At 53.3% G+C, this 106,625-nt stretch overlaps 28 protein-coding genes across 28 annotated transcripts; 15 read left to right on the plus strand and 13 right to left on the minus strand.

The window, feature by feature from the left end:
* Window positions 1-4,604: 4,604 nt before the first annotated feature.
* On the minus strand, window positions 4,605-9,081 carry N0V96_008611 (uncharacterized protein; the record flags this gene model as incomplete). The annotated part of the gene is made up of 4 exons (XM_053197898.1): window positions 4,605-5,062; window positions 5,124-8,198; window positions 8,251-8,738; window positions 8,792-9,081. The coding sequence occupies 4 exons, from the start codon at window positions 9,079-9,081 to the stop codon at window positions 4,605-4,607; spliced, it is 4,311 nt and encodes a 1,436-aa protein (XP_053044686.1).
* A 761-nt stretch (window positions 9,082-9,842) lies between these two features.
* N0V96_008612 (uncharacterized protein) lies at window positions 9,843-10,930 on the plus strand (the record flags this gene model as incomplete). Its single annotated transcript, XM_065758396.1, has 2 exons — window positions 9,843-9,848; window positions 10,100-10,930. 2 exons carry the CDS (start codon window positions 9,843-9,845, stop codon window positions 10,928-10,930), a joined length of 837 nt encoding a protein of 278 aa, XP_065613151.1.
* Window positions 10,931-12,012: 1,082 nt separating this feature from the next.
* On the plus strand, window positions 12,013-12,609 carry N0V96_008613 (uncharacterized protein; the record flags this gene model as incomplete). Its single annotated transcript, XM_065758397.1, has 2 exons — window positions 12,013-12,021; window positions 12,145-12,609. 2 exons carry the CDS (start codon window positions 12,013-12,015, stop codon window positions 12,607-12,609), a joined length of 474 nt encoding a protein of 157 aa, XP_065613152.1.
* Window positions 12,610-13,062: 453 nt separating this feature from the next.
* On the minus strand, window positions 13,063-14,313 carry N0V96_008614 (uncharacterized protein; the record flags this gene model as incomplete). The annotated part of the gene is made up of 1 exon (XM_053197900.1): window positions 13,063-14,313. One exon carries the CDS (start codon window positions 14,311-14,313, stop codon window positions 13,063-13,065), a length of 1,251 nt encoding a protein of 416 aa, XP_053044688.1.
* A 2,065-nt stretch (window positions 14,314-16,378) lies between these two features.
* N0V96_008615 (uncharacterized protein) lies at window positions 16,379-17,664 on the minus strand (the record flags this gene model as incomplete). Its single annotated transcript, XM_053197901.1, has 2 exons — window positions 16,379-17,377; window positions 17,434-17,664. The coding sequence occupies 2 exons, from the start codon at window positions 17,662-17,664 to the stop codon at window positions 16,379-16,381; spliced, it is 1,230 nt and encodes a 409-aa protein (XP_053044689.1).
* Window positions 17,665-22,995: 5,331 nt separating this feature from the next.
* N0V96_008616 (uncharacterized protein) lies at window positions 22,996-23,558 on the plus strand (the record flags this gene model as incomplete). The annotated part of the gene is made up of 2 exons (XM_065758398.1): window positions 22,996-22,999; window positions 23,086-23,558. 2 exons carry the CDS (start codon window positions 22,996-22,998, stop codon window positions 23,556-23,558), a joined length of 477 nt encoding a protein of 158 aa, XP_065613153.1.
* Window positions 23,559-24,742: 1,184 nt separating this feature from the next.
* CTU2 (Cytoplasmic tRNA 2-thiolation protein 2) lies at window positions 24,743-25,891 on the plus strand (the record flags this gene model as incomplete). The annotated part of the gene is made up of 2 exons (XM_065758399.1): window positions 24,743-24,750; window positions 24,784-25,891. 2 exons carry the CDS (start codon window positions 24,743-24,745, stop codon window positions 25,889-25,891), a joined length of 1,116 nt encoding a protein of 371 aa, XP_065613154.1.
* Window positions 25,892-26,101: 210 nt separating this feature from the next.
* On the minus strand, window positions 26,102-26,997 carry OAC1 (Mitochondrial oxaloacetate carrier protein; the record flags this gene model as incomplete). The annotated part of the gene is made up of 2 exons (XM_053197904.2): window positions 26,102-26,340; window positions 26,397-26,997. The coding sequence occupies 2 exons, from the start codon at window positions 26,995-26,997 to the stop codon at window positions 26,102-26,104; spliced, it is 840 nt and encodes a 279-aa protein (XP_053044692.2).
* Window positions 26,998-28,466: 1,469 nt separating this feature from the next.
* N0V96_008619 (uncharacterized protein) lies at window positions 28,467-29,522 on the plus strand (the record flags this gene model as incomplete). The annotated part of the gene is made up of 2 exons (XM_065758400.1): window positions 28,467-28,472; window positions 28,731-29,522. 2 exons carry the CDS (start codon window positions 28,467-28,469, stop codon window positions 29,520-29,522), a joined length of 798 nt encoding a protein of 265 aa, XP_065613155.1.
* A 541-nt stretch (window positions 29,523-30,063) lies between these two features.
* On the plus strand, window positions 30,064-30,637 carry N0V96_008620 (uncharacterized protein; the record flags this gene model as incomplete). Its single annotated transcript, XM_065758401.1, has 2 exons — window positions 30,064-30,135; window positions 30,239-30,637. The coding sequence occupies 2 exons, from the start codon at window positions 30,064-30,066 to the stop codon at window positions 30,635-30,637; spliced, it is 471 nt and encodes a 156-aa protein (XP_065613156.1).
* A 620-nt stretch (window positions 30,638-31,257) lies between these two features.
* Window positions 31,258-32,708, minus strand: RNR2 (Ribonucleotide-diphosphate reductase (RNR), small subunit; the record flags this gene model as incomplete). Its single annotated transcript, XM_053197907.1, has 4 exons — window positions 31,258-31,865; window positions 31,919-32,252; window positions 32,323-32,589; window positions 32,679-32,708. 4 exons carry the CDS (start codon window positions 32,706-32,708, stop codon window positions 31,258-31,260), a joined length of 1,239 nt encoding a protein of 412 aa, XP_053044695.1.
* Window positions 32,709-34,166: 1,458 nt separating this feature from the next.
* On the minus strand, window positions 34,167-34,902 carry N0V96_008622 (uncharacterized protein; the record flags this gene model as incomplete). The annotated part of the gene is made up of 2 exons (XM_065758402.1): window positions 34,167-34,695; window positions 34,895-34,902. 2 exons carry the CDS (start codon window positions 34,900-34,902, stop codon window positions 34,167-34,169), a joined length of 537 nt encoding a protein of 178 aa, XP_065613157.1.
* A 2,413-nt stretch (window positions 34,903-37,315) lies between these two features.
* On the plus strand, window positions 37,316-39,610 carry DCP2 (mRNA-decapping enzyme subunit 2; the record flags this gene model as incomplete). The annotated part of the gene is made up of 1 exon (XM_053197909.1): window positions 37,316-39,610. One exon carries the CDS (start codon window positions 37,316-37,318, stop codon window positions 39,608-39,610), a length of 2,295 nt encoding a protein of 764 aa, XP_053044697.1.
* Window positions 39,611-40,467: 857 nt separating this feature from the next.
* Window positions 40,468-40,951, plus strand: N0V96_008624 (uncharacterized protein; the record flags this gene model as incomplete). The annotated part of the gene is made up of 2 exons (XM_065758403.1): window positions 40,468-40,474; window positions 40,683-40,951. The coding sequence occupies 2 exons, from the start codon at window positions 40,468-40,470 to the stop codon at window positions 40,949-40,951; spliced, it is 276 nt and encodes a 91-aa protein (XP_065613158.1).
* A 200-nt stretch (window positions 40,952-41,151) lies between these two features.
* Window positions 41,152-41,695, plus strand: N0V96_008625 (uncharacterized protein; the record flags this gene model as incomplete). The annotated part of the gene is made up of 2 exons (XM_065758404.1): window positions 41,152-41,160; window positions 41,384-41,695. 2 exons carry the CDS (start codon window positions 41,152-41,154, stop codon window positions 41,693-41,695), a joined length of 321 nt encoding a protein of 106 aa, XP_065613159.1.
* A 6,448-nt stretch (window positions 41,696-48,143) lies between these two features.
* On the plus strand, window positions 48,144-49,058 carry N0V96_008626 (uncharacterized protein; the record flags this gene model as incomplete). The annotated part of the gene is made up of 2 exons (XM_065758405.1): window positions 48,144-48,152; window positions 48,363-49,058. 2 exons carry the CDS (start codon window positions 48,144-48,146, stop codon window positions 49,056-49,058), a joined length of 705 nt encoding a protein of 234 aa, XP_065613160.1.
* A 278-nt stretch (window positions 49,059-49,336) lies between these two features.
* On the minus strand, window positions 49,337-50,843 carry N0V96_008627 (uncharacterized protein; the record flags this gene model as incomplete). Its single annotated transcript, XM_053197913.2, has 2 exons — window positions 49,337-50,183; window positions 50,251-50,843. The coding sequence occupies 2 exons, from the start codon at window positions 50,841-50,843 to the stop codon at window positions 49,337-49,339; spliced, it is 1,440 nt and encodes a 479-aa protein (XP_053044701.2).
* A 1,180-nt stretch (window positions 50,844-52,023) lies between these two features.
* On the plus strand, window positions 52,024-53,232 carry N0V96_008628 (uncharacterized protein; the record flags this gene model as incomplete). The annotated part of the gene is made up of 2 exons (XM_065758406.1): window positions 52,024-52,032; window positions 52,093-53,232. The coding sequence occupies 2 exons, from the start codon at window positions 52,024-52,026 to the stop codon at window positions 53,230-53,232; spliced, it is 1,149 nt and encodes a 382-aa protein (XP_065613161.1).
* A 252-nt stretch (window positions 53,233-53,484) lies between these two features.
* PTM1 (Membrane protein ptm1) lies at window positions 53,485-55,218 on the minus strand (the record flags this gene model as incomplete). Its single annotated transcript, XM_053197915.2, has 5 exons — window positions 53,485-54,143; window positions 54,205-54,447; window positions 54,496-54,570; window positions 54,622-54,985; window positions 55,054-55,218. The coding sequence occupies 5 exons, from the start codon at window positions 55,216-55,218 to the stop codon at window positions 53,485-53,487; spliced, it is 1,506 nt and encodes a 501-aa protein (XP_053044703.2).
* A 1,146-nt stretch (window positions 55,219-56,364) lies between these two features.
* On the plus strand, window positions 56,365-58,074 carry cyp8 (cyclophilin peptidyl-prolyl cis-trans isomerase Cyp8; the record flags this gene model as incomplete). Its single annotated transcript, XM_053197916.1, has 1 exon — window positions 56,365-58,074. One exon carries the CDS (start codon window positions 56,365-56,367, stop codon window positions 58,072-58,074), a length of 1,710 nt encoding a protein of 569 aa, XP_053044704.1.
* Window positions 58,075-58,261: 187 nt separating this feature from the next.
* Window positions 58,262-59,593, minus strand: N0V96_008631 (uncharacterized protein; the record flags this gene model as incomplete). Its single annotated transcript, XM_065758407.1, has 2 exons — window positions 58,262-59,535; window positions 59,587-59,593. The coding sequence occupies 2 exons, from the start codon at window positions 59,591-59,593 to the stop codon at window positions 58,262-58,264; spliced, it is 1,281 nt and encodes a 426-aa protein (XP_065613162.1).
* A 3,227-nt stretch (window positions 59,594-62,820) lies between these two features.
* Window positions 62,821-64,083, minus strand: N0V96_008632 (uncharacterized protein; the record flags this gene model as incomplete). Its single annotated transcript, XM_053197918.1, has 1 exon — window positions 62,821-64,083. One exon carries the CDS (start codon window positions 64,081-64,083, stop codon window positions 62,821-62,823), a length of 1,263 nt encoding a protein of 420 aa, XP_053044706.1.
* Window positions 64,084-65,818: 1,735 nt separating this feature from the next.
* Window positions 65,819-66,621, minus strand: N0V96_008633 (uncharacterized protein; the record flags this gene model as incomplete). Its single annotated transcript, XM_065758408.1, has 2 exons — window positions 65,819-66,486; window positions 66,615-66,621. 2 exons carry the CDS (start codon window positions 66,619-66,621, stop codon window positions 65,819-65,821), a joined length of 675 nt encoding a protein of 224 aa, XP_065613163.1.
* A 3,426-nt stretch (window positions 66,622-70,047) lies between these two features.
* N0V96_008634 (uncharacterized protein) lies at window positions 70,048-72,716 on the minus strand (the record flags this gene model as incomplete). Its single annotated transcript, XM_053197920.1, has 3 exons — window positions 70,048-70,186; window positions 70,243-72,349; window positions 72,563-72,716. The coding sequence occupies 3 exons, from the start codon at window positions 72,714-72,716 to the stop codon at window positions 70,048-70,050; spliced, it is 2,400 nt and encodes a 799-aa protein (XP_053044708.1).
* A 14,354-nt stretch (window positions 72,717-87,070) lies between these two features.
* CDC25 (cell division cycle- protein) lies at window positions 87,071-90,990 on the plus strand (the record flags this gene model as incomplete). Its single annotated transcript, XM_053199161.1, has 5 exons — window positions 87,071-87,922; window positions 87,993-90,293; window positions 90,344-90,560; window positions 90,619-90,889; window positions 90,963-90,990. 5 exons carry the CDS (start codon window positions 87,071-87,073, stop codon window positions 90,988-90,990), a joined length of 3,669 nt encoding a protein of 1,222 aa, XP_053043369.1.
* A 1,418-nt stretch (window positions 90,991-92,408) lies between these two features.
* Window positions 92,409-93,550, minus strand: N0V96_008636 (uncharacterized protein; the record flags this gene model as incomplete). The annotated part of the gene is made up of 3 exons (XM_053199162.2): window positions 92,409-92,608; window positions 92,666-93,346; window positions 93,418-93,550. The coding sequence occupies 3 exons, from the start codon at window positions 93,548-93,550 to the stop codon at window positions 92,409-92,411; spliced, it is 1,014 nt and encodes a 337-aa protein (XP_053043370.1).
* Window positions 93,551-96,015: 2,465 nt separating this feature from the next.
* On the plus strand, window positions 96,016-97,236 carry N0V96_008637 (uncharacterized protein; the record flags this gene model as incomplete). Its single annotated transcript, XM_065758409.1, has 1 exon — window positions 96,016-97,236. One exon carries the CDS (start codon window positions 96,016-96,018, stop codon window positions 97,234-97,236), a length of 1,221 nt encoding a protein of 406 aa, XP_065613164.1.
* A 7,944-nt stretch (window positions 97,237-105,180) lies between these two features.
* sgf73 (SAGA complex subunit Sgf73) lies at window positions 105,181-106,124 on the plus strand (the record flags this gene model as incomplete). The annotated part of the gene is made up of 2 exons (XM_065758410.1): window positions 105,181-105,189; window positions 105,483-106,124. 2 exons carry the CDS (start codon window positions 105,181-105,183, stop codon window positions 106,122-106,124), a joined length of 651 nt encoding a protein of 216 aa, XP_065613165.1.
* Between the last annotated feature and the right edge of the window lie 501 nt (window positions 106,125-106,625).

Genomic DNA, 106,625 nt, shown 5'->3' on the forward strand with positions numbered 1-106,625 from the left:
ACTGTCGTCCCTCCGACGCGCCGGGTGTTGGGTCTGATTACCTGCATGCCTTTCCCCAACTTCCGGTTCTACCTGGGCCGGGCTCAAGTCTCAAGCGTACCTTAGCTTGGGGTACATGGAAATACAACGAGACTGATACAGACCACGGAAGGGCACGCACCACGTCAATTCCAGGTTATTACCTCAGGTTGTCCTCACTCGCCGGCTGGGCTTGGATACGACACGGAGGAGTTACAGTGCCACAGTGCCACAGTGGTAGCAGATGTGGTTATTCACGGAGATGCTGGGGGGGCTAGACCCTTGTTCTTCTTACAATCTGGGCAGCAAACTCTAGGTCCCTTTTCTGTCTTTTTTTTTCCCCCTTCCTTTTCCCTGTCGTTGTTTTTTCTTCTGTCTCCGTACGGATACTACTCCTGAGTCCTGCCCACTCTTGCCTCCATAGGGTCCTCTCGCAACAACGTCCAATCGACTAACCCAACCTGCCTCAGAGTCGCTGTACAAATCATCGTGAAACTCCGGTGCTCGGCACCTGGCGGCAGGTTGTGTGGAAGTGCGAGCTTTGCATGCCAACGGGTGGAGTCGAGTAGGCCCTCCCGCCACATTCTTGGGAAGGTCAAAAAGTCTTTCGACTTTCCACGGCTGGAAATTGGAGAAAGGGTGTTGAGTGAAAATGCCATTATCAGATGCCTGGGTCGGTTGATAGGCTCCCAGACAGCCGAACAACCAAGGTTCCTGACGGAGATGGCTCGACCCTCCAGTTGGGCTCCTTCAAGGTATCCGCGACTCATCCGTACCTTGGGTACTTAGGCAAGGTAGGTAGGTAGGCAGGCAGGTGGTAGCGTAGAGTTGGGTTTGCACTTGCACTTGCAAACTGCTTCACCCTCTTACCATGCAACACCAGCCTAGCAAGATGAGAGGTGTCCCGTTTGCTTGCTATCGGGGGGTTCCCATGCCAAACTCACACTTCGCTGGACCTCCGCCTGCGAAATGCACTTCAGACGTTCAGACCCAACCTAGGTAGGTGACGAGTGCACCTGCATCAGCTACTTCTGCAACATGCAGCTCTGGCGCCTGCCGTGACGGTACCGGCTGTACATATAGCAAAACACACATATATGCAATACCCGCGGATACGGTCAACGCGGTCTCTGGCTGTCTATCTTTCTCTTTCTCCCACTTTTCCCATCGAAAGGGCGCAATAGTGGCCACGACTATTGGAAGCTTCTACAGCCGTGCCTCGAGAATCTACCCGCGTACCTGAACCGGCAACCCGTGACGAAGCCTTCCATCTTCCTTCCTCCCTATTGCCTTGTACGGATACAAACAATGATTCCAGGCAAGTTGAACAATCGGGAAGGGGGAAATTTTTAATTTGGTTCTGAATGTCGGTTTCAAACAGTAACCCTGGTCTTCCGAACAAGGAGCCAGAACACAAGAGGCGAGCAAGGCTGGACAAGGGCCACCCCAAACATCCCTACGCTGCCCGAGCTCGTACCCCTGCAGTTGCCCGGCGTCGGAGAGAGGCTAACACGTGCGTTTTGTCGTCCTTTTTTTTTTCTGGCCTTCCTTCTCCCCCCCCCCCATGATTAGTATGCTCTTTTGCAATGCCGTACTTCCAGACGAGTGCGGTATCAATCCAGGAATACCTAGCTGCTGTTGTTATCAGCGCCATGTAGTTGAGCATTCCTCTCAACTTATAGGTCCAACACCCTAGAGGCACAGAGACAACGGCTCATTTGACTCGTTCTATTTGTGCAACAGCACGGCAGGTTGCAATTTTTTATTTTCATTTTTGTTTTTTTATTCTTGCCAACAGAGTTGCCACCACGAATCAGTGCGGCAGAATCCAACACACTCTGGACGAGGCGAACGTTCCCGCTTCCCCCGGAAACCCAGCCAAACAGTCACTTCGTTTTTCATTCGGCGGCATCGCCTCTGGTGTCTTAAGTCCGATGATTAAGAAAGCTCCCGTCGCGTACAGCTGTCCACAACAGTCAAGATATTTTCAAGCCAGCTCACTCTAAACACGAGCTTCCCACTCAGTGTGTCCGGCATTACAAACACATAAAGACTCATCCATTTCGCTTTGACCCTTCTCTGGTGAGTCGTCGGCTTTCTTATTGAAGGTGTGGTAACCCCAGCACCGCCAGGCGGATCGGCATCTCTTTTCCCATCAATCACCCATCGCACGCGTCAACGCGCAAAGCAGCGCGAGTACCGGGTATGGGCTAAATGGCAATGCGCAGTAGGATTAGATGACATGGGCACGATGGGATATCTGGGGGCCCAAAATGTGCCCTTGTCGGCCTCAATACCCCCGTCAATGTCGTACGTGGGATCTGCGAGTCTCTCACTTGGGTTGAGGTGCCCCCCGATTCGCTTAGTAAACCTGAAAGAGAGCACCAGCTTTACGCCAGATTGTATTGGGCTTCCAACGCCGAGGGAACAGACGAGGCAGACTTCCTTATTGCTTGCTTCTAACACTACTGGCCACAAGGAATAAGCAAACCACTTTGCGGTATGCCTCCGTGGACGAAATCGGCACTGACTGTGTGCTACTTTATTCTTTGGGTTAATAGGGGGTTTTGCGCCACGGGAACAGGAGTCGTCTGGAAATGGAAAGTCTAGAACAGTGACAAAGTGACTTCATCGGCAGCCTCATTCCTCCCTTTAATTGATTGCATGGCATGGCGTGGCGCGAACATGGGTGCGCGTCGTGACAATGACCTTGCCTTTTCTCTCACCCAACCCTTTTGCCCACTCCCATAGCCGTCAGAAAAGCTGCCTTCAGTACGCAAATATACAGAACGGCAAGCTTGCTAACTGGCACTTCTCACCTTTGCTCTTTCATCAGCCACAGGTAGTTAAGAGCAATGTTGGAACAAAAAACAAAAAAAGATGGTGGCAACATGCGCGTGTAAGACGCGTCTTCTCTCCAATTGATTGGGCTTCATCCGAACAGCCAGCTTTGGATGTCAGACCAGAGAGGAAAAAAGGGGGCCGCCGTCGCCGCGGCTTGTAATCCGTCCTTACCGTCCAGCTAATCCTGTCCTTACCGTACAGACCTAGGGCGAACGAAGACAAGCCTCCGTAAGTGAGACTGGGAGTCACAGGTGAGCTTGAGGGAAGAGAGATGAGGTTACTCACGGAGCCCAGTGCCTGAATGTTGCCCAATATCCGAATCTACAAGCTTCCGTCACCCGTGCTTCCCCCATTCTTTCCCTCCTCCCCCATTCAGGCGGAAGAAGGGTCTGATCTTCCCCCAAGTTGCAACTGGACTCTTTTCGGTCTCTACGGCCCTGGATGGGGGCAACGCGAGCGCGCTAACGGACGGGAGCACTATTTTAGGGGTGGAGATAGAGAGAGAGAGAGAGAGCTGTTCTTCCATTGCTCCAAGCAAGCTTAGGGCGATCGATGCTCGTGCTTTTCTTGTGACTTGTGTTGCCTTGGCTGCGCTGTTCTAATTGCCAGCCAGTCAGTCACCCTGTCCAGTCATTCTCCTTTCTCTTCTTCCTCACTTTTGGTGCGTAACATGGCACTGCTGCCTGTATGCCAGTTGCCACACCAATTCGTTAGACTTTTCCCCTTCCTCTACTTGGCCTCGCTGTCAAACCCAGTGGCCCCAGTGTCAGCATCATGACACGCAGACTCACAAAAAGGCAGAACATCTCATACGTTTGGCTCAGATCCATCATGCAGTCACTCGATTAAAAACAGTCAAATAACGAAAATCCCCGATTCCTTCTGCCCCTCCATCCGAACCATCTATGCCCAATGAGATCGATCCCAAAGACTCAAGACGAAGAAGTCCCCCCAGTCGGCCCCGTTTGCGCCGTTGCAGTCTGCCGCCACCAGCGACCTGCATGTACGGTACTACGAATTTGCCCGTGAGTCTTACTTGGCCGACCTGACGTTCTTCCCTGCTTCCCCCCTGCCCGTCCCTGCTCATCATATCCAAAACACCCTTTTTCTGCAGTACCAGCGCTGCAGTGGTTGTCGTCACCGTACATGGTGTGCGGACCCCAGACAGCCGGCGCTTACTGGCTGGCTGGGCTCTAGATCATCAGGTACTTGAGGTAGCTGGCTACCTACCTATAATGGAATGTAACTCGAGGTCGGCGCTACATTGTAAGTTTTATCTATTGTACTCAGGATGCGCTTCATCACCAAAGGGTCTCATTCTGAACGAGGATGGCTACAGGAGTGTGAGTGGTAACTATAGTATCCTTCTTGCTTTCTCTGCACAGAAGAAGTCGGCCAGAGTCGTTTGATCGCCGTCCTTTCAACTTCAAACATTCCACCCGTCGTTCTAGAATAGCCATTGTGTGCCATTCTGTAACTCACAACTCGGTGCACGTGCTTGCGGAATCACACACACACAAGCTTTGTCATTAAAGGGGCGAGGGCGCACAGTAAAAGGTAGCACGGAGTTGCTTCAAGAGTCTTGCTCGTCAAAATCCTTCGCCTGTTTGTAGTTGGGGTCTACCCGTCCCAGATTCGTAAAAACTGTAGAAATGAGCCATTCCCATCATTAACCTACTAGGTGACCACCGCGCTGGCCATCATCCTTGTATCTCATCAGCACGCCCCGCCATGCTTGTTCCTCACTCCTCAACTCCGTCAGGGATCGCCTCCGCGGCATCGTTTCCATCTTCATCCGCCTCGTCCACGACTTCCAGCGGAGTCTCGAGGATCTCCATCTCTCCATCTCCAGCTATCGTGCCCTCGGCTTGCAGCTGCTTCACTTTGGTGTTGGTCATCTGGTACACGTACTGGCCAAGATGCTCCACCCCTTCCATGCAAACCTCTCCGGGGACTTCAGCCTTGATATCTTCAACATTCTGTCTCTCTGTCTGGTAGAGCTCGCCAGTGACAAGCATAAGCTTATCGGGTCGGGCCAAGAGCTGGTCAAACGCTTGTCGTAGCTCATAGCATGCCTCAAATATCTCACGACGGCCAAGAATGTACAGACCGAGACGCGCGCGGGAAAGCGCAACCGTCATGCGACGGATGTCCCGAAGATATCCAACTCTTGATGTGCGGGTCAACGAAAGAATGATGTCTAGAGCGCAATTAGTTTTCCGTACAGATCATCCCCTCAGCGCACCAATGGTAGAACTTACAGTCGTTTTGCTCGCCCTGGTACTTGTCCACGGTTGTGACAATCTTGGGCATGCCAAAGATTGTCTTGTCGGCGCATCGATGGGCCAGGACGTCTTTCACCAGGGCTCGCTGGCCAGCATAAGTGGTCAGAATGCTAATCTTCGATGCCGGGTAGCCTAGAAGGCGCATGTATTGGTACACAGCCACTGCATACTCCGCCTCTCCGAGGTTTTGGATGAAGTGGGGAGTTGGTTCCGTTTCTCCACGTCCCTTGTAGTCGGGCACGTTGATGAACTGGTAGTCATACTTGAAGCCAGCGTTCGCCACAGAGTATTCGCCTTCACTTTCCACGTGTGGCAGATTGCCCAGCTTGGGGTACCGCCACTGGTAAAGACTGGCGATGGACGATCGAGCTCTGCCCTGCTGGTCCAGGTTGATAGTAGGCACTCCAAGTCGGACAAGTCGCGAGAACAGCGATTGTTCAAGGTTCGCGTAATGCCGGAATGCCATACTCTGAATGACTGGTGAGTTCTGGAAGTGATCACCACAAAGGACAACCCTCTGCAGGCCCATTTGCCCCTTCTTTGGCTTCTGCATAGCCAAGGGAATAAAGTTTTCAATCTCAGTGATTTGAGCTGCTTCCTCCATGACAACGTTGTCATAGTGGAATCCAAGGGAAGCGATTTCTCCACGTCTCATTGCTGCATGAGTAGATGTCATGGCAATGATTCGTGCTTCATTGGTCAGGAGATAGTTAGCCTTGTCCTTGTCTCGGCGTAGAATCTCGAATGGCATGGCGTCGGCCAATTCAGAGAAGATCTTCGCAATGTGGCGGTAGCACCCGTTAGCAACATCAAGGATGGTTTCTCTGTCGGCCTCGGGTGAAAAGAGGGGCTGCGGCGCATCTGAGAAGAATTGATGAAAGGGGAAAGCGCCGACAACGTCAGCAGCCGAGGCCTCTTCTGCCTTGGTGATTTCGGTGAACTTGGTCCAGGCTGGCTCGATATACACGGAGTTGAAGTAGCCGGCCGTTTCTGCAGAATTGCCGTGAGCACCAGGCGCACCGATACTGGCCGCCAGACGGTTGACCTCCAGCAAGTATCGATCTCGGTTTTCCAGGAAAGATTCGACACGACCGTGTTTGCTAAAACTGCCTTCTGTGTAGAGCTCTTCCTCGCCATGTCCCAGACGAAGCAGATGACGGGCATCAATATCCAAGGCCACAATCTTTGCGAACAACTGGTTGAGCGCCTGGTTGCTGTGTGCAATCAAGAGCGTCTTCTGTTCCGGAAAATTATGATAGATGTTGTTGATGACTTGCGTTGCGACATCAGTCTTTCCCGTTCCAGGAGGGCCCACGATGACTGTGAGACCAGGCTGCGTTCCCGATGTGATCGCTTCTATCTGTGCCGGAGTGAATCGCACCTTATTCAACTTCGGCGCGTCGACAGGATATGGGCCAGTGTTGGGGGGCTTATAGGTCGATACCTTCACTGTCTCCACCTCAGCCAGTAAGGCAGGCTCAGTGTCCCGACGACGCTTTTTGGACGGCTTTGATGAGGGTTCAACAGCTTGGCGTTCGGCGGTTTCCAACACATAAGGAGGGCCGAAGCTGCCAGAAACATCATCACTCGGCTCCACAATCTTGCCTGGCAAGCTCCCAGTAAGATGTTGCCAATCCAAGAAAGTGTCTCGGTAGTCGATAGTCTTGATGCGGTTCGGCAACTGCTTGTAGGTGGCACCGGCAGGGTCGCCGTAGCCGAGGAAAACTTCGTGGAACCACGAAGCAATCGGGACCTCTGAAAGCGTCAAGCTGCGAATAGATTCCAACACGGGCTTGAAGTTGTTTTCTCTTCCGCTGCGACGCATGATAACATTGATCCGCTCGTATGCCTCGGGCGAACTTGTAGAGGAGCGTTCGGCGTCCGCAGCATATGTCCTGGGATCCAGTCTGAGCTGGAATCTCCGACGGCTATCGTAGTGACCTGAACCATCTCGAACCACCTTGCCCTTGTCGTCGGTGATCTGAATGATCTCGGCAGATCTAATTGAGATAATGCCAAGCTTCTCGGTTTCTGAGTGTGCACTATCCCCGTTCGTGGCGCTTTGGGAGGCGGGAGCCTGGATGGCAAGAAGGAAGACTACATCGTCTGGTCTCAGCGAGTCCCATTCACGCTTGATACCATCGTTCAGGCGGCGAACATCAATGGAGATTTCCGCCCGAACCAGTGACGGCTTGTCGTCCCCTACAAAGGCAGGCACAACTTCGAGGATGGAAGGTTTTGTAGTCGGCAAGGCCATCTTGGAGAACCCTTGGAAGCTGGTTTCACCCGGTCTGCGGCTTTCGGGTCGAAGGCGACGAATGGCGGACTCAACATCTTTCCTGATGCCATAGAACGACTCGGCACGGTACAAGACGAGCGATCTCCAGAGGAAGTCGCCAACTGATAGGTACTGCAAGTTAAGTTTTGGCAAAGCCAAAGGATGGGAACCATCGTAGTTCTCGGTTCTCATCACGTTGTTCTCGAACAGAGATTGCTCCGTGGGGACCAACGCCATGTCGCGAGCGATTTCCTGGAAGGTTTTCCGCCGTTCAAATGTCGTAAGAAGCGCCTCTAGGAGAAATTTCCTGTCAATGCTTACCGATAAGGAGTCTGGGTACGTCGTCCGGAGGCGAAGCAATCCTGCCAACTCAAGAATCTCTTCGTCGGTCAGAGGCTCCAGAAGTCCGGCCAGCTCATCTCTCTTGTCAATGGAGCCATAGTTCGACAACGCCAAGACAGTGAGCTTTTCCTTGAAATGCTTCAGTGACGTCTTCTGGAGCCTCGACAGGTTTGCGCAGTGCTTGTCATACGCCTCTGTCCGGCTCAACTGTGCCCCTGTTTGGTCATCAATCGTGAAAAAGGTGTAATGTCTGAGAAGTGCGTTCAGATCCCTCAGAAGACTGTTTTCCTCGTCATTAAAGACAGGAGATAGGCGCATGGCAGGGAGAATGTGGAGGTCAAGTAGGAGGGCGTTGACATAACGTCGAGTGGGAAGCTGGCTTTGCAAGTCTGTCAAGAACTCGACAAAACGCTCGCAGTATAGGACTTGGTCTAGTTCACGTCAGATACGCGTTCCTCCAGCTACTCATATGACATTTCTTACCTGGCTTTGCATTCTCTGTGTAAATCAAGTTGAGAAAGTGCAGGACCAAGCTGTACAACCATGATCGATCGAACCGCAATTTCGCCTTTGTAGCGTCGTCGGCAGCGTCGTATCTTTTTCCCGCCGCACGCCATGCCTTTCTCACATGCGCGTGCTGCTCGAGCTTCTCTTCACGTAGTTCTTCCGTCGACAAGCTGTGCCATATCGAAATGGAAACCAGCGGTGCGCACTCTTTCCTCACGATCGCGCAGTCCAAGCTCTGAAAGGCCGAGATCAAGAATGACAGCAGGTGTGTCCGGATCGCAGGCGAAAGTGTTTGGTCGAGAGTCAGAGATAGGATTCGGCGAAAAAGGCTAGAGAACTCGTCTGGCCGATCCTCGAATATGCTCCATGCCTCGAGTTGCTCACGGCGCTTCACATTCGCCAGCAGGACCAACAGTAAGACGTGATGGTTGGAGGAGTCGTCGGAGTATCCAGGCCACAAGTAACTAAGGGACGTCAGGATCAGAAATTATTCACAGATCAGCGCAATTGCACATACCTCTCGAGAGTCTGCAAGCTCTCCAAAGTCACGATAGACTTATACGGGAAGCCATCACGTTCCAAAACATCCCATATCTCTTGCTTGAGAACATCGTTCTTGACCTTGACCTTGGTCGCCCTCTTGCTCCTTGTCGTCTTCAACCAATGCTTCTTTGCCAATTGAGCGAATGCGCTTTCCCCCTCGATGTCGGCAACTGTCGGACGGTCGCTGGTGGCCTTTGTTTGGGACCGGGTTGACGGCGCAGCTTGAGCCTCGCTGCTCTTCTTCTGCCTCTTGGCTGTCGGCATGGTGCTTTTCAACTTCGAACAAAACGGAATGCCAATATGCGCGATTGCATGCTGGTGAGAAAAAGACGAGGCGGGTATCGATTTGCTGTGGAAAATTCGATGCGCAGGCGCGCAATTGTTGAAAGTGACGAAATGCAGAGCTCGTCCACCTCTCAAAAATTTCAGCCTTGCTTTTCGGGCAAATCGCACTCTCAGATGGAGGTGAGTTGGCTGGTGTGCACTGGCGCAGGTCCCCCACGCGACAGACCGACGCGATGAGTCTTCCCCCCAGTGTTTGCTTGCAAGCTACCAGGCTGCACACTGGTCCGATAGAGCACCTGAGTCGCGAGGTGCCTATGGGTGTCTCAAAATGGTGCTGTAAACTTCTTCCAGGGTGGTAGCGCCAGTCGGTGGGTCCACTTACCTTAGACTCAAGGTCGTTGTTTGCGACGTACCTTACCTTACGGTTACCTCCACTACGGGAACTGAAGCTCGACCGATCGTGAATTCTTTCAGTCGGCAACATTGCGCATTGCGAACACATTTTCCACGACGAAGTCTCCAACACACCTAGCGTCGAGAGGAAACGAAACGCGACTTTCGTTCGACCGGCCGAACCTATCGTCACATGGCATATATGGCCAAGCTTTCCTCGCTTCTACACAACTAAGCGCAGTCTCTCGACCGATCCCAAAATGCCGGCCGCCGTCACGCCTCAGCGCCATGAGGTGCCCGGGGTCGTTGCATTTGCAAAATTGCTCGACGACCTCCTGGCTCGCTCGATGGAGGTCAAGTCTACACCTACCATTGAACCAGCATTACAAAAGGCAGACTTTGGTGATCTGCAGGACCAGCTTGCTCGCGTGCTCGCGGTTCCGGGAGTATCAGAAGAGAATGGCGTCGGCATTGCGATACAGAACAAAGCCCAACAATTCGCTATCATCGAGACTGCCGTACGAGATATGTTCAGCAATTTGATTGTAGGTCGAACTCAAACATACTCGCCAGGCATCGATTGACTAACAACATACTTCTCTAGGCCACGACACCCATCGAATCCCCAGATTTCGTCAAGGTCTGGAACTTGTTCGACCTCCTGACTGTGCTCTCCGACGACGAAAAATGCGACCCAGCCTTGCTATTCTGGCTGGTAGAAGAACTCCTGGACAGCCAAACAATCGCCGGATGCCGCAAGATCTTCGACTTTCTTGAGTCGAGACGCGAGAGGATTACCGTGAAGCATTTCAAGCAAAAACAATTGGTGATCCTTCGCAGCTGTAACGAACTCCTGCGACGTCTCTCTCGAGCTGAGGATACTGCTTTTTGTGGCCGCGTCTTCATCTTCATGTTCCAGAGCTTTCCCCTGGGAGACAAAAGCTCCGTCAACTTGCGAGGAGAATACCATACTGAGAATGTCACTGTCTTTGACGATTTGAGTGCCAAGGCTGAGGAGACTCCCGAGCAAATGGATGTGGATAGTCAGACGGGGGCTAAGGAAACTGAGTCCAAGTCTCAACCAAAGGCAGTTTCGTTTGACGCGAAGAAGTCGGTGCAGAATGATCAGCCGCTTGAGCCAGATGCTCTGTATCCCTTGTTCTGGTCTCTGCAGGAGACTTTCAGCCAGCCCAAGAGATTGTTCGATCCTGCCCACTTGAATGAGTTCAAGCGCGGCTTAGAAGCGACAATGACATCTTTCCGAGCAATTCAAAGCGAGCAGGGTCAGCGGCCGCCAAAGGCGGTAGATGAGGCCCAACGAGGCTTCAAACGGAAACGAGCAGATGTGGAAGAGAGCGACTTGGCAAACTCATACAATCCCAAATATCTGACCAGCAGAGACCTCTTCGAACTAGAGGTAAGCAGCAGCACATAGTGCTTTGTGGTCCTCAGACTGACTGTCCTGACTGACTGTCCTAGATGAGCGACATTTCTTTCCGCAGACATATCCTCGTTCAAGCCTTGATCATCATGGATTTCCTTCTCTCACTTTCCCCGAAAACGAAGGAGAAACTAGCCGGCAACGCTCAAAATAAGTCGGTGATTTACCTCGGCCAGGTTCTGACTGAAGAAGATGTAAGTAATTACACTACATCTGTGACAACCAAAGAGCCGGATTGACATGAAGACAGACGAAATGGGCGACGGAGATGAAAAAGACGATTGTCGACAAGTACCTCAAGCATGGCGTTGACGGTCCGTATTTCAGTCGAATGGTCGAAACGGTCCTTGCCAGAGATAAGAACTGGATTCGTTGGAAATCGGAGAACTGCCCATCAATAGAGTTACCCGCAGTATCTCCAGAGACATTTGAAGAGGCCAAAAAGGCAGCTCAACGTACAACGACAAAGAAGCGATTAAGGGCCACGCCGATGGGGTCTCTGCCCCTCGGTTTTCTGGATGATGGCGATGACGAGCGTGCGATGAAGAAGCTCAAGGCCCCGGAAAGATACAGTCTGCCAGAGCTTGAGAGCTTCAAGGGGAAGATTGCCAACGACGACTTTGAGATCGACATGTCAAGAACCCCCCAGGAAAAAGCGCCTTTTATTGAAAGCAAAGCGAGTAAGAGTTGGCGCGCCCTCCGAATAGCAGGCAAATCAAGGTTGGCCTCATTCGACAAGATCGACGATCCGGAAAAGATTGACGCCATCTTTGAGGAACCGATCGATGTAGACGAGAGCGAGACTGCCGAGGAAGCCGTAAAATCTGAAGACGTTCCCGAAGACAAGCGCCCAATCATACTATCAGGGCCGCCCGGTACAGGGAAGACGACGCTTTTCCAATTACTCGCAAGCCGGCGTCCTGGAGCTTTTAAACACGTGCCACGGCATACTACGAGAAAGGCTCGAGAAGGCGAGGCTGAGGGCAAAGACTTCTACTTCGTCGAGAAACAGGCCTTTAACATGCTTAGGGATGGCGATGCGTTGTTAGAGTTTATCACGACAGATGATGTGGACTATGGCACGAGTCGGAAGGCTTTGGAAGCGGTTGTCGAGGGAGGCAAGGTCCCAGTCACCTACATGGATAGCGAGGTAAAACATATCTCTTCTCTTCCAACTGACGACTGAAATTTTCCTAACCGAAATATAGGCTATCCAACAAGCTCGCGACCTTGGCTACTCGGCACGGACAATTCTCATCTTGCCACCAAGTAAGGAAGTTCTGGAAGAACGCTTGCAAAAGGCGGAGAGGGGCGATTTGGTTGTGGATGCCCTTAGCAGAGCTGCTCCCTACTGGGAAGAAGATTCGAAGCTAAAGGATGGGTTTGATTTGGTTCTTACCAATGAGGAGCTCGACACCACTTTCAAGACGCTGGAGGACCACATATATGGCAAAGTCGAAGATGCCGAGCTCAGCAATGGCAAGCCAGAGAACGAGGCAGCGGTAGACGAAGCGGACACTGTCATGGACGATGCACCGGTAGAGGCGCCGCAAGAAACCCAGGAGTCTCAGGAAGCTGAGGAGACCGAGAAGACCGCGGAAGCACAAGAGACAGAGGAGGCCGAAGAGACAGTCGAAGAGGCCAAGGCTGACGAGGCAAAGGAAACATCTTAGGGAGGTAGGTCTCCAACCAGTGTTAGCCGAGAGTGCAGGCGCGCGTCTTCACCCAGACCAGCAAACTGGCCAGTTCTTGGGACTAGATATTGGTAGAAATTCATGATACCCAGTTTTTCCAATCACTTTATCAACGGCTCCGTCTCTACCAAGCTTGAATGGACGACGAAAACCCAGAGGCGACCTATCATTTACATCGCCATGATCTTTCGATACGATGACACGGATGCACGGCGACAAATACTGGCTGTTCTCGATGTGCAAGTCCACTCAGGGTACTCGATGGTACAGTCAAGTCCTCGCCCAAACACAGAATAAGGGCGGTGCTCAACATTAATACTAAAATAGTCAACTATTTCTGTCCATTATCCGGGCAAGATTTATATACATCATCCCGATCCCGAACCCCGACATCTCGTATAAGTCCACATTCTCATCTTCCCAGCAGCCACACTAAGGCCCCTGGGTCACGGCAAAAATGTTGCCCAAGAGCCCCTTGAACTTGCCATTCCGCCAATCCTTCCACTCGTGATCCATGGCACCCCACGTCTCGTCGAAATCAACCACCTTGTTCCGCACATAATACGACCCCTGAATCGCCCACAACGCCCAATCCGCGTCATTATCCTCGAGATAGCCCACGAGGCAAGTCAAGTACGCGTGCTCCTCAGCCGACAGCCCGTCCTCGCTCCCGCCCTGCATGGCAGCCCCGAACTCAGACAAGAACAGCGGTCCGGTGTAGCCTTTCCCCTGCTCCAGCACGAAGCCGAACAGGGCGCCGTACTCTGCCTTTTCAACGTTGCAGTCCCCGAAATTTGGCGTCGTCACCGTGAAGCTGTAGCTGTGCGCCTCCCACACGTTCTTCCCCTTCCACGCGCTCGTGTCGAGGCTCTTTGTCCGCAGCGGGGTGAAATCCGTGGCCGAGTTGAGCCCGCCGACGATGACGAGCACGTCCGGGTTCGCCTCGTGGACGGCTTTCGCCCCGCGCGTCACGTAGCCGTACCACTGATCCGCGGCAAAGGGGATCTGCGTCCACGTCGCTCGCAGCTCGTTGCGGATGGAAATCGCCGCGACGCCGGGCTTGGTCTTGGCCCAGAGGCTCATCTGCTGTAGTCCCGCGAGCCAGTCGTCCGTGTCGAAGTAGCGCGAGTTGGCGGCCCAGTAGAAGCGCGCGTCCTTCCACCAGCCGTTGCCGTCGTCGAGGTTGCAGCACCATGAGGCTTTGCTGACGTGGTTGTCGAGGATGGTCATGATGTCTCGCTCCCAGAGGACGTCGATGATTTTACCAAAGACGTCGCGCTGCGTCACGTTGCCGTCTGCGAGGAACGGATTTTGGACGAGGGCCTGGTCATAGAGCTTGAGCAGGTCGGTCTCGGGCACGCTGGCTGCTTTGGCACCGTTGACGAAGGATTCGCGGACGGTGATGCCCGGGTTCGTCGCGTGGTCTGTCGAGAAGGTGAGGCGCACGCAGTTGAAGCCCTGCTGCTTGATCCAGTCGGCCAGGTATTCTATCGGCTGCTTGTGGAGGCCCTCTGGGAGGTTGACTTCCATGTGGCCGGCCCAGTTGATGCATCGGAGCTTGACGCGGGCGTTGGATGAGTCGGTTATCCAGCGGGATATTGAGAAGAGGGGAAGTTGAGGCTTTTGGGCGAGGGCGGGTAGGATGAGGGACCAGACGGTCCAGAGGATGGGGATGAGCCTCATTGTTCGGCGTTTTCTTGATTTGGCTGGTATTTGGACGGTACTCTTACGATCGCCGTGCTCTTGAATCACCTTACAAGCTGGTTTCTTCCTCTAGATCACTACGATCGTGTGTCGATATAGGGATGCTAGACAAAGCTCTAGTTCTTAGAAGCGTCGCCAAGTCAGACAACCCGGGGATGGCCAACTCTTAGTGCTAATAAGTAGCCAGAACAGAAGAAAACGAATTGTATAACACGCGCAGGACAAACGTCGATCAGATATGAAGCATCCTGATCTGCCAGCTTAAGTGCGCAGAGAGTGCTGGAAAGTCCACGAGGACGTCGCAATGGAACCTTGAAGGAGAGCAGCTGAGGGAAACCCCCAAGAGACAGAACGGCGACTGACTGCCTGCAGGACCAACAGAGACCAGCGATACAACCCTCCGGACAGAGAGAAAGCTCGTCCTGTTCGCGAAAAAAGGTGTGGGTGAACGAAAGAGATATAGTCATTCAAGAACAGCGCCGATGTGCCAGCACGCGACCCTTACCTGACCTACCCATCTTGGCATTACTCGTAAATCTCCAGTCCGCCCAAACAGACGTAGGGGTATAGAGCAAAAGTCGCCTCCAGAAAGGAAGGGGGGCCTCCATCTGGAAGCATCAATCAATCAATCAATCAATCACACTTGTCAAAGGCGCCTCTCTTAAAGATGCAGAACTTCGGACGAATAGACTCGGCGCAGCAAATCCAGCCAGGGACTCTCCTCACAACAGGGTCGTATCCCGTCCGTTGTTATAGGAAAAGTCAAAGCAGCCGGAGAGCCAAACAACCCATGAACACCCCTATACTAGACTGCAAATAAACACACATAAACTACTCTCAAAGCAGTGCATAACGTTGTTGATCCAGACTATCGCAGAGCCAACAGCAGAGAAGAAGCAAGCCGAGACTCTTTCTCTTCGTCAGGTTCCCCCCGCCATGGGCAGGGGTAAGCCGCTGCTGGACACATGGCCGTTGCGGCGTGTGATTCGTCTGTCTCGGCCAGGAACGGCATTGCTATGCAGGCATTTTTACAAGGTTACGATATTTTGGGGTGTCGTCAAAAAGCCAAGGAAAAAGCTCAGAGGCGGCAGCTTATAGAAAGGTGGGTGGCATTCAAACGCGCAAAAGGCCCGTAGACTGAGAGGAACCGGCAGCGGAGGTGAGGTTGGTGTGGCCGGGGCGCGGCGCGATAGGACCGTCCGATAAAAGAGGGTCCCACGTCACCCGACCGGGGCTGGAGCTGGACAACAGAGGTCTGAGCTGTTTGCGCCACTCTCATTCGCCACACCGTTGTTTCTTCGCGTTTCCCCCCTTTCCTAAGTTCCCCCCTCACAAGTCTCAGTGCCGAAGCCCTCCCACCTCCAAAAAGTTGGAGAACCAATTTCTTCAGCGTCATTGGTCAACTTTGGCCAACGCGGTCATCAAGTCAATAACACCTGCCTGGTCTGGCTTGCCGTGAGAGCTTGCTAGATCCTGTGTCACAAGAGAAAATCACCGACTTGCCAGCGACCCGGTGAGAGAATGGTCATTTATTGACATTCCTGTCGTTCAGGGGGCGTCCGCCCGAGCAATATTGGCCGATCTAAGCACAGAAGCCTCCGCATCACTGAACGACAATGGCAAACCAAGAAATGCAATAGAATATGTATTCATTATCATCGTTACTCGTAACCCGTCTCCTCATATTGAGACGGTCGGCAGTCATAGTCTGCCCATAGTATCACACTAAGGTAGGGTATACTAAAACAAAGCGGTTGGCTGGTAGGCTTCTTTTTCCCCAGAGTAGCCTGGCTTTTTCCATCTCGTTCTCCCAAGAAATGCACCAGTACCCGAGTCGGAGTCGTCCTTTTGGCACTTTACTGTAGCTGCAGCTGAGTCGAAAAGCTATTAGCAAGCGTTTTCCTCCACTTCCTCCGACTCTGTAGAGTCCCAAATAAATATCATTGCGTCATGCTTCGTAAACAAAAGAAAGAGAAAAAAAGGCTATGGCAAAACTCCCGCTTAAAAAGAAATCCTGGGGGTTGCCTAGGAATGACTTGCAGCTTCATGCCGCATTCGTAGTGGGCTGGTTTCCTCCTGTAGGACCCCGCGTCTCGAGCTCTCGTCTTTTGGCGAACAAGCTCTTGAATGCGCCAAGGCAATGAATCAAAGATTCTTCGTCGTGGGCGCAGAATCGGTAGCTCTTTTCCTCGGTGATGAGCTGCAGACAGTGCTTCTTGGTCTTGCTGACCGGGTCAATGTCAACGACATTGACTATTGCTGACATTGGTCGAATAAACTGCGCCGTGTACTCAGACTCGTCCTTGTAGAGGATAAAATTTCTTGGCCGGAGTACACCCCAAAGGTTCTTCCATTGCTTCACGCCACCTTTGCTGCGGAGGAACCAAAGCCAGCCCTGCCAGATGACGCGATCCGGGTCTTGCTCAATGTTGAGACCGCTAAGCTGGCTCGCATTACGGTCGAGACCTGGCCGGTTCTGGTTACCTTGGCCTGGCGACTGAACCGCCAGGTCCTCGATAGACATGCCCTGTATCCTTTGAATCTCGTTGTCCGAGAAGTCTGAATGCGAGGCGAGTTCGTTGCCGGAGTACCCAGCGGTATCCGCCATCTGCGATGGGCGTCGATGTGCTGAGCCAACAAAGCGCGGCACTGGAGGTTCCAGCGGCTCAGGAGAGCTTGATCCAAGTCTCTCGGTTCGTGCCATGTCTCCAGCCTGCGCCGATCTGCCAACCACCAGGTAGGATTGTCGCTTGCCATTCGGGCTCGCAAGGAGCAGCTCATCGTGTTCCTCTTCAATCCGGGCATGACTCCTAATCAGATCTACCCATTCCTCTGCATCGTGGCTACTGCTAGCCTGAAAGTGGTAGTTCCTCGCCGGTGAGAAGAGTCCAAACACGTTTTTTCTCTTGTTCTTGGGGTCCTTGAGCAAAGCAACGGCGGTCAAGTCGGCGAGGTACAGCTTGTGTCGCAGCTTGTCCTCCTTGTCAGATCGGTAGATTGAGAGCGAATTGGGTCGGAGGACGAAGTAAATTGACTTCCAGGTCTGCACAATTGGTCAGGAACGGTCTTCAAGCACAAAGAGATACACGCCCTACGAACCTTTGTCTTCTGCGTGCGCTTCTGCAGGTAGCCGCTCTTCACGACACGGTCGAATTCGAAACTGCCGTTTTGATTGACGGGCGACGAATAGGTGTCCAGAGCCAAGCGGCTTCGAAGTCGAGAATTGGGATCGGTGGGGAGAGATATCGAGGATGGTGGAATGGTGACGTCCAAGCTTGGTGCAGGATGCGGCGTAGGCAGCTGAATCTGCGACTGAGCCATGGTCGTCATGGTGAAGATATTAATTCGTATCGTGTGGTTGTGGGTGTAAGTAGGATGGCAGTCGCGTAAAGTCGCACATTAAAGAGATTCCCGTGCAAAAGTCCGTCCGGGAAACGATACGACAGTGGGCGGAACGGGCAAAGACGCAGAGTTGCCGAAGAACGAGAGACTTGTAGAAAATGGCGGCGGTGGGTGAGCAAGCGATGCGACTAGGCAGTGCCGGCAGCGTTGGATCTCCGGGTATTAGTCCAGGTATCCGTAGGTAAGGTAGCCAAAGGATTTCTGCAAGGTCAAGTCGGGTGTTGGACGAGGCAGAAAGAAGTCGAGGTGGCTGGAAGTGGATATACCGAGTGGGAGTCGCGCGTCGGTGGTGGCTCTATTATCGTGCCCTTGCTCGATTGCCGTTGTAGTTTTGCTGGGACCAACTGGGGCCTTGTTTATGCTGATTGCTGCCCTTGCGAAAACGAGAGAAGGACCAGAAAATGTGTTTGGACAAAAAGGTAAACGGGAGGAAACGAGTGTGCAAGGCGGGACGAGACGGGTCGCGCGCGCAGTGTTGCTGTGGAAAGGGGGGCAGCAAAGAAGGAGAAGGAGGAGCTTCAGCGTTGACTCCTTTCGCACGGGCGTGTCGTGTGTAAATGTCTTGTGCCGGGGGGTTGAGAGGTCAGGTATTTGAGTGGTGAAACTTGGGATGCCAAGGAAAGGAGACGAATCTCGAGTTTGAGGGACAAGTGATGGCAGCAAGGGGATGAAGAGCGCTGTGTAACGGATGGGGGTCGGGCAGAGCGGTATGGTGTTTAATAAATAAATGGAATGTCAAGATGCGGTGAGGGTCGGTGGGCTTCGCAATAAGGTCATGTAGTACCTATGTATCCGTAGCGCCGTGTCAAATACCTCAAATGAGTGACGGAGTCAAGCCGCGGGCCTGATGCAGTGTGGTGGAATTGACGACAGATCAAGTGCCGATTATTTACTTGCAGGGGGCGAGATGTGTACGATGGAATAAAGAGCCAAGACGTGGGGAAAGAACCTGAAGCTACGGTACGATTCAAAACGAGAGAGTGGAAGGGGAGAAGAGGAGCGAACGGGAGGAGGAAGCGGGCGGTGCGGGCTATACGGGAGTGAGTTGACAATGACGATGCCGAAAGAGCTCCAATGGCGGTGACGAGTGAAGGGACAGCTAGGTATGGACACATTGGACGAGTCGAAAAAAAGTCTGGAATTAAAAGTCTCGGCCCCAAGCCAAGCTTGGTGGTGATTATAATTGCAGTGGTGCCCGTCAGAGTTAAGCTTTGAGGGGAGGGGCGCTGATCGGCACAGCGATGTCGCAGGCAAAGAAGAAGCAGGCACGCCTCACGGCAGGTTCGAATCCAATTGCCCCAGTCGGCACCAAAGGTTCCTGGCAGACCTGGGTCGCTGGGCGCATTGCATCAAGCTTGAGAGGGAGAGATCAGAGGCGCCATCTGAAGGTGGACGAATGGGCGCAGAGAGGACAAAATTAGTTTGTGGGGTCCCTTTCTCTTTAATGCATTGCAGTGGCATTGGACCATTGGTACCAGGTTGGCATTGTTGATGAGATGATATTGAGCCTTCAGGGAGGTACCTCGGGTCCCAGGGGGCAGAATCGGGTGCTTTGAGTGTACTGCGTAGATTGGTACAAAGTATCTTGTGTTATGATTACTCCGTTCTCTTGCCGGTTTGATTATCATTCACAACAACCTAAGGTAATCAATGCTCAATTCAGGTACACCCGAGTGGGATCATCAAAACAGGAACAATTGATCAAGACCCCACGGCACGGGCAGAAGTTAGAACAGAAAGAAGCGCAGCGACTTACAGACGTGCATTGCTCTGGGCCACATCTCCTAAAGTGCCTCATGGGGCCTGGGGAGGGGTTCTGCGGAGAGGACTCCAAATCAGCTCACCGGCTCCCATATGAGTGGTTGACGGTGTCTGAATTCAAAGAAACAAGAGCAGCGTTTTTGGAGGTGACAGGCTTGGGAGACAGGGAAGAGGTGGTCGGGAATCGAGGGGATTCAACGGAAGTGGTCATTGGCGCATCTGAGCGCTTGAGCGTGCCTGCTGCAGTGCTTGCTTGCTGCGTGGAAAGTGTGGAATACTTGCACAAGGTACATGCATGTGCCTGACTCCCGCCTCTTGATCCTATCTGTAAGCCTTCTTCTGCTTGTCGGCTAAAAGTCTAGGTAGAGGTATCCAGAATATACGGCATCTCACCCTGTTTGGGCTGCAGAAGAGTGAGGTGTACTGTACCAGGCTCATTGGTGCAGAGACTGCAGGGCCTCAGGAGTCTTCAAGTAGAAAGTACGAATTTTATGATCACCTCAACGTTGGCTACTACACAGTAAGCACCTAACCTAAGGTAGTGGCGGGCCAAGAAGTGGGTGAAGCACTGAGCGACCAGCACCGCCCCGTTTCACCCCCGAAGCTGTTTGATCGAGTGGTTGGGATGCAACTCCAAGTCTCTCAGTCCCCGCCTGCCAGCCATTTGCCAGACAGCAGTGAACTACGGAGCTGACGATGAAAAAGTCAGGAACGATGCCTACGAATCATTGGATAATAAGGTACTCCGTGGACCGTAGGTAGTAGAAAAGGGGGTAGGTCGCGACCGCCGTCTCACTACAAACGCTTCTGCGGCCCTACCTGGACATTCTGGATCGCTCGGCTGCATTGGCCATTCACTGTTTCCCATGTGGGTCTTCTTCCTGTTCCAAATAGAAGAATCTCGTCCCATCTCAATGCCTGACTCCCTGACTCCCTCGTGCCATGTGTGATGCAAGACCAAAGTCCCGACTGTTGCGTTTTGCTTTCCCCACCACCTTGGTTTCTGACGGTCCGAACATGTTGCCTAAGTCTCCATTTCTATCCGTTCCTGATTTTTGCTTTTGGACTTTTTTCTGACGCTGCTACTTGTACTTTGTACTACGTATATCACAAGCAAATCAGTTCTACATGCAGGGCGCTTGCCGGACGCAAGCAAGAACTTCCCTCGACTTTCTTAGCTGGATATGAATAGGAGAATAGAAATGACACTATGCCCAATACTTTCTCCAAATCTAACAAAATTCGAAGCGCGTTATTTCTTAGGCGCCCAGACTTGGCCTCAACCTCGTCGACCGAGCGCGCTTAGGCGTCATATGTCCGTGGTCTAACTGCATTCTATCTCTCTTCTATTCACAAGCCCATTGCCCATGCACAACATGCGGTCCGTCACTTTTCAGTTCATCCGAGCAAGCTACAGATACGCTCATATCCACTACGCATCAACGTCATGTTCCAGCTTCAATAGTTGCCGCTCTCTCAACCCGCGCAAAGCAGTCCCGGTCCCCTGCCAAGACTTCACGCTGTGTGAGCGCGGCTCCGAGACGGATCACCCTGATATCCCGCCATCCCACGTCCCATCCGCTCGGTAAAGAGCTGTCAGAGCTATTCGCGGTTGTTCTTTCCAAGTCGAACTTGTTCCGGAGCATACCTCCGCCACATTGATTCCTCTCCAGAGCCGCCCACAGAATCGATCCGTCGGGAAGAGCGGTGAAGTGCTCAGATAAGCATCCTCGCCCACGGCTCGTCGAACCGTTCTTCCGTGGCGCTCAGCCCCCAGTCAGATCAGGATCTGGCATATGTTAGTGTACAAGCCCGGTGCGGCCCGGTGGTTGGCCGCTTATCCTCTCTTATGCTGTTGTGGCTGAACTCGAATTGAAACTATCCTACCACCCAATTTCCAGTGGGTCATCCGTTTGTCCCGACAGAGACTAGGTGTAGTATTCCAAACCGTCTCAAGCCAAGTCAAAAACCACCAATGGGCTCTGGTGAGACTTTGACTTTGACCTGCGTAGGATAAGGACCGATTGACAGGAGACTGGGGTTTGGAGTTGCATGTGTCGTTTGATCTACTGACACTGCCAAGGGCAACTACTGCTATTCCACTTCCTCCCGCTGCCCACCCTCAATCTCCTCCTTCTGCCTCTAGATTGCATAGAAGTCATGTTTAACGTGAAGAAGGGTTGGCTTCGACTACCTCTCGGACGTAGCACAGTGATCAGCAACGCCGTGGCCTCTGTTTACATCCAAAAAGGCATAGAATTTTGTAGTCGTTGAGGATCCTCTAGAGCTTACATGATCAGCCTTGGTCGTAAGCATGCCGAGGTCGTTGGTAGTGGATGGCGTTGTTTGACCTAGTCGACTTCGTCTTTCATCGGGCCTATCAGTGAGTGTAAGTGGTGCATCATATCACACGCCTCGCAGAACAGCTTGTGTTCAGCTATGCGCGGCGCCCTGGTAGAGCAAAGTCCTGTAATGTATACAAATTATCGAGAACGTCGGCCTCGACCTCTGTATTGCGAGACTTAGTACTTTCTCTATAATGCTCGCTCGGATAAGAGCTTGTCTAACGCGAAGGCCCAAATTCGTGTGCCCGTTAGAGAACGAAGAAACCGAATTCTCATTGACGCTGGGATAGTTATCTCGGTGAGCGAGCAAGCCAAGCTGACTTGGATAATTCTATGATTGGATTGCTTTCTCCGCGCTTGTCGCTTAGTGGTTGCTTCGATACAACAACTTGGATTTCGTTGTACCTAGCCATTCAATGCGGCAGAGGCATAATGCTGGTACTGGACATATACTACAATGCTTTGCGATACTCTAGGCAAATGATTCCTCGTGACGGCCAGCACAGCAGTCCAGCAAGTGGGTGCCTTGGATTGGTCTTTTATTTGACGATACATTTCAAGGACTACGGGTTTCGCGATGCGATGAAAGAGATTGAAACTTCTCGCCGAATGACTCATCTGCCTTTTAGCTGCAGATTGCTGTTGCCCTGTCATTCAACCTGTTCTGGGGAAGCGACACCCCGATCAATTTGCTGGAAGATAACAAATGTAAAGAGCGTTCCCGGCGACGTTCGGATAAAATCCGTCGTTTCCTTCGTTCATTGCTCGAAAGTGTTCCAGTGATTTCGTGAATTGCTTCGTATGTGACACGAACTTCATACGCCTCACTCTCCAAACCGATACAGACATCGCAAGCTATCCCCGCTTCCTCGGACAGGTGACAAAACTGGTCTTCTTGAGCTTCGTTCGCAAGTCTCATAATCGCGATGGCAGACGAAAGCACATCGGATCGTGTGCTTCGTGAGGTCAAGGCGGAGTTGGCCGGCACGCCATACTCCTTCAAGTCTGCACGCCTCCTCAGTGGAGGAACAACCAACTTCATCTTTCATGTGAAGCTGCTAGAGCCGCTGATCGATGGGACCGTCGAGGTAGCTGTCAAGCATGGCGAGGGCTTCGTCGCTCAGAGTCCCGATTTCAATCTCCCCACGTCAAGATGCGTGAGTCCCTATATCTTCGACCAGTAGAAAATCAATGGCTGACCTCATGCAGCGGATCGAAGAAAGCTGCTTGAAAGATATCTCAGCACTTCCACCATATACCGGAGGAAAGATCAGCGTGGCAACACCGAAGCTGTTCTACTTCAATGAGGAGACCAATACCCAGGTTCAAGCATACCAGCCAAGCCCCCTGAGCCTCAAGAACTATGCAAGCCAGTATCTCGCAGCCTCTAGTCTGGGAATATCAACTCTAGAGCCAGTCAAGTCGCAGTGCCTCGACATTGGAAAGGCGGTGGGTATGTGGCTTCGGTCATTCCATGACTGGAGTAACTCAAAAGAGCAGCTCAAGTTTCGCGATATTGCAGCAGGAAACAAGGAAATGCAAACACTGAAGCAATGGATGAATTATGAACGACTCCCCAATTCCATCACACGATATCCGGATATTCTGGGTGATTGTAATGATATCTTTGCAGACATCGTGGACAGCGTGAAGAGGGAGATGGTAGACGAGAAAGCCCTGCAGGTCATACACGGCGACTTCTGGACCGGAAAGTAAGCTGTTCCAAACACTTCCATTCCGATCATACTACTCACAATTCATTAGCATTCTTCTAGAGGGGAAACCTTGGGATGATGAGCATAACCGCCTTCTTGTTGTCGATTGGGAGATGTGCCAGCTTGCAGTCAAACCTCTTGATCTAGGCCAGATGATTGCGGAACTATACGAACTGAAGCTATACAAAGACATGGAAGCCGGAATCTGGTTTATCCAAGGTTTCGTCAGCGGCTACGGTGTAATGGATGCCGACTTTGCCTTCCGAACATTACTTCATGTTGCCGTCCATCTCATCGGGTTTGGCACAACAGTGCAGGGCTGGGGCACGCAAGACCAAGCGAAGGCAGTGGCATCTGAGGGAAGGGAAATTCTGAAGAATGCTTGGGCGAAGGACCGTGGATTCTTTGAGAAGCATCCCCTAGGCTGCATCTTTTCATGAGCTCGAATTGAGTTCATCTGGACGCTCTTTAGGATGGGATAAGTTACTTAGTTCCATATGATCAAATTTCATATTAGTCGACGCCAGCTTCATGATACGGTCAATGAGACATTAAATACAACATCCGGTGGCTATATAAAGCACTGGTTTCTTTTTTCAATACGGATGCTAGAACTTAGTTTTCCTGTGAGAGGAAGGTTGCGCATAAAAATTAGAAGGTGATGCTAGTTGCCCGGAGGATGATGACCCTGAAAATAACTCAAGATTGATTATTACAAATTGTCTATTTTCTGAGGTTTTAGGATACTTGTTTCGTGTGTTAACTTCAATAGACGTCGGGTAATCGTCGCGGGGGGGCAATGGAGAAAGACGAGATCGGGCCAAAAAATTTCAAACCACACACACCAAAGAAAGACTGAGTCTGAGTCAACTGTGGTGGCGGAACCTTACTCTCACTTTTCTCATCGACAACTAACTCCTGCACCAAACCTCTTGCACATTGGCCAGGTCAAAGCACAGGATACAATACTTATACTCGAGAACAGCTTGACTCGACTACTTTCAAACCGAATAACCCCATCTGAGCCCATCTCTAGTAGTCCGACGTCACTCATTGCGGCCCGACCCGCCATCATAAGCAGCAACATGGATCCTCGCCCATGCCGGCGATGCAAGACGCCGACCGTCTTGAAAGTGAGAAAGGATCCTCTTTGCGAGTAAGCGTCATCTAACTTGCATATGCTCCATGTCCAAGTTTCTACAGAGAGTTAACCAAAGCACACGCAGGACTTGCTATGAGCAGCACATTGTCCAAAGAGTCGTGAAGCGCCTCGCTCAGCCATACCGCGATGTCAAGGACAAGCTCGGCACCGCCCCCGACGCAAGAGCAAAGTACCTCCTCGGCCTCTCCCTCGGCCCTTCGTCGGCCTCCTTGGTCCAGGTGCTCGACAAGAACCTCCAGGGTCTTAAGGAGAAAAACCTGCGCGTCGCGTACGAGGTGCACGTCGTCCACATTGACACCGACCTGTCAAACGCCGCAGACGCCGCGACCTCATCGTCGGCAAGCCTGCTCTTTGAAAACTACAAAGAGCAGTTCCCCAATCTCTCGATGCAGATCGTCCCGCTGAGCGAAGCCCTCAAGCTGGACACGATAGACTGGTCCGTCCTTCCCGCCCTGCAGCCCGGCCTCGCGCCCGCGCAGCAGCTCAGCGGCCTCCTCGAGGCTCTGCCATCCGTCACGTCGCGGGTGGATATCTTGAGGCTCCTGGTGCGGAATCTGCTGCTGTCGCTGGCCGTGGAGAGGCAGTGCCACGCGCTGCTACTGGGGTGCACCACAACCGCCCTGGCCGAGCTCACACTCGCCGAGACGGCCAAGGGCCGCGGGTTCGCCGTGCCGTGGCAGGTCGCCGACGGTCCCGTTCCCGTCACGACGTTTTCTCGTGCTGGGGAGGAGCAGAGCGCGGAGGGCGGCGAGGAGGCTGTCCGAGGGAGGGAGAAGACGATGCTTCTAGTATACTACCTCCTTCGAGACGTTTTTAGGCGGGAGGTTATCACGTATGCGGGCCTGATACCGTCTTTGAAGGACCTCGCCCAGGGAGCGGGACCAAGCAGTAATGCTATTGTCTCGCACAAGGAGCTCAGCATTGAGGACGTTATGGCGCGGTACTTTGAGGAGGTGGAGGAGAGCTATCCCTCCGTCGTCGCCAACGTCGTTCGCACTAGCGGCAAATTGACACGAGAGAGCGATGGCGATGCGTGCGCGGTCTGCGGCATGGATGTAGATGCACAAGGAGATGCCCGATGGAAGGGTGAAATTGGAGAGGACATTGACGACAGCAGGAAGCGCACCGCAGGGAAACTATGTTATGGATGCGAACGGTCTATATATGGATAGATCGAAAAGAAAATGCGCGTTCAAAGCACCTCCGCCAGCCGGCCTGTCGGCGTGACCTTATTCTGCCTGACCACATTTCTAGCCAACCCCCCATATGTTCTCCAGAAGCCGATCCCCGGCTCGCGACATATCCACCCCGTCTACCCAGCTCGTTTTTAACTCCATATATGCAAGGAACGCTGATATAATAGGTACAAGATCAGTGGTTGATCATGGGGTTTGGATGGTAGCCGAAGGCAGGATGCGGTCTTCAAGCTTCCTCATCAGCTTGTTTGTCTGTTCCGCTAGGGTCAGGGTAAGGATGGTGTGGGGGAGGATTCTAGCCAAGTGAGGCAGGAAACCCTTGTAAATAGCCAAGAAGCCTTCAGTGCGGACAGTCTTGGCCAGGCAGTCAAAGACGCCCTTGTACAGGTTTCCGTTTTGGTTGTACAGGCGAGACATGATGGTGTCTGCCATGAGGATTAGTACACGAGGATATTCACGCAAATCGCAGGCTGAAACTTACCAGGAGGATGCATCACGCAGCAAACGACGAAACCACTGACGGTACTGCTAGCAAGGTGCAGAGGCAGACCCTCTTCCATACCCAAGTGGCGGACCAGTCTCCGCTTGGCGAAGAAGTAGGTAGGAAGTTGCACGGAGCTACCGAAACCCGTTCTGATCATGGCCGCACCAACACCACGGTAGAGTCCCCGAATGCCTTCGGCGCCGTAGATTGAGGTCATACCGTTCCAGGCATTGCGGTACTTGTGTTGTGTGCCGGTGGGCATGAAGGGAGAGTAGCTCTGTAACCGTGTCTTCACAAGGAAGAAAGGGCTGCCGGCGGCGGCACCCATGATGCCTGATCCAGCACCGCAAGCCATGTTGATGCCGAGGCTTTGTGTCTTGCCGTCCTTGAAGATAAGAGTCGACAGGGTTTCGCGCATAGGCTCGTAGAATCCAAGACGACATCCGTTCAGCAGGACCTGGTAGATGTATGCGCAGCCGATACCGCGGTAGATTCCTTTCACGCCCTCATTGCGCACGATAACAGAGACACCCTGCAGAGGGCCTCTGTACTGATGCGGCTGGTGTCCCTTGTCCTTCAATTCTCCTTGCAACTGCATTCTGCACACGTCGGGGGGAGGGGTCAGCGCGTTGCCGGCGGCAGGGAGCGGGGAAGCAGCGAGCGTCGTCGCTATCAGACGCACCGGATCTTGACAGTCTCGAAGGGATGCGTGGCCGTTACAGCGCCGCAGGCGGCAATGCCGCCGGCGATGAAGGCGCTGTTGCGAAGGTTAGCTTCGCTGGTCTTGCGGATGCCGAACTGCGGGCCATGACTTGCCCAAGGGTTGTTGACATTGTGTCAATTGGTCTTGTCGCAGAGATAAGAATGAAATGGGTATCGGTATGTCTAAGATGCTGGTGATTTGTGGTCGCGAATCCTATGATAATCGGGTTTCGTTTGGAAGGAGAGAGAGGAAAAAGAGTGACACCGCGATCTCGGAATGCTAGTACCTAGAATGACGGAACAGCGCGGGTCAGCAACATTGACGTCGTGGCAAGTCGATAGCCAGTCAACATCGACAAATGCAAATTGCTGGGCAGATTCTTACATAGCCTACTCGTCGACAACCCGTTCGCCGTAATGCGCGCAACTCGAGAGAGGAAGTTGGCGATATGACTGAGATGTGGTTTGAGTTCCCTCGGGCTGGCACTGGGTTGACGTGACTGGATTGACTCTTTTACCGGGGCTACAGGTCTACAGGTCTCTCAGTAAGCTCCGCGCGCGGAAGAGAAATTGGGATTTTTCTTGCTCAAAGTCAATATGGCCGTGGATAGCCATTGCCGATCCCGGCGTCTGTAGGTCCCAATTGGCAGGGTTCGCGGGCCACAGCGGCCTAAGTCGGTATTCGGTACCCCAGACCCTGACCAAAAACATGGGCGTCAATTTAGCTGGCCCATTGCTGGGACGTCAGTTTCCAATGCGAAGTCGCGCTTTGTCAACGATGGGAGGCTGTAATTGCAAGGTGTGGCTGAGTATCTTTCCCAGACACGCCAGGGGTGGTGCAAAAATTTGTGGCGCGGTAAGGTAAGCTCTCCCATCACCACAACCCCGCGAAACTGAATTGGGGAAGCTCTTTGGCATCCTTCAGTCGCATCGCATGACAAAACGCGGTCTGATTTCTCGTCCACATATTCATACCTGCAACCTGAGGACGACCACACTTGTTCACTTTCATCTTAAAGGAACTTGCCGAACTTCGCCGCACAACCTCAAATTTCTTCCTGCGACGAGAACAAGGTCTGCTCACGGCTCGCGACAGCACCAATTGAGGCGTCAGCCAGTAAAGCTCTCGGAATCCCGAAAGAGCCCATCATGGCTTCGACGCCTATGGATTTGGACCATCGCGAGTCGACCCCAGCCAATGGAAATTCGCTCAACATCACGCGGTCTCTGGCGACCAACAATACTACCCCGTTGAGCGAAGCCATATCGTCATTTCGCCCAACAAAGGCAAGGAGTGCCCAAAAACCGTATTGGGAGCTCTCTAACTGACTGGTTCTCAGCTTTTCAAGAGGCAAGACATCAAGGATGGCCGTCCGCAACCACACGTGCTGTCGCTCGACTTCGATGATCCGGGCGAGCTTCTCATGACCTCCGAGAGCGACGAGACAATTCAGATTTATAGCGTCAAGGAGGGTATACACAAGAAGAACTTGCTGAGCAAGAAGTATGGCGTCAAGCTGGCAAAGTTCACACATACGAGCTCCAGCATCATCTACGCAAGTACGAAGCAAAACGGTAGGCGCTCTTACGCTCAAACCGACGTACATTGGCTAACACCTACCAGATCAGATCCGATATCTGGCTACCCACGACAATTCCTTCATCCGATACTTTGAGGGCCACGAAAAGAGCGTCACAGATATTGCCATACACCCAGGCGCTGATAACTTCATCTCTTGTAGCCAAGACAATACCGTGCGCCTTTGGAATATTTCGACGAAGCAATGGTGCGGCCAACTGAACCTCAACTCTCCATATCTCACCGCATACGATCCGTCGGGGCAGACTTTTGCTGTCGCGTGTACGAACAGCGGAAGTGTTTTGCTATATGACTGCCGCAACTACGACAAGGCGCCATTTGCGACCTTCGATGTTGTCGACGCCGGCAGACACGTGGACTCTCAGTTCGTAGTCAGGGGTTGGACAAAGCTGGAATTCTCGAACGACGGCAAGCATATACTCGTGGGTACTCGCGGCCCCGGTCACTTCGTACTCGATGCTTTCGACGGGAGCTTAAAGGCGTATCTGCGTAAGCCCGAGGGCGGAACCGGGCGGCTGGCGGCTGGCGAGACATCAAGCACTATCAATGGCAGTATGCTGAAGACGGACCAGCCCACAATCGAGAGCAGCGGTGATTGCTGCTTCTCTGTGGACGGCCGTTACGTTCTGAGCGGTGGTCCAAAGGATGTCCTGGTCTGGGATATCTTGACACCGCCCCAGAACGAGAACAAGACCCACGATGCTACCTGGGTATTGGAGGAAAAGCGAGAGGCGGCGGTGTTGGCATTCAACCCGCGGTACAACTTTTTTGCGACGGCAGATCAAGATGTGATGTTCTGGGTACCCGATCCTCATGCATGAAGGGGTTGGAACACCAATGTAGGAAATTTAGAAGCTGCGAAATGGCGGTCTGGGGAGTTCAATTACTTTCGGAGTTTAGGATACGAGATACCCAAGCCATTGAAAAAAAGTCGACATGAATGGATTGTGTGGGACCCTAGGAAGTCTCTGGTTCTGAACTTGTCTTGGAAATATGCATATTAGGATTGTGAAGTGTTAGAGCTTGGGGTAATAGTCCCAAGTGTGCGGCTTAAACTTGCCCCTCGCCAGGCATGCAAGGTCGGGGTACCTCAACTTGGGATGGCCGAACCCCACCAAAATTGCATCCTCCACCCAAGCCAGGCTACTTTCACGACACCAAACGTCACCCCGACCACCACGGCGCGCATGACACCCTAGCGAACACTCGTCGAACCTACCTGCTCAAGAGACTCGAACCGCCATTGCTTAGCCACTCATCCATCGACGACACCCCCCACGAGGGCGCATCCAGACCGAACCACCGCGCAAGGCCGTCGCCTTTTCTCCTCTCCCCCACCCCCGTCACCACCATCACATCGCAATGCCGACCTACAAGACCAGCCAGGAATGGCTGGAGCAGTCCTCTCTGCTCCTCCAGGCCCGCCCGACGACCGTAAGTCCGTCTTCATGCTCACCCATTCGACAACCTTGAACGACGGGAAACGTAGTAGCTAACCTCCAGCGCAACCCCAAAACAGACTAGAATCACAACAAAGTACTCCATCAAAGCAGTCAAACCCCGAAAGACCAAGACCTCGGAGGATGCCGCCGCCGCCGCACCCGCAGAAGACGCAACAATGACCGACGCCAAACCCCCGCGCGGCTCCCTCGTCATAAAGACCTTCGACCCGGTCAGCGGCGTCGCCCTCAAATACCGCACCACGAAGGCTGCCGAGGTCTCTCGCCTCATCACCTGCCTCGGCGCCCTGGGCCGCACAATGTCCACCTCGAAACCGGCAACGTTGGATGCCACCGCGCCCAAGGACGAGCCAATGGCCGACGCAGGCGGGGAGGACACGCCGGCGGGCGGCGCGGCGACGCCTGTGGAGAAACCCCAGGCTGCTGCTGGAGGTGGAGGTGCTGGTGGAAAGAAGAAGAAGAAGGGCAAGAAATGAGGATCGGGATTGGGTCAGTGCTGGGGTGGTCAACCAGGAGTGCGAGATGCGATGCTGCTCGTGGGTAGAAGACGAGGTTGATGCTGATATGTTGGGCGAGGTGTGGTCAGCACATACATCATGGAGAAAAAAAATCACTAGTCGAAAGGGTCTCAAAGAGTCTTGCAGAAGCTTACTCGCATACATCAGGAGGACTTAGGACGAATTATAGGAGCAAATCTCAACAAAGTGGCAACAACGCAAGCACATAAGCTCAACAGAAGCCACCGGTGGAGGACATTGCAACACATCACAAAAGAGGAACGTTTGGTCGTTGTTATGTCATATGCGATTACTAAAAGAGAATCACTGCGGTACATTATCCATCAAAGACATTCATGCCCCATTTTCCACAGTCATCCAACCAACCCTTGGGAACCTCCAACTCCCTTAAAATGATCCCCGCCAACGCCATGTATGTACGAAAAGGGAAAACAGCTCTAAAACCTCAGCTCAGGTGAGGGGAGGGGGTTTGAGTGTGGCGTGTGAAAAGACGCTCTGGCAAACACCATGCGTGTGCAATGTACAAGGGTATATGAGGGAAAAGGAAACAACAGAAACTTCAGGCGCTCGAAGATGATTTAGAAGTCCTCATCGAAAGCGAAGTCTCCGCCATTCTCTCCCTCAACCTTGGTCTCTTCTTGTGCCTTCTTGGTGCTGTTGAGCACACCAGCCTTCTGGTAATCGGCTACACGCTTCTCGAAGAAGTTGGTCTTGCCACCAAGGGAGATGTTCTCCATGAAGTCGAAGGGGTTGGAAGACTTGTACACCTTGTCGTTGCCAAGGGCGACCAGGAGGCGATCAGCCACGAACTCAATGTACTGCTTCATCAAGTTGGAGTTCATGCCGAGAAGAGCGCAGGGCAGAGCCTCAGTGAGGAACTCCTGCTCAATCTTGACGGCATCGACAATGATGTCCTCAATGACCTGCTTGTTGGGGCGGTGCTTGAGGTGAGAGTACAAGAGGCAGGCAAAGTCGGTGTGCAGGCCCTCGTCACGGGAGATAAGCTCGTTGGAGAAGGTCAGACCGGGCATGAGGCCACGCTTCTTGAGCCAGAAGATGGAGGCAAAGGCACCGCTGAAGAAGATACCCTCGACAGCGGCGAAAGCAACCAGACGCTGAGCGAAGGAGGAGTTCTCATCGCTGATCCACTTCAGGGCCCAGTCAGCCTTCTTGCGAATGGCAGGGACTGTGATGCGAGTTAGCGATGCGGTCATGTAGGTGCGGGCTTTGTTAACATACTGGTGTCAATAGCGTTGAAGAGGTACGTGCGCTGCGCAGGCTCCTTGATGTAGGTGTCGATGAGGAGGGAGTAGGTCTCAGAGTGGATGTTCTCCATCATGATCTGGAAGCCGTAGAAGCAACGAGCCTCGGGGACCTGGACCTCGCCGGAGAAACGCTCAACGAGGTTCTCGTTGACTATGCCGTCCGATGCGGCGAAGAAGGCAAGAATGTGAGAGATGAAGTACTTCTCATCATCATTGATCTTGTTGTTCCAGTCGTGGAGATCCTTGGAGAGATCAATTTCCTCAGCGGTCCAGAAGGAAGCCTCGGCCTTCTTGTACATTTGCCAGATCTGGGAGTCGAGAGTTAGTCATGGTCCACCGAGGAAACCACTTTACGCGTCTTGCGACGCGTTCACATACCTCATGGTACTTGATGGGGAAGAGGACGAAGCGCTGGCCGTTCTCCTGGAGGAGAGGCTCATCCTTCTCCTGCTCCTTGATGCCGGGAGCGATGACAATCTTGTTCTCGTTCTTGATAACTTCTTGTGTGGGCTTTGTCTGAACTTCGGTGTTCTCGGTTGCGGTGGTAACGTCGGATGTGAGGGGCTGGTTCTCCTTGTCGGCGGGGTTGAAGTTGAGCTTCTTGACAGGAGACTCCATCTTGAAGGAGTCGAGAGCAGCAGCGGCCTGGAGAAATGGTTGTTAGCGATTGCGAGTGCAGAAAGCGCGTGGGCCAGAGTCAAGCTCGGCTGAACTGAGTGGTGACGTTTACTTACCTGCTTGGACGGAGTGACTTCGATAGACATGGCGGAAGTGTGTGAAATGCGGCGGGAGAAGAAGAATGAGGGCGATTGAATGCAAGAAGGGGAAGACAAGACTTTGGAAGAAGTAATTGAGGGCGTAAATCTGTCTTGGGTTGTGGTGATGTCGTGATTGGGAGTGAAGAAGATGTCTGTTGATGGTAGGGGAACTCTGGAAAGGCAGAGTTTATGTAGCGGGCAAGCAGCACCGAGCGCTAGGTAGTGGGACGCGTTGAGCACAGGGCAGGGATACTCGCGTTTTCGTGTTTTCTACGGAGTAAGTACTTGGGTACCTCGAGCTTCGTACCTTTTTCGCAGGTGGCTGTGGAAGCTGGCCTGATTGCCCAGAGCACTTAAAGCTGAATTCACGCGCCGTCAATTCCCCTCCACCCCACTAAAAAGCGCGTCTTCCAGGGGCATCGCCGGCGCGTTTCGTTCCAAAGTGGAAGGATCCTGTCTCGCTTTTCACCTTTCCACTTGCAGACCCTGCAAAGTGTCCAAGACCTGGCGCAGAAAAGTCTACCGAATGTGGTCCCAAACGGAACATGCCAGGCCCAGCCCTCTTTTTTTGGTCCTTTTTTCCCTCTTCAACATGCTCATCATTTATAAGTTGGGTCGAGCTACGACGCCGAAGTGGCCGCTTGCGTTCCACCCCCGGCACGCCAACCAGGCAACACGATGTCATGACCGGGAAACCAGAGCAAGCTCTGTCCGGAGACTCGAGAGCTTCGGCCGAGCCACACACGTTCCATATATCCCATTCCCGCCTACAAGCCCCATCTCCCGGCCCTGTACACGCTTTTTTGAGCTGTATCCGTCCTCGGCGTTACGACTCGACGCGTTCCATGCCCATCTTTCCCCTAGGTACTTCGATGTCAGGTATCAGATCAGATCTGATAAACTGAACACGTCCTAGCTCCAGCTTCAGTGGAACCTAAGTGGCCCATCCAAGACTCATTAGCTATGTAATCTCGTCTAAGCATCGACAAATCCTGACTGTATGACTCTCGGCTGCGGGTCGACGCGTTGGAAGCGGACAAGCGGAATTACCATCACCAGTCTGATCGTCAAATTGACCGTTGGCACGGACACCGATTTTCGGATTCCCATCCAGATCCAAACAGTTCATGTGTCACGTACACGTCAACTCTTTGCAAGGCCTCGATTTTGCTAGTGAACCGTATTAAACATCCGACAGCTCAACTAAAGCAGCGTGGGTATGTAAAAGAAAAGGTATCGTGTCATGTTCATCTTCTTCGTCCAAGTCTTCGTAAAACAAGCATCAAATGCCAGACAGACCAAGTGTCCGTCGCCTTTTGACCATCCATGGGCTACGCGCAAACGCTAAGCGTGCTCTCCAACCCCCGCGAATCTCGACAGATAATTCCTTGTGTCGTCATCGCCAATTTTGATGCTCAACTCTTCTGCCTAAGAAGGAATGCCTTGAGCAGCCGATAATCTACCTCAGCGACGCGATTGACGAGCAGGTCTGTCTCTGGGATCGCGAGCCGCCTCAACGTCGTCATCAACCCTCGGGCGGCCTCCAAAACCGAACCAGCCTCGGCCGCCGGAACGCTCCTCTTTGACTGCAGCGGCGGCTGGAGCAGTTGGAGCGCGTTCATGGCGGCCTGCTGACATGTGTCCATTGCGAGAAGGCTCACGGCTGACGTATTCGGGCGGGGTGCGGTCGCCTTGCAAGCGATCCCATTCATCTGCCTCACTCGGGTCAATAGCAGGAATGGGAGCTCCGCTACGCTTCAGGTTCTTCTTTCCCTTCTCGCGAAGATGCTCCTCGAGAAGAATGGCGTTCTTGGTGTTGGCGCGAAAAGCAGCATCGGCGATGTCGCCCACGAATGGCACCAGGCCAATGACGAAATCGACAATGATGTTGAACATCATCTGGGATTTGACTGAATTTGGGAGTCCACCTTCGACCTTAGAGCAGGTTCTGAACACCATCATGGCCATGAAAGCATCGAGAACATCACCAACACTACAGCCAACATGATGTTAGTCGTCGTCTTGTCGATAAGCCGAATGGGGACTGTGGGGGTGATGCAGCAGCAGGGGAGGACAGGAGGCACTTACGCAGGAACTAAGCCGATGACGCTACCCCATCCAAATTTCACACCACAGCAGCTGAAAAGCGACTGATCGAGACGGTAGGCTCTTCTCTTGACTTTGGTCAAAACCTCGCCATCTTGCTTGGAAAGACCAGGCGGCAAGGCCTTTCTGCGCTTCTTGACCTTGCCGTTGGGTGTACCATCAAGCCTGGTGGCGGGGACACTTTCAAAATAAGGGTCCTGGTGATGAGGTCAGTACAATCTATTCGTGGATCCATAATCTCGCGGGTGAGCGCAGGGCCCAGATGGAAAAAGGTAACATACCTCGCGGCCAAATTTGTTTTCAACCTTCTCAGCAAGAATCTTCTTGCTGACCCACTTGGCGATGAGACTGGCCATGTTTGCAGTTGTATCGTTGGCGAAGTGCCGGACCGGTAGGTTGTGGGTGAGTGCCGGATTACGAAGAACGGTGTTTCCCAGTCACTGGTAGTGATGAGTGGCGCACTGAGACAGAGACACGCTTGTCGGGACCGTTGGTAACAAGGCCTTTCGCAACGCGGTCCTGTGAGCTCTTGGCGTAGGTTGAGGTAAGAATACCTGAGCAAGCTGGTAGGTAGTCCTGAATGTAAGGTTGTCAAAGGTCAAGAGATTCCAAGACGGCTGCGGCAACCGAGCGAGAGGAACGGCCTTGGTGATATAAGTAGGTGTTGAGAGACAAGCTGGGAAGCTGGCTGGCAGGGTCCGAGTTGCCAAGGTATGGTAAGGTATGGGTTGTATGGGTAGTATGGTAGATCAAGTTGCCTCTTGTGCTCATTACACACTACGTAGGTCAGGTTGTAGCTAAGTTACAAGAGGCTGGTCCCTTGGACGCTTGTTTTCCCCCGCGGGCGCCCAGAATTCCTGTTTTGACAAGTCAGGGGACCAGACTACCATCATGATGTAATTTTGTCGGTCACTGCACGCCAATGCACTTGCCTCAGTTCCGAGAGGCCTCTTCAGTGGGGTCTGAGCAGGCTAGACCGCAGTCGTTTCACATCATGCTGCAGCGGCCAGCTGGCTGGTCACCAATGAGCGTGCGCCGCGACTGGTCTTCAATGGCCCTGAATTGCATGTAATGCAGCACACTTTGAGAAGCTGCCAGCAGACTCAGCAGTGAAAGCGTTCGGCACGACCAGCCACGCAAGTGTGGCAAGTGATGTACGTGCACAGCCATACCGTGGCTGTGTATTGTCCAGAATCTTCAAAGTTCGCCCCTTGTATCAAGGAAGCTCCCACCTCTCGGGTGCATTCCATCAAGAGAAAATTGTCATAGGATGAAAGGCCATTGAGGGAGCTTGCCTGTTGGCCTCCATGCTTAATTCATTCAGCAGTTGAGGCAACATATAGCTGACAGGGACCAGTCGAGACCGGATGGAAGCGAGGTGTTGATCTGATGTGGTTGACAAGCTGGAGAGACGGGCTGTGTCATGGTACCTAGTTTGGCAGCAAGCTCTATGCGCACTGTAGCCATCGCTGGATTGGACGCGTGATGGGACAGTGCGCTGTTTGACGCGTGCGGAGCTGGGGAAGTCGCACCCAATCATGAGCTCGCTAAGCAGTTTGCGAGCACGGCATCTGCCACGTCCAGTCAGGCGCCTCGAGGAACGGGTCAACGGGTAGGTATGCCAGCTACCTTACGGAGTACGCTGTACCTTACCTACCTTACCTTAGCTGCCTGACGTTGCAGTATCTGCCATCGTCAACAAAGACGTGCAGTGCCCGTCACTACTCCGCATCCTACCTCGCCCAAACTCCAAATCATCACCACATCCGAGAGGCCGCTTGTCAGCGCATCCGCTCCAAACAATAAACACGCCGCATCCCTGGGAAGCCACGCCTGTCCTACAACTCCATCCACCTTAATCCGCTGAATTGCCCGTCGCTGCCGATTCTCGTTGCAGCACGCGCATTCCGGTCGCAAGCGGAAAGCTTCGAGCCCGACCGAACCCCAAGCCTCTCCTTCCGTACCATGCAACAGCTCCTCATCTCGACCTCAACACAGACTCATTGCCAGGAGCATTTCGTCACCTTCACTCCCTCACCAGGTACACCCGACTAAAATAGAGACATCGTCCCTAGGACATGTTATTAGCCATCGCGCAACATGGCCGAAGAAAAGATGCAGTTAGAAGATTGTTGGTTGCCCCACACCTTGGAAGATACACGGCGATAGCTACTCAGCCTTGCGCCATCAACTCATGACAGTTGCTGCGGCAGGACTAACAGTACATAGGGTTGGACGATCTATGTGTCCGATTTATCATCAACCTACCTGAAGAAGACCTGTCGTCCGTTGCTCGCATCTGCTTCCAAATAGAGGAGGCACAATGGTTCTACGAAGACTTCGTCCGGCCCCTTGACCCCACGCTTCCTTCAATGACACTTCGAAGTTTCAGTCTTCGGATTTTCCAACATTGTCCCTTACTAGCTCCGTTTTCGGTCGAAAATCATACAAAGGCTTTTGAGGAGTTCTTGCAGTATAAGACTCGAGTACCTGTGAGGGGAGCCATCATGCTCAATGAGGCTATGGACTCGACAATTTTGGTCAAAGGCTGGAAGAAGGGCGCCAACTGGAGTTTCCCTCGTGGAAAGATCAACAAGGACGAAGACGACCTTGAGTGCGCCGTTCGTGAGGTATACGAGGAGACAGGGTATGATTTGCATGCTGCTGGCCTGGTTCCCAAAAACAGAGAAGACGTCAAGTATATCGAGGTCACCATGAGAGAGCAGCAGTTGAGGCTCTACGTCTTCCGCGACGTACCGATGGACACTCACTTTGAGCCACGGACGAGGAAGGAGATCAGCAAGATTCAGTGGTACAAACTATCCGAGCTACCCGCTTTTCGAAAGAAAGGGAACCAACCTCAGAACGAGGCCGCCGCCGCCGCCAATGCGAACAAATTTTACATGGTTGCGCCCTTTCTGGTTCCTTTGAAGAAATGGGTCGTGCAGCAAAAGAGAAAAGATGCTGTCAAGGCTGCCAACGAGGCGCACTTCAACCCGTACTCTCTTCACGAGGAGCCTGTCACTGAAGACGAAGTTTGGCAAACCGAACCCGCGACTGATGTATCGACTCGGACGCCAGGTCTTGATACTCTGGAAGGTGCAACACAGGAATTGCAGCGTCTGTTAAAGGTCCATCCGACGGCAGCACAAGCAACATCGAAGCCAGCTTCTCCGGATATTGGAGCAGACAAGGGCGCATCGCTGCTCGCTATCCTGCAGGCCAAGAATCAAGCAGTCGCCCAAGGGGTTCCAGTCTCGCAGCTCCCTCATACGCCTCTCGATCACACTATTAGGCAGGCTCCACAGCCTCAAAGTCCTCATGGCCAACATCACCCTCAGCAACGGGCACCGCTGGCGAGTTATCAAGCTCCGCCGGCTTTCCCCATCGGTCCAGATGGGACACCACAAGCCTGGGCTTTTCAGCAGCCCGGCTCGGCTCATCCTCAAGCTAGGCAGTACGGCCCTTCGATGATGGGCGGCCCTGCTCAACTGCCACAGCCACCCCTGAGGCACCCTCAACCATTGCCGCCTCAAGCTCAAAAGATTCTGCTGAACCGAAACGCATTTGCCGACGGCACACCCCCGCCGCCCCCTCAACACGCACAGGGGACTGTCAGCCAAACCATGGCGAATGCTCAGTACCAACCAGCACAGTTCCAGCAGCAAGGCCAGAACATGATGTATCAGCCCAAGCCGCCTAGCAGTCACCTCTCCAATCACTCTATGGCGCTCTTGGGAGTGCTCAAGTCGGACACAAGAACAGCTAGTCCAGATAAGGCTCGTCAGGCAAACCAGCAGCCCTACGGATCCGCGTCTCAGGGGCAGGGTCAGTGGCCAATCGGACTCCATGGAAATGGAGCTCCTCAGTATCCTCAGTCGCCTAACATGTCGGGGGCAGGCGTAGCACACCCCCAGGGAAGTCCATCCATGAGGGCCCAGCAGCCTGTCGATCCTGCGCATCGGTCTGCTCTCCTTTCCATGTTCAAGAACCCTGAAGTCAGCTCCCCACCTGCCAACCAACCCGTCGAACTGCCCGGAACTACAGCTAGCGCTGCTCTATTGAAGGGCATATCGACCGTAAAGGCTAGCAACCAGGAGGTTCCCAGTCCCGTGTTCCGTGGAGTTCAGCCAGCTTCAAGCAGTCCTCTCAGCAGGCCACCTCAAAGCGCTTCAGATCCGACGTCTCAGGTACCCTTTCAAGCGCTGTCGCTCCAGTCTCAACTCGGCAGACAAGAGCACAGAAGCCCTCAGACTATTGGGGGTTATAGTCCGAGAACGATGGAGAACAGAGGTCTCTATCATCAAGCTGCGAACAACAACTCCGCCATATACAACAATCACTCGCCCCAGATGCACTCGAATCAGATCCTCCAGAGGGCCGAGAACATGAGCAAACCTGTTGGCCCTCGTGCGCCTGCTTTAGCCTCGGTTTTCGGGGTCGACAAGCCAGCCAGTTTGGCCAGCCCGCCGTCAGCATCCGCTCTCCCGGCACCTGCTGGGCTGCAGCAGAAATCACAGATGCCCCCCGAACAGAGGCAGAAGCTTCTATCGCTTTTTGGCAAGCCTCAGTCGCCGAGCCCCGGGCCTGGCTTTGCTCTCGAGGATAAGGGAAAGGCCAGAGAGATGATGGCTCCGGACGGGAGTATGCGATCACGTGTGGCTTCTCTGGCCTCTGCAAGCGGCCAGGGTGCCCCGGAGAGCCTGTCAGAGTCTCGTCGCGGCAGTCAGACGCCGATTTCTCCTGCCGACCGAAGCTTTCTGCTTGGCTATTTGGCATCAGTTGCGAATAACGGCAAGTAGGCCTCAATGCCTCGATGCCTCGATTGAACGATATGGGGGGTGACCGGGTGAAGAGGAATACAGGAGTTGACCGCGCGATTTTTCTGGGGTTCACGCTTGATTTGTGTTTCGTAATTCTTTTGCTTTCGGTGTTGCATTGCGACGGGTTGATGGGATTCCAAACGCTTTTTTTTAAGGTGGCAAAGCATTGCTTGGGGGAGAAGGGCTAAGGTGCAGGATGGGATATCGAGGCAGGAAAACTATACCCTGGGACACACCTCATTTACCAGTTTCGCAACAGTCATTGGGTCCAATGCTTCAGATATTAAATAAGCCACGTTGTCTTAAAAATCCACACGGTGATGCTCGAGGTGACGGAGAAGCACTGGGTACCAGCCAGCGTTGATATATGGGCTCACCTTTCAGACCCCGCCCCCGCGCAATCCCACGTGGCTGTCTTCCCGTTCCCAGCCATGCACCGTGGCGTGACATTCGAGAGCGGCCCGCACCGGTCTACTTGTCCAGCTGGACTGGCATTATAGTACCTCAAGCTAGGTTGTCAAGTATGCTTTCATTACCTGGGTCCAAAAGTGGCCTGATACTGCGTGAGACGGTTCTCTGGTCCTCTATTTCGCTTATTTGCCCCTTCACCTCTCTCGGTATAGGCCACCGGAGCAATGGGAATAGCCCAACAGAAGCCTGCTTTGAGACGTCTGGGGCGAGATACACCGAGCTGGGTTATACCAGGACTCCCGTGTGCCATGATTTCCCATCGAATCATTTAGCTTTCGTTCAGGTGTGGCCGTCTTCTGGGCACGCCGATGACACCACTTGGCTTTGGAGGCGAGCTGGCATAAGAAGTCGGAGAACAGCACACCATGGACCGTAGAGGAGAGTAACTCCTAGAAACGGACAAACACCATTTCCAGCCAAGTACTTTGATTCACACTTAGAGCAAGCACCAGATCTGGTCGTCAGATTACCTTTGTAGTTGGCTCTCTCCACCTAGACTCAGACTCAGACCCAGACCGCCAAAATTAGGAAGCCCGTTAGAAATACAGCGGGTTAGCAATGTTCTTCACCACCTCCCCAGACGCCCTCTTCATCCCGCCCGCGACCATCGACCCCGTGGGCTTCGGCAAGGTCGCCATCGTCACGGGGTGCGGCTCGGGCGTGGGCCTCGCGTGCGCGCAGCTGCTCTTGGCGCACCAGTACTCCGTCTGCGGACTCGACGCGCGCGAGTTCAACTACGCGCTGCTCCAGGAGGCGGACCACGGCCGGTTCCATTTCCACCGCGCTGATCTCACGGGACCGAGGGCATGCGAGGATGGGGTGTATGCTGCTGTTGCTTCTTTTGGGTGAGTTCTGAGGTTGTTCAAAAAGGGGAAAGGAAGGTTATCGATGGAAGATTATGATGGACTGACGGGTGAATATCCAGCGGACATATAGACTTGCTCGTCAACGTTGCGGGCGTGATGGGATCGTTTAGCAGCGCCGACGGCGTGACGGACTCGGAGTGGGATCGGGTGGTGGCCGTGAACCTCACGGTCCCGGTCAAGATGATGAGGGCGGTGATACCCTTTATGCTCGAGAAGAAGTCAGGCGTCATCGTCAACGTCGCCAGCACGGCCGGCGTCTCGGGGGCCGTGGCTGGGATAGCGTATACGTGCAGCAAACACGGTCTGGTTCGTTCTCTTTCTCCTACTTTCTTCATCTTTTTCCTTCGCCGGGTAGACTTCTCGGAAGAAGGCTTCAGGGATAGGTAGAATATCGCTGACGCCCCTGAGGCGGTAGATTGGCGCCACCAAGAACGTGGCATGGCGGTTCCGCAAGGAAGGCATCAGGTGTAACGCGGTGCTCCCCGGCGCCATCGACTCGCGCATCGGCAAGGCCATTGCCGCCGGCCACGGAGGGGACGAGGAGTTCGACGCCGAGGCTTACGCGCAGGTCGAGCCCGTTCATGCCCTCCACGCGCAGGCGTCCGAGTCGACGCCGAATATCACGCCGCTCGAGGTCGCGCAGTCGGTGCTGTTCTTGGCCACAGACCAGGCGAGAACGATCAACGGGGTGAGTCTGCCGATTGACCAGGCTTGGAATGTTGTTTGAGGAAAATCTGGCTCTCTGTTTTTCGTGAAGGGGACCAGATATTTTGCTTTAGTATGTGACCTATCTGGTGTTGTACACGGAGATTGGAGGATATGTTTGGACTGGAGTTGTTCTTCAGAATGTGTTCCATCAATGAAATACAAATGTATTCTTGGTCTCTTACCAATCCATGTGATAGCCGATTTATATGCCTAGCACGAGAGCGAGCTCGGTATGGTGACACGAGTTTAATCGTGTTTAGACACGGTGGGCACGATTGCTCTATTACCTGTATCATCTTGAACATCTGCTTGATATAGAACACCACCTACCTACCACCTGTGATCAAATAGCCCAATGTCAAAGTACTAGGAATATGGGCAAGAAATCAATAAAAAAGCTCGGGCGTTGGTTCGAATCCTATCCCTACGGAAAACCAGCGTCCCGGTTTCTTCATCACCCGTTTAACCACCAGGTTACGTGGCCCCAGCAAGTTTGCACTATACCGGGGAGACGCTCCTTCCTCTGAATCTGTGACCCATATACCCGTTGACCTCTCATAGGAGAATGGAACACATGAGATAATAGAATAAACAAGCAAAAGGTAAGAAGCTCGGTGTGGGATATCAAATCGTTAGGTCCTCAGTCCCGTACTTACAAAAGGATCAAGCCAGTACGTCCCTTGTGATAGATAGTGAGACAACATACAGGGTCAGACTCCTTCAAATTTGAGAGTGTGAGCATCTCTGAATGTCTTTTATTCAAAATATGCCCAAGGAGGTGAAGTGTGATTAATCACATTGTGCTCAAACATTCTACTTTCATTTCATGACCAGGTAAATGTGCAGAAGTCACGAGAGGTATGTTGCTAGTTGGTGTTTTTGTTGATGCTGAAGTATCGACCGCAAAGGTAATTTCTTAGAGGTCTATCTCATCTTCGTACATGGAGTCGATAATCCGCGGAGACTGGTTTTTAATGAAGTAACAAACATACTCGAGGCGTAGGGTATCTCTAGAACTCCGTAGTACCCTCCCGCCAAGAAACATCACAGACCTTTCCCCCAAAAGACACAAAAAAAAAAAAGGCCCATATGCTCAAACGACAACCATATACCAGGGAGTCCTCAAACTTCGCCTTCCAATCCCAAGTTTACTGGGAATCGTACGGGGTCCGGACCTCGTTATTCGTCATCAAACCACAATCTTCAGCGGGGAGCTGGTGTGAAAGTTCGGCCGAAGGTTTTCCTCGTCTTCCTCAGCCTTTTCCAACCTCAAAAGCTCGAAACGGTTGGCCATGGGATTCATTGGGCGTCTGGTCGGGGGTACTTGAGTCTGGACTCGATGAGATTCGGTAGGCAAGGGCTGCGCGCATTCATCGACGTCCCACTCGATTTTAGATCCCTTGTATTTGCTGCTGACGTGTAAGTCCCAAAGCACCTGTGTCCAACAAGAAGTACGACTCACAATCGACTCATCATGCAGGTCCGCGCAAACATGGCATTATGCACAGAGTTCGTGTTGATGTAGCAGCTTCCGCCTCGGAAACTGACAGCAATGACAACCAAGTTGTGGATGTGCTCCATATCATCGCGAATCTCCTCTTCGGTGAGCTTCGGATCGCATCGTCGAAGGATGAGATTGCGACTAGCACCAATGCTGAGCTTACTCGCAACATGGCCAGGCAAAGTGAAGTGTCGATCACTCCATCGAACATCAACCTGTCATTGCGATTAGCCATACGTGACGCTGGAAACCGAACGGCGTAGCCTACTCTTTTCTGTCTGATGTATAGATCGTGGCGCCGGGTATGCTCAATGAAGGCCGCTGCGTCAGTGCCATGGAGGAAAGACACATGGGCAGTACGGTCGTAGGGTCTCATGAAGATGTCCAGGAGCTGACCACCACGCACAACGCCAACGACATCCGCGTGAGTTGTGCCTTCGGCGAGGTTCGAGATCAAGACAGTCCGCGTGGCCAAGCGCTCGAACCGAGGCCGCATAGGCAACTGGGAATCATTCTGATTCACAAACCCATGTTCAGGCTTAAGCTCAGGCTCAACGGGAGAGATTGTCGGCTCAGATTCATCGAGGGTGACAGGCTCCTCCTCAGCCCACTCACGCTTGGCAAGTTGCTGTATAGGAGGTCGGCTTGAGGTTTGATTTCCTCGCGTAGCCATGGCAGTCGTCACGCGTGGCTGGCTGATTGGGCGCTGAATCTCATTCCGAGGAGCCTCGCGTGGTGAAGTGACCTGCTTTTCAACATTATCCTCTTGATAGTTGGAGTCGTCACAGGTCAATACCTAGAAGCTCATCGCTCAGCTTGTGTCGTTTACGGGGGCGAAAGGTGGAGACCTCGACTTACAGCCAGGGTAGCTTCAGTGACACCACCTCGCATGAGGTTACGACGCAAGTTTGCTATCGAGAAGTCAGTAAGTAGAGAATCACCGGGTCTTTGATGCCCAGAAGAAGTTGCGCATAGTATAATTTGTGTGCATACCGAATTCTCGGGCCTTTTTGACAAGGATGTCATGCTCCGCGCGGGTAATAGTGACAGTGGGATAAGTCGAGTTAGCATCATTGTCGGTGTTCTTGAAGCAGACTTCGTCAGCAATCCTCACAGAGACGAAGGAAGAGATGAAGGATGGGTCATCGTGTAAGACGCACCAACTGAGCCCTGCTCGAGTAGTTAGCTTTCGTCGTGAAATATTATTCATAGGTCGGACTGAGAGTGGCTCGGTTGCTAGCGTGAACTAGGTGCAAGTGAGAGGTCTTACCTTCTGATGAGGGTATCCAGATAATTCCGGTCGATCGAGACCATAGAATCAACTGTAGATGCCATGGCCTTTGTACTCTCCGTGATTTCAATTGACCAAGGTCAATTGAATTTTTGAGTTGGAGAAATAATTCTGCCGCGTGATGTTGAGGTAGTTGCGGACGGGTAGGTGCAGGTGAGGCAGGCACCCAGAGAGCGGTACAAAGATACTTGGAATGCCTTCCCTGGTGTTGGCGCCACAGTGCCTGAAGAGCAGCTCTATCGGTTTATCGATAAGAGCGAACTGTGGCGCTTAGGTACCCACCTTCGGTAGGTAGGTTCGTTCCTCTTACCTATCGGAAGTGGTGGTTCGTGCTCCACCCATCCGCCGTCAGGTGAGTGAAGTGCCATCCTGCATCCATCCAGGCGACCTCAGGTCCAGTCTGTTCCTGGGGATGGGAGAAGGACTGCCCGTGGTCCCTGAGGCGGCACGTCATCCGGTGGGAAGTCTCGAGTCGTCCAAACCTCGTCCCTTGTTACCCAAACTCAATGTCGAAGACGGAAGCACCTTGCCTGAACATACCACAACGAAGGGGCCCCTTGGATTGGGCGCGAGAGTCACTGTAGGGATACTCTGGTTTTCGAGGTCGACCTTCACGCACACAACTAGAATGATCTTGAGGCTGTACAGACGCAAAACTCTGACACCGAACAGGAACCTCGACTTCCTCAACACTGTTTCCTGTGCCAGGAGCTGCACTGACATGCATCGAGGGTCATTCAAGTAGGGAAGGATTGCTTTTGTGACGGCGATGTTCTGGAATGTATATTCAAATTGGACGACGACGGGATAACAGTCGTAACCCATCGTTATGCGGAGGGATGCTCAGTCTAATTGATGCAGTCCAAGCTGCCCTAGTATGCACAATAGGCCCAAAATAAGTTGTATTAACTCATCACTGGGCAAGGTATTGGTAAGTCGCCGTCTTCTGAACCTCTATACGTCTCGGAGTACAGCAACGGGTTTGAAGAAGCACCCATATTGGCACGATTGTGCTTTGCTTGATACATTGGAGCGATTGAATGAATCACTGGTGCAGTCAATTTGCTTTGGTGAGGTTCCGCAAAAACAAGACGGTTTCAACGACGGAACCGTTCACCGCACGAAACTGGGAACTCCCGGTCGATTGTCGCGCCCCGTCCCAGGGATCACGACATGGGCATCCAGACTTTGAACGTCGATCTTGGCGGGACGGAAGAAGTTTGCTTTTAGTCGCAATATATGCCACTAATAAGGTATTAATGCAGACTTGCAGATTTGCTCGGTCGCATGCACGAAAACGGTCCAGCAAGTAGGAAAGATTGGCACGGCAAATCGACCCTGTGTAGGCATGATGTGCACGCAAAAACCTGCTCAGAGTTGATGCAAAGCGGGCCAAGACCCTGCGAATCTGCATCAGCGATACCAAGCAGCGAACGCTGACTGTCTCATCCCAAGTCCTCATGCCTCTGTACTCTGTACCCGTAGTCGTTACTTACGGGATGTTGGGCTGAGCGGAGGTAACTCTTAGGTGGTGTTACGAGCCACCAACATGTTAAGGTCCGAAACAGTGAGAGGCTGAGAGCCTTTCGGCGACTACCTGATGGTCTTGTGTATGTAGCTAGACGACCTGGCTATGCTTGTGAGAACCTTGGCTGGCTTAAGACAGCCTGCTGGATAACACAACGGGAATTTTCTTTTGGTGGCTTTGTTGTTCGGGTCGGGGGTTGGGGAACCCGTGAGGAGATCCGACGGGATGCACACCTCACATTGAGGGTGGCGATGGCAATAGCGGCTTGGAGCCTCGAACAAATGTTCAGGTAGATGTGCTGTCAGGTTGTTCAAAGGGAACAATTCATCAGTTGGCAATGTCATAATGGCTGCAAATCATCATGAACGGATGGAAGCGGCTGGTTATCGGTCTCGCCTCAGTCTCATGATTGATTGAAGATGTGGAGGCGCGTGTCCCGAGTAATTATTTTTAGAGGGTGTCAACACGAGGGGGGAAGGAATACGATGTGCCGGGTGGATCCCACATGCTGAACCCGATGCACCACCAGGTCGCGAACCTACAAGTCAGTGACGCTCACGTCCGTTCCGCCCTTTTCATTCGTGCCTTCTGCTTAGGCCACCGACTTAGATGCCCGGGTATCTTGGAGACAAGGCATCTGAATACTGTACAGGCAGGTATGGATACCTGAGCCCCCGTTACCCATGGGCCTTGCATTGATGTACTGTACAATGCTCTGTACGGTTCGGACTCTTCTAATTGCCATACAGGCTTTTGAGGTCTTGTTGAGTAGGCTTTGCTCTCGAGCTGGAAAACAAAAAAAAAACCGAGGTCGGGACCAACGCTTTGGAGTGGCGGGGATGCAGGCCGAGAAAGGCCCAGGGCATGTCGATACGCTAGACGGTAGAACTAAAGATCCTTAGCGCAAGGAGGCAGGTCAGGTACTGGTAAAAAGGAAGAAAGAGATGGGACTGGAAGACGGTTGGAACATGACGGCTGGTGGTTGGCGGTTGGCTGTTGGCTGTTGGCTGTTGGCTGTTGGGCAGCCTAAGAACCTGTCTGTCCATTGTCTACTGTGACTTTGTCACGACCCATCCGCTCTGCCTACCTATGCAGACGTGCCTTTCTGTACCCATATGCAGGTTATTTTTTTCTGCATTGGATGCCCCAGCCAGGAAATATTGTTTCCAGCCCTCTGTTTGGCTGGAATACCTTGCTGACTGGTCCGATGTCCTCTTCTCAGCCCGGGCTGTGCTGTGCCACCCCGTCTTTCTCAATGCATTGGTGTGTGGCCAAACAGGCTTCGCCCCTGTTCCCTAGGTACCTACTGCATCGCGTTGCCCTGCATTCCCATTTTTATTGTTATTTTTTCGTTCATACGGATTACGGCCTTGCCCGTGCCATGATTCCGTCACTACCTTAACGCGTCTTAGCCAAACTCGCACCGTTGGGTCACCACCCAAACTTCCCTAAAGCTTCGAGGAGACGCTGGGAAACCCCCGGTCCCCTTCTCCCCCAAGAGTCACTTGCACATTCGGGGGATGGGCCTTGGTTGCTGTGGATCCACCAAACCTAATCAATCGGAGCCCCATCCACGTTCCCTCCTGTTGAACCCGCCCCGAAATCTCTCCTCCCATTCCAGCGCCTTCTTAGTTAGCCTGCCTGCTGGTGCCTCTACTTCCTCCCTCTCCTGGCCGACTCCTCTTTCCTCCCATCCTGATGTGATTTGCTTCCCAGCAGCAATTCAAACGCCCTTTCTCGACGTCCGCTTTTTTGCTGTTTAATTCGAAACATCGACACTCGCTTGATTCTACCCGCTCGTTTTTGGTCGTTTATTGAAAGAGGAGGAATTCACAAACCAAACACAAGTCTCCCGGGTCCTGAATTACTCGACAAGCCAACGACAAGCCCCCCAGGTCTTGTTATTGCGAATTTACTGTGCAAAATAGGGGTGGCCACGATCCAACACCATCTCCCTCAACCACGACTACTCGATACCGAATATCGAAAGACATCAAGGGCGTCCTTCTCGGCCGACTACACTCGCTTATTAGCCCATTTTGGTTAAATTTGAAGGCCTCGACGACGTCCTCCCGCTAGGAACTTCGTCTTCATCTTCAACACACCTTAACAAATTTCACCGGGAATCTACCTCCTCCCACATCAAAATGAAGGCCGTTCAGTCTCTCGCCCTCGGCCTTGCCGTCTTCACTCCTCTGGCCTCCGCCTGGCCCAAGTGGCTTCCAGACGTCGATGCTCTGGTTGTGCGGCAAAACGATGAATCCTCAACCGGTATGTCGTACCACGTTTCCCCGGGAGCCTCCCGTCGTCACATTGTGTTTGTGAACCTCTATAGCTAACCTTACTCACCAGCCGCTGCAACTCAGACAGCGACTGCTAAGACTGGCGCCACAGCATCGGCAACAGCAACGGCACAGGAGACAAACACCGGCGGCGCGAAGACCACCAATCTCAACACCGCAAAGCTTCCTACAGGCACTGAGACGGGCACTGGCACCAAGACCGGCACCAGCAAGTCCAAGTCGACCTCTTTTGATGACACAGATCCGGCTGGTGGCATTACCATGATCACACCAGCGGCCACGGCTCAGTCTATCAACCTTTACAAAATTGGAGACTACGTCACCTGGGGATGGAACTATACAAACCTTCAGGCCTCTCCTACGGCCATCGATGTCCTTGTCTCGTGCTCATCCATGGCCCAGACCTGGACTTTGACACAGAACATGACCTTTGCTCAGCCCGCCTCCTTCACCTGGGATTCGAGCGTGCAAGCGACCGACCCCTCCGCGCCGCTGCGAAACGACGAATACACTCTTGTTATCTACGACGCGGAATCGAGCGTCAGTGCTACCGCTCAGCCCGGCTACCTAGGCGTTTATTCCAGCTTCAAGTTTGGCATGTACAAGGCTCAAGAATACAAGCCCCTGAACGAGTGGAACTGCGCAACGTGCTCTGCTGCGTCTGGTCTCGATAGCAAGGCTCTCGGCATGGCTGTCGGTATGAGCATTCTCACGGTGGCCAGTTTCACATGGTTTGTGGCGGGAGTGGGCATGTTTTAACGACGTGTTCTATAATGACTAAAAAAATTTCATCTGTAATTTTTGAATATCTAGTTGCTTTGGGGGCCTAACAAGAGCGAGGAACAAGAGTCCAGCGGTAATCATTTACGGTGGTCATTTTACACAACACAAAGGGTGGCGTTACGTGTCGAAGCATGGTCGGGCAAAATATGACTCCGCATATAGGTAAACTCAAGACGTTTATGAGTGTTATCTTGATATATAGCTTAATTGATGATACTGGCTGGTGCATGGCCGTATGAACTAGTAACTCTTCTCTACACCATTCTGAGTGAAAATCCACCGCCCTTCTCTTCCTTGTCTCTGCCCTGGAAGATGCCGCTAAAGTCGACGTCACCCAGATCCGCGGCATTCTGCCCGCGGACGGGAGCATTCGGTTCATGTCTTCGCCTTTTCTCCTGGCCAGCTTTGCTGGGAAACGTTGGAAACATGCCCTCCTTCTTGGGCTTTGGATCCTCCCTAAAATATTTGTGCTCCAGCATCTCCACGGCCGACGGTCTCGAATCCGGGTTCAACGAGAGCAGGTCGTTAAGCAATTTACACCCGGCATTCGTCAGCGTAGTGAACTTGGTCCGTATCATGGATCCCGTCGCGTTGGGCGTCTTTGGGAACCGCAAGGACCGCGCATTGGGCAGGCTCCTGAACGAGGGCCACGTCTCCTGCGTCGGCACGCCGCAAAGCTCAAAGATTTTGGTCACTTGGTCGACTTCGTTGGTGCCCTGCAGCAGCGGCTCCCGCGTCAGGAGCTCGCCAAAGATGCAGCCCACACTCCACATGTCGACGGCCTTGCCGTAGGCCCTGGCGCCGAGGAGCAGCTCGGGCGAGCGGTACCACAGAGTCACGACGAGCTGTGTCAGCTTCGGGGCTGGGTCGCCGACGTACCGCGCCATGCCAAAGTCTGCGATCTTGAGCTGGCCGCGGTTGTTAAGGAGGAGGTTCGAGGTTTTGAGGTCGCGGTGGAGAATCCAGTTGTCGTGGAGGTAGGCGACGCCGGCGGTCAGTTGTCGGAGGAGGGTTTTGACTTCGGAGAGGAGGAAGGGTTCGGGCATGTCTTCTAGGATGCTCTTGAGGTCGTGTTCAACGAACTCTAGTACTAGAAAGATACTACAAACTCTGTTGTTAGCATTCACACCTCCAAGAAAGCGGGCTCATAGATAGATTGGTCACGTACTTTTCAATCTTTGAAGTATCGTCTCCCACAACAACCTCCTCAAGGTTGACGATATTGCGATGGCTGCAATCTCGCAGGATCTGTATCTCTCGCAGCCCCGTCACAGGCAGCCCGTTGCGATCACTCGGTTCAATCTTCAACCTCTTGAGTGCAACGACCTTTCCGCTAGAAGCTTCCTTGGCCCGCGATACCCAGCCGTATGTGCCCTCCTCTATATCGTTGAGCTTGTCGTAGTTCTCCACGCTCCGGCACTTGCCCCAGCGGCCGATGGGGAAGCGCATGAGCTTCGCTGCGCCCTCCTTTGCATCTGGTGCGCCACTGTCGCCATGGGCTGTCGTCGTCCTGTCTTCCGCATCGGGCGTGAACTTCCGCCGTTTCGCTGGCCGTGTGCTGTCGTCGCCGTCGCCGTCGTTCTCGGTCCCATTGCTGCTCTTCGCCGCCTTCGCCTGCTGCGCCAATCGTTCCGCTTCAGCTGCTTTGCGCGCCTTTTCTGCTTTTAAACGTTTCTTTTCCTCCTTTTCTCGCTTCAGTTTCGCATCCAGGGCCGCGTCCTCTGCGCTGTCTGCCCACCTCGACTTGGCGTTGCTCGCCATGGTTGGCGGCGGGGGTGGTTGTGGTTTCGGTCGCAACAGATGGGAAAGCGCCTTTTACTTTAGAACTTAAGAAAGCATGTGGTGTAGATAATTCTTGAGCCTTCGTCTTGAAAGGGGTTGTCGGGAGGGCTTGTGTGTAGCAGTTTCGTTGCGGTTTACGCAACTTGGGAACGGCCCACGACTTGCAATCGCGCTGCCGTTCAAGTGGTGCAGTGAAGCAGGGATCAGGCACGGCGAATCGGCGGCTACCCTGCTCTGACTTGGTCCTATTCTTTTGTTTTTTCTCGAAGACCCGGCGGCGGGAGCTCATGCAAGTCACAGCTAGAGCTTTAGGTAGCGTCCCGGAATTGGACGTAACACTTCCCTTATCTTATCGTACCCCAAAAGTTTGGTTTGACAAAGCTCCAGAAGCTCCTCTTGCTTGTCACTGGAAACTCGCACGACGCGCAGCCGTAAACGAAACGAACGAACGAAGCGAACGAAGCGAACATCATAAAAGGCTACCTGCTTTACTTGAAACGAGAAGCCTTCCCTCGCATTGCAGTTCCACATGCACATGTGCTACTGAGGACTCGCTTCTCTTTGTCGAGGAATCCCGCGATGATCCCAACAGCTCGTTGAAGTTCAGGAATATACTCGAAATAGCAAAGACAACCTGTGGAAATAAGAAGAGATGCAGCGAATTTCTCGTCAAAGAGTTCTGTTGGACGGCCTACGAGGCGCTACCATATCCCGCGCTGTGCGGCGGACCGGCGCAGCGCATGCTTCCAGATGCTTTTCAAGCACAGTGTCGAGGCGGGATGGAGAGGAGAGGAAATGGTCCACACCCTTGGCAAAACAGCTGGCCGAAGCCATCTCGGTATTATACCTACGCTCTTCTGACCATGACTGCCTCCATCTAATGTCGTTCATATCGTAGATGACCGGTCCCGTACCTCTCGCGAGCTATATGCGCATGTGTCTGACCGGTGACATTGACGGATACTATACGGGTTTGGCTGAAGAGAACAGAGATCAGTTCGGTCTAAAGGGAGACTTTGTCACGTCACCCGAGATTTCCCAGATATTCGGCGAGCTGATTGGCATCTGGTTTGTTGCGGAGTGGTTGAGCCAGGGCAAGCCTAGTAAGGGCGTCGAGCTCATGGAGGTCGGCCCCGGACGCGGCACTCTGATGGACGATATGCTTCGTGTGAGTAGAATTGAGTTACCTGTAGCGAGTGAACGTTCACGACTGACATTACATTTATAGACTATGCAAAACTTCAAGGGGTTTGCGCAGAGCATCGACGCTATCTACATGGTTGAGGCCAGCCCTCAGCTCCGCGAGGCGCAGAAGAACCTCCTTTGCGGTCCTGACGCGCCCATGACCGAATCCAAAGTCGGCTATCACAGCGTTTGCAAGCGGACCAACTTACCCATCGTCTGGACTGAGACAATCAAGTCTATACCTCAAAGTAAGCACCGGAAATTCGTTACATCTCCGGGAGGGTTAGAAACGCTGACACCATCCCCAGGCCCCGAGAAGATGCCCCTGATCGTGGCACACGAGTTCTTTGATGCGCTCCCCATCCACGCCTTCCAAGCCGTGACCGTTCCCCCTTCCCCGCCCAAAGAGCCCATACCAGGACAACCCGCCCCGAGAAACCCCCCTCCTCGTGAACCTGAAGGACCCAAGATCGAATGGCGCGAGATGCTCGTCTCGCCGACCCCGCCAGACGCCACCCACGCAACCATGAACATACCGAAATCAGAACAGGGCGATCCGATCCCCGACTTCCAAATGACGCTTGCCACAGGCCCAACTCGCCACTCGCGTTACGTCCCCGAGACCTCATCCCGCTACCGCCGTCTGAAGGCCACCGTCCCGGACGCCGTAGCTGAGATCTGCCCCGACGCCTCCATCTACGCAGCCGACTTTGCCAGCCGCATCGGCGGCTCAAAGCAGGATCCCAAAGTCCGGCCTTCTGGCGCGGCACTGATCCTGGATTACGGCACGTCTGACACCGTCCCCATCAACTCTCTGAGAGGCATCCGCCGCCACCGCCGCGTCAGTCCCTTCTCGGAACCCGGCCTCGTCGACTTGAGCGCTGACGTCGACTTCACCGCCATCGCTGAGGCAGCGATGGTCGCAAGTGAGGGTGTCGAGGTCCACGGGCCGGTCGACCAGGGCGCGTTCCTGGGTCAGATGGGCATCAAAGAGCGTGCTGAGGTGTTAATCAAGCAAGTCAAAGCCAAGGCGGCCGCTGATAAGGCGCAGGCCATCGAGGGTGCCTGGAAGCGTCTTGTTGACCGTGGCCCCGGCGGGATGGGTAAGGTCTACAAGGCCATGGCCATCTTGCCTGAGAATGATGGAAAGAGGCGTCCCGTCGGCTTTGGCGGCGATGTGTAAGAACTGCCATGTGCTTTTAATTTAGGAACCACTTGTAGAATGATACCAAACGAGAGCAAACTCAAGAGCATTATTTGCGATCATATAATTGACAATGGGGTACCTCCAACCTCTACATGACAATGAACCTTCTCTCCTGAATGACGGAAACCGAGTATACTACGCCAACGCCGCCCTCGAAGTGCATACTTTACACTGCAATTACGCAATTGCTGCTTTTGCTGATGCCCGAAACCCAAAAATGCCCACCGTCTATTTCTTGCTTACAAGCTTGGCGTCTTCCTCATCAGAATCATCCGAGAACCTGTCGCCATCTTCTCCGACTGCGAAGATGGTCTCTCCATCCAAAGACTCGCGAGGAATGTGTCTTTGTGGCTGCGCTTGGGGCATGGTCGCCGGTGCGGCCGACGAGCCACCGTGGCCAGGAGTGGACGTTGGAGCAGTGGTGTTGTTCTTGCCCAATTGGGCTTCCTCGTCGTCATCGTCCGAATCAATACCGCCAATATCAGCCATCGTGAACGTGCCATCGTCGTCTTGTGCAATTTCGTCACTCATGGCGAAGCGGCGATTGTTCGCTGTCGGTCTCCAGACGTAGGCAATGAATGCAACATCGGCGAAGTAGACAAGATTCAGCCAGCCATCGAGGACGAACCACCGTGACTTCCAGTGGAAGGGAACGTAGTCGGGGTCGCTAACCGATGCGAAGCTGAAGCTGTTGAAGAAGAAAAAGCCGAAGATGACGAAAATGCTGATCAGGATACACCACCATAGCTTCTTGTACATGGCTTCCTTTGCATGCTGCTTGCGCTCACGCAGATCCTTGAGCGTGAAGTTCAGAGAGTTCAGCGTCCAGATGTAGAACCCAGTAAGTGTACCTGCAAGAGGGAGGACGATGAGAAGCACGAAAGGTCCTATAGTGTGTTAGTCCATAACGGTCTGAGTTGCTCGAGGTATCAGGTTATGACGGCTTACCAGCAGCGTCTGGGGTAATCAGCAAGCTGGTGATCGCATACACGAGCCCGAAGACAAAGTGGGCAATCGCAAGCCAGCGTACCCAGATCATCGTTCGCCCGAGCGTGTGTTTTACTACACCATAGCCCATGCAGACAATGAGCAACAGGAAGAATGAGAATGAGTTACGAGCGGCGTTCAAAATGGCTACTATTACTAGCAACACCTTGGAGCCGATGTTTGCACCATTTCGGTTGAGGTAATCTATTTTGGGTCAATTTACGGCTTGCAACTGAGAAAAGGGAGCCTCACCATAGAAGCCCCACGTCAAGAGCATCTCCACAACGAGGAAAATAATGATGGCCGTAATGTAATTCTGAACCGGTACTGTGGTTTGTGAGTAGATTGGCAACAACGGCATTGAACCTTTCGACTTACGAATATCATGGCGGTGCTGGTAGTACAAAAAGCCCCAGAATACGGCGACTAGAGCATAGAGGATAGTGATTCCGCCGTAGAAGGGTAGCTTCGGGATTTGAGTCGCAGGCAGCTCGCCGTAGGCATTGCGGAACTCTACGACAGCGGTAAACTCGCCCGCGGTGAACTTATCGGTCAGGACGCAGTAATAGCCCGTCTTCTTGATCATGTATTTGGTGCTCTGGGGTTCCTTGAGGTGAATGGCTTTCGTTTCGATAATGTTCTTCGACTTAGTCGTGGCTTCTTTATCGATGATGAACTTGCCAATGTCGGTCTCGTTACAGTAGTTCTTCTGAACGAATGCTTCCTGGCAAATGCCGATTTTCTGTTTGAAACGGAGTGTCAGTCACCCATTAGAGTTGTTCTCAGGCCTCTCGAGCGAGGGTATCTCACATTCTCTGCATCCGGAGTCTCGCGAACGCCAATCAAGTCCTCGTCTTTCCACTCGAAGATAACCAAGCTCACGGTAGGATCCTGGTCCGCTGGCGCTTCCTTCGGGATGAACATAACGTTGATGTAAGGGTCGACAGGTCCGCCCCAGGCGCTGCGGCTGTACATGCCTGCGTTGAACCATTATCAGTATCGTGTTGTGCATAGCATCTACGCTCTATAGCCACTGTCGGAATTACCTGAGCATCTCTGTCTATTTTCGTCCGTTTGGTCCTATGGGAGCGAAGTCAAATTAGCTTCTAATGGCACCCGAGTAGGTGTGTCGCAATCATTGCTTCAAGATAGAAGTCTTACCATCTTCACCTCTAGAGCATTAGCCGCCCAGAGGGACATGCCCAGGACGGAGGCATAGAGCCACGCCTTCATCTCGAGGATGGGGTACCGTAGACCGGAAGACTGCGACGGAGAGGAGGTATTTAAGGTTTGGTCGACTAGAAGTCGAGGGGAGGCGATCGCTACGTGATGCTCGCCTTGGGTGTCAAGCTCCAGCCAGCTCTAATTACGACGATGTTGCTGAGACGATGATCGCGTGTAACATGCCGAACCGAAAGGGGGCATGCGACTTGGATACGGTTGGAAAATGGCGCTGAGAGATCGTGAATTTCAGCAAATCCGGCCAATTCGGATACGTTGCACGGAAACGGTGTTGAAGGGAGCTTGTAGCAGATGCAAGTCTGTCAGTGCCAGCCTGGCAGACAGGAACCGGACCTTGCGCGAAACTTGCAGCGTGAGGGAGGTGCGTGCCAAGCTCCGAGGTACGTACGCTTAGTGACTGCTGGAACTTTCAACACTTGGAGAGTTTCATTGGTCAGTACGCCAGGAGCACTGCGCTACTGGATTTTACGCAGAGCTGCTAGGTGAAACACAGGTACCTTTATGTATATTGAGAGGCAGATATCCCTACTAGGTAGTTAAAGAAGGTAGCTTAGGTACCTGAAGGTAAGGGAACCTACCCGTAAGGTAGGGAGGACAGGTTACCTCAGCCCCGTACAAGGTAAATGGTGCCGCCGCACGGCAGCCAACCCGCTAGGGCCGACGACGGGAGCCACCCTGCCAGGTTGTCTAATCGTCGCTCCCGCATGATCGTTGGTGAAGATTCCTGTCGCGTTTCCCCAGCTCAGATTCAACTTCCGCCATTATTGTATAGCGCGGCTACGACAATACACCCACCTCTTCCACATCGCAATTTCGCCATTATAAGTCTGTCAGCCTCAATCAACCCCGCCTGAGGATCAATAACCGTTGACGGCGACAATGGGTAAAAACACAGACAAGCTCTATATCACCCATTCCGAGTGGTCATCATCGGATGCCTACTCTGCCAGCGCTGGCGCCAATGTCAATTCGCGGTCGCGAGGCTCCTTTCGCCGTTTACCCTTCAACTTTTGTGCCGCCAGCCTCCAGCCCTTCAAGAATCCAGTCTGCACTAGAGATGGTACCATCTTTGACGTCGAAATCATCAGCTCGTGGTTGGACAAGCACAACACAAACCCTGTCAATGGCGAGCCATTAAACGCTAAAGACCTGATCAAGCTCAACTTTTCAAGAAATGCCGAAACCGACTCGAGGAGCGCAGGCTTAAGCGATGGCCAAGGCGATCTGATCGATCCCGTCACCTTCAAAGTCTTCACTGACAATACCCACATCGTTGCGATTCGACATGGAACATATGCAAACGTCTTCGCCTGGGAGACCGTCGAGCGAATGAATATCAAGGCGAAGAACTGGCAGGATCTTGTTGACGACGAAAAGTTCACAAGAGCGGATATCATTACCTTGCAGGACCCCCAAAATGCTGCTAGCAGAGACTTAAGCCAGTTCAAATACCTCAAGGATGGCGAAGATGCTATCCTAAGCAAAGAGCAAGAGGAGGAGCGGAAGAATGGCAACGTCAACATTGATGCGCTGGGCAGGATTGGTGATAAGGTTCTGCGGGCAAAGGAGGCTGTCGAGAAAGCGAGAATGGAGCGTGATGGAGGCACCGACGTCAACCGCTCTTCAGGTGCCGTTGTGAAGGCGGCATCGGCAGCACAAAGGAAATCCATGGTAACGGAGAAGAAGATCCCGTCAAATGCTGCGGTCTACACCAACGGCAGAGCTGCCGCCAGTTTTACCAGCACAGGCCTCACGCCCGAGACGAGTGGCGAGCGGGCACTCTTGACGGACGAAGAGTATATGCTCAAGCCGAAACGGGTCAAGATCAAAGGTTATGTCCGCATAGAGACGAACTTAGGCGATCTCAACATCGAACTGTATCCAGAATACGCACCTCGCGCCGTATGGAACTTTACGAGACTGGCCCAGAAGGGCTATTATAAGGGTGTCACCTTCCACCGAAACATCAGAAACTTCATGCTCCAAGGAGGCGATCCCTCGGGCACCGGCAAGGGCGGCACCAGCATCTGGGGGAAGAACTTTGAAGACGAGTTCGATGGGCCTTTGACGCATGATGCTCGCGGCGTTCTTAGCATGGCAAACAAAGGCAAGAATACCAACTCTAGCCAGTTTTTCATCATCTATCGGCCAACAAAGCACCTAGACAACAAGCATACTGTATTTGGTAAGGTTGTCGGTGGTCTCGACGTGCTCTCCAAGATGGAAGACGTTCCCACTGATGGGTCCGACAGACCTCTCAACAAGATCGTTATGAAAGACGTGGTGGTCTATCTGGATCCGTTCCAAGAGTTCCTCAAGGAAAAAAGCGAGATCGAGAATCTGGAAAAGAAGAGGCAGGCAATAGCCTTGAGTGGAGGTACAGAGGACGACAAGACAACGTGGACGGGCAAGCGAATCCGAGCCGACGGCACTGTGGACAGTGGGAACGCCGGTGCTGGCGTGGGCAAATACCTGAAGTCGCAGGGCTCCGCTACTACAGATAGGGGAGCGGCCGACCTGGATACTTGGGAAGAGCCGGCCAAAAAGAAGTTCAAAAGTGGCGGATTCGGCAATTTCGATAACTGGTGAGACATCGTTGCCGAGTTGACGCCGATATAGTTTAAAGGCTACGGGACGAAGAAAAGACATGATACCCCTTTTGACCATCTGACTGCGCATCCAAAGCTACTAGGATTATCTGCGCACCATCTATGTATATGTCTATTGATACAAAGGCAGCAAGCGATTCAGCCACGCCTCACTAAGCTCTCCAACTCTATACGATCAAGTCGGACGATATATGTGTCTGTGGCATCCGATTCCAGGATACATCAGACCACGGAATATACACCTCCTTGTCCCGAACCATGAGTGCCACTCCATGAGCTTGCATCAACCCCGACTCTTCGAGTATTGCTCTCAACCGGTCGACGACAAAGTCTTTGACTTCTTGCGTACAACATGATGAAACGCCAACCAAATACAACGGCCACACAATCGTATTGCTTGCGGAAGCAAGGGTCATAAACCGCTCGGCATCGTTGCTGCGGCCCTTTGCGTAGGTTGGATCTTGCAGAGTTGGTCCATTGAAAGATCTCGGGCTGGGCGGCGTTTCAGCCACGGACAACGGCGAAGACGACGATGCGGAAATTGAAGGGGACCGCACAATTCGAGACGGAGACTTCGTTACTGGTACAATGGCTGACGCTGAGCCGCCGCCGCCTCCAAATATGGCGTCTCTGAAGTTGACAACACCAAAATGTTGAGGAATGCTTGCCAACACAGTTTCACAAAGTTTCTCCAACAATTCGACAGATTTTGCCAGCTGCAATCTTGCTTCGTACGGCCAGAGCATAATGTGTTGACCCTGAAAGCATTTGAAAAGCTCTCCGAGGATGGTCTCGTGTACCATCATCCTTATCGATCGGACGCCGTTCCAAGTCGCGGCCAGCCCTAGCGTGGCGTATACATCACAGCGGTGACCATCAAAAACGGCTGGGTGTGCTGTCGCAAGCCTCACGGATCTGTATCTCCACGTTTCAGGCAAATCGGCAATAACATCCGCAAAGTCTTGATCGACGTTGGACAGCTGGTTGATGATATCGGCCGTCTGGTTAAGTTTCCCGCTGTTGATGTCGTACCGCAACTGCATAACCTTGTATATGGGACCAGATAATCGCCAGCCCGGGTCAGTTCCGCCCGAAAGCATACCCAGCTGGTTCCGGAGGTCGATGAGAGACTGCGGCATGGGCATGTCTCTCTGCATACAGTTGATGAGGACGATCTGCGTCAGCATCATGAACATTCGTGCTCCTGCTCTGGTTCTGAACTGGCCGAGGCCTCGCATCTTGGCCAGAGCAGAGGCACCGTTGAGATGGTTTTGCCATGCTCTCACTGTCTGGTTGGTACGACCGCTTAACATTTCGTAGGTTCCCAACACGAGAATGGACAACATGGTGGTGTCCTTGACAGCCTCAACTGGATCCCTTAAAGCATCATTTGTCATTTTGAGAGCGGCGCCATAGCTCCGACGCGACCAGTCCATCATTTCTGCACACATTGTCAGGTGTGAAAGGCCTGCCAAGCCGACAGCGGCAATACTCGCCATCACGCCGTCCGCTTGTCGACTGGGCAGCATGCTGGCGGGACGCCAGACATCAAAGATGAAGTCATAATTCTGATGGCAGGCATTCTCGTCCATGGAGACATAGCGAGAAAAGAAGAAGGCCGTGCCACGTTCCTGGTATGAGGGCGACAAAGAGTACAAAGGCCTTGCGCGTGGTGCCGTTGACCAGTGCCCGTCTTCATCATCATCGCTATCGGAGGAGGAGGAGGACCATTGGATCTGCCGTGGCCGATGCCTAATAGTCATATTCTGCATCGTGGGATCCATGGGACGAGGTGGATATTGGCGCCGACCACCGGGTCTCACGGCCGTTCCAGGACTCGGGTCGGAGCTGTCGTGGTCGGTGCTTGCTATTACATTTTCGGAGGACGATCCGGCACTCGAGGCCTGTGCATTCTTTAAGCGACCCCTTGCCTTCGTTTTGGCAGCTTTTTTGATGACGTGTGAACTCTCATCTCGGAACATGAGGTCGACGAGGTTTCGGTAGCCAGGACATTGTTGCTGTCGCTTCTCACACTGGCCGCAGCCGGGCTCCTTTTGATCACACTATTGGCGTCGCCATTAGCCTAAAGTCAGGGGACTCTCCCGCCGTACGGCGAGAAGACGTTGCCTACTCGCCGCCATACAAGAGACTTTTGGTAATCAACAACGAGGGCAAACCTGGCTGCACGAGTCGCGGAATATTTACAGTAAGGATAGGGAACTTACCCTGATCTTGCGCTCACGACAGTTGGAACAGCCCTTGGACGGCTTACCACAGTAGACCATGCTGGAGACACGGGTATCTCACCCAGAGCAGCCAAGAGGACCAGAGGAAAAGGTCCAACAGAAAAAAGCCACGATGCGAAGTTGAGAAGAGACCAGTGTTAGGTTAAGAGCTGAGTAATGAGATGGATCGCTTCATGTGGGTGCCATGATCAGATCAGATCATGACACTGGATCTACTCCGTTATGCAATGGCGATCGAAGCGGGGAGGTGCGAGGCCAAGACGACTGGGCAGAAGATTTAATTTGGGGAGCAAACCGCGGGCAGCCCGATGGAAGAGAGAGGGAAAAAAAAAAAAACAAGATGGTCACATCCTCTCAACGGGAGAATCCTCCCGGGTCCTTTGGGGGTCGAGAATGCGAGATGACGGACTGCGGCGGCGAGGAGGGGTGCCAGGTTTCCTTGATGTGGTCGATCAGGAGGGACAACGGCTGCAGTCTGCAATTGGACGTTGAACGTGTAAGTGGCACACACGCGCACGCCTCGTTGTGTTTGAGCCTGTGAGGGTAGGTATCCGTACGGCGAGCCGCGAAAGGTTCTGGACGACTGAAGAATGAGTGAGGAGAGGAGATGTGGGGGAGTGAGGAGCCAGAGAGGGTTGAGGAAAGTGAGTGAGATTGGAGACTGAGAGTGAGAGTGAGCCTGAGCCTGAGCCTGGCCTCCTCCTCCCTTTCCTCTCCTGTAGGGATGGGGAGACGACCTGAGAGCGGGATGTGTGTGCGTTATCGCCTTATTCGCCTCCTCTCCGCGGCACCGACACGCCGCACCAGCAGCTGTCATCTTTTGGTTTGCAGCAGCAGCAGCACCCTCACTTTCCGCAGGTTGCACTATTGCCCATCGTCTTTTGGCCGCGTCTAGGCCCTTTCGGAACAAACGACCGACCGGGGGCTTCGCGGGACTGGAACCCCTCGGAGGAGCTACTGCAGTGACGGACAGTTCGTGAGCGCCGAACTGGGGCCTCCTGGGGTCTTCTGGAGCCCTGTGAGGTGCCGAGGTTTGATCCATATTGCATTTTTATTGACCTTTTTCAGACTTTTTGTCACCGGTTCCAACGGTCGAGCAGCAAATTACAAACCACATGTCTGCGGTCCGGGGCCCTGTTGCCGCCTTTCCGTCTTTCTCGAATATCTCTCGGGAACAATCCAACGGCCGTCCCCGATCGATCGTCGGTCTGCATGTACCCCTTTTGTTCTGGCATTATCCTATGTCGTATTTGTAGTCTATGTGACTCGTTGTCGTCGTCACCATCGCCGGTCGAGACTTGAACTCGTGGAATACCTTTAGAGAGAGAGAGAGAGAGAGAGAGAGAGAGAGAGAGAGAGAGGGAGAGAGCATACGTACGAATCTTCGTACGAGTATCCGTATGTCGCCCATGTCACCGACGGGAATGGCTGCAGCTCGCGTGCGGCATGCATCGAGTAGGGCTTCCAGCGGAGCTGAGGCCAGGGTTGATATTGTTTTAGCTCCGTTTTCCCAGCCAAATGCCCAGCCCTTTTTCTACGAAATTAGTACGAATACAGCCTACTGCCGCCGGCTGCATGCTGATTTCTAACGGTCTCTCCCAATCCCGTTCTTCGTTCAATCCCGGTGGGCTCCACGAGAAACAGAGAGACCGAGAAGCAGCGGCCTAAACCTGCATACCAAGGCCCACGCCTCGCTTCCTTCAAATTCCCTCCGGTACTCTGCATTTCTGCGGTGACCGCCGAAAGGTGACTGGTCGCTTTCTGGGGCGGCACGCTGTGATCTGGCAATCTGTCGGGTTCGCTTCCCTGTCGCAGCTCCAGAGGAAAAGGGCTGAATCGAAATCATGCCCTGTCCAACTCCTCGAACCATTTCTGCTGTCAGAGGTATCACTGCAGAAGAGACATACGGATGCAAATTGAACAGTTGATTGGGCATTCTTGGAGGCCTCGTCACCAGTGACCGGGTCCGAGTCGACGAAAAGCTGCGTTTCCTCCCGCTGCATTGGTCTACCACTGCAGAAAAAAGCAACGGGCCCTTGATGTTGTCTAAGACACAGACAGACTATTCATTCAAGTTTCAACAGCGATGACGCCGCCAGGATTGGTGTTCCTCCCTCGAGCCTTGGTTGGAGCCTGAACGTCTGCCATGGCCAGAGACATACGGAGCATTGCCGCCGGCGATACAAACAACACAACAACCAGTTCTAATTGGGACTTCAAGCTCGTTATTTGATTGAAAAGGAATGATGATATGTGACATGTGATGGTTGCATATGCGCACAACTGTCTGGTATCTACGAATATCCACGCCAAAATGCAATCCAAAATCGATTGACCGACCTATTACACCAAGGCTTTCACACGGGCCCACAGTCTCTGCCTCTTGCTCTTGGTATTGCTCCGGCGGCTATGAGGGGGAATATTAGACAAAATTCCAAATGCTCGGGGGGGTCTCGCATCGAGATGCGGATGCCAACCACTTACAGTTCCTTTTGCGACTGCGCTTCTTCCTTTTGCGGTTGCTTTTGGGACGTTGTTGCAGGCGCAATTACAGCCTCTTTTGTTGCAACCTCGGTCGGGGCCCCAGCCGCCGCAGCAGTTGTACCATCGCTGCCGCCGATTCCAACGGTGAGAAGCTTCGGGTTGGAGTCGAAAAGCGAGCCGGACTGGTCGGTGCCGTTTGACGAGCTGACGTCGTCGTAGGGAAACGCGTAGCCGCGGCCGTCGGGACTGACCTCGTGGCAGATGCGCGAGTAGTGGTTCGTCCGGACGTCCTTGTAATAGTTGGCCACGCTCTCCCCCTCAGGCTGCCGATCGTTGATGAGCAGTGTCGACCGATTAAACGCCGCCGCGATGCGGGCCCCGATGGCCCCCATCTCGGCCTGGTTATTGGGGTACCCGCCAAACGGCCCCGTGCTACAGCTGAAGATGTCGCGGGCAGCGGGCTGGGCAAAGGAGCCGACGGAGCCGAACGTCAGGAGGTTATCGGAGCCCACGCGGCCCTTGACGTCGCCCCATTCGGCCTGCGTGTTGACGGTGAGGTCGGCGGAGCGGTACTTGTCCCACACGGCATCCACGTAGGGCTGGTAGTACCCGTTGAAGAGGTTTTGGTTCATGACGATACCCGAGTTGGGGCTCAGGGCGCGCAGGTTGGCAGATCCATCGGCCGTACGCACGACGAGGTTACTCCAGCCCGCGCCGTCGGCGGCATCTTGCGCCTTGAGCTTGTCGCAGATGGTGTCGAGGGCATTGCTCGGGAACCCTGGCACGTTGGTGACGGTACCGGCATCGTTCTCGAGCGTCAGGGACACGGGGATGCTGACAAAGTCGACGTACGAGATATTGACGTAGACCTGAAAGCTGTTGAAGGTGAACTCGCAGAAGCCCCAGTTGAGATTGTAATTAGGGTCCGCCGGGTTGGTCGCCGAGGGCTCCACCACGGCCGGGCCCGGGTTCAGGAAGAACTTAAGCGGGCCGTCCCGAGAGAACCATATACGGCCGCCGGCAATCTGAGGGATGGTCAGCTTCTTTGTCGATCCCGGTGCGCCGAGCGGGATCGCGGTATCAGCGCCGACGTCCTGGAGGATGTTCGAGGGCGAGCTCGGGTAGTAGCCGGTGACGCCGTCGGCCTGGAGGAGGAAGACGGCGTTGTTGCGGTTGAGGTCGAGGCCGGTTACGTAGGCGTAGGCGTTGGAGGAGCCCGTGTTGTTCTTGAGAACGATGTCGAGGGTTGATCTCGTCATGGCTTCTTCTGTTACGCGTTGATATATTGCTGTGTTTTCTGTTCTATGTCTCTTCTCTGGTGGGCCAAGGGCTTTCAAGCTATTTTCCCAAAAAATGGATGACGGCTCAAGCCTTTTTATTATCCAAGACGGCGTCCCCTCCGGTTCCAAGCTTGATGGGCCCGTACCTTGGAACGTCGACAAGCGCGACTAATACCTCTTTGGCCAGGGTGGCCATGTGCAAGTTTTCTTTTGGGGCCCCCTGCCCTCCAACAGGATCTACAGGTGACTATCGGGTGGCTCGAACTGATTATAAACAGCCCAGTACGGATACGCGACGCGCAAGTGTGATGTGTTGGACTCTCCCTCCCTTTGCTGGCACGGGCTGGATATGACGGAATCGTCGACATGGATATGCGGGACTAGTTCGCCTCTTGACCCCACTAGCAATGGACGTGTTGTCTTGCCCGGTTTTTATTTGGTGACGAGACGGGCTCCACGCTTTGGTCGGCAGACGGTGGGCTCCCCATAAGGCTCCTCCTCGTGGTCTTGGGTGAGGTGTTGTGCCTTAGTTTTCGAGAAGTGGTGGAGTGTAAGAAAGCAGCGCAGTTCTTTTTCACGCCACTCTCGTGTAAGTGAGAGGAGGGTCAAGGGCGCATGCAACCAAGTATTGCTCGTTCCAAAGAGGTATCGGTAGTTGTCCAGATATTCATCCATCCGTAAAGCACTCACGGCACTCAAACCCGAGTAACTTACCAATATCTGCACGATCCTGCGGTCAGAACCACAGAATCTGGGGTAATGATGTCTCGGCCCGGGCTTCTTTTCTCGAAACCCTTGTGGGGTGTAGGAACGATCACCCGCCCCCCGGGATGGATGAAGAGACTTCAACTTCACTCGACAGAGTAATCCTGGAGGTTGCGCCCCAACTCCCGGCGACGCTACCGAACAGCTGCGGGAGCCTCCGAGACGGACGGTGAGAGGCCAGTTAGTCGTCGATCGCTCCTCGTTCATGTGCCTTCTTTTTTGGGGTATGGAGGGGGACTAAAGGGCATGCATGTGCGGGCGGCTGATCCCCCTCCAAGGAACAGTTTTTGGAGACGCGTTTTCCTGGGGAATCGCGAGACATTCTTGACTGCCGGTTGGTTAAACCGTCTGGCTGTCAAAAGTCGGGTCAGATGACGGGCTCCTCGACTAGATGTGTTGAACCTATTGCTTACTGCTTAGTGCGGAACGGCAATGATCCGCCTTTTCGGGCCCTTGGTGGTCTGGGAAGTGTTGCAATATTAGCTGACGTCTCAAACGTCGTTGGTGGGAGTCTGAGATAAATTTCCTCTCTGCAACGAACTGTTTGGTCATCCGATCTATCAGCTCCTTTATGGTCAAAGATCCTGCCACATTTGGCGCCCGCCTCATCATGAGAACGGTTTTTTCACTTGGGAAACCAAGCCCCTTGGCATATCACAGCGTGATGGTCAAGTCATCGAATGGCAAAACGTAGTTATGTAAGAACGTGTAGTGGATATCATTCGTGGTCATCGTAAGTGGTAAAGAAGTAACATCATCTGATGAACGAAGCGCATGATCGTCTGACGGCCTGCCCTCCTTCTCAGGTCAAAACACAACACCCAGAGACGCCTTAAGCTATGCCGGTAAGAGAGAAAATGAGAAAGCATAAGCTCCCCATTGTCCGAAAAAATGAAGACCGAGCAGACCCAACCTGCCGGGACGAAAGAAGAAGACGAAAGGAGAAAGATCAGATGAACCATATTCCCAAAAGAACCAATCCAACGACCAGAGACCACGACGGCGCCTCTAACGTCCCAGCGGCGGCAGCAACACCACCATCACCGCCACCATCACCCTCTCCACCAGAGCCTGGTGTTCCAGAAACAGTCTGGTTGTTGGCCATGTTGGTCTGTTTCGTGAAGAAGAAGTCGGGCGCGTCCGGGATGATACATACGGCGTCCGGCGCCGTCGGATCCGCGCACCGGCCCTTATGGTCGGCCTTGCGCGCGTCGAGAGACGAGTTGAAATAGGCCCTGACCGACGCCACCGTCAAGATGGCGTCCTGCTTGGGCGGTCCCCCCGACCAGAGCGGGTTCCCGTTGCTCCAGTGCTGGAGGATCAGGTGGCCCCCTTCCGTGGGCACGGCACTGCCGTTCATAGAGCCCAGGACTTTCCCGTCGGCGTAGAATGTGACGGCGTTGGGGAGGTAATCGATACGGTACTCGTGGAAGGCCGCGGTTGGGTCGAAGCCGAGGTTGACTTTAAAGAAGTTGCCCGTGCCGGCGGCGTTGTAGCCCTTTTCGAGCGAGGCGCGGGACTGGAGGACGATGTTGACGGGGTAGGTATTGTTTGACGAGTTGAATTCTCTTGTGAGGAACTCCATGTCGATCTCTTGAGTGTCATTGTGGTACTGTTCTTGATGTTAGTGAACTTGATACAACATGTAAATGGACGCATGTGGTATACGGCAACGTACCCAGAAGAAGGCAGCACACGTCCCAGCAACATCCGGGATCTTCATCATCGCCCTGAAAGAACCATACTGCACATCCTGACGCGCCGAGTCGATCTCCGCGCCCGGCACCAGGCCGTTCGTCGTGGCGCTCTCGACAAGAAGCTGCAGTCCGGCGTCAGGCTTTGTCGAGCTGAGCCCGAACGAGCTCGACCCTTCGTGGACAGAGGCGACGTTTTCGGTCATGAACTTTTCTCCCAGGGGTCCGCGGGCGTTTGTGTTTGTCTTGTTGAACTCTTGACGCGCCCAGTCCGTGTTTTTTGTAATGTTCTTGACTTTGGTAAAGTCTGTCTCGATGAGGTCGGTGAAGACCTCCATGGTGCCGGTGATGTTGGTGGCATAGCCGCATTCGCAGGCTGCGCGTGCGAGGGTCGGGAGCAAGCTGGCCACAAGCAGGCATGCTGTTGTAGGATTTCTCATGGTGATTTTGTGACAATATATGTAGATGGACGAAAGTGTGTGTGGGCAAAGATTGTTTTTGGTCTTTACGGGACCGTGTAAGTGACGTGAGTTTGCGAATAGTTCTACTACTACCAGAGTAGTACAAGTATCCAAAGTTTTTGACAGAGAAGTAGAGCCAGTCCAAGCACGCCTTTGACACAGTCAAGACATGTAGAGAGGCTAAGGGATGACAGGATGCAAGTGAAGCAAAGGATGACGCTCAGACGAAGATGGGGGCGAGTGAGGAGGAGGGCGAGTGGAAGAACAGAGACGGAGCAACGGCGCAAGATGGAACACAACAACACCAACAACAAACGGATGAGCAGGCAGATACAAAAACCGAAGGATGGGCAGGATCATCGGTAGACTATGTAGTAGCTCCACAGAGCGCAGAACCATGCAGTGCAACCAGACCATCGTGCCAGTGCCTCTGGCTGAACGGGGTGCTTCATCTACGGGAGCCGAAAATACAACGCTCCCCGCGACTTTCCCCATGTAGGCACCCATCACAGACACCCGAAGCCCTCCCTAGATGGCCTGGTTCAACGGACGGACTCGAAGTCAGGAGCACCAGGGGAGGGGCTGGCAAAAAGTCAAAGGCAGACAAAGGAACCGCCCTCGACGTTCGACACAACGTTTGAACATAACGGCATCGTTGTCAACCGTTGCTCAACTTGGAGGGAAACAAGAGTCCCATCAAAGATCAACCATGTGGCTCTGACTGACGGCTGGTGTCTCAAGCTTCCCGTCCGCCATCACCGCGATGCCAGAAGCGGCTTTGAAACGCAACGCGGGTAAGAATAGGACCGCATGGAACAAAGAAGGGGAATCGTTGGTAAGAACGGGGCAGAGAAACTTCAAAAAAGTGTGTGTGTGTCGACTGTTTCCCGTCCAGTTCTCTTCGGGTTGGCTTGTGTTGGAATTTTCGCTCCGGCGGCAGCCAGCCACAAGTAGTGTTACGTCGTGTCGCCTTGACGTCGCATCGTGTGCCCTGCAGGAACCCGCGCAACACCGCACCCTACCTTGGGATTGGATGGATCATAGAGTATCGTAGCAGTACTGGAGCCCTAGGCCGGGCTTGAAGACAAGACCAAAGAAACTTTTCTCATTGCCGTCCCTTCCTCTCTCTCTCTCTCTTTCTCTTTCTTTACACGCAGAGTCTAGGCGTGGGCGGGGTGAGTGAGAGGCCAAAGCCACTAGGTTAGAAACCCCGCCGATGGACTACCGGTTGTCTCAGAGAGCAGAAGACAATGAAAGCAGCTCCGCTGGCCCTTCGACTCCCCCCCAAAAAGAGACTCTGTCAAATTCAAGGGTATGCCTTCTATCATGTGCTTTCTGGGGTTACAGTTCAGCTGTTGGACGCTCAGCATATCGTGGAGTTCATGAGGCAGTTGTTTTGCCACCACTTCAGCTATACCAAGTTACATCTCGTCTTGATCCGATCCAATCGACACTACCGGACCTTTGCATGATGGCCTTTGCACAGGAAATGGCCACTTGCCGCGGGGGCCGAGTGATTATAGTTGGGACTCGGTTGACGACAAGTTCTGAACACAGAATGCAGTAGGAAAGAAGCTTCGTGTCCCATAGGAATGCAAGAAGATGAGGATTCAAACGCGATGTCGTCTTGATATCGTCTTCCAAGCAGCGGCTAGAAGTCCATCAGCAACTTTTGTCACGATATGCTGTCATGAGGGCCATCTTACCAAGCGACCTTACAATTCCCTTCAGTATCTTAGGACGAAACTAATGGCTGCGCTGACTTCTCATGATACGCCCGCTGGTCTTGTGGGGACTGCCCATTAGCTTCCAGCCCCGGCCCGGCTCCGCTCGACCTACTCCATCCTTTCCAAGGTTCTTTGTTGTGGCTCACGCCCAACGTCAAAAAGTCGATTTCTTTGTCGCCAAAGGTACCTCGACTTTCTGGTGAGGGGGGGAAGCCCTCGAGCATGTATGGTGGAATGTATGACGGAATGTTGTCATCAAGCAAAGCGTATACACATAAAACACCTCAGAGCCGCCTCACCTTGCCACACTCGAGTGGTTAGGAATTTGATCATGTAATGCCAATGAGAAGTGATATTCTTAAATATGCTTAACGGACAGGAAACTATTTATACACTTGTGCTCAGGAACCAGCTCCACACCTTCTTCTCCACCCCCGTCTCTGATTAAGCCAGGCTTGATGGTTCTCTTATCTGAAGAGTACATAACCAAGCCAGCTATTGTGAGCATCTGTCTCCCATACAATCCGCTTATGCCAAGACAAATTTACACAGCAGACGACCGAATCAGAGTAGACGTAAATTCCAGGATAAGCAAATACTGCAATCTGTATATCGAACAAGGTATCTGAGCAAAGCGAAGCGAAAAGATAGCAATGGTAGGAAACAGCGCATAACAAAAGCAGGAGAGAGAACAGAGTAGAGATCAACAAGCAGACGCAATATCAGCAGAGAAGAAAGGACGAAGGAGAAGAGAAAGATGAAATGGATATCAGCAGCACAAAACATTAGTATGAGCTAATAGAACAAACGCGCAACAGTCATCACCAAGCCCACCCTGGACCAGCCAACAGTGCCCTGAGGCAGTCTCTGGGATGCGTGAGCAGGGCCCGAATTATCCCAATATCCTAGGGTTGCTTTACCCAGGAATCCGTGCCGAACCCAATGCCCCCCACCCTTCACCGTTTACCTGCCCCGTTGTTGCCGTGACCATGTCCAATGCTGGGACGCTCAAAAGGAAAAATCAAGCCAAGGAAACAAGATACTAAAAGACCAGCTGAGCAGGCCGGTATACGCGTAGTAATCATCCCAAAAATTCAAAAGCCTCTCTTCTGTGACGCCTGTCCCCTGCAAAGTCAAGGGGAAAAGCCTCAGACCGAGAGGGAGTGTTCGATCAACCACTCCAGATCCGTTACGCCGAAACCCATCAGACGAAGAGGTATATGCCAAGGAGAAAAAGCGCAAGGAAAAAGCATTCAGGAAAAGAAAGACATAGGAAATCGTTCAATCATCTTGCAACTAGTACACGCTATCCTCATCAGCCCCTTGCGATATCATCGAAGGGGTAGATACGCTCGAGGAAGCTTCCATTTCGACCTGGTAGCCGACGAGTGCTTGTGCGTGCAGGCGGAAGGATTCTCCCATAAGTCGGGTGATTCTAAAGTCTTGTTAGCTGTCTAGTCTTTTGTTCAAGGATAGTTACCAATCACTTACCCCCAGACCACGACCTCGTCCAACATGCTGCCCCACAGACGAGCAACAACAGAGCTAAGCTGGGAAGCATAGGCCTCGTCGAGGTCCTTGTCGAAAAGCTGTCGAACCTTGTTGTACATGGCCAGTTCCTCCTCTGTAGCTGGCTCCTCGTCATGTTCCAGACGGTAGAGCCAAAGTGAGAGGACGATCATAAGGTCAAGACCACACAAGGCGTGCTCGACGCTCCAGTTGGTCGGCGAAGTTCGTGCAACCCAGCGCACGCCCTGGACCACGGCAATCTCGATACAGTTGTAGCATTCCTGGATGACCTTGATCATCTCACTGGAGCGCTTCACGCGATCCCGCGCGGCTGACATGGCAGCCGCGACCTCATAGGAATCGTGGTAGCGCAGCGCTTCTTGCACTGATTTCAGATCGACTTCCAAACGAGTCCTAGCGTTCCGGTACAAAGCCTTAGCATTGAAGATGAGAGGGTGTCCCTTGTGAGGAGCACTCAGAGGGACTGAGACATTCTCAGGCTCGCAGAGCTCGCAGGACTTCTCCCACGTCTCCAGCGCGAGTCTGAGCTTGTACTCGGTCACAACATCCTGAAGTGCCTCGGGACTGCGCTTGTGGTACCACACTTCAAGGAACAGGGCGTTGATCATTACCCGCGACGCGAACGCGCTGTACCTGAGTGTCTCTCCCTGGAACAGGTTGTCGTGCGCCTCCATGAAAGTGACCACAGGCGACGCCTTCAAATGCTCATGCCAAGAAGCCTCATCCGTGACCTTGAGGTTCCAGAGTCCCTCGGTAGAAGGGAGCTGCAAATCCTCAAACTCATTGAAGCTGATTGCTGGTGTGTGATTGTACGTCAAGGTGAGCAGGCCAAAGAAGATGTACACTGCATAGTAGGTGCGACGGCAACCTTCATCCTCGATCCACTCGTTGCGGGTAGGCTGAGCGCTGTTGCGGGCTTCCTGACGAAGCTTGAGCTCGTAGCGGTTTCCCGCAACCATATTGGCGAGCAGACTCTTGATGGAACATGCCCATTCGAGTCCCTTCGGGTCACCGCTCCAGCTGGCAAAGATCATGTTGAGGAGCGAACCCTGCATCGTCCACAGAGGGCACTTGCGCGAGCTGAAGTTCTCCTTGTTTTGCAAGAACTGGTTGACGAGTACCTTGGATCCAATATGCATCATGTAGGCCTGGTCCTGGTCAAAGGCGTAGAGCGCACCGATGCTCAGCACTGCGAGGAGCAAAGCCGGAGACACCTTGGTCGGGTCAAAGGATGCAGGATGCAGGAATGGGAGATGGTGGTGGAACAGCCCAAAGTACGTCGACAAGAATCGGTTCAGGGAGGTCAGGTTGGGGAGGCGGAAACCATCGGGGATAGCGTGCTCAGTGTCTTGTGCGCGGATGTTGTCGAGAATCTGGTTGCGTTCATCGTCGCTTGCAACCTGAGGGGCACGGAATCCAGCAGTTGACAAGGTCGCCTCGGTGACGAAAGGGCTTTGCGGCACAGGCGTACCAGCTTCAGAGTTTGGCAGTGAATTGATCATGGACTGCAGCGCCGGGACGAGGCCGTTGCAAGTCTGTCCGTTGATGGGAGGAAGCTGAACGTTGCGAGGTTGCATGGTGCTATTGCTGTTGAAAGACTGCTGGGACTCAAACGAGCCAGATGCCGATGATGCGATGGAGTGCGCCTTTGCTTCTGACGATTGAGACATGAAGCTCTCCCACTGAGGAACAGGTATGGCGCCCGAGGGGTAGGTGGCAGACGAGTCCATGGCGTGTGGCGAGTAGGGCATCGATGGACTGCCTCCTGCGCGTGCGCCGGCGGCGGCCTTGTGCTGAAAGTCTGCAACCAGCATGGCAGCTGTCTCGAGGTCGAAGGTGCCATCGTGAGAAGCGGCTTCAATCTGATCTATCGCGGACTGGTCAAGCATGGGCGTCTTGGCTGGGCCACCGATAGCTCTCGTCTTGGGGCCTGAACGTCTCTTGCCATCGCTGTGAAGAGGAACGCCTCCATCTTTGGCGTGCACGGTACGATCGTGACGGAGGAGAAGATCGCGTCTGACAAATGTGCTGCGGCACTTCATGCACTTGAAGGGGCGCTCTTTGGTGTCTAGTAGAAGGAGTTGAATTAGCAAAATGACTAGAAGTGAAGACGACTAGGTGTGAATGTTGCTTTGCGTGGAATTGTTGTCGCATGATGCATCGAGGCAAGGTCGAAAGGAGGGGTTGCTTAGTGTCGCGAGGGGTTCCCAGTCGAGCGGAAGCTTTGGGATGTAGGAGGAGGAGGGGAGAAGAGGGGTTCCGAGAAGATGGGTGCACTTACGGGATCGTTCATGTCTGCTGCGGTGCTCACTCCTGCTGAAGGCTCTGTTGCAGAACTGGCACTTGTACTTGCGTTCGGGTGCGAGTGAGGCTTTTCGTGAGGCCGGCGTCGAAGATGCTGACGTCGGAAGGACTGCGACGCTTGCGCCAGGCATATTGAGGGCTCGGGTGGTGGTCGCGTTGTTTGAAGATTTGTCGGGTGGCTGGGCCAGCTGCTGCGACGGCGACGGCTACGGCGATGGCGACGACCAAATATGACGGCTTGGACGATGTGCACGACGGCTCTCTTGTTGTTGAAAACGATGGTTGAAATCGCCCGGCTCCTAGGGTTTCCTCCTCGCTCGGCGCGCTCCCGTGGAGTTTAAAGTGTGTCTTGATTAGACTGGAAGATGTTGCTGGTCATTTGGTTCGATATTCTGGTCATAGGAAGGACGTATGTGTGGTTGAAGGGAAAAAGCTGGCGAGTAGCCAGTGTTGAAGCGGCGTGTCTAGAGGCGACAGGCGCGCTTGAGTGGTGATGATGGGCCGGGAAAGGCGAAGAGTGCGCGCGTTGGGTTGCGTGTTGAAGATGAATGATGATCACGAGAGTGGGAGAGAAAAACGGAAGAGGGGGAATCGAAGAAAAAGTAGGAGGGGAGAAGAAGAGGAAAAGAGGCGTCTCTGGTGAGAACGGTGGGGACACTGGACTGCGACAGTGGGAGGGACTTGGTGTATTGGAGGGGGTGGACACATTGGATAGGAGGAGGGGGGGAGGGAGCGCAAGAGAGCACGAAAGAGAGGGAGGGGGGCCAGAGAGGGCGCAGAGAGCAGAGCAGGGAGCGCGCGAGAGAGAGAGAGAGAGAGGGGGGGGAAGAGACCGGGAGGACAACGATGGGCCGAAGCTGGAAAATGGAAGAGGAAAGGTACATTGAACGAAGTACCTTTTCCCCGTCTCTTAGGTGTCCTCTCCCGCCTCACCTCAGTGGGAACAGGCGGGAAAGAGGCGGGCAGCAGCAAGTCGCGCGGTACGTACTGCCGGATGTCTTCTATCGTGGTTCTCTGCCAGGTGGGTAAATACCTGAGGAAAGGTACTTTGATAGCTAAGGTGGGAAAGTTGAGGTGGGGAGGGTACCTCCGCTAGCTGATCAGATGTACCTAAGGTAATGTATCTCAGGTGTAGGGTTCCTCAGGCAAGCAAGCAGCAAGCACAGGTAAGGAAGGTCGACAGAACAACCTCAGAGGTACATCGGGCTACAGCTCTTCCTTTCCTTTCCTTTCCCTTTTTATTTTTATTTTTTATTTTTCTATATCTTTATTTACTCATCTTAATCCAAGCACATTGGGACCCCACTGCGACTCGTTGAGATGGATGAAGGAAGGGAGGGAGGAGTGGGAGGGCGCTGCACAATGCACACATCACAGAGAGGGGAGGGGAGAAGGACGGGAAGGGAGGGATTAGGAAACTGGAACGGGCTCCATTGTTTGTTCACCGGGCCACCAGAACAGCAGAACAGATCCGACCTGGGCCTGCTGGGCCTGCTCCATCAGAATGAGCAAGGGAGGGATGTGTGAGTTGGGATTCGAACTGGAGGTGCTGGACCATCACCCATGGGCCTGCTGGCCGAGGATGTGGTGGAGAAGGGGAAGGGGAGCCCTGAAGTACCTAAGGCAGGTGGGAGTGGATGATATAAGGTACATAGGTACCTACGGAGTAAGGTAGTTTAGTTACCTTGGGTTGGGTGGATGGGTGGACGACAGACCCCCCCCCTGTTGTCTACACTACCTTACCTACCTACCAAGCGGCCTGCCAGCGACACAGCAACCAGCCAACCTGTAACCCCGAACGAGCAGGGCGAGCGAGCATGGCAAGGCCGCAAAGCAGGTGCGCCAGTAGACTACCTTACCACCGCGCCGTCAGTGTCCACGTCCGCGGCCAGCTGGAGGTCACGAGTGAGTGGGAGTGGAGAGGGGCAACCCGCCACGATACGAATAGAAGGGGGGCAGACTCGGGAGAGGAGGAGGAGGAGGGGGCCTCGGCGGCGGTGCTTGCGTCCATTGCTGTGCTGCGCTGTTGCTTCTTCCTGTGACAACTTACAAGTTATTAAGAGCGAACCATTGAAAGTGAGGGGCGGAAAGATGAGAAGGAGGAGGGACGGCAAGCTGCTGTCGAGGTGATGAGTCCTCCATCCATTGATTGGCTCCGAGGCACCTTACGGATACGTCTGTCTGTCTGTCTGTCTTTTCATCGGCTTCGGCTTCGTAATTAACCAAGCACCTTACTCTGTCCTCGTCCGTCTCCGCCTCCTCTTTTTTCTTTCTTCCCGTCTTCTTCCACTGCCTCCCTCCCTCCCTTCTCCTCCTGCACTGTCATTCCATGCTGACCCTGTCGTGCTGCTGTTGCTTCCGCTGTCGTTGTATTCGTAACCTCAGGTTGGTTGACTGAAGGAAGGTACATACCTTAGACCAGAACCAATGCCGCTGCAATGCTGTTGGCACCAATGCACACTCGCACAGAGGCACGCCGCGCACGCATGTTGTCCACAAAAATAAAAAACCACCCGCCTGCACTCGCACTCCGAGCAGGGAAGGAGGTACGTACCCAATCTTCCTCATTTTCACAGCAGATGACGGGAGGTAAGGTTCAGGTCGGTTAGCCATTCCTGGCTCCATATTTACCTCTTCTCTGCCTGTATCCGTACACTAACTCCACAAGTACTCCCGTACCTGACCTGCTAGGTACGCTGTTATGTCAGAGGCGGAATGCAAACACTCTTTTTTACTGCGTACACTACCCAGCTACCTCCCCTATTACGGATAGACTGGTAGAGAACGGGAAGGGAGGGCCGGAGCTATGTAAGCAGGCATTGACGATCCCACCTCCCATGTCACTCTCTGCCATAACTTTGCGCATATGATACTTCTGGCCTTACAGATAGATACCTTACCTTACTTTCATTCACTGCCACTTTGCATCACGCAGGGCATCCAACTTCAGCTCCAACATCCAGCTTCAGCTTCCATTCAGCCTTCAAATGTCTCATATCAATCACAGCACGAGTCGACGAGAGTCTAAAAGTATCGCATAGCATTGCATTGCATTGCACCTCGCCGCATCATAATTCGTGACCGAGTACCAAAGTTACCAAAACCCCGAGCCATCGCCACGATCCATCCGTTCATCGAGCCCACGCAATTAGTTTGCCTTCGTCTAATTTCCATCAAATTTCTCGGAACCATGAAGGTATGCATCATTGTATTCATATAGCACCCTCATCTCGTCTGACACACAAGAGGCGAGGAATCTGACTGGGTCGTGTGGCGGCTCGCCATCGCCATCGCCATCACCATCACCATCACCATCCAAGACAATTTTAGGGGTCAAGAGACAAACGGACGAGTAGGGGCAAATACCAACCACTCGAGCTCGAGAGGGAGAATATTTCTGCTCTATTCATATCGTAGTACGGACAGATACTGGCGCTCACCATCCCATCCCGCTCGACAGCGCAAGGCCCAGTCATGACTGTCTATCCGCATCGCCTGGCCCCTTTGCGAACACGACGCGACATGGCAAGTAGAGGATACAGGGATTGCCAGTAAAAATTCGTCGCCAGCTTTCTCCCGCGGCCGCTAATGATCTGTCTGTGTACACTTAGCAACCATGAGGATGGAATCGATGGGTTTGCCTGCCCCCCGAAACACAGAGGCATCAAGCAATCAACAGTACTTCGTCCAGGCATTCAAAGGCGGTACTTGAACTCACGCAGTGCGCCATACCACCGCACAAAGTATCGACTATTCGTCCCGCCACTGTCATCCCAACCAAAACCACAGCGCTCAGATTTTGTGCCGCGGGATGGTGAAATGGAGCGCACGAGATTTGCAAGGCCTGGCACGCACCCGATCCGTCCGGAGCACAACTAGCCACTTTCAGTCTTTAGACACCACGACCCCGGTGCCCAATGCCCACAGAAACATGGCAGGGAAAGCCAAAGGGCGGATGGCCGGGTTATGGGACGCTTCAAGGATGTTTGCTGGGGTGCGTTAAGACGCCTAGGGGGGCGTGAGCCCATGGCAAAGAGCCGGTCGATGAGCCAGTTCAGTTGAGCACCTACGAAAACGCACGTACAGAGAGCACTACAAGTATACACGACTACCTACAGCACACGGGCTAATGGCAAGTGGTGCTGGACTTCCGGGTTATTTAGGGGGGTCCCATTCGGGGTGGACTGGACCAAGGCAGTGGTACGCGACGCTAAGGCAAGCACTGATGTGCTGGTCTCAAGTGCCCTAGGCTTGATGACGGGAAGCATCCAGGGACGATGATGTGGCTGGTTGGATCATCATCGTTGAGCTGTCTAGAGACTTGAGACTCCAGGTCAGTCCAGCCAGAAGGGAAAACAAAGAGGAAAGACGACATGATGAGAGGTGTGCGGTGAGAGACGAAAGTCGGGACACCTGAAAGGTAAGGTAAGTCAAGTCAAGATATGCATGGTATCCGCTTCACCAGTTCGTCCCGTCCCATAGCTCGCTCACCTTACTAATAATAAGGCATGCAACGACATGACATTGTAGCTCAAGGCCAGATGACAGGCAACTAGTCGCCCCCCCAAGTTGCGTACTGGACCATGTTATTCTGGCTTACCATTACTTGCTTCTGGATCAAGCGAAACGACATGCCATGCTTGATAGGAAGGCGGGTGCTAACGAGCACTGACGTCGCCCATGTGCTTACCGAGAGAGGCTCGCAGATTACCGTCGCGCAAGAACCCGAGGTTGGAGAAGAGGCGACGTGGAAAAGAAATTGCAGTTACGAACAGCTTGGGGGGGGTTCCCCTCTGTCCCAGCAGCTCGCTGCCCCTCCCGGCCTAGCCTCGCTAGAACCCGGACCGCCGATTTGGTTGGCAATTTCGCCCCGGCTCCGGAACTCGAAAGGGAGGACGTGGACAAGGGCAAGCCGCGAAGGGCCTGGCTGGAGAAGAAGCCTCACACAGCTTCCAGAACCCAATGATTCTGTGATCCCCTCTCGCGTCTCCGACTCCTGAGAGCGCCCCTCATCAGTATGACCAGACCCCCACCTGGCTGGTCATCGACCCCTCCCCCCTCTATCGCTGTTTGTGTCACTGTCATTGTACGGATACTGTCTTGCAATAACATCTCAGCTCATGTCACGTACCAATACCCAATATCCGTACAGCAAAGTGGACGGATAGCTGCTAATTGATTCTTGTCTAGGGCTCTGTTTGCGCCATGTGAAGCCGGTGGCTGATCGTGGAGTGCTGGTTGTGCTGTTCAAGGTTTCGAGGGTACCCAGCTGGCAAGACTGTCCAACGGGATGGGATGGGATGGATAGGGTGGAATACTACGGACAAGCCAGGATTAGCAGCAAGTTCTTGCCGGGCACCCCCTACCTCGAGCCAATGGGCAGAGACCCCGTCTCCCGGTCCCCGGACGGTACACCAGTGTGGCCAGGGTACATCCGGTACTCGGCTGATACGTGTCTCGACAAGGTGCACTAACGCGTGCCGGCGGAATACATGCTTGTTCCCGTGGACGAAGACCCATCCTGTCACTCACGGCGGTGAGAAGAGGTATCCCTGTGTACCTCCGTCGTGCAGCTCAAGGACAAGTACGCGGTCCAATACACGTGCACTTGATGGGAACAAGCAGGGAGTAGCTAAGGATATGCTCCAATATGTGCACTAAGGCATCCTCCCAGTCCCACTTCAAGACCGACCCGCCGTTCTTCTCGCCGCGGGTCTCAGGCTGCAGCTCACATGCACCTGTTGCTGGTGTTCGCATCGCGGAAGTGGGAAAACGGTTCTATACTACACTACACTACGACTACGGGGCCCGTCACAGCACGTCTGAAGTGGGTGGATGCTGGCACACGGCTGGATGAGCAAACGCCAAACGGCCAGTTCCACGGACCACGGCGGTTGTGTGGGTCTTTCACCATCTCAAACGTGGTCCAAGAACGCGGCGTTCACGCGCCGCGCCTACTCGACTTGCATTGACCAATCACCACCAGCGAGGCCAAACGCAATCAGACGCGTTGAGAGCATAGAACAAAAATGCCAGAAAACTGAACCACTGCGCTGGGCTGGACTGGGCTGGGCTGGACTTGCGTTTGGGATACCCGTCAACCCGTACCGCTTCCCGCACCCGCACCGCTGCCGCGTGCGTACCGCGAATTAGTACCCGGCCGAGAGAGCGGGACACATGTTCTTGCAGTTCGATTTGGGATGCATCTGAATCATCGTTGATGAGACACGACCTACGGATCCCTAGACACCTCGTCTGTTGGGAGGCCCATGGCTATGAGAGAGAGAGAGCCACACTTACACTATCACTCGAATTGCCAAATGCCCGACCGCCTCTTCGTTTCCCTCATTCCTCAAAGGCGGTCAGTGAGGTCTGAAGCGGTCGGGACTTGTTTTGATGCAAGATGCTCAATAGCCCTGCTTGGGTGCTTGGGTGCCCTTTTTTTTTTCACTCTCTTGCTCGACGACAGAGTACCAAATGGTAAACCTGCGACCGCCGACAAGCATCCGGGCAAGCGGGTCATATCATCCCCCTGTTCGCATTAGGTCGACTGACATGGTGAAAGAGAGGACTCCAGAGACAGGGCTCTGGTCGTGGGTGGTCGCCGGCAGCAGATCGAAAAAGGAGACGACAAGACGATCTGAAATGATACGAAGCATGACCAGCTATGCCGCCATGCCTCCATGCGCAACACAGACCATTGTGTACTATTCCGTACAGAGTATTGGATTTGGGCATAATCAACAAGTGGAATGAGAAAGGCGACAACCGACCCACGGCTCCATCGCGGACCACGGAAGCGCTCCCGCGATCTTCGTCAAACGAGATGATGTCGACGTCGTTGTCTCGACTCTTGATGCTGCTGGTCAGTACGCAGTACGGATAGGTAGTCAGTCACAAGTGTGCCCCTCGGTCCTCAAGCCCCTCCCCCTCCTTTCTCTCATGAGTCTCATCCCTTTTCGCCCGCCCGCACCCCTTTTCCCTTTTTCTTTTTTCTTCTTTTTCTTTCCCCCCTCTCTTAGACTCTTCCCAGTCTGACTCAACTGTTTGCTTTCTTTTCCCTTGGCCTTGTCGCTTTTGGAAATTGAGCATATCTCCCGTTCTCTGATACGGATGAGAAAATTTTTCCAACTCTGCTATGACTCTCTTCCACACCCCTTGCACTCACAATCACGTACCTAGCAATGGCGGATAGTTAGGTCCTCCGTATCATAGCGATTTGGATCCCTGTTGCGCTGAGATAGACATGCCCTGCAGAGGTTCATCAAGGGTTTTCATGTGCTCTTTCCTGCAAGTACTTCGTACCTTGCTATCGATAGAAAACTCGAATGGAGGGACAGAAAGTGAGGCTGGTGCCAGTGCTACCTACTGCCACCTTCCTCCCACGGTCCCCCCTTCTCTAGCCTCCAGGCGACTTTGGAAGTTCAAGTGCGGCGCAAGCTGGTCCCTTTTCCCTCAAGCTGGCTGGCACGCTTTGTTGTCCCTTGAACTTGACAAGTTTCCACCTCTCGACTTGTAACTTGTGCCAACTCTCAAGTCATTTCATCATGTTGATACAAGTCAAATATGCCCCTTGCCCTGTTCTTCCCCGGGCCTACACTCCCAAACGGTCCATACTATGTAGAACCTTTGGGATCCTGGGGGCCATCATGGATGTGCCAAAGTGTTCATCGATCCCGTTTTCCTGTCCAAGCGAGTTACACAATTTTCCACCCGCCTTCCATGACTGGGTCCAATGCTTCCATTGCAAATGTCCCGTCATTACGGATCTGTTCCTTACTTACCTGTCCATGTCGCCAACCCGCCACCCGAAGTCTAGGGGAAATCGGTCAACGCTCCACTGCGATTATCATTTGCATGTCACGATATGTCAAACATGGTACGGAGTATGGATATCCTCACAACTCTCAAGGAATCCGCTCTGGCCCTATCGTCCTCGTTGGTTTTCGGCTTTCTCATTCGCATCCCTGGCGCCACAAATCTGCCCTCGCCCTCCGCCCCTCCCTCCAAAGACGTCCAACTTTGAACTCAGAGTCTCGAGTCTCGACCGCCGCGCCCCTCCCCCTCTCTCTGAAGTCTGAACCATGGATCATGACCCAGAATTCGCTGTCACGCATCATGCTGCGCTACGGGTGCTCTCATCCTAGACCTTGCAAGGCCTGTCGCTCGCTCGCTTACAGTTACAGTTCACCGTCCTGGGCGTCACCGCCCTTGAGCACCCCCCGTCGATGTCGTGAACTGGCGCTTCCGGGACCCTCGACCTGCAGGGACAAAAGCGCATAATCAACTGGGTTCCTATCGAGTATGTACAGAGCGCTGGACTCCAGAGGGGCATCCCATCGCTTCTCGAGCACCAACGATGCGGTGAGTCCTTGTAAGCGCGTCTCTCACCTTGTCGGTCTCGAACGACGAAATGTCGGAGTGGGTACACGAAATGGCGGACAGAAGCTGGATTTCAAGGGTCAGAGATCCGAAATGGCAAGTCCTGTCATATCGGTGGGGAGCGGACTAACAACTTTTGCGCTTCGACTGCTGGGTCGCAGCAAGAAAGTGGACATCCCCCTCTTCTATTGTCTTTTACGCTCACGATATCACCCGCTTCATATTGACGATTTCTCCTCTGGTGCCGCAAGTCACCGCGAAGTCGGCGCAGGCGCACGCCAGATAAGCCTTCAGAGACGTGCTGCTGGCATAATAGACAAATCTAGAAGCAATGGGCCTCACCGACAAAGCCATTTTCCCAACGCATTGACGTGTCTACCACGGATATGCGCCTTGGGAATCTAGAAACCCGATACCTTGAGGGGATACTACACACCGTAATTGACGTACTCAGTATTCCATACGGATACAACTTCAGACTCAGAGTTCTCCTCGATGGTCTAGCTCCGTCTCCGGCCACCGCTTGACGGGGCTAACATGCACCCCAGTCCGGCACTCCATTAACCACCTGCAATAGTCCCTCTCTTGTAATATACGGGCCCTTCGAATCCAACTTAACACAAGGGCAAGCCAGGTCCCCGCCATCTACCTGGCAGGCTGGCAATCTATTATCCCTACGAGCGGACGCCGGAAGAGGATCCAGAATCAGATGTGGTCCAGGCCAACGAAAGGAAGTCGGAAGGAGAAGCTGTCGGCAGGAGCCCAGGACCCAGTCCAAACCGGGCTTTCGGAGCCCTTCATTTGAAGCTTCGGCATAGGGCAAGGCCTGCCAAGCCAGAACAAAATACATGACCGGGACGGCCGAGTTTAGAATCTCTCGTGGGTTGACCCCTCTATTGACTCTGCAACGATAAGCCGTATGCTATCAGCCTACGGATACGTACAGGTTTTCATCTGATGTTGGTAAGGCGATGCCCGTTGCAGCGAACCATTATCGATGGCCTTGTAGGAAACGCTTGTAGGACAGTTCCAGCGTACGTTTCTCTCATGCTACACAAACCTACCTTGCTGTCTCTCCTTTATCGTTCCTACCCCCTGACTAAGGACCAGAATATCGCAAAGACGATATTGGATCCAAAGTATCCGTATGGAGGGGCGGAAAATTCAAAAGAAAGAAAAAACCAAGAGAGTTCAGAAACCCTTCAGGGTAGCGGGGCACTAGGAACAGCTAAAATGGAGCGCGCCTCCACGCCTGGGCACGGAGGCAGTCAGAGCCCACCTCGCGCCGCGGCACGGGTTCCGGCCAGCCGGTTCCCCGTTAGCAGTGCGGCGTCAGGCGTGCCTGTTTGCGCTCCGCGTTTGTGCCAGGATGCGCTGCTGGAACGGTCGCGGTGGAGGAGGAGGAGGAGGTGTGGTGTGGTGGGCCTTGTCTAATTAAGAGCATGCCCAAGGGTTGCCTTTACGCAGCAGAACTTCCGGGCGGGACTGCCCTGTCCTGTGTGTAAGTACCTATCATACCTAGTACTTTGAAGGGGCTGAGGTGGCTTCTCCCCGGCATCCGCTGGTCCCGGGTAACCCCTTTGGACTTCTTTTCTAGTGTGGTTTCTCGAGACCATGACTCCGTGAGGCGATTGGAAAGTAAGGCGAGCAAACACAGCGGTCTCGGTGCTGGTTTTTGGATAAAAGTGTGGCGGGCCAAGAGAGAATACCTAGAACATGTTTTTGTTGTTGCAAGAAGGGGAATGCTGGCGGCGCCAGCACTTCCATACTCGTCGTGGCTTTGTACTTTGTATCCATCTACCCATGGCCCGAATCGCAAGGGGGAAAAAAAAAAGTCACCAATGCACCATTGACAGAGAACGAGCATCTCGCAGATCAGCAAAACTTGTGGTGGCGGGAGGCTGAAGGCGACGGGCAGCTCACCCCTGACGATCATTGGGGTGCCTGACTGGATTTCCCTGCTAGGGCGTGGCCGTCGGGTGGGTGGTTGATCGCGCGCCCTTCTGCATAGTCACAGTCAGTCAGTCAGTCATACATACGTATTATCCGTAGACTGATGTGAGGTGGGATCAGCGTGTCAGTGTCATCGCCGGCCGCTCAAGGCCCCGGAACATGAACGAATCACAACCTGAAACCGCACCTCTCTGATTCGCAGTACTTTTCTGGAAAAAAGAGAAAAAAGAAGAAGAAGAAGAAGAAGAAGAAGAAGGAAAAAAGGCTACTACGGAAAGGAAATGGCAGGTTGCTTCTTTGCCTGTGGCACGTTGTGTCTGTAGTAGACACCCCGTGACCTACCGTGTGTTTCGTTCCGAGCCCATTGTCGCAATGGAATCTCATGAGAACATCTGACATCGTCCCGATCTGCAACACAGGAGGGGTTCTCTGAGAAAAGGATTGCGACCCCTTTTTCCCTCTTTCCTTTGAACAAAAGCGTCAGTGCCCCTCACGGAACGCCCCGCACCGTCACCCATCCACGCGTACGTGGATTAAGGGTTCGTTTGTTCGACTTCATAGGTAGCGATACCCTCGGGAGCTATTCTGTAACCTTTCTCAGACAAGACACACCGCGAGGGTGTGAGATGGCGCCCTCCCAGCTTCCAGCTATTTCGACAGTGAAAAGAAAACCCGCCTGCCTCTACCTGGGTGCAAGGTACAGCATAGCTGCTCTCCTCATTCACTACCTTATGACAACAGAGCAACAGTATCTAACAGAAGTATAGTGGTCTTTTGCCCGCCGATGGTATTCATGGCATCGATGATACCGAAACTTTCGCCTTCGTATTGAAGAAGATGATCGGGCGTGGAAGTGTCCTAGGTTTGGGTGAACGCCCATCATCGGTGCATGGTGCATCGGGATCGAGTTGACGGACAATCCAGCTGGTTCTCACGGCACGGCAGGGCGCGGCGCACGAAGAATGCCAAGGGAAGGTCACCCTCACGGCTTCGTCGTCATGAGGAGATTTTGTTCCGGCAACGAAACTGAGGTCAGACGCGATGTCCATGTCCCTCCTCTCGGTCTCAATACACTCGGTGGTATTCCCCGGGCCGTCGTGACCGGACAAGGCATGGGCGAGAGGACGAATGATAGTAGGCCGGTTTATACTTTGCCGGAGTGCAGCGGCATCGTCTTGCACCCGGTCGGCAACGGATAGTCGACGAGCCGTCGGCAGGCGTGGAGGGATACATCAAGGATACAGCAAGGCGGTGGTGAACACTGGGCCGCCTTCGTCGTCTTCAGACGAAGAGTGAGTGCGGGCAAATTGGAGTTGCAGCCAGGAAGTCGGGTTGAGATGGGATGGGGATGGGATACGTCGAGATGATGTGCCTGGACCTGACCCGTTCCTGACGCATAGTTGCGCTCGACTTCCGGGGCAGCAGGATGTTCAGCTACAACGAAGACTTGCGAATGCCTTCCACTACCTTTGGGTGAGCTCAGGTGAGCATCACGACGTAGACAGCGTTCGCATTTCAATACCTCATGACGGGAGGTGACGTCGTTGGCATCGAGCGTAGCACAGTGCGGAGGCGGATCAGGACTCGGATGAGGACTCGCATGAGGAGGATTCATGATGACCTGTCGTCCTGGAAACGTCGAGTGTAAACCGAGCACAGTGCGGCGGGAAAGGGTCGTGTGAAGACATCCGTGGATGATTCAAATGGAAGATGAGGTGAAATTTGGACAGTCGGCGGGGTCCATCCACCTGGCTCTGGACGGGATGGTCCTGGACTTTCTGAACTTCCTTCCTGAACTTCCTTCCTGGTTGGTCAAGCTCATGCCCGGGCTCCACATCGGTGTATGGTGGCCCCTGCAATTTTTCTCTCTCCTGCCGACCGCACAGTGTCCTTGATTTCCTTCCTGAGGCCTAGCTCCCGGCTGCCGTTCCGTCCGGCGCTCCCCCCCTTCTCTCTCTCTCTCTCTCTCTCTCTCAGGTAAGGAAGGCAGGCGATAAGTGCTAACCTGCAAAGTAAAGTGTTTTGGGCTACCTCGTGGTAAATGAATATTGTTGTTTGCCCTTTTGGGTGTCTGCGTTCCGACCCGTCTGATCTTGTGGAAGATGTTTTTCTTTTTCGCTGTTCCAACTTGATGGGGGAACGCTCAGGTTCGAGGGCAAGCCGCATACCTGCAGACAGATGAAGGTATAATGATGGAAGCCAATCCGCATGGTAAGGTGCCCCATTCTTTGTACAGGGGCGGACTCAACGTGTCCGCATCTTGGCTCGAAGCTCGAGCAATTGATTGTGCCTAAGGTACCTTATCAGGGACGCAGTTTGCGATGCATGGAAATCAACACACACCCCAAACGAAGTCAGACTCGGCCCTGCTTGTCCAAAACGTGATTTAGAAAGAGAGATAGACAGACATTCAATGGTCAGAGGGAACCGCCAGCAGCCCTTTCGCGGTTCAGGCTGGAGTTTGACCAAAGTGCCTTCCTTGCCTATCACCGTCGAACGCTACCTTACTCTACTCTGTACTTTACTTTACTTTTCTTTCCATTCCAGACAAATCCCCTGCTGTGCCTTAAGTTTTAACCCACACTGTCCCGGTCCTTCACTTCCTCACGTTGTGTTTCCTCCCCAGGGGAGGGGGAGGGGCTGAAGCGGATTTGGCCAATGGAGGATGGAGAAGGGCGCTCAAAGACCCGCCCCAACGAGACGGACAAGCAGAATCCTGGGAAAAGCACGAGGGAAAGAGACAACCTGGAAGACGGGACGGGAAGAACCCAGCCAGCTTACCTAATTGACCACCACCTTAGGTATACTGTGTAGGTACATACAATAGGTACTCCGTACCTACCCACGCTACGTACCTTAACTTACCCTATGGCAGTACCTACCTACCTAGGTAGGGGCCACCAATTGCACCAAGCCTGAGGGAGGTCCCCATTCCGTCCCGTGTGCCTCGTCTGGCGCGTGTCCCCCTCCCCTTATTGCGATCCTTCAGTCCCGTCCATGAACCACCCTCAGGCTGTTAAGCTTCCGCCGTCAAGGTACAGCCGGCATCCATTGCTCGCCCTCCAGAGCGACCTCTTCACGCCTTTGTTATCGCCATTTCATCAAGAATCTAGAAGTATACACACCACACCCTACTATCGCACCTAAGTAGTTCCCCTGCCGTGGACGACCCCCGTACCACCATTGTCGCCGGTCGAATCCCCCCCAACGATGCAGCCCGCCCACACAGCCCATAGCCATTGACCACCACCACCACCACGAGAACGAGCACGAGGACGAGGACGATAGGCGCCTGTTCACCATAGGTACCTTACCTTGTTCAGAGGTATCTTGATATACGTTCGATACCCCTCCAACGGTTGCCGTGACAGTTGCAAAATATTCCATATTGGTCGCCAACCGCTTAGAGGTCGACCCTGAGAAGAGACAAAGTGAGAGGAGAGGCATTTACAGAGACGGTCTGATACACCCGCCGAGAGATCGCCTAGGCGACATTGGTCCTTCGGGGGCCTTCCCTCATCAGGCGATCCTCCTCTCCATGCCCCCTCTCCCTCCCGAGTCCCCCTCCCGTCCCGACTGTCCAGCAGCATCAGCGCACACGACGACGCGAGAAAAATATCCGGCGAATCGTCGTTCGCATCCCACACATCTCTACCCGCCGACTGCTTTCTCTCATCTCATCCCACCAGTGAGCTCTGCGAGTCGCGATCGCTCCCTCGAATATCCAATTCTTCAACGCGACAACCGACTCAGTAGCCAACTGTACACTGTTTGTCAGTCAGCGCCAGCGCCTGCGCCTGCGCCAAAAAACCACCGACCTCGTCGACACACGGCTGCGCCTGTTGCCAGACGAGACGAACGTCGCCCCCGCAACTTTACCCCCCCGGCTCCAAACCTGCGACTCCTGGATTGTGGGTTTCTGCAACTCAACAACTCGTCGCTTCCCTCCCATCTGACTACGCCTTCTTCTGCTTTCTTCTTCACGACTTGTTACGATTGACGATTCAACCTCTCTCTCTCTCTCTCTCTCTCTCTCTCCCTTCGCCGACCCCCGGCCGCCGAAAAGGTCCAAGCAACAACAGAGTAGACGTGCCCGGATCATGACTTGACCCTTTTCCCCTCCTTGGGTTATCAGCGCGACCGCCTCATCATGCTGATGACACAGACCGCAGTGCCGGCACTATTCCAGGGTCAGAACAACAACTACAACTCCCGCAAAAAGCCTTCGCGCGAAAACCTCAATCACGACGCTACCAACTACTACCCTTCCCAACCGGCGTTGGACCCTTCCAGCGTCGGCCAAGCCTTCTCACCCTATTCACAGGCCATTACTTCCTCCTCGTCCATAATGAACGGTATTGCGGGCACTGCCCCGCCCGGTACCATGTACGTCCGCGCCTTGTACGATTACGAGGCCGACGACCGCACGAGTCTCAGTTTCCACGAAGGAGACGTTATTCAGGTTATAACACAGCTGGAAAGCGGATGGTGGGACGGCGTTATCAACGGTGTGCGCGGTTGGTTCCCGAGTAACTACTGTCAAATCGTTACGAGTTCCGACGAAATCCCCGAGCATGACCAGAATGGCGACCTTGATCATGTTGACGATGAGGAGGACAATCAGGAGGTCTACGATGAGCAGCTGGAAGATGATGACGAGTCGGAACTGGACGACGCCAGCGGCCTCCCACTCGAAGGTACGGATCTCGGCGACAAATCAAGGGCCGACTTCTGGATCCCGCAAGCAACCCCAGATGGGCGCCTATTCTACTACAATATGATGACGGGAGATCGAAGCATGGAATTGCCTTTGGAGTCTCCGGTGTCGACCAATGAGACGGGACCCCGTAACCGCATAAACGTCAATGTCCCTGAGAAGACACGACCACCACCAGAGATGATGGCTAGGGGCCTGACGCAAGATGAGGACGAAGACTCCGAAGCAAACTCGGCATCCGAGTTGGAGGGGGAGTCTTTGATGCTCGCATCTCGTGGATCTTTGGTAAGAGCTCGTGCCGCAAAGCTCGCACCGCCGTGGGTTGCTTTTGCTGACCAGTGTATGTGCATGATAGCCTCGTAATCGTCGGTCTCGTAGCGAAATGCTCTCACCCTCCACTTCGATGGACTCCATGAACGGTACCGCGCCTGTCACCCGGCAGAAGGACGGTGCGTACTTGAACCCGAACTTGGCACCCAACGCAACCCCAATGATTGCATCGGCGACCTCGTTCACCAGCACTTCTTACAACACGCCGCCAACCAGTACCGTCCCGCGTTCCTTTTTCGATGATGGCTCGGCGCCGCCGCTCACCTGGACTCGCCTGGTTTCCAACATGCGCCGAGCCGTTGACCGTTACCGCGATGCCATTACAAGTGGCAACCGTTCCGAATATGTTGCGCGCGCAGAGGACATCTCAGACCACCTGAGACTACTTCTAGCTGCTGGATCTGGCACGACTGATAATCACTCTGGCCAGCCTTCCATCATTTCTACGAACAAGGCCCTTTATCCTCATTTCAGAGACATGATGTCAAAATTCTCGAAACTCGTAATTTCATCTCACATTGCTGCTGCTGACTGGCCCAATGCCGAATCTGTGCAGAAGTGTCTCCAAGAAGCCGATGGAGTGCTGCTCGGCGTTTTCAGTTATGTCGAAATCGCCCGCCAGCAACGAGGAGAGGAGATCCCGCGCCTTTTCCCTGGGTTTGTCATCGGAAGCTCTACTGGCGGCAGCTGGCAGAACAACGGACTGGGCACCCGCGATCCCATTACCGCGAATTTCCTGGAAGATGAAGAGGGTGTGGTCGAACCCACGGCAATTCTAGATGGCAAGCAGCTCGAGAGGCTGGACGAGCTCAAACGGATGCTTGTTTTCAGCATAAGAGAACTGGACAAGAATTTGGTTGTTGCGGACAAGATCACTTCACCCTTCAAGCACGAAGTTATCGGAAACAACGTTTGTCTGGCGGGAGGCAAGGTTTTGGAGACGTTCAAGCCCTGGATTGCACTCATCGAGTCTATCGACCTTTCATCACTAGGCAACAGTTTCCAGACGCCCCAGTTGGCAGACTTCGCCGCCAACAAGCAGAGTCTTTACGACAACATGTCAGACCTGCTGCTAGGTTGCCAGGCCGTGGCCGGGCCCCTGGCTGACGAATGGGCCGAGGTTCGAGGCGAGGCCCTCGAGAATCGACTGGACTATGTCCGACAATGTGCCAAGGCCCTCGAGACAAATTCCTCGCATATCGGCTTTTCTTTGCAGCTGTTGTCTGAACAGGTACAAATTAACATGCAGCAACAAGTCGACTCGAGGCAGAGGGAAGACGTTATGCAGCGTGAACAACTTCGTCGGGGAGAGACCGCTCCGTACGAAAGACCCCATCAGCGCACGGAATCGCGAACCACTCCCGCAGCATCGCGACCTCCGATGATCACCTCACAATCCTTCACCGAGGGCGAGAGCACTGGCAACTTCCGAGGAGGCGACTACTCAAAGGTTAAGAAAATTTTGGGTGACGACCCCAACCCTCAGAGCAACATACCTCCTGTTGATGACACGCCGGAGTTCCTTAAACTAGACCATGAGCCAGATCTTGCCTGGGACAACAAGCTGACGCCACCCATTGTGAAGGGTGGTACTTTGGAGGCACTCGTCGAGCAACTGACACGACACGACAAGCTTGACTCGAACTTCAACAACACATTTCTGCTTACATACAGGTCCTTTACGACCGCTCAAGATCTTTTCAAACTGATCGTGAATCGCTTTGGCATTCAACCACCTGAAGGTCTTTCTCAATCGGATTTCGAGGCCTGGCGAGACAGGAAACAGAAACTCATTCGCTTCCGAGTCGTCAACATACTGAAGAGTTGGTTCGATAACTTCTGGATGGAAGAGCACAACGAGGAATCAAAGCAGCTTATTCGAGATGTTTACACCTTTGCGAGGGACACCGTCAAGTCTACAGAGACACCAGGCTCTGCGCCATTAATGGCGGTCCTGGATCAACGGCTTAGTGGTCAACAAGCTGGAGCTCGTCGAATGGTACAGACGCTCAACCAAAACACGCCATCACCCATTATGCCTAAGAACATGAAGAAGCTAAAGTTCCTGGATATCGATGTCACGGAGTTTGCTCGCCAGCTCACCATCATTGAGTCAAGGCTCTATGGAAAGATTAAGCCCACAGAGTGTCTTAACAAGACATGGCAAAAGAAGGTGGGCGAAGGAGAGCCGGAACCGGCACCGAACGTCAAGGCTCTTATTCTGCACTCCAACCAAATGACAAATTGGGTGGCGGAGATGATCTTGGCTCAGATGGATGTGAAGAAGCGTGTGATCGTGATCAAGCACTTTGTTTCTGTCGCAGACGTGAGTAGAATTTACTACCATGAAATGACTCTGAAGCTAACAGTCTCCAGAAATGCCGCAGTCTCAACAACTTCTCCACACTAACCTCAATCATCTCAGCTCTCGGAACGGCGCCTATTGCTCGCTTGAAGAGAACTTGGGATCAAGTACCACAAAGAACTCAGGGTGTCTTGGAAACCATGAGAAAGCTCATGGCCAGCACAAAGAACTTTGGCGAGTACAGAGAGGCTTTGCACGTGGCAAACCCGCCTTGTATTCCCTTCTTCGGTACGTAATTCCTTTGAAAGAAGCCCTAAAATCGGTGCTAACACTCCCGTTCCTGCAGGTGTCTACCTTACTGATCTGACATTCATTGAGGACGGAATCCCGTCCATTATCAAGAAGACGAATCTCATCAACTTCGCCAAGCGAGCTAAGACTGCGGAGGTTATCCGTGACATCCAACAGTACCAAGCTGTTGGCTACTCACTGCAGCCTGTCCCAGAGCTGCAAGATTACATAATAAGTAATATGCAAGCTGCCGGAGACGTGCATGAGATGTACGACAAGAGCTTGCAAGTAGAACCACGCGAGCGCGAAGATGAAAAGATCGTGAGGTATGTAGCACCAAGTTTCCAACCAAGGTCTCGGATCGCAGACGTTGATTTACCTTTACTAATTCCGAAACAGAGTTCTTGCTGAATCTGGCTTCCTATGATTGGCAATTATTGGAATGGAGAGAGCATCCTATCGTGCATCATTCATGCTGGCAATCCCAGCATGATCAGAGGCCTGCGACAGGTTTGGACGTTGCACGCGTCGAAGGAATACTCGAAGCGCACTAGGTGTTCGTCAACACCATGAACCCGAGCCCTTCGGGGCCCTTCGGGGTAGTCCGCCATGGTCGTGATAAGATATTAGAGACCTTGGGTTAGGTGCCAACTACGGATGAAGTGGCCCGAATCTCAGATTCAGAACTTTCTCGCCCGGTGAGCGCAGAGGAGGAAGGTCGCCACAGTGTCGCTTTAGCCGATGGATGATACATCCGATGGGACAGTGCCGAACGGAGACGTCTGCTCCATGCAGAAGAGGGGAAATGAGGTCGGCTGTTCCTTACTGAAGAGGGATCAACCGACATGTTGAGATTGAACGATATAACGACGTGAGCCTAATAAGCCCACTGCTCCTGCATTTTGGTCAACGTATCCTCGTCCATGCCATAGCAAAGGGCGCTGTTGGAAAAGCACGACTTGACTCGAATATGGTCAACGTGTACACAAGCCGGCAGGAAGAACAAAATGAACGATATGAAGGAAACCGACATTTGGGATGAAAGCCGACCGGGAAAAAAGAACGGAAAAAGATATTCAAAAAAAAAAAAAAAGGCTCAAACGGCGTCTGGTGAAGCGTGAATGTGAGTCATATTGGTATATGGTTTTCTAGGACGAGATGTGTCGAGCTGGAAAAAATTCACTGGCATCATAAGATGTAAGCAGGAGATGTTCGAATTGGGCGTGAAACTCGAGCCAGTCGGCCGGTTTGCCATCAAACCCCTTAATGGGTTGTGACTCTTTTTCTTATTTATATAATATCAATCAGAAAAGACGCTGAGAATTGTTCATCGAGACCCATCTCCGTCTTTGCAGCTTGGATGCGTCTATTGGTGTGCCAGAACCACACTTGCCACTGGATTGTCTACAACAATGCGCCTGGGTAGAGCAAGATTTTGATGATACCAATATCAGCGTTCACGAATGCTATGAAGTTTCTTGGCATGTATTGGATATGCGTGTAAAATGTTCAAGGGACAAGAATGCGGGAGGCCAGTAGATGGACGGATATGGTGAGAGCCATGGGACCCATGTAACGGCTTGCTAGGCCACTGGAGGCGCAACAGGTTTCCCTATAATTTGTACATCCATCTCTCTACCGCCGATTTTGAGGATATGGTTTGGGTATCAACAGTAAGCATGAGCTTGTCACATGGAAAGTATGTTTTACGGTCATTTTATTAACTTTATCATTCGGTACTACAAGTCATTAAACAGCCGTCATGATCGTGTTCCGGCACTGGTGCTAGAAGTCGTTATTGATACAAAATGAACATGATTAAACAGAAGTCGGCACACCCATCTCCTAGTGACGGTGAAGCTTGGCCTTGATCTTGTCCTTGAGGCTTTCCTTCTCCTTCTCCGTGCCAGTGCCCGTGCCAGTGCCCGTGCCAGTGCCAGTGCTGGAGCTGTGAGATTCGCTCGTCTTATCACTGGTCTTGTCGGCGCCGGACTTGGCCGATGCCTTGGCTGCCGCATGGGCGGGATCCTTCTCATCGAGGAGGCCTGGACGAAATGTCAGTTAATACTGTCACCACCGTGATTCAAGAGGTCTTCACTTACGATCTGCCTCGCGACCGGCGCCAGGCTTCGTCGCATCAAAATCGCCGCCATCAGCAGCCAGTCCCGTAGCCTTTACGAGCTTCTCGCCCGTACCCTCCTCGCCGTGACTGGCATTAGGATCTTCCTCCTTCTTGTCTTCGGTGTCAGTCTTGGACTCTTCGCCTCCGATGAGGCCACCCTTCGAGGATCCCTTGACATTTCCAGCATCACCCCCGCGTTCCTTGGCCACAGCCTCCAGGGGCCTCGGCCCCGGACCGTCAAGCTTGTCACCGCCAGTAGTCGGACCGGACGCATTGTTGTTGACATCTTGTCCCTTGGGCGCTGGGTCGGTGGCCGGGTCACTGGGGGCGCGCGTCTCAGTCTTGCCTGCGGCGCTGTCGGCCGAGGGGACCTCGTTGGGTGATGTGTGCTTGAGCTCGGGCTTGCCAATCTCTTCCTTGTGCTTCGGGGACAGCTCCTCTGTCGCCTTGTGCGTTGTGGATTCCTCGGTAGCACGCGACCTGTCGGTCAAGCTGTGCTCCTTTCCGTTCTCAGTACCAGTCGTACCAGCCGATGCAGTGCTTGTGGTTGGGGCAGTGGTAGTAGATAGCCCAGTGGTTGATGTTGCTGTTGATCCAGTCGCCGGCTCGGAGGTGTGAGCATCAGCCACGTTGACCTTCTTCTCCTTGTTCAAAGGGTCTTCTATTTGGAAGTCAGAATTGAAGTTATATGAAGCCACGGTTCAGAGCCGATGCTCCATGATGATAGCATACCGATGTTGCCAGCGTCGTACGGTTCACCCTGGTTGGTGTTACCCTTGACACCAGAGACAGGCTCTTGGTTGGCTTCGTTCGTTCCCCAGATGGCCTTGCTCGCCGCGCCCGCGATGTTGTTGATTGTCTCCATATTGGTCGGCAAGTACTGTGTGTTTATGTGAAAGTCTTTGTGTTTTGTAATTTGCACGATTGGTTGTGTATGCAGTCCTGACTGGTTTGGACACTGTTGACGATTGTTTGCTTGTTTTCTAGATGTAAGTGACTATTCCAAGAGGGCGGGGTGAGATTGGGCAAAGAGGTGTCTTATAAGGTAAACTTGGGAGGCTTTGAATAGCAAGTTGGTGGCCTGCAGGTCTGACGTCTTTTGGGCTTCGCTTCTCCCCGCCTGCCTCCGATAGCAAACACATCACAATGGCATACCTGGACGGCTGGGGTGGGCACGCAACGGACTGGATGGCCAGGTACGGGGTAGACAAGTACTTCTCTGCCCTCCGGGAGGGCAGGAGACAATCGTGGTAACGTAACTAACGGGTACGACGGCTCGAGACAGAAACAGATATATCTTGGCCTTGAATTGTCCCACTATCTCATCCTGCTGGACTCGCTAGCGGCACACGTATGCCTCGCAGCCAATGGATTGCCCAAAGTGACGCGAGAGAATAGGAATGAGGGGTCTGACCAGGCTAATGCCATTGTTATCCAGGCATGTACATCCTAGCAGCCACACCTTGGTTCTTGTGTGGGAGGTATCTCTGCCGCACGTAAGAAACGAGGAAGAAGAGAAGGTGGCTTGGACATGTCCAAAGCAAGGCAGGGCACGACATGCTAGAACAAGTGCAAATGAGCTCATCTGCGACGTTGGATTGGCTGGTAGTAGCCCAGCACGGAGAGACTAGACGAGATCACGTCAAAGCTGGCGCAAACGGACGAGCTGCGGTGGCTCCCGATGTTGCACATGTAGGGAAGACCAGCCAACGAGCGGGCCTGGAACTAACGAGTTGATTTGCAGCGGTCGTCATCTTGCCCACCAATTTGCCAAGTCAACACTGTGTTGCCTGCATCTACCTTAGTTTAACGGGGAAGGTAAAGGGCGGGATCTGACGATCAGCAGCCGGCGGGGTGGGTGAGCCTGGGATGCAGAGGAAGCTATGACGTTGGGCGCGGTTGGAAGTGCAGTCACGGGAAACCAGGCCGGGTGGGAAGCAGCAAAAGGTGCGATTACGTCACTGCCCTGGGCTCTTTTGATCTCGGAAGGTGCCCACGAATAACCGCTCCCAAGGTACCACTTCAGAGGTCTCGACGCTTGGACCTCGGGCGCAATTTCGTAGAAAAGCATCTCAGTGTCTACTGGAAATATCCACGATAACTAATGATTATCTTACAGCATAAGAAGAGAATTGGTTGATAAGGGAAAGGTAAGCTTTGTATAGCACGCATTGGTAGCATAATTGATCCACCTCACCCACCAACATGAGGCCCCGGACACGCCATCCTGCAAAATGCCCCGTACTCTCAAAGCTTGGCCTTGGCTGTCAAGATGTTCCTGGAAATGCGCATGTCACTGCTTGCAATATGCGACGGTGAAGCTGTCTCGCCAGGACACTAGAAGGCCGTAGCTCCTCTTTTCACATGCAAGCCAAGTCGGGACGCCGATAAGCTAGAAGTCGAGATGAAGAAATGGACCGAAGAATGACCAATGGCCCATGTTCGCACACCATGGCGTCCCGGGAAGAAGCGCCGAACCTCATGTTGACGCTCCCTACTTGTGAAGCTACAACAACGTCGTACGGGTAGTCTGTAGGTAAGATTCCGTTATAACCGGCCTCAACAAATGCGACGGACTAACCCGGGCCGAAGAGGGAGGATGGGTCCCGATGGGTGGGTGGGTGGGTGGGGGGGGACCGGCTCGATTGCAGTCCGCTCCGGCGAAGACCAACTTCGAGCCGTCTCCGGAATCACAACACCGGAGAAACAGGAAGGGAGAAATTTAGTGAGATAAGGCAGCAAGTGTGTCACTTGCGATATCTCTACCACTGAGTGGGTGGGGGACACGACCTCTGGGTGTCTGAAATGGTAGGGCCTGCCAGCGGTCGAAATTGTTCCTCGTGCAGCCATTCGCTCAGGTAACTGGTCCAACGCCCTTTCTTCTCAACAAGCTAAAATGGCTGAGGTAAGCGTATCACCGGTCACGCTGACGCTGCGTCGCCCGGCATGTCATCAATTGCCGCTCCCTCCAGAAGATATATACCGTTATCTACAACTTCTAAACCTCAGGTCTTTATTGTACCTCTCGTTGCTTTCTACAACTCGTGATATACCTCGAATGAATGGATCCATATTCACAAATCAAAGTCCGCCCTGGCGCGCGGTGATTTAGCATCATTTACCTTTCTATCTTGCCACGAACTTCGATATGCTTCTCACATCACCTACCATTTTTGGGCTATGCTGGCTGGTGGGAGCTAGGCTAATCTCCGCCGTGCCACAAGTCTTGTCTCTTGGAGACTATTCTGGAGACCAGCAAGTACTGCTGTCTTCCGACAAAGGCATGCCTCCCAACATCTTTACAAATACCATAGCTTCCCAAACGGTCTAATGAGACTTTCAATAGCGCGCTCGCCTGATCACTTCAAGAACTCGCTCTGGAGCGGCCGCAGACAGTCCCAACAGCCGCCTGGTTTCGTTGCGTTCGGTGACTCGTATAGTGCCGGCATCGGTACCGGCGTTGACGGCGTCGAGGACGACTGCAGGCTAGGATCCCACGCATATCCAGTCTTGATCTTCACCGACCTGGCTGATAGCCAAGTCCCAGGAATAGTAACCTTCCAGTTCTTGTCTTGCACCGGGTCGACCACCAGCAATGTTCTGTCGGGCGGCGATCACAGCCAGGTTGACAAATTCAACAAGTCGATCAATGCCGACTTCGCGGTACTCTCTATCGGAGGCAACGACCTGGGCTTTTTCTCCGTTATGAATGCTTGCATATTCCGCTTTTACAGCTTCAACTCTGGCAGTTGCGAGACAGCACTGCAATATGTAACCGACCAGATCGAGAGTTCGGATTTCGCGCAGCGGCTGGAGATGGTCATCATGGAGATACTGGACACGGTGCAGTGGGAGAAGCGGCCGTGGTTCATCATTACCGTGACCGGCTATGCTCGATTCTTCAGCGTAGAGACTGATGAGTGCGACAATTGTACTCTTGGTGTCTGGTGGCAGGGACCAAAACTCAAGAAGGACGTACGTCAGAGGATGAACGATATGGTCGTGGCAGTCAATGGGAAATTGAGGAGTTCCATCGAAGCCGTCAACTCAAGGTTTACGACCCCAAAGGTTCTGTTCGTCGACTACGACGCCAAGTTCGAAGGGCATCGTTTCTGCGAACCAGGCGTCATGGAACCAGCGTACAACAGGACAGAGACTTGGTTCTTCCTCGTCGGAGGTAAAGATAACAACCCAAATGTAACGGATCCGACGCCGGCCCCGAATCGCACGATAGTGGGCACCGAGGGTAGTGCGAGTAGCAAGACCTTGTCTCCATTGTCACCACTCGCGGACCCGGAGACATGTCTGGGCCCGGCCGAGAGATCAGGAGACTGGGGCCTGCTGGCTCTGTGTTACATGGCGAGGGCTAAACGCGACTACCCATTACTGCAATTTGCCGCGGAGGATGTCATGATTCAGAATTCCATGTGGTATGTGCCAACATATTATGGGAAAACCTTCCATCCAGTAAGCTTTCGCTCTTCCAGTTTGACAGCCGGTCCTGAAACTGCAGCTGATAAAACTTACAGAGAAGCCTCGGCCACGAGGTGATTAGAGACGAAATCTACAGGATCTGGTCGCAACTAGATACAGCGAGGTAGAACTCAAAGGCATCAGTTTGCGGACTGTCGCCTACACAGGACATCCCCGGAAAGAGCTCATGAATGAAGGGCAAACCCTATTCTTGTCCATCAGATGTCAGGTAACACCACTCGCTTTGCTTCGCACAGGACAAGCTACCAAAGGACCGCTCTGTCGGGGAATATACGGTTGACTCAATGTCGATCATTCCGACTTCATCCCTACCCTTGGATATCGTACCCGTTTTTCATAGGACGAGACTACTGCAGTATACGCAGATGCAGGGCCACGTCTGCTTCTCACCGGACCCGGGTCGGGGAGATTGTCTGCTCTGGATCGCGGGTTACACCGAAGTTCCGCACGAATGCCTCGGAGAGAGACCGGGGCCCATGCTGCAGGGAAAGGTGGGACATTGGTCCCTTTTGGGTGAGTGATACACCCGTTTGGCGGGGTTATTCTCTTGGCCCGGAGAAACTTTCGGTAAGATGGATAGAATGCCATGACAGATACTGTCTGATTTTCATGTTCTAATTTACTGAGCTGCAAGCGTGACAAAAGAGCTGCTGTCTGGGTCTTTGAGGTTAGCATCTTGAGTGAAATCGAAGTTAAGGTACACTCTATGGGGGACCTGTGAAGTTTGGACGGGGTATGCGGAGGAGCCTCCGAAAAGTGTCTTACGGCCCATCCATTAAAATACTACACAGCCCAATAGACAAACGACGGCTCACAGAGAAAAGTGGACGGCTCCAGGATCGTGGAGCAAAAATTATATTCCTTTACGGAATACTCCATACTCCACCTCAATCATTTTTGGGCTACTGACTGAGCGGTGCCGTTCCGACTTCTCATCCATCTAAAATCGCCGCGAACATCGCCCCGAACCCAACTTATCAAATGTGAGATGATCTATCCCAGACCTAGTTGACGGCTATCGTACCCCTAAAGTCTCCGGTCGGAGCAACTAGCCTGGACACAGTGTATAATTGCGGTTCAAGTAGGAATATATCGAGAATCCAGCGACGTGGATGGGCAAAAGGGGAGAAGACTCGCGGCAGGCAAAGCATGCCTGTGACACATGACTAGGCTGTATCAGTGATGCTTACGGAGCTCGCGGAGTAGGTACGTATGGTTTCTTTTGGTTCCAATGTCTCTTGCACTGCATGCCAAAGTCGGGAACGGTCCTACACTTTACCCAACTCAGAGCTGGGCCATATCGGGGTCTCGGGTCTCCGCCTTTGAGCTTCATCATTAATAATTCATACGTTTTGCCACACGATACATCTCTACGGCTGCAGATGAGCATCCTAGACAGTACCGAGTCTGGAATAACGGCCGTTGATGATTCCAAACTAACCCTGTCAAGAGTTCGCCAGTAGCGGTGATCCGTAGCCACCAGCCGGGTACCACCAGATTTGCAAGTGGCCTTCGACCTGTGATGTATCCGTACTTGGCGATAGGCGGTGTCTTCACATTAAGGCAAGTATGGCAATGAATCTATCACTCTGCCAGCCAGAGGCTCTCAGCTGTGCCCGATGAAATTCCAAAGACAGTTCTGTTCCGTAATTACATCGTCACCACTTTGAGTCTTGAGATGTACCTGAGGAGATTGTGGTTGTATACTGCAGTAACCAGCATTGGACTTGAGATTGTAGGCATGCAGACACAGGCACACCGGCACACAGGGTATTACGAGATATCCGTAGAGATGGGTCATTGGTTTGTGCTGCATGCCTACTGTACGGGCCTGCATGTCGCACACACCCAACCCTCGGCCGTGACAGCATACTGGTGTAGCACAACCCCGATGCGCGGGCAACGAGTTCGAACTTCTGAGTTCTCGGCGGGCTACCTGTGGATTCGCGCCGTAGGGGAGGCGGAGGGATGCCGATGGGCGAGCCGGGGTGCCAGAGAAGGGGACCCTGATGATTGATCGAGATTGGGCCGTTCATCTTGATAGCCCACTTTCTGACGGGAAACGGAGAACTGCCCAGGCAGCACGGGCAGCGATTCTCGGGAATAACCTGCCTCGCTGTGGCACACACCGTAGGTAGCCGTACCTTGTACCCCGTACCTGGTTGAAGTATGCTTGCTTTTAGGTAGTCTCCGAGGTGAAGACTGTTACTTAGAGTACTAGGTAGTCACGTATGGCTATGTGAATGTGCTGGTGCTGAATAGCAGCCATCGTCAGCACGGTCACTTATTCTATCAGTAGTGCTTTGTTGATGCACCTACCAATCACCTACTTTATCCAGATGTTATGGTACAGCACCTCACTTGCTATTGAAGGGGACCATTGCCGCACGGCGCCGAGTAAGGCACAGAGTTGCGGCCCCCGAGACGCGGCTTAACCGGGGAAACGTTTCCTGCGCAAGCGCTATTCGAATAGGTACAGGCACGCACGCAAGGTAATGGCCGCCGTCTGTCACGGTTTCATTTGTAATGCAGCAAGATCTGCGTCGTGTTGATTGGAGCACCAGAGGGGCCACGCTAGGAACTTGCCGCTGGCACCCCACGCACGTTTTACATGGTGATCCAGCGAGGGGGCACGGAACCTTGTGCTATACACAGTACTCCGTAGTATACGTCAAGCCGCGTCTTCATTTTCACCTGCCTAGAGTAGGCGAGTGTTACATATCTTGGCCTTCTTGGAAAGAGTCAGATAGAAGAAGAAGAAGATGATGATGATGAAGAAGAAGAAGCATGGAACGTGCTTGTGTGTTATTGGCACATTTGCCCTTATGAATAACAAGAGCATACTTATTGTATGCCCCAAGGGACTGATTCAGAGTGTTGAGCTAATCACTTGCAGGTTTCTGGACTGCATGGCTGGTTGTTGCACACTGTAGACTAGATCGTCCGTACGTCGATCGAGTCTGCAGTACGGATAATAGGCTGGAGATGTTGAGCACAAAACAACCTACGGTCTACTCTTCCAGTAGAAACCAACACAAGAACTAGGTTCCTCCCCAAGCTCGATCTAACGTGGCATACCTTGGGCTACGGGCACCTGCGTCAAATATTCATGTCGATGGCCCGAGCCCCACGTCATCAACGTCAAAACGAACAATGCCCAAGCTTATCTTACGCGCACGAGTCGACGTGAAGGGCAGTGCTCTGTGGCTCACAACGTTAGCCCATGACCTAGAGGCAAGAGATGATGACTACCCGTTCTTACTCTACAGATAGAGTACGATGATGGTGAGAGAATCCAACACCTTACTGCAGCCCGTCTGTGATCGACCGACCTTTCGGAAACTTTACAGTCCTTCTTGGAGGAGTACCTTACCTGGGTTATGGCAATTACTACCTTCCTTACGTGCCTCATGAATACATTACACAGCATGTCGGTGGCTCAAGCGATCTTTCCTTGTACGGCATTATAGAGGGCCAGTCAATTGAGCCAAGCAACATGGGGTCCTACCAAAGTACCGAATACAATGAATGCTCACTGACGATGGTTTGGGGTCCTTGGGATCGGGTGACATGGGCAAAGACTGGGGCGGGATTCGATGACAGATCCTGCTGCATTCTCCTGGAGCTTTCTAGGTACCAAGTCCGAGCTACTCAGTACACTACCTTCCACTGATGCCCACGCTGCCACGCTGCGTCTGAAAGTGCGAACTGTGCGAAGCAGCGAAGGTTCAGTCCCCAAGTCTCCAACATCACTCTAGGAGTCCAGTCTCCCTGACCCCTTCCTTACTCAGCCTCTCCCACCGGCCACCGATCGACGAGTGGACAGGTACCTATTCGTACGTCCATTGTTTGATTATCAATTAACTTTGGTTAGGCACCTTGCTTCATGTTGTCTTGCCGCACAGCCTTTGCCTCGTACAGGCGCAGCGAACGTGCTAATGCAAAGCTCTGACGTCTGCGGTCCCGGACCCCTCCCTCCCAGGTCTCCCCTTCCCCAGCGTTGGGTCTGCTGCTGGAGTAGCATAACTCGCCCTGTGCTAGGTATCCCAAAGGTACGGTTACTTGAGAGGGCGTTGCTTTGCTTTGCCTACCTTAGCGTGAGGTACCGTAGAATTCCGGTACGGAAACGCGTCTCTAGGTAAGGTAGTGTACGCACATTTACAATACTTCTACCTTCGCTTTCTTCTCATTTGTCCACTCGCATTTCCCTTCTCGTACCTTGCCTCAATTTCCTCCTGTTTATGGCCATCCATTCAACCCACTTACCCTCTCTAAGCCTGGTCAATCACAGTCTGGAAGAGCTAGTCACAGAGCCGGAAAACAAGACACTCTAAAAAGCCTAGAACTCAGACTCAAGCCTTCCGCCCGCCCTGCCTTACGGGCTTCACAAGCATTGACGATTCAGCTGCTTTGTCCCACCCCCGGCCCTAGTGTCATTTGGATCCGCGACGGGAGCTTCCAAGCCTGCGTCGCCTGCGTTCCCCCCTCTCTCTCACTGAACTTAACTAACGCCTTTCATCCCGCATACGTAGGGCTCAAAAGTCTCAGTAGTACCTACCTACCTACCTTACGGGTAGTGTTGTTCCTCGTGTCTGTTCTCCCCTTCATCTTCTGCTGCTCGTGCTCCGCGCGAACTTAGTGCAAGGTTGGGGACAGCTCCAAAAACCTCCACTCAGCAACCCCCCAGTACTTTACTACTAGACGCACCGGCCGTCCTTCTTTCCTAGAAGACTTGTCGCAGTCCATCTATCCATCTTTCCTCTCGCCTCGTCCACCGCCTGCAGTTCGCAGCCTTTTGGTCATCCAACGCCGGGCATATCCGGAAGACATCGGTTTACTGAGCGTTCTTGTCGAGCTCCTACAGCCTCTTTCCCGTCCTGATTCTCTGCCCGCGGGGTTGAGGAAGCGGGATTCGGATGGCATCACGCTGTGTTTCGAACGACTCGTGATGGACCAAGTGCCCCGGCGCCCAAATCTCCTGCTTACATATCTTTTCAACAAACAACTCAAGCCAACTACACGAACTCTTCTCTGATCCCGCGGTCTTACCAGGCCTAGGTAATCCAAGAATCCAACTCGAGAATGGTCTACTGCGGCAAGGCCTCTCAGGGCTGTCAAAACTGCCGAACCCGTCGCATTAAGGTGTGTAGCATTGATCCCCTCAACCCTCTGAGCGGCTATTCTGAAGAAGGCTCTGGCTTGGCTATTCTACTCATCAACTTCGTTGCTGGGCAAAATCGACCAATACAGGACCGTGGTTGACAAAGCTCCTCCTTGTAGTGCGATAAAGTGAAACCCGAATGTTCACAGTGCATCCGCGTGGGCAAGAAATGCCCTGGGTATCGAGACCAACTCTCGCTCATGTTCCGCGATGAAAGCACCAAGGTTATCAAAAAAGCACACGCTCAATGGGGAGTTACCGATGGTGCTGAGAATGGTGCTGAGCGCGCATCGGCCTCAACAGCTCCGTCACCACCTGCTTCTTCGCCCTCTTACAGCCGGAAGGGCTCGCCCAATAGTACGAGGTCTGCATCACGACCAGGAGCTGCGAACGTACCTTCGCCAGCCTCAAGCTCGGCATCCTTTTCCGCCTCGCCTTCATCAACGTACCGTTCTGCAGGCTCTTCATCACCACCAGCACTCTCGGCTGTCAAGGAAGAACACAACCGCGAGACCAGCCCTCCGACACTCCAGATAGGTCCTACCCTCGAGGAACAGGGCGTACAATTCTACGTCAATAGGTACTTGATAGGGCATCCAGATGAACCCAAGAACGGTCAAGACCTGAACACGGAGGGTTGGATATGGCATCCAGCAGTACAAGACGTCATGTGCGCTGTAGGTCTTGCTGGCCTGCACAACCTAACTGGCAACGCCAAAATGATGTCGACTGCGCGAGAGAAGTATGGTTCAGCACTACGACATACTGGAAAGCTGATCCGGCCTCCGCATACACCGAGCATAGATGTGACGATGAGGGCCGTGGTGGCCCTCGCCATGTTTGAGGTATGCCACCCAACTCTATTCTCGATACTAGGGCCACGCGTCTTTGGCTGATGCTGTCGTTCACATGGGCTAATCTGGTTTCTCGTCGATACAGGTTGTGAAAGGAACGCATCATTCCACAAGCACCGTCCATGCCCATGTTATGGGCGGGGCTGCGCTGATGAGAAGCTGGTGCCCCATGCCTAGTGCTCCTTTTGCAGGCTTCAGAGCCTTACTGCAGCTGTGCTACTCGATGGTAGAGACCGCTCCCTTGATTTGATTTGCTCCGTGAAACTGACTCTTTCTGTAGTTCATACCTCTACACGTTGCCGGCATGCCCATGCCACCGGACTTTTACGACTGGGTTTCCTACGGTTCGGAACTCCAGCTGCCCATCGATCGACCATCCACCGACCTAGCCGTTCTGATTGCTCGATTCGTCGAAATTTCGTCAATTATTCACAACCATGTCATAAGCGACGGAAAACCAAAGACGGCCAGCATTATTCAGCAGCTTCTAGATCTTGATAATGACTTGGCCTCGTGGGAGAATGGACTCGAAGGAGATTGGATTTACCGCACCGTCCACGCCACCCATCTCCCCCCTAAGGCAGTATTCCAGTGTGAGTACCACAAATACCACGACGTCTGGACCGCTCGAATCTGGAATTACTACCGATGGTGCAGGATTCTGGTCAACCAGAATTTGCTGGATTTGACGAATAAGAATCCCGTTTCCAGTTTATCGCTTGTATCAGCGGCCGCGCGGGACGAGTTTCTGAACGTAATTCGACAATTGGCGAGGGATATACTTATTAGTGCGCCGACACATTGGCGACACCCGGCTCTAGACGGACCGGCTCAAATAACAGTGGAAAGTCCCGGCGGAGGAGGAGCTGGATCAGCAGGACTGCCGGCATTGCTATTCCACCTCAAAGTGGCGGGCTGCGCTCCTGGAGTGCCCAAAGACTACTGGGAATGGGCGTTGGGAATCATCCAAACAATTTGGGGCGACATGGGGATGTTGCACGCACGATCGATGATGGAAGCCATGCGAGCGCACGAAGATACGGTGCTGAGAACTGGCGCAGCTGGGATACTGGCAGACGACTGGTAGACAGGGTCATAGGACGGAAAAGGGAAACGGCGCAAAGGGGTCAGGGAAATCAGGATGGTTTTTGGTCTTGACGATTTAGCAAGGGTCCGGAGCAGCGGCCAGGTATGGCTGGGTGATACCATCGGTTTTGGGGCAGGTTTTTGTTCCTCCCGAAATGAAAAAATGACATGGCAAGCTGAAGGAAGTTGTGGCGTGATGTATATCCGAAAGCAACTTCGTGAGCAGCAGGCCAAGTGTTGAGATGAGTTGCAACCGTTCCTGATGAGGTAGTTACGGCATAGCCACTGATTTTCAATGCTATCGGCCCTCGGCTTTTGATGATACCTTCCAGTCCATTGTGCTAGCGGCATCCTCCACGATATATTCTTATAATGGTAAACGAGGATGACTTAGAAAGGGTTTGTGCATCTGAATGGAAGTGAGGAACGCTGTTCCGATATCTGATATGTCAGCAGTGCGCATTACGATATGTACAGTCTGCTAGCACGGTAGACCGGGGAGATGACCTATGAGCTCTTGCATGTGGGGACCCGAGGCTTCCACGCGTGACCTCCACTGGGACAGCCCCCATCTTCCTACCTTACCGAACCAAAGGCGACCAGACAACGACATTCGACGGCTACGATAGGGCCAGGGCGCGGCGCATCGCAATTATTTCATCATCCATCATATTGCCTGCTATCGGATGAGACGCTCGATATCTCTCTGAAGTCTTCTGCCATGAAGTGACACTGACGGGCAGAGTTTCATCGCCGGACATTGATATCTCGCGTCTCCGTCGCCAAAGTGGCCCATCGCAACATCACCACCCTTAGAGACCCCTCCATCGCGATCGCATCGCACTTGGCCGCCATCACCACACCAAACCACCTCACCAGGCGCAAAAGTCTACAGACACGATGGCCGCCGTTTCCGACTCTAAAAAGAGTAATGCGCCCGCTTCCTCTTACTCTTGCGTAGCTGTACACTGACCACAAACTTGCGCCTACAGACGACGAGCAGACGATCAAGGTTGCATCGAAGAAGGACCCCAAGAACAAGCCCGACGGCCCTATCAAGCTCAAGAAACCTGCTCCAAAGTACAACAAGCCTGGAAATTGGAGAGAGGGAAGCATTGTTGAAGGTGAGTCGACTAAATCGCGTAACGGATCCTAGGCTCGGAAATTGACCAATGTGAACACCAGAAGACAAGAAATCAAAGAAAGACGATTCCGCATCGATATCTGTCGCTTCTCCCGGACCCGTCGTTAACCCGCTCGATGACATCGCGCGTGAAGCCTTTGCTACCGGCCGACCGCTGGAGGATACCCCGGACCTACAACAATGCAAGCACTGCAAGAAAAGCATCCTCAAGACAGCCGCCAAGGCCCACATCGCCGCTTGTCTCAAATTGAAGAAGGAGAAGGCCCAGCGGAAAAAAGAGGCGAGAGAGGCGCGCGAGCGGGCCAAGGAGGCTGCACGTGAAGAAGAAGCCAGAAAGGCAGACGAGGATCCTGATGGCAAAGGCGATGATGATAGCGACGGTGATGAAGACGGCGAAGGCAAAAAGGCCACCGGCAATAAAACTGCAAAGAAGACAGGGGGAAAGAAAACCGATGGTGATACCGGCAAGGGCAAGAAGCGCAAGGCAGACGGAGACGCAGAGAAGGGGCCTAAGCAGAAAAAGAAGAAGGAAGAACCGAAACCAAAGGCCCCCAAACCGAAAGGTATGGAACGTTACTTTACTGGGATTCTCCCCTGGTTTCTAACTATGTACAGGTCCCGTGGACGTCGAACGACAGTGTGGTGTTCTGTTGCCCAACGGGCAGCCTTGCGCAAGATCTCTTACGTGCAAGAGTCATAGCATGGGCGCAAAACGTGCCGTCGCGGGTAGATCTCTTCCTTATGACATGCTTCTGGCGGCGTACCAGAAGAAGAACCAGGCCAAACAGCAGAGTACGTGGCTCCTTGAACAGTTTTCAGGGTGAATTTCACTGACAACGCATGGTTACAGAGGCTGCCCTCGATGCCAATGCTCCACTAGAGGATGAAGATGAAGCCAATGCTGGGCCGGTCGACTCGGACGAAGAGACGGCCGCTGTCATGGGTGCGCTGGCGCACTGGAACCCGCAACCTGTGGTGCCGCAACCAGTACTTATACCCATCAAAAGGCAGTACCAGTTAGCCAGACTTCACGAGCAGCTGCAAATGGCGACAAACGGTGGAAGAACGAACATTTTCAAAGTCGACGGCTTTGGGGCACAGAGACTGCCCCAAGGCCATCCAGGACTTAACGACACGGAGGACGCACCCGGCGAGCTTGACGACGTGAACTTTGGAGGCGCCCGTAGGTCATCTAGCTTCA

This window comes from Colletotrichum fioriniae, assembly GCF_027942845.1.
Source record: "Colletotrichum fioriniae strain IMI 355084 chromosome Unknown scaffold_10, whole genome shotgun sequence".
In the NCBI taxonomy this organism is placed as follows: Eukaryota; Fungi; Ascomycota; class Sordariomycetes; order Glomerellales; family Glomerellaceae; genus Colletotrichum; species Colletotrichum fioriniae.